The sequence below is a fragment of the Taudactylus pleione genome, unplaced genomic scaffold, assembly GCF_031769625.1.
Source record: "Taudactylus pleione unplaced genomic scaffold, aTauple2 ptg000039l, whole genome shotgun sequence".
NCBI lineage: Eukaryota > Metazoa > Chordata > Amphibia > Anura > Myobatrachidae > Taudactylus > Taudactylus pleione.
In genome coordinates this window covers 3,711,533-3,855,711 of record NW_028284441.1, presented here as the reverse complement: position 1 = coordinate 3,855,711, position 144,179 = coordinate 3,711,533, and positions in this window count along the sequence as shown.

Here is a 144,179-nt window from a genome sequence, read left to right as displayed (position 1 = left end):
ATTTAGACGCCTGTCATTTAACCCTCGCCGGGGTTAAGCAGTCGTGAAGCCGGCTGTCGGGATTAGGTCCGCCAGCTTCCCGACTGCATATCCTTTAGGACAACTCTGTGAATGTCCTTGAGTGGCCCAGCCAGAGCCCAGACTTGAATCCGATTGAACATCTCTGGAGAGATCTGAAAATAGCTGTGCACCGATGCTTCCCATCCAACCTGATGGAGCTTGAGAGGTGCTGCAAAGAGGAATGGACGAAACTGCCCAAAGATAGTTGTGCCAAGCTTGTGGTATCATATTCAAAAAGACTTGAGGCCGTAATTGCTGCCAAAGGTGCATCAACAATGTATTGAGCAAAGGCTGTGAATACTTATGTACATGTGATTTCTTAGTTTTTCTTTTAAATTAAATTTGAAAAAAATCTCAAAAAAAAACTTTTTACACTTTGTCATTATGGGGTATTGTGTGTAGAATTTTGAGGACAAAAATTAAATTATTCTATTTTGGGATAAGGCTGTAACATAACAAAATGTGGAAAAAGTTAAGCACTGTGAATACTTTCCAGATGCACTGTACCTCACCCGGGGCTATCCAATTAGCCCTGATGTTGTCACTTATTAGGGATTTTGTTTTGCCTGCCTCCGTGAAGAAGCCATTTTTCTCTCAATTGAGGCATTGAAAATACATAGGTTCGCGACTTTTCATGGATCCTATGTGTTTTCATGAGAAAAACAGAAAATTTCGGACATAAAAAAAAACGGGGTTTAATGGGAGACCAAGAAAAAAAAAAAATGTTGAAAAGGACCCTAAAATCGCCGGAAAAAAAGGTCAATGAACTCCCTCCACTCTAGTCAATGAAGAGCTGCAGGGTTATTAAAGTTTACCCTACGGTTCCCACCATTGACTACAATGGAGGGAGCTGTTCATTGGCTGAGAGACGGGGGATGACCTCTATTAGCCAATGAACACTTAGCGGCGGGGTTTCCATGGTGAAATTCCGTGGCTAAGCTCTCATTTGGGAAGTACATGGATCTGGATTTTCGTGTTTTTTTTTTTGCCAAGCCCGGGGATGCCTACTTCAGAACGAAGAGGACAGAACCTTGCATAGGAGATGGTGAGTATGTTTTTTTTCACAGGTCCCCTATGGATACTTTACCAGGCAAGTGGTCCGATGCTACAGGGATACATAGGTGAGTATGTGTACATGTGTGTGTGTGTGTACATGTGTGAGTTCATGTATGTTTAATAAACTTATACTGTGTACGGTGTGTGTGTCATGTGTTTATTTAAACATTTTTTTACAGGTGAACAACAGGTACCAGTGGGCCCTTAATGCCCTGCATGCTGGTACTTGTGGTTCTCCAAGTACCAGCATGAGGGGCAGGCTTGCTGGGACCTGCAGTTCTACTTGTAAAGATAATGTTTACACTTATTTATTTTTACACAACACATACACTATAAACCCGCCACCCAATGCCACCAGGGGTGGCGGGGATAGCCCTGGGCTATCAGCCTGGGCCTGGGGTGCCCTGGAGGGGGGGACCCCTTTATGGTCCCCAACTACCTAGGGTTCCCCGGCCTGGGCTGACTAGCAGTCAGGGCTGATGCTGCTGCTGGGGGGCCCAGAGAAAGGGCTCCCCTGGCTGTGGCATCAGTCCCCCACTAGAAAAGGTTCGGTGCTGGTTCTGGAAGACACAGGGTAACCCTATTCATTTTTTCCCCTGTATTTCCAGAACCAGGACCAGATCAGAGCCCAGTGCTGGTTGTGCAGAATACGGTGGACCCCTACGTTGTTTGTCCCCCGTATTTTGGCAACCAGAGCTGGTTCTGACTAGCCCGGTGCTGGTTGTGCTTAAGTACGGGGGACCCCTACATCATTTGTCCTCTGTATTTAAGCACACCTAGCACTGGGTCACTAAAGCCCGGGCTGGTTGCTCTTTTGGGGGGACACACCATTTTTTTTTTACATAGGTTTTTTTTTTACAGCAGCAGCACAGACGGGTCTCACTGACTCGTCCATGCTCTGTGTCAATGACAAGATGCAAGTAGCACGATCTCCTGGTCCATGCGTGCATCTGTGTCATTGAAATACACAGCAGCAAAGATGGATCTCACTGACCTGTCCGTGCTCTGTGTCAATCACACAGATGCATATAGCACGTATCTCCCGGGTCCATGCTACATGCATCTGTACACGATCTATGCACCATAACGCTGATTGGCTGAGAGCCGTGACAGACGGCTCTGTGAGCCAATCAGCGCTTTGCCCACTGAAGGCAAGAGGATTTTTAAAAATGGTCGCTCGAGGCAAAACCTTGAGATCCAGAGGATCGCGAGGTTTTGCCTCGATTAGGGATCCGGGGCAGGAGGAGAGATCCGAGGGGTCCCTCGGATCACCCCAGATCCCTGAAGTTCAGGTGGGTCCGGTTCTCAGGGAACCCGGACCCGCTCATCTCTAGTTGTAGTGCTGTGAAACTCAACCCTCTATATGCTTCAGAGGATGGAGGAGCAGCAAAAGGCCATTCAAGCCTATACATCCACCTATGACATAGGCAAAGGTGGATATTGTGCAAGGTTTCCCAGCCCTTCGAACTTGCCACAAGTGAAGTCAGTTCAGACACTGCCAGCTTGAGTCAGGTCATTCCCCTCATCAGGTTTTTGCAGAAGCAGCTGGAGAAAGTTGTGGATGAAGCCTTTCATTCGCTTTGCCAGGATTCAAAGGTGGTCAATCTGTCGAAATCAGACCACTACATTTAGGCCACCGTGCTCGATCCTAGGTTTAAAGCCTATGTGGTGTCTCTCTTTCCAGTGGACACAAGCCTGCAGAGGTGCAAAGACCTCCTGGTGTAAACACTGTCAGCTGAAGCTGAACGTGACATGGCAACAGTTCCTTTTTAATTTTCTCCCGCAACTGGGGCTGCCAGGAAACAACTTAGATATCCTAAGCAACCCGCTGGTGGTGATGCAGGGCAGGCAGGACCAAGTTTGGACATCTGGTCCAGACTGAAGGACCTGTCAACAATTTCTGACATGTCTACTGTCACTGCATAAGATGCTGTCACCATTGAAAAAATGGTGGAGGATTACATCGGTGACAGAATCCAAGTAGGCATGTCAGACAGTCCATACATGTACTGGCAGAAAAAAGAGGCAATTTGGAGGCCCCTGTACAAACTGGCACTATTTTACCTAAGTTGCCCCCCCTCCACTGTATACTCTGAAAGAGTTTTTAGTGCAGCTGGGAACTTTGTCAGCGAAAGGCATAGGAGGTTGCTTCCACAAAATGTGGAGAAGATGATGTTCATCAAAATGAATTTTCAATTCTTCCAGGAAGACCAGCATCCAGAACATACAGAGGGACCTGTGGTGGTGGATTCCAGTGGGGATGAATTAATACTCTGTGAGCATGAGGATGTACACAACACTGAAGAGGGTGAGGAATCGGTGGATGAGGAGGATGAGGACGACATCTTGCCTCTGTAGACCCAGTTTATGCAGGGACAGATTAATTGACAGCTTGTTTTATGGGGGCACAAACGAACCAATCATTTAAGTCACAGTCATGTGGAAAACCTTGGCGCTGAAATGATTGGTTTGCTAAAGTGTGCATGTCCTGTTTATACAACATAAGGCTGGGTGGGAGGGCCCAAGGACAATTCCATCTTGCACCTCTTTTTTTTCTTTGCATTATGTACTGTTTGGGGCCTAGTTTTTCAAACTGCCATCCTGTCTGCCACTGCAGTGTCACTCCTAGATGGGCCACGTGTTTGTGCCGCCCAGTTGAGTCGCTTAGCATAGTCATCCAGCTACCTCGGTGCAACCTTTTGGCCTAAAAACAATATTGTGAGGTGTGAGGTGTTCAGAATAGACTGGAAATGAGTGGAAATTAATGTTATTGAGGTTAATTATAGCATAGGAACAAAAAAAAAATTCTGTGATTTTAGCTGTTTTTATGCTTTTTTAAAAAAAAAAATACAGACCCAAAACGCAAAACACAGAAGGGTGGTTTTGGCAAAACCAATCCAGATCCAAAACATGAAGAAAGATCCAGATCCAAAACACAAAACGCGATAAGTGGCCGGTGCATACCCCTACTATGCACCCGATAAGTGGCATCCAACGTCCAAGATGCAATATAGTACATCTGTCCTCTTTTCTATTTCTGTACCCTTTTAATCCTATTCCTATTTTTACTTGAGTAAAATAATGCAGTGTATAAATTCTTCTGTAGATATGCAATGCAAGTGGCTGTGGATGAGGACACCTGGTACAGATGCATGTTTTTGAAGCCTGGGCCTGGTGCTATGATAGCCGCCTCTACTCACACCTCTTCCTTCCATATTGTCAGTCATTTCAGCTTCTCTGTGGTGTGAGCTTCTGTCTCACACCACAAAAGATTTTCATAACTTAGGTCTGGTTAAAGTGACCTTCCTTATATCTGTCACTATTACACGTCTGTTAAAAAACATCTTATTTTACCAAGTTAGCTTATGGGTGTTTTGTTAATAACCACAAAGGGCCTAAAGCAGCTGTATCTGGAATGTGTCACACTGCGCCTGTGTGCGAGGTCTGTCGGCTGATCAGTGTCACACACAACTGAGCCACATCTCCTATATGGGGGATCACTGGATGGCAACAGGATGTTCGCACATAGGGTAAGTGTGCCGTGGGCATGTAAATGGAATTGTGGACTAATCAGATATATCTATTGCACAGATTCTCAAACTCTGTCCTCAGGACCCCAAACAGTGCATGTTTTGCAGGTCTCCTCACATAATTACTAGTGAAATAGTTAGCTGCACCTGTAGATCTTTTAAAATGTGTCAGTGAGTAATGAATACACCTGTGCACCTTCTGGGTGACCTGCAAAAAGTGAACTGTGTGGGGTCCTGAGGACCGAGTTTGGGAACCACTGATCTATTGTACTGTAGGGCTGGTGCAATGACAAGGGGAGGGGGTGGGACAGGAGCAGAGCAGGAGTGGGACAGGGGAGTCTCAGTCTATTATTAAAACACAGGTTCATGTAGGAAGGAGAGAATATTTCTTGAGACAGAAAGTAACATCAAGCATTAAATAATTATGCGGGATGTACTAAAGGAAAAATGCGGTAAAAACCCAGTTTTCGGGGGTTTTACCGCATTTTCATATGTACTAAGCCCCAGCCACCCTATTATTGGTGTGGAGGGTAGCGCCAGAAAAACCTATGGGCTTCTTACCGCACCTAACGCTTCGCTGCCGCCTCACCGCCCTGCCCAGCAATGGCCCCCACTCACCTGACTCTCTATAGTCGCCGGCCATGCTCTCCAAATCCTCCTCCTCCTCCTCCTCCTAATCTTCTTTCGGGTGCAGGGAGGAGGAGGAGGAGCCCTGGACTTCCTGCAAAGGTCACCAGCAGGAAGTTCCCGGGGCTCGGAGGAGACAGGGTCCCACGTAGACCCCCTCACCCAGCGTCAGCTGCTTCACAAAGGGCAGCTGTTATCGCAAGACCTGTCCTTTGCGATACTAATCGCATATGTTAGTACATGTGCAATTAGTAAGGTTGCGGTGACTGGTGGAATGGTCACAGCAACCTTAGTACATCCCGCCCAATGTGAGTGAGATGAAAATGAATTATGATGATAAGAAAATCTATGCGTAAAGTGGGTAAATCACATTAATTGACTAAATACAGGATAAGTGCCTGCAAATGGTGTTTAAGTATTGTGAATGAATAATGTTAGGCCTTCCCCATTGAACCTATGTCTGAGACTACAGGCCTACCTAAGGAGTGGGGGTGGTTACAAGGCCATTTTTTATAAAACACACAATGCTCCTTTAAAAAAAGACACAACGCTAATGGTATTTTTTTAACTACATACAGTAACCCTGACTTGAACACAATGCTTCCTAAGTCCCTAATGGCATTTTATAAATGAATGACACAGTGGCCCTGTCTATACCGGATATAGGTAGGCACTGCGCTGTAAAGTAACCCATTTTTTAATAATCTTTTTTTTCTCAATCTCAACTTTTTTTCACAGCGCCCTGCCTGCCCACACCATCTCCATGGTTCATGCCAGAAAGTCCCATTAGAGACTCCTGTGTATCTCTCATCAGGCCTTGATGTCATCTACTGGTCTCACACAGCTCGGGGATGCTGATAATTGTAGTGCTGTGCTACACTGTCTCCTACTGGATGGGTACAAGATGCCAGTGCTCGGGATTTGGGCTGTCAGAATCCCGACCAGGCTGCAATCCCAATGCCTCCAGGTAAGTAAGCCTAACCTAACCCCTAACCCTCCCTCACCACAGCCTAAACCTAATCTCTCCCCTAGTGCCTAAACCTAACCCTCCCTCCCTGCAGCCTAAACCTATCCTCTCCCCCCCTGCAGCCTAAAGCTAACCATCCTCCTAGTGCTTAACCCTAACCCCTAACCTACCTTCGGGATCCCAGCGGTCAGGATGCTGGCGTTGGTATTTTGATAAGTGTTGGGATTCCGGCATCGGCATTCTGAATGGCGGAATCCCAGCGGTCGGGATTATGACCGCATCCCATCGCCTGGGAACTTCAACCACCGTTGGGTCTGGTGGAGTTACATGAAACAGAGTGAGAGGTAAATTTACTAAAGTGAGAGTAATTAGAAGTGTAGATGTTGCACATAGCAACCAATCAGATTCTAGCTATTATCTTCTAGAAGGTGCTAGTTAATTGTTAAGTAGAATCTGATTGGTTGCTATGGGCAACATCTCCACTTTGAAAAAAAAGAGAGAGAGAGAGAGAGAGAGAATTTATTAAGTCAAGCCTGTAAATTCCCTAATAATATTTAGCATTTAATTAATGGTTCACACTTATTTATAATACTCCTCTGTGTAATAGATCTCACATCACACATCTATATTTGATCCTATCTCTGTATCTCTGATTTACTACTGAATCATAAACTGACCTTTCTATTTTGAAAGTGCAGCTCTTCCCTCTACTCTGAAGATTTTCTCATCTTGGTAAAACAAACTGAAAGATCAGAATGTTCTTTTGACATGAAAGGATTACTGAAAGTGAGAAGATTAAAGCACACCTACAGTACAACCAGAGGCGGATCTACTGTGAAACTAATGAAGCTTAAGCTTCAGGGCCCCTAACCCCGGAGGGACCCTGAAGCAACTTTTTTTTTAATTAATGAATTTTTCAACAAAATCAATGGAGTTTTTTAAATTTGTGTTATTAAAATAATGTTATTTTAGTGATAGAATCATAAGCCAATGATCAATACTAGCTGGCAGACGCTCTATCTACATTTCCGACCAGAGAATGGCTCGGGGGGTGCATTAGAGAGCAGCTGTCAGTGTCACTGTTGAGTGCAGTACTTCCAGGTGCCACTAGATGCTCCCATCATCATTTGTGCTGTCCTAAATGACAGAAGTCTGCCCTACAGTGCTGACCACAAACTGAAAGCTGAGCTGACTGAGGGATGGCATGCAGCTCAGAGGTGGTAGCACGCAGTGTGGGGAGAGACCTGAATCAGGGGGACTCCAGAGATCCCACTCAGGAGGATCAATAGCTGGGATTCTACAGAGGAAGTGAGTAAGTTTTAGTTTTGTTTGTAATCTATCTACAGTCTCTCTCTCTCTCTCTGGGGGTTTCTACATCTATCTATCTATCTATCTATCTATGGGGGGTTTCTACATCTATCTATATATCTATCTATCTACAGTGTCTCACTCTCTGGTGGGATTCGCTATCTATCTACAGTCTCTATCTGGGGGGTTTCTACATCTATATATCTACAATCTCTCACTCTCTGGGGGTTTCTACATCTATCTACAATGTCTCACTCTCTGGGTGGTTTCAACATCTATATATCTATTTATGTAGCTTCTCACTCTGTCAATCTGGGGGTTTCTACATCTATCTATCTATCTATCTACAGTCTCTCACTCTCTGGGGGATTTCTACATCTATCTGTCAGGTTGGGTATGGGTTGCCGGCAGTCGGGATCCCAGGGGTCAAAATCCAGACAGGGTTAACATACTGACATTTGTTGGTCGGGATGCTAACCCTCCCCCTCTCCCTACCCTAACCCTCCGTTCCTGGTGTCTAACCATAACCTCCCCCCTAGTGCCTGAACCACCCCCCTTCCACCCATAGTCCCTAACCCTCCCCCTAGTGCCTAACCCTAACCCTGCACCCTAACCATCCCCCTAAACCCCGATACTTACCTTCGGAATGCTGACGGTCAGTATTCTGGAGCTGGGATCCCGACTGCTGTCGCTGATGTTGGGATTCCGGCGCCGGTATTTTGGGCGCTGGTGTCCTGTGAGCCGAGATGCTGACTACATCCATTATCTATCTATCTATCAAGCTACAGTCTCTCACTCTCTGGGAGGTTTCCACATCTCTGCTATTTGGGCCTCAAGGTCCTTGCAAGGGCAGCAAGGCCCTTTGGACCTTGTTGGATGTTGCCCTATTGTTGCTAGTAGCAAAGGGGCCCCCATAACAGTTCAAGCTTCAGGGCCCCAAAAATGTAGATCCGCCACTGCCTACAACCATCTAACTTTTAGGAAAAACAAGCCTGTTTTATTCAAGGGAAGGTAACTTTTCTTTTAGTAGGGGTTCCCCTAGGATGAAAACACGCACTCTTTTTTTTTGGTGTTGGCCTGTCTAGTTTTGTGTCACCATATAGTCAAGGGATACATGGAGATATCTGCCTGTGGTGTCAATAGGGCTCATTTACAAGCTGCAAAACTGTTAAACTGCTGCATAAATTATTTTTCCAAAAAATACTTACTGTTCGGGCACTAATTTGCAATGCCTAATAATATTACAGGTTGAGTCTCCCATATCCAAATATTCCGAAATACGGAATATTCTGAAATACGGATTATTTTTGGCTTGACTGAGATAATGAAACCTTTGATTTTTGATAGTTCCATGTACACAAACTTTGTCTAAGGCACAAATTATTAAAACTAATATAAAATTCACTTCAGGCTGTGTATAAGGTGTATATGAAACATAAATATATTTCATGTATGCACACAAACTTTGCTTGATCCACAAAATTATTGAAAATATTGTATAAAATGAGCTGCAGGCTGTGAGTATAAGGTGTATATAAGGTGTATAGTGGGGTCTCATTCCCAAGATATCTCATTATGGTATGCAAATATTCCAAATACAGAATATTCCGTTATCCAAAATACCCATGGTCCCAAGCATTTTGGATATCGGAGACTCAACTTGTATACAGTATATATACAAAATCATGATTTATTGTATCACAATCAGCTGCAGGCAGTGGCGTAACTAGGGTCTGCGGAGCCCAGGGCAAGTTTCAGATTGGCGCCCCCCCCCCACACACAAACTACAAACATATCTTGTGCGCCTAAGGCGCGCGCCAAAAATATGCTTGTTGTCACCTACCAGAAGGGGCGTGGCTACCGAATATGGGGCGTGCCAGCATGACACTACACCCATATTTTGGCACATTCCTTTACATTCCATATGCACCTTACCTCTGCGGTGGTTTCTCACATTGTGGAACCTCTGAAGAAATGTATCCTCCCTGGGACGATGGCTTCTTCAGTCCGTATTCACTATTCATGTAGGTCACATCGTCCGGAAGATGCCTGTTCGTGTGGGAATAATAACAAAGTCATCATCATACAACAGCGGTTCAACCAGCCTCGTGCCTCCTGTGTAACTTCCTTTCCCCTGCGTCTCTCAGCCACACCATCATCCCACTGCATCATCCGTCAGCCACACCATAGCCTCCCCCGTGTCGTCTCACAGCACACCATCACCGCCACCCTGTGTCAACTCTCAGCACACCATCATCTCCCCCCTGCCTCATCTCTCAACATACCGTCACCTCCCCCCCCTGCGTCGTCTCTCAGTCAGGGGATCAGCTCCCTCCCTGCGTCGTCTCTCAGTCACACCATCATCTTCCCCTCGCGTTCTCTCTCAGCACAGACACACTGACACAGATACACACACACACTGACACATATATATACACACACACACTGACACATGTATACACACATATATATACACTAAATCCGAATCCCCCCGATCCGAGGCCGATCCGAGTCAGGCTCGACTTTTCCCGCCTGACTCGGATCTGAAATCGAGGCAAAACGTCATCATCCCGCCTTCCGGGTCTCGCAGGTTTTGGATCCTATATAAGGTACCCGCGTCGGCGCCATTTTCTCACTCGGCTGTGGACAGTGAAGAGGGAGGGTGGGAGTTAGGGCTGGCTGGGCTGTGTAGTGTAGTGTAGTGTAGTGCAGAGTAGTGTTGTGCTGTGCTGCTGTTGTTCATAGGGGCTGTGTCCACTACTTCAAAGTCCATAGGGGCTGGCTGTGTTGTGCTGTGCTGCTGTTGTTAATAGGGGCTGTGTCCACTACTTCAAAGTCCATAGGGGCTGGCTGGACTGTGTTGTGCAGTCAGTTGTCCATAGGGGCTGTGTCCACTCCAAAGTCCTGTGCAGTGTCCCAGTCCTAAAGGGGTGCTGTAGTGTTGTCCAGGGGGTGCTCTGTCCGTCAGGGGTGATCCCCCCAAGTGCTAAAAAAAAAAAAATGTTTTCTGTGTTTGTGAATTGTGTGCGCAGTAGCCGCACGTACATCAACAAAGTAGTGCCAAGCGTGCGCCTGTGTCATAAGTAAAGGGCCGGCTGGCTTGACCGTTAAAGGGTGCTGTAACCCCCAAAGTACACTCCAAACCAAATAAAAAAATATTTTCTGTGTTTGTGAATTGTGTGCGCAGTAGCCGCACGTGCATCAACAAAGTAGTGCCAAGGGTGCGCCTGTGTCATAAGTAAAGGGCCGGCTGGCTTGACCATTAAAGGGTGTTGTAACCCCCAAAGTACACTCCAAACCAAGTAAAAAAATATTTTCTGTGTTTGTGAATTGTGTGCGCAGTAGCCGCACGTGCATCAACAAAGTAGTGCCAAGCGTGCGCCTGTGTCATAAGTAAAGGGCCGGCTGGCTTGACCATTAAAGAGTGCTGTAACCCCCAAAGTACACTCCAAACCAAATAAAAAAATATTTTCTGTGTTTGTGAATTGTGTGCGCAGTAGCCGCACATGCATCAACAAAGTAGTGCCAAGCGTGCGCCTGTGTCATAAGTAAAGGGCCGGCTGGCTTGACCGTTAAAGGGTGCTGTAACCCCCAAAGTACACATAAACCAAATAAAAAAATATTTTCTGTGTTTGTGAATTGTGTGCGCAGTAGCCGCACGTGCATCAACAAAGTAGTGCCAAGCGTGCGCCTGTGTCATAAGTAAAGGGCCGGCTGGCTTGACCGTTAAAGGGTGGTGTAACCCCCAAAGTACACTACAAACCAAATAAAAAAATATTTTCTGTGTTTGTGAATTGTGTGCGCAGAAGCCGCACGTGCATCAACAAAGTAGTGCCAAGCGTGCGCCTGTGTCATAAGTAAAGGGCCGGCTGGCTTGACCGTTAAAGGGTGCTGTAACCCCCAAAGTACACTCCAAACCAAATAAAAAAATATTTTCTGTGTTTGTGAATTGTGTGCGCAGTAGCCACACGTGCATCAACAAAGGAGCAGCGCCAAGCGCACGCCTGTGTCCCATAAGTAAAGAGCCGGCTGGCTCATTTCTTAAAGGGTGGTGTAACCCACAAAGTGCACTACTCTCCAGCAAAAATAAAAAAATATTTTCTGTGTTTGTGTGCGCCTTAGCCGCACGTATATATCAAATCGATATAACATAAATGGAGGACCAAACTTTCTCCGATAAAAATAAAATAGAGAAAGATCAAGAACCACTTCCTCCTAGTGCTGAAGCTGCTGCCACTAGTCATGACATAGACAATAACATGCCATCAACGTCGTCTGCCAAGGCCGATGCCCAATGTCATAGTAGAGGGCACATACAATCCCAAATGGCAAAGTTCAGGAAAATGACCTTGAAAAAAACATTTAAATCATCTGAAGAGAAACGTAAACTTGCCAATATGCCATTTACGACACGGAGTGGCAAGGAATGGCTAAGGTCTTTCCCAAGTTCATGACTAGTGGTTCAGCTTCACATGACGATGGAAGCCCTCCTCCCACTAAAAAAATCAAAAGAGTTAAGCTGGCAAAAGCACAGCGAAGAACTGTGCGTTCTAAGAAGATATCACAAATCCCCAAGGAGAGTCCAAGTGTGGTGGTGGTTGCGATGCCTGACCTTCCCAGCACTGGACGGGAAGAGGTGGCTCTTTCCACCATTTGCACGCCCCCTGCAAATGCTGAAAGGAGTACCCACAGTCCACTTGCTGATATGCAAATTGAAGATGTCACTGTTGAAGTACAACAGAATGAGGATACTGGTGTAGCTGGCGCTGAGGAGGAAGTTGGCGAGGAGGATTCTGATGGTGATGTGGTTTGTTTAAATCAGGCTCCGGGGGAGACAGTTGTTGTCCGTGGGATGAAAAAGCCCATCACGGTCATGCCTGGGCAGAAGACCAAACATTCCACCTCTTTGGTCTGGCAATATTTCTATCCAAATCCGGTCAACAACTGTCTTGCCATATGTACCATATGTGAAGGTGAAATAAGTAGGGGTAGGGACATTAACCACCTAGGAACATCCTCCCTTATACGGCACCTGCAGCGCGTTCATAAAAAGTTACTGTCAAGTTCAGAAACTTTGGCTAAGACTGTAAGCAGTCCAGGGACACCTAAATCCCGTTGTCCTGTTGTATCCAAGCGCCTGCAAACCACACCATCAACTCTCTCCTCGCCAATTTCCTCCTTAGTCAGGATCGGAAGTAGTCCTGCAGGCCATGTCACTGGCATGACTGACTCTCCTATCCGGGATTCCTCCGGAGGATCCTGCATTGCTACGCCTCCTGCTGCCGCTGCTGCTGTTGCTGCTGCTGGGAGTCGTTCATCATCCCAGAGAGGAAGTAGGAACACCACTACTTTTACTAAACAATTGACCCTCCAACAGTCCTTAGCGAGGAGGATGAAGTACGACAGCAGTCATCCTGAAGCAAAACGTATAACTGAGGGCTTGACTGCTATGTTGGTGTTAGACGTGCGTCCGGTATCCGCCATTAGTGCAGTGGGATTTAGACAATTGATGGAGGTAGTGTGTCCCCGGTTCCAAATCCCATCTAGATTCCACTTCACTAGGCAGGCGATACCGAGACTGTACAGAAATGTCAGAAAAAGTGTCCTCAGTGTCCTGAAAAATGCCATTGTACCTAATGTCCACTTAACCACGGACATGTGGACAAGTGGAACAGGGCAGACTAAGGACTATATGACTGTGACAGCCCACTGGGTAGATGTATCACTTTACGCATCAACAGCAGCAGCGTCACCAGTAGCAGCATCTCAGAAACGCCAGCTCGTTCCAAGGCAGGCTACGCTGTGTATCACCGGTTTCAGTAAGAGGCACACCGCCGACAACCTCTTAGAGAAACTGAGGGAAATCATCGCCCAGTGGCTTACCCCACTTAGACTCTCCTGGGGATTTGTGATATCTGACAACGTCACCAATATTGTGCGGGCATTACATCTGGGCAAATTCCAGCACGTCCCATGTTTTGCTCACACAATAAACTTGGTGGTACAGAATTTTCTGAAAAGCGACAAGGGTGTGCAGGAGACGCTTTGGGTGGCCTGAAAAATTTCTGCCCACTTTCGCCATTCAGCGACTGCGTGCCGAAGACTGGAGCGCCAGCAAACACTCTTGAACCTGCCCTGCCATCACCTGAAGCAAGAGGTTGTGACGCTGTGGAACTCAACCCTCTATATGCTTCAGAGGATGGAGGAGCAGCAAAAGGCCATTCAAGCCTATACATCCAGCTATGACATAGGCAAAGGAGGGGGTATGCACCTGACTCAAGCGCAGTGGAGAATGATTTCCGTGTTGTGCAAGGTTCTCCAGCCCTTCGAACTTGCCACACGTGAAGTCAGTTGAGACACTGCCAGCTTGAGTCAGGTCATTCCCCTCATCAGGCTTTTGCAGAAGCAGCTGGAGAAAGTGAAGGAGGAGCTAAGATGGAGCGATTCCGCTCGGCATGTGGGACTTGTGGATGAAGCCCTTCATTCGCTTTGCCAGGATTCCAGGGTGGTCAATCTGTTGAAATCAGACCACTACATTTTGGCCACCGTGCTCGATCCTAGGTTTAAATCCTATGTGGTGTCTCTCTTTCCGGCCGACACAAGCCTGCAGAGGTGCAAAGACCTGCTGGTGAACACACTGTCAGCTGAAGCGTAACGTGACATGTCAACAGCTCCTTCTTCATTTTCTCCCGCAACTGGGGCTGCCAGGAAAAAACTTAGCTATCCTAAGCAACCCGCTGGTGGTGATGCAGGGCAGGCAGGACCAAGTTTGGACATCTGGTCTGGACTGAAGGACCTGGCAACAATTTCTGACATGTCTACTGTCACTACATATGATACTGTCACCATTGACAGAATGGTGGAGGATTACATCGGTGACAGCATCCAAGTAGGCATTCAGAAAGTCCATACCTGTACTGGCAGAAAAAAGAGGCAATTTGGAGGCCCCTGTACAAACTGGCTCTATTTTACCTGAGTTGCCCCCCCTCCAGTGTGTACTCCGAAAGAGTGTTTAGTGCAGCCGGGAACCTTGTCAGCGAAAGGCGTAGGAGGTTGCTTCCACAAAATGTGGAGAAGATGATGTTCATAAAAATGAATTATCAACTCTAGTTTTTCAAACTGCAATCCTGTCTGCCACTGCAGTATCACTCCTAGATGGGTCACGTGTTTGTGCCGCCCACTCGTGTCGCTTAGCATAGTCATCCAGCTACCTTTTGGACATAAAAACACTATTGTGAGGTGTGAGGTGTTCAGAATAGATTGGAAATGAGTGGAAATTAAGTTTATTGAGGTTAATAATAGCATAGGAGCAGAAAAAACCAACACATTCTGTGATTTTAGCTGTTTTTATGCTTTTTTAAAAAAAAATACAGATCCAAAACACAAAACCCAGAACCCAAAACACGGAAGGGTGGTTTTGGCAAAACCAATCCAGATCCAAAACACGAAGAAAGATCCAGATCCAAAACCAAAACACAAAACACGAAAAGTGGCCGGTGCACACCCCTAATATACACACACACACACTGACATATACACACTGACATATACACAGTGACATATATTCACAATGACACATATACACACACACTGACATACACACATACAGTACATACTGCCACATAAACACACACTCAGGGCCGTAGGGAGGGTGGTGCGGCCGGTGCCTCCGCACAGGGCGGAATCCTCTAGCGGCACCGGCCACGAACTGCCCGACTCCGGAGAGGTCTGCAGAAAGTGACCTGCAGTGCTGCGCGGCGCACACCAGCGATGCCGGCAAAGATCCCCGCCCTCCACCCACCTCCGAGAGGAAAAGGTAAGCGCTCAGGAGGAGGAGGGGGGTGGGGGTGAGCGACAGGGGCGGAAGTGCAGCACAGGGCGCACTGCCGTCCTGCTTCGGCGCTGCACACACTGACATATACACATACACACACTGACATATATTCACACTGACACATATACACACACACTGACATATACACATACAGTACATACTGACACATATACACACACACTGACATATACACAAACATACACACTGACATATACACATACATGCACACTTACATATACACATACAGTACATACTGACACATATACACACACAGACACAGACACACAGATACAGACACACACAGATACAGTCACACACAGACAGACACACACACAGACACACACTAACACAGATACGCACACACAGACGCATACAGACATACACAGACACATATACACACTGACACAGATACACACTAACACAGATACACACATGCTGACACAGATACACACACACGGTGACACAATTACACCCACGCTGACAGATACACACACACTGACACAGATACATACATGCTGACACAGATACACACATGCTGACACAGATACATACATGCTGACACCGATACACACGCTGACACATATATACACACATGCTGACACAGATGCATACATGCTGACAGTAACAGATACACACATGCTGACACAGATACATACATGCTGACAGTAAAAGATACATACATGTTGACACAGATACACACACTGACACATATATACACACGCTGATGCATATATACACACATGCTTGCACAGATACATACATGCTGAAAGTAACACAGATACACACATGCTGACACCTATACACACATGCTGACACATATACATACATGCTGACACAGATACACACATGCTGACACATGCACACACATGCTGACACACAGATACATACATGCTGACACAGATACACACATGCTGACACAGATACACACATGTTGACACAGATACACACACTGACACATATATACACACGCTGACACATATATACACACACAGATACATACATGCTGACAGTAACACAGATACACACATGCTGACACAGATACACACATGCTTACACAGATACATATAGGCTGACACATATATACACACACATGCCGACAGATATACATACATGCTGACACAGATACACACATGCTGACACATGCACACACATGCTGACACAGATACACACATGCTGACACATATATACACACGCTGATGCATATACACACATGCTGACAGTAACACAGATACACACATGCTGACACAGATACACACATGCTGAAACAGATACACACATGCTGACACATGCACACACATGCTGACACAGATACACACATGCTGACACATATATACACACGCTGATGCATATACACACATGCTGACAGTAACACAGATACACACATGCTGACACAGATACACACATGCTGAAACAGATACACACATGCTGACACATGCACACACATGCTGACACAGATACACACATGCACATGCTGAAACAGATACACACGCTGACACATATATACACACGCTGATGCATATACACACATGCTGACAGTAACACAGATACACACATGCTGACACAGATACACACATACTGAAACAGATACACACATGCTGACACATATATACACACGCTGATGCATATACACACATGCTGACAGTAACACAGATGCACACATGCTGACACAGATACACACATGCTGAAACAGATACACACATGCTGACACATGCACACACATGCTGACACAGATACACACATGCTGACACATATATACACACGCTGATGCATATACACACATGCTGACAGTAACACAGATACACACATGCTGAAACAGATACACACATGCTGACACAGATACACACAAGCTGACACATGCACACACATGCTGACACAGATACACACATGCTGACACAGATACACACATGCACATGCTGAAACAGATACACACGCTGACACATATATACACACGCTGATGCATATACACATATGCTGACATGCTGCTCCCTCCCCCCCCCAATACTTACCAGTGGTGAAGCTGCAGAGCGCTGGGGAAGGAGAACTTTCACTATCCGTGTCACCCGGCGCCGGCAGCAGCTCTCAGCCTCTCAGGATCAGCATGCTGCAGAATACCAGGAGGACTGCCTTGGAGGGGCTGCGCGTCTCTGCTGCAGCTCCCCCTACAGTCAGCACCAGCAGCTTGCTGCTGTAGTCACTCACTACACTGTGCTCTGTACAGTAGTAGATTTCGTCAGGGGAAGCGGGGGGGGAGCGGAGAGCGGGCGGTGCGGGTAACAATGCCCTGGCTGGCGCCCCCCCCTGCTGGGCCTGCCACATCGCCCAGGGCACAAGCCCCGCTCAACCCCCCCTAGTTACGCCACTGGCTGCGGGAACCTTTTGTGAGTCTATTGCCACGCATTTAATAAAAACTCTCAAATTAAGAGAAGCAACAATGAAGATCGATGTATGGCACTGCGCTAGTTAAAAAACTGTTAGAATTGTCAGAGCAGAAGTGATTATTTCAATCAAGATGTATATTCATATAAAATATTAAACAATTAATGACAAACCCATACAAACAAGTAATATATAATCAGTACTATGTTAAAATCACATTGGAATATGGATCTTGACAGACAAAAATTATCCTAAAACTCGCTATATAAAAATAATATTTATTTTGTAAATATATATATATATATATATATATATAAATATATATATATATATATATAAATATATATAATAAAATGCTGTTGTTTCAGCTCCTCATCACGGCCCTGATTCATTAAGGATCGCTATTGCTAAAGTGTATGCAAACGGGCAATTGTTGCGTACTGTGCATACATCGCAGTTCGCATGTGCGAAGGTACCACTGCAATTTGGTATGAATTGAGCAAATAGAGGGAAGCCCTGAGGATTATGGGCCTGATTCAGAGCCGGATGCTATTTGCGGTCGTTCGTTCTGAAAAAAGGGGGTGGCTATTCAAATGAACCGTTCGCTTTTTGCGGTCTGTTCACGCCTCTATGTCTGAACGAGCGAACAAAACTTGCAGTCGTTTTTTTGGAAACTACGCCCCCTGGCCGCTCGCATCCTACGTCATGTCCGCTATTTATTAGATTAATCGAGTACATCGACCAGCGTATGAACTGCTCGCTATTCTTGTGGTTGGTTTTTCCTACCGCAGTCATGCGAGCAGTTCTGACTGTAAAATAACCCAGTGACGTGGTCAATGACGCTGCTGTATTAATTATGCACACCCATAAAACGCCTGTTTTGACCTTTAAGCACGCCTGCGTTCTGATCTCCACTCCCCGTTTTCAAGCACCTTCCCCTGTTACCACCCACATACGCCTCCTCCTGTCACTCAAAATAGCAGGCATTCGTTATTTAGCGAACAAACGATTTTCGGCCGCACTGACTGGTTCGCGCATGCGTATTACGATTCGTACGCATGCACAGTTGGGCAAACATCGCTCGGAACGAACGAGCGGCCGCTTACGAGCGGCTCTGAATCAGGCCCTATGCACGCAAATGCACTTAGTTTTGTACTGAATTGGATGGACAAGGGGGCCAGATGTAACTAATGATCCTGACCATCAACTGCTTCTGATTCACTGTGAACCAATAGTTCTGCCGCGATAATTGGTGCGTCAGCAGATTAAGGAGGGGGCAAATATTTGCCTCTTTCTGGGGGCCCCTCTCACTCAGTGGACCTGCTTCCCACAGCTGGCCCCCTTGGCATGAGCTGTCCATGTGTGTCCTTGGCCCTTCCCTACTCCTGCTTTTCTCCACTTGCCATCAGCCTCAGGACCTCATTCAGAGTCGGTTGTAAGTGGCCGCTCGGTCGTACGCCTAACGATCGAGAATCAGAAAAAAAAACAATTGCACGGCCGGGCGATCACAACCAAAGTGACGCCCATACATGAACAAAGCACCTCCTCTAGCTAGCGAGTGATAGCAGCTAGCGTATGTCATCAGTCGCTGTATGTTAATTTTCTTCTGCTGGTTGCGGCCGCTTGTGTTGTGTGCAAATTACACCAAAAATTAACAAAAAAACACATAGAATTAGCCATCCCCATGAAATGTATTTATTCTTATTATTCGCTAATGCAAACGCAACTGAATCAATTACAAGCCAATTAGCGTGTTATTAGCAACAACAAACGATTATTAGCTGCTTGCATTGTGTGGCACAAAATAGAAACATCACACATAACATCAGTCACATTCGATAGTATCAATTGTACTCTGGGGCTTGAGAGAGCACATACCCAACCTCAAACTGTACGATCAGCCAGGCCTCGAACCTGCGTGCAGAGTGACGTTTTACAACTTCCGGCCCTCTATGTCGGTCGTAGCAGGAAATTTATCTACGCCACTGGAATGCCCTGAAAACAGTGAGGAACGCCTGCGTTTTTAGACCACCGCGCCCGTCAACACCGACAAACGGCCTTTCATGTCAATCAACTCCCGGAAGCCACTTCCTGCTCGTAAGCCATACGATCGACAGCATCTTGGATCGCAAGGTCTCATACGCACATGCGCACAACTAACCGTACGCATGCGTGGTTTGGAAACATCGGATGCGTACGACCGAGCGGCCGCTTACGACCGACTCTGAATGAGGTCCTCAGTTCTCCTTACCACGTGGAGCTTACAATCTATATTCCCTATCACATAGACATACATACACACTAGGGTTATCTTTTTTGTGGGAAAACAATTTACCTACCAGTACTGTATGCCTTTGGAGTGTATAGAGGAAACCGGAGCACCCAGGGGAAACCCACCCTGAACTGAACTTATGACTTCAGGGCTCAACGGTGTCTTGAGAGTGTCTGTACAGGGCCCCTCCTCCCACCCCTGCAGCGCAATTAGCGCAGTAGACTCTGAGCACTAGTAGATTTTAGCACTGTGCCAGAGGCTACTGTGCATGCACAGGTCTCTGGGGAAATGGCACGGCAGCCATTTTCCAGACGATTTTCCTACTGCAATTGCGCAAAATGCTGGGAAAATGCCCACCGCGCCTTTTTCCCGGTGATCTGTGCAGCACTGCTGGTGCCAACCTGTGGCTCTGGAGAGGTAAGTATTTGATATATTCAGATGTGTTGACATAGAGGAATACAACCTGTATATTAGATGATACCTGTTGTTCAATATGAACAGCTATTGGGATATCCACCATTAGCTGTCCCTAGCAGTGACTGACAGTATGCGGAAAAGTGCTAGATGCACAGACAAACAAAGCTGCTTGTGACGCAATTACAGATGTGCGCGGAAAATTTGTAAAAACAGCTTAAATCTTGTAACTAGGACCTGTTTTTTGTTCCTACATCATTATCCACATCAATTACTTTAATCTCCAGTAACTTCCAGTCAATTTTTACCAATTTTTGCACCTGAAATAACAAAGGAGGGACATGCATAAAAACCACGCAAGATCTGTTTTTTTAGTTCCGAGCACAGACTTGCGGAAAGGACCGAGCTGGGACTCTGGCCCTGATTCAGAGCCGGACCGTCTGAAAGAGCATTTGCTCTGAATCTGGGCGTTTTTTTTGTTTTTTTGGAGCGGCCACAGCTATTGCGAGCGGCCAGGATGATGGTCGCAATGGTCAAGACCATCGCGACCATCGGGCTTGCGAAGAGACCCTTGTGGTAGGGTCTCGTGTCCGAAAGCCCCAGAGAGCTTCCGGCTCTAATAGAGCCGGAAGCTCTCCCACTGACATCACTGGTGATGTCAGTGGGGCCTCCCACAAACCGCAAGCGTTCGCTTGGGAACGCCTCTGTTTGTGAAGCCACCCCCCTGCCACGCCTACAAAACGGGGCGAGCTGTCGATCAATACCGACCTCTGCCCCTTTTGTAGTGAGCCACGGAGCGAGAGCTTTTTGCGCCCGCTCCGGGGCTCACGCACATGCAGTGCGCGTGCCACGCGTGTGCGCTGGGCAAACATCGACCCACTTGCGAGCGCTATGCGCTTGCGAGCGGGTCTAAATCAGGCTCTCTGTTCTACTTGAATCACAAAAGTTATCCAAGTCAAAAAAGTTTGGGTGTGTTTGGTTTCCAGCAAATCCGATACGCTTATATTTCCTCACAATCAGTGCCTATGTTTGCATTATATCCTTACAAAATGATCTGTCTATACCTCAGAAAAAAAATGATTGAGTTAGTGGGAGGATTTCTGGGTGCTCAGAACCATGCACCACCGTTGAATATTTTTTTAAAAAGTGCATAGCTGAAAGAAATCTGGCATGGCACCGGATTCATAGGTTGCTTATGGCTAGCTGTAATGACAGAAGCCTGGGTGGCTAGTAGGAAACATATTCCATACCATTGTACAGTATGTGTCCAGTTAGAGGCACCAAGATGAGGGATTTGGAACTGAACAGCTGTAAAATGCTAATGACCTGGGACATGACTTTTATTCAGTAATGAAAGTACTGGAACAGAAGGGCTTTCATTATAAAATGTCACAGTATAAACACGTCCATAAATTTATGCCTGCACACAGACAGAGAAGCATCTGTGAGCTGATAGCCATAGATAGCAGAAAGCTCTTCCACCACATCAGAATGGATATTAAGAAACATGAATGAAAACTGTTCTACATGTAACTGTGCAGAATGAGACCCATAGCAACCAAGCGTTTTATGTCATTGTATCTTTAAGCTCAATTTAGAAAATGAAAGCATCTATCTGATTGATTGTTATGTGGTAAGGTGGGTACACAATTGCCGACCAGTGACCGCCTGCCAGATATGTCGTTCACCGGGACCATTGACCCTGCCGGAATGACCCCAATGTCAGCCAGCTGGGGCACGTATACTGGGTACACACTAGACAAGGTCCCCGATATGACGACCCGATCCACGAAATTGGATGACATATCGTCTAGTGTGTACCCGGCATTACAGTCATTGCTAATCTGGGGCATAAAAAGACATTAGAGTGAAGACAATGGTAGGGGTCTACTATAGGTAGTGGACAAGAATAACTGCCCTGGTCACTTCACTTGAGTAATTTTTCTTTCCTTCTGGCACAGTGCAAGGGGTGTGGGAATTATTTCAGCTAGTGCGTCCGTTCTCCTATACTTTCCCATTCACCTTAAATACTGCGGTAATGCTGCATGCACTTCTCTAGGTGCATTATTCATGCAGATCACCCTTCATAAGCAGAACAGTGTGGTGCAACACATGTAGTATCTATATAGATAGTTTTTGTGCATTGTCAAGTAATAGTAAGATGAGCTAGTGTATCTTTAAGAATCTTAGGACCTCATTCAGAGCCGGACGCTATTTGCGGTCGTTCGTTCAGAAAAAAGGGGTGGCTATTCAAATGAACCGTTCGCTCTTTGCGGTCTGTTCACGCCTCTAGGTCTGAACGAGCGAACAAAACTTGCGGTCATTTTTTGGAAAACTACGCCCCCTGGCCGCTCGCATCCTACGTCATGTCCGCTATTTATTAGATTAATCGAGTACATCGACCAGCGTATGAACTGCTCGCTATTCTTGTGGTTGGTTTATCCTACCGCAATCTTGCGAGCAGTTCTGACTATAAAATAACCCAGTGACGTGGTCAATGACGCTGCTGTATTAATTATGCACACCCATAAAACGCCCGTTTTGACCTTTAAGCACGCCTGCGTTCGGATCTCCACTCCCCGTTTTCAAGCACCTTCCCCTGTTACCACCCACATACGCCTCCTCCTGTCACTCAAAATAGCAGGCATTCGCTATTTAGCGAACAAACGATTTTCGTACGCACTGACCTGTTCGCGCATGCGTTTTACGATCCGTACGCATGCACAGTTGGGCAAACATCGCTCGGAACGAACGAGAGGCCGCTTACGAGCGGCTCTGAATCAGGCCCTTAGAGCACAGGATGACATGTGATCAGGAAGTGGAGATAGGGGGAAGTAAGGAGAAGAAGAACAGCAATGAGTAGATATGGCCATTCGTGGGGTGTCCATTGATGGTTACCATCGATGGGCCCATCAGTGATTTTTATCGATGGCACACTAACCATCTATGGTGAACAATCAATGGTTTGCACCCCCTCGATGGTCACCTCTGCTTCGGGCATGCCAGGTGCAGGCTAATCTAAACTGGCGACGGGGCTTAGAGGGCACCAGAGGTTGGGCTAAGCTTCCTACCACTAAAATAAAAAAAAACATCGGCTCCTGCTCATCCATCGATGGCAGAAAACCATTAGTTATCTGCCATCGATGGCAAAAGTAGTTGACATCGGCCAGCAACCATCAATGTTTTGAAACATCGATGGTCGATGACCATCCCTAGCAATGAGGAGATGATGGCCCTGATTCAGACCCACTCGCAAGCGGCTGTCCGCTCGCAAGTGGGTCGATGTTGTGCACTGCGCATGCGCACGACGGCGGGAGCTCCGTCGTGCGCATGCGCCAGACGCGACGAGCGAAGGACTTTCCTTCGCTCGTTGTGTCTGATCAAAGGGGGCGTGCTGTCGATGTTGATTGACAGCACGCCCCCTTTGGTGGGCGTGCCGGGGGCGTGCCTCCCTGATGGAGGCGTTCCCAAGGGAACGCCTACCGTCAGAAGCCGGCCCACTGACATCACTAGTGATGTCAGTGGGAGTGATTTTGGCTCTGATAGAGCCAAAATCACTCCGGGCCTTGCGGTTGAAAACCTCAACCGCAGGCTCCGGCTCGCAGTGGCGATGGTCGCGATGGTCAAGACCATCGCGGCCATCAAACTGCACGCTCGTATAGGCTGTGGGTGGTGACCCACAGCTATACGAGCGTCCAGGAGGACGCTCCAAAATTATGGAGGGTGGCCCTCATTCAGAGCGTGCGCTCTGCTCAGAGCATACGGCTCTGAATGAGGGCCGATGTCTTTATCTACCTATAATAATGCAAGTATTACTAATAAGAAATAAACTACATAAACAGCATACTTGATGAGTCATTGTTGTAAGGAAAGGTACATTAGAATCAGGGGAGTTTCTAGAGAGGAGGGGGCCCTTGTGCTGTCTCTGACACGGGCCCCCTCCTCTCTGTCCGGTGGCCGGCAGCACACTGGGCTGTGTGCGGCCAGCGCCGGAGTTCTAGACTCTGGGCACTAGAGTGTGCACAGAGGGGGTCATTCAGACCCGCTCGCGAGCAAAAGACGCTCGCAAGCGGGTCGATGTTGTGCGAATGCGCATGCGCAAGACGGAGGGAGCTCTGTCGTGTGCATGCGCGAGACCCGGCGAGCGACGAGAAATACGTCGCTCGGGGTCTCGCACCAAAGGGGGCGTGCTGTCGATGGTGAGTGACAGCACGCCCCCTTTGGTGGGCGTGCAGAGGGCATGGCTGCCAGACGGAGGCGTTCCCATGGGAACGCCTACCGTCTGAAGCCGGCCCCACTGACATCAGTAATGATGTCAGTGGGAGTGATTTTGGCTCTGATAGAGCCAAAATCACTCCTGGGCTTGCGGCAGCGAGACCCTACCGCAGGGTCTCGTCGCAAGCCCGATGGTCACAATGGTCTTGCCCATCGCGACCATCTTTTTGGCCGCTCGCATATGCTGTGGGTGGACATACACAGCTATGCGAGCGGCCAGGAGGCCGCTCCATTTTCAGGTAGGAGGGCACTGATTCAGAGCGAGTGCTCTTGTCAGAGCGTTCGGCTCTGAATCAGGCCCAGAGTCTATAGAGTATGCGCAGGTCACCAGGAAAATGTCTGCGGCGGCCATTTCCCCTGTCATTTTTACAGCGCCGGACCCCGCGCCAACGTGGGATTCCGGAGAGGTAAGTAATACTATGGGTGCAGGGCCTGCGGTGCGGGGTCCCCCTGCCCCGCACACCCTACACCCATTATAGATACTCCCCTGATTAGAATATAACAACTGGCGACCAGGATAAACTTTTCATTACTCACACTTAGCTACCTTACTCACATTCACTATGGCTGACATGCTAGCATTAATTCCTCTGTCTGTATGTTGATGCTCCTAATGCTGAATAATTATGGAGACAATGGCTTGCAAGGTTTAATCATTTTATTGAAGCTATGGGAATAACTTCTGACAGCAAATAGAAAAGCATGCTTGTTATCAGTGCTGGCCCTAAGATTTATGAACTTTATGATACCATGACAGAGGCAGAAACCAAGGACTATACCAAATGCAGGGAATCTTTGACTGCCCATTTTGCTCCAAAATGCAGCCTATCACATTCATACTTGTTCAGGACAGCTATGCAACTGCAAACTGAATCGATTGATGCATATATTTACTAGATTAAGGATTCTTGCCAGAACATTTCAGTTCCAGAATGTTGAAGATGAAATTAAAACAGCTAATTGCATTAGGCACATGTGGAAAGTTGCACAGACAAGCTCTTACATCTGAAATGACGCTGACAGAGCTGCAGTACTATGGTAGAAGTCTTGAACTTTCAGAAACACATGCTAATGACATGGAGAGGGGCATGAACCAGTGTGCAATAACTTACATACTGACACAAATGGCAATCTGGAGTCGAGTAAATATGGATCATGTTACAGGTATGGATGCTCCTATCCACATTCAGGAGGCCGTCCTTGCAATGGTAAAATTTGCACTGCATGTGGAAAACTGAATCACTTTTCCTCTGTCTGCAATTCCAAGGAAACCAAATCTACACCCAGAAAATCTTCACAGAAATTTAAATCCAGGAGAAAGACAGTGCGGTGTGTGCAGGGGCATCTTAAGAGAGGAGGGGGCCAGTGTGCATTCCCCTTCCGGGGCCCCCTCCTCTCTCCCCGGCAGCCGGCAGTTGACTGGTATGGCTGGCAGGCAACCGCAGCATCAGTAGACTCTGGGCGCTAGAGTGTGCCCAGAGTCTACTGCACATGAGCAGATCTCCGGGGAAATGGAGCGGCCACCATTTTCCTGTCAACTTCCTCACTGCGCATGTGTAAAACACCAGAAAAATGTCTGCGGTGGCCATTTTCTGGTGTTTTGAGCAGCGCTGAGACACCCGACACGGGCCCTCGGAGAGGTAAGTTTTAGATAATATGGATGCAGGGTGTGCGGTCCGGGTCCCTCCTGGACCCAGGGGCCCGTGTTAACCGCACACCCTGCACCCATTATAGATACACCCCTGGTTGTTTGGATCAACATTCTACATCATCTCCAACTGCAGAATCATCTGACAGTGATAATGTGCCAGAAGGCTTTCTCTAAATGATTCATGAGGTCGGCAAAAACTGACATCACCCTAGACAACAACTCTGTTTAATTTTTAATAGATTCTGGTGTATCTGTAAATCTGATTGATGCTATCAGTTTCAAGAAGCTGCATGGCAAGGTGGTTTTGAATCCAAAATCTGTAAAAATATTCACTTATGGTAATACATGACCCCTTCCCTTACAGTGTTCTTTTGATGTTATTGCACGCAAAAATGACAAAAGCATTATTTTTTGTCATTAAATATGCAAGAAGCGATCTCCTGATTTGATGCTGCATCAGAATTAGGTCTTATACAAATTGTTGCCCACACTCACAATTACACCCCTGTTATACCTGACACTTACAATTCCACTCCTGTCCTACATGATCCACAAACACTACGAAGTGAAGTGGATGTTTTACTACAAGAGTATGATCATCTTTTTCACGGCATTGGAAAACTTAAAGACCATCAAGTTCATCTTCACATTGATCACTCAGTTATACCAATTGCTCAAGAACATTGGCGCATTCCTTTCAACATAAGGGAACAAGTGGAAGAGGAAATACAGACTCTTGAAGACTTAGATATCATTGAAAAGGTATCTGGACCAACGTCATGGGTATCACCTATTATGGTTGTGCCCAAACCAGGTCAACCAAATGCAGTGAGAATATGTGTTGATATGCATCGTCCTAATGTTGCCATTAAAAGAGAGCACCATATTACTCCTACTATGGATGATATTATACATCAACTAACAGGTGCATGTTTCTTTTTGAAATTGGATTTAAATAAAGGTTATCATCAAATGGAACTTGATGAGGAGTCATGACAAATAACATTCTCAACTCATGTTGGGGTACGAAGATACAAATGACTGTCATTTGGAATACTATCCGCAGCAATATCATATTTCATGTTCATGATCTTTTTTCCCAACAGAGTACCAACATTCAAGATCCAACAGCAGTTAGTGAAAGCTTTAATAGCAGGTAGTGAAAGCTGCAATAGCAGGTAGTGAAAGCTGCAATAGCAGGTAGTGAAAGCTGCAATAACAGGTAATGAAAGCTGCAATAGCAGGTAGTGAAAGCTGCAATAGCAGGTAGTGAAAGCTGCAATAGCAGGTAGGAAAGAGCAAGACGGTCTGCCCACTGTCCATATTCTCATAGCCGTCCCTATTTTGACTGAGTGTCCCATTTAGTCAAGATGTTCCCCTCTTCAAGAACTGTTCAGGGTTTTGTATTATTATTCTGATGTATCTTTCCTTATAGCAATGACTCGTAAAGTATGCTGTTTATGTAGTTTATTTCTTATTAGTAATACTTGCATTCTTACAGATAGATAAAGACATCATCTCCTCATTGCTGTTCTTCTTCTCCTTCCTTCCCCCTACACTACACTACCTCATCTTACTATTACTTGACAATGCACATAAACTATCTATATAAATATATAAGATAAACTTAACCCCCCCTCCCCGCACCCTAAACCTAAACCTCCCAGGGTGGTGCCTATCCCTAAGTCCCTCCTGGGGGTTCCCTAACCTACCCCTCCCCCCCCTGCCCGGCTTACCTTCGTTGGGAAGCTGTCTGTCTAGACTCCGGCGTTGGGATCTAGACAGGCGTCAGGATTTTGACGCCCGTCTTTAGTCCCGCGTTGGGATTTAGATGCCGGGATTTAGTCAGATGGCGCCCAGCTGCCGGCATTTTGACCGCATCCCTGTGCAAAAAGCATGGGATTGGTGCAAGTTTCGATGGAGCGACCATTGGTAGCGTCTGAGACACACTAAGCGGTTTTTAGAGGCACAACATGGGCAACTCAGTCCTTGCACATTGAGATGCATGTTTGTACACCAGGGAAGGGGTTGTATACCAGGGAAGGGCTTGTACACCAGGGAAGGGCTTGTAGCCGCTGAAGCGATAACTGCAAAAGCCTCGCACACTCACGCTGCAGCATCCGACACAGAATCAGCCCAGCTGTTAGATACTGTAAATTCTTTAAATGCATATTTTTGCAACAAATACATAGTTTCCAACTGTTCCTACTTTCTAGGGAAAGTTCAAACTTATAATGATTTGTCCCTGGATTATTTTTGGTCCCAAGAAATGTCCCTGGTTTTCAATATTGTCCAAATGTACTATAAAAGTCGTTCTTTTCTGCTTGCAAGAAGGCCATTCTTGTTATCAGCATTCTCTAGGGATGAGAGGTAAAGACTTATTTTAAGGGAGTACTTAAAATCCTAAAAATGTTTTATAAGCCAGTTGTGCAAACATGGCATGATTTGAATTGTAGTGCTCCACGGTCCTCAGTCCCAATATTGTGTGTGACATGCATAGATGTATCAACTCAGCAGCAATGTGCCCTTGAAAATTGTTGGCAGCTAAACAAACACTTTGCAAATACTGTAACACAAAAACTTGAACATAACTGCACATTCAGCTAGACTACAGAAACAAAGGATACCCTAAGGGAGTCGTAAGGGTGACAATCATTTTAATTGTTGCAACTTACACTGTATAATGTGAAGTTCCTGTCTAACTAAAAGTGATGAGATTTGTATCTCAGAAGTAATTTGAGGACAATAACTTCTCTTGATATCTGTTTACTGCTGACTATAATACTTCAATATATTTTTGAATGGCTTTGGGGTGATGACCTATGTTGAGCTAGGTCATTACTTATAAAACTATGGGCCGGATTCAATCAGAGGCGAAAAGCCGCGATTGGTGAAAATTTTTCACCTATTGCTGCTTTTTCGCCTGTTTGCACTTAAACAGGCGGAAACGTTTCTCCAATGAATGGCAGGCGGAAAAAAATGCTAAATCTCTATTTTGGGGTGCAGATATGGGGAATTGATTCAGAACCCTTTGGACACCCCCCTCCCCCCGCAAAGGACAAATCAGCCCAAAAAATTAAAAAAAATACCTTAGAACACCCCAAAAAATACATGTCATTTTTGGGGTGAAAAATAAAAAAGTGGGGGGACAAGGATTAAAAGTAGCGAAATAGATTTCTTGGGGGGCTGTATGGATGGGACAGGTGTTTTTTGGATTGCAGGTGCATGCAGCAGGTGGATTTTTCACATTTTTTAAAAGTGCACTTTAGAGACACAAAAATATGCTAGCACCCATTTTCAAGTACCCCAAATTTGACTGGACTATTTATTTTCAACAAAAAATACTGTTTTCTATAATTCTTCACCACTTTTACAAATATGCTTCTAGAAAGCTTTTAACACAACTTAAGGACACAAAGTACTGTTATTAGGGCTAATAGTACACATCTGTAATGATTTCCAGTGTCAGTGCGTCTTATTTTGGGTTCAGATTTATTCCCCCAATCTATTCAGTACTTTCTGCCTGTTATGCATTTGCCTATTTGCGTTTTCGCCTATTCTGTAATTGAATAGGGGTAATCCCGGGGACGTGCATGCCGCAATTTCGCGTCTCAAATAGGCAAATTCGGCGGAAAGTACAATAGGTGAAAAGTGTCTGACTTTTTGTTTCTAATTATATACGGGCCTATATATTTTAAAAGATAACATGGCATTTGCCTTAATACTGTTTTCAACTGACCCAACCTGGAAATACCTTTGTGCATTGTTTATAAAGAGCCATGGACCTTATGTATTAGATCTTCACGCCCGGTTATGGTTATTTATAGGGGTGGTGACTAATAGGGTTGGTGGAGCAGGATAATGAATGGAGGTGATGGTGAAAGGAGATATTGAATATAGGTGGTGAATATTTGGAATAGGGGTGATGAAGGCAGATAATTAAGGGATAATGAATAATAGAGGTGATTGTGGTGATGAAGAAGAGAGATAATGATGAGGGTAAGGCATAATAGGGATGGGTGGTGAAGGGAGATAATGAAGGGGTGATGAATAATAGGGGTGAGGTGATAAAGGAGATAATAAAGGGGTGATGAATAATAGGGGTGGGGGTGATCAAGGGAGATAATAAAGGGGTGATGAATAATAGGGGTGGAATAATTGGGGTTGGGGTGATGAAGGGAGATAATGAAGGGGTGATGAATAATAGGGGTGGAATAATTGGGGTTGGGGCGATGAAGGGAGATAATGAAGGGGTGATGAATAATAGGGGTTGGGGTGATGAAGGGAGATAATAAAGGGGTGATGAATAATTGGGGTTGGGGTGATGAAGGAGATAATAAAGGGGTGATGAATAATTGGGGTTGGGGTGATGAAGGAGATAATGAAGGGGTGATGAATAATTGGGGTTGGGGTGATGAAGGGAGATAATGAAGGGGTGATGAATAATAGGGGTGGGGTGATGAAGGAGATAATGAAGGGGTGATGAATAATAGGGGTTGGGGTGATGAAGGAGATAATAAAGGGGTGATGAATAATAGGGGTGGTGCGATGAAGGGAGATAATAAAGGGGTGATGAATAATAGGGGTGGGGTGATGAAGGAGTAATAAAGGGGTGATGAATAATAGGGGTTGGGGTGATGAAGGAGATAATAAAAGGGTGATGAATAATTGGGGTGATGAAGGAGATAATAAAGGGGTGATGAATAATTGGGGTTGGGGTGATGAAGGAGATAATAAAGGGGTGATGAATAATTGGGGTTGGGGTGATGAAGGGAGATAATAAAGGGGTGATGAATAATAGAGGTGGGTGATGAAAGAGATAATAAGGGGGTGATGAATAATAGGGGTGGTGTGATGAAGGAGATAATAAAGGGGTGATGAATAATAGGGGTGGGGTGATGAAGGAGATAATAAAGGGGTGATGAATAATAGGGGTGGGGTGATGAAGGAGATAATAAAGGGGTGATGAATAATTGGGGTTGGGGTGATGAAGGAGATAATAAAGGGGTGATGAATAATTGGGGTTGGGGTGATGAAGGAGATAATGAAGGGGTGATGAATAATTGGGGTTGGGGTGATGAAGGAGATAATGAAGGGGTGATGAATAATCATGAAGAAACATGATACTGAAGAGGTGATAAATAATTGGTTGAGTTTAATGAATGGAGACAATAAATGGAAGTGATGAATATTATATTGGTCGTGAAGGGTGATAATGAATGAAGATGATGAATAATAGGGGTTGTGGTGTTGAAGGCAGATAATTAAGGGACAATGAATAAGGGGTTCAAGAAAAGAGATAATAATGATGGTGATGAATAATAAGGGTTGGGGTGATGATGGGAAAGAACAAAGGGGAAGATGAATAATTGGGGTTGGGGTGATGATGGGAGATAATGAAGGAGGTGATGAATAATAAGAGTGGGGTAATGAAGGGAGATAACAGAAGGGGGTTGTCACAGCGCGCCAGACTCCGGCACCCGCTTACCGGGTCCGACGACGCTGGTCTGCGGAGGGGCAGCGGGTGGTGCGTCACTGGCATCCCCCACTAGCTCTGTCTCACCCTCCTCAGTCTGATGCAGGCAGCCGTGGCTCTCTACGGGCGCGTGCGCTGACCTGTGCTAAATTTAAATGGCCATGCACACGAATTAGGTAACATCACTCTAGGTGCCAAATTCAAGCTCTGCCTACTTAAGGAAGTTCGTGGCAGCTGTTCTGTGCCAGAGTATAGGCTCATTTACCATACTCCAGTGTTGTTCCATTACCTGTTTCTGACCTTGGCTTCATTTGTGACCCTGAATTCGCTGACCCTTGGTACTGCATCTGATATCTGGTTTTGACTTTGGCTAGTCACTGTTACCTGTTTTTGCCTGCTCCCTGATACCGTCTAGTCCGTTTGGTTCTGACCCGGCCTGTCAACTAAGCAATACGTCTTCTCCGCTCCATCCAGAGTTTACCAGCACCTGTATAAGGGAACCTATCCTGAGGGCCGCGACCTGTGTGTCGGACGCAGCCAAGTCCATACCTTCTTGTGAGGGTCCCTGGTGAATACCACTGGCACATTACACTCTGCGCCTCAGGCATAGGTCTAGCCAACTCCCTAAATACGGGCCGCGTTCATAATCCGTCTGAAACTAGTGACAGGGGTGATGGATAATAGGGCAGAGCCGTAACTAGAATTTTTGGTGCCCTGTGCCAGAAAGAGCATTGGCGCCCCCCTCATTTGTCAAAGGGACATAATGTACCCAAAAAAGGGCCATGGTTTCATGGGGAACAGCCAGGGAAGAGATAGGAGAGGCCAGGAGATGCTGGGGATGAAATAAGAGGAAGCTACAAGCAAGAATGATAATGTAGTATTGCAGCATTTTTTTGGAAAATGTGATTTCCGAGTTGTATATAATCTTCAGTCATTATACCAGGCTGGTCTTTACTGCTTTATCTTCAGTATATATACAGAATGTTTATTGAGGTTGATGAATAACAGGGGTGGTGAGATGAATCAATATATTGAAGGGGTTATGAATAATAGGATGAGATTAATGAATGGAAATAATGAATGGAGTCATGAATAATATGTTGGTGGTGAAGGTAGATAATGAATGGAGGCATGTTTGTGTTGTAATCTTTGGAGCAGCCATCTGATTTGTCAGGTCTTGTGTGTTTATTCAAAAAGGAAACTGATGATGCCCACTGTCTGTGTTTTGTTACCTGGTGACCTCACTGGACTTTTACGTTCATACTACACAGTAGACCCTGGACCATATTTGGCTTGTAGTGGTGACAAGTCTTTTGCATAAGGTTTGGCTCTTTTTTTCTTAAATTGGGAACTTTCTTTGCATTGTAATGTTGTAAGTGATGGAGAACTTGCAGCCATGGCACTGTCTGGTTTTCTATATAAATCCAATCAGTGCATTGCGTTGCACACCTGGAAAGCCTGAGACACTTTCCACTCAGACTAGCACCTCTACTACATTGGTTTAGAGCAGGGAGTCTGGCATTGTAATATGCACACCAGTCAGATGCACAATATAGGTAAGCATTCAAATATGTAGACTGTGTAGTGCAGCTTTGGTTCATTTTTGGGGCGTGGGTCCCCCTGGATTGCTTTGGTTGATCTGCTTCAGGGCACCATAGTATAACACATTTTTCCTTCAACACATTTTAACGCTTCGCTGTCTCTTTTTTATATATGTATTTCACTTATTTATTTTTATTCTTTATATGCGGCTGCTCTTAACTATTTCCTTTACACTTCACCTTTCTTATTATAGCGGTGCCTTGGGGTGGCTTAGCTGGGCTAGTTTGGGGGTGTCCTGCGCTCTGGATTTGAACCCTAGAATGTTAGGGACCTACCCTACAGAGGTTACCCGGATGTGGTAGGTAGGCTCATAACCTTGGCCAAGATTATGCCAAAAACCTCTATTCAGTGCAAAAATTTATTTATTTATATACAATCAGTTAATTTGGAGTTGAGCACCTGTATTTCTTTTTGTGTATATATCAATTGTCTCCACAGGTAACACCAATTTATATCTGTTCTGGGTGTGCAGTCTGAGGCCCATTTTGTATATAACCCCATAGACAATGACAACTATAGATGCCGGCATTGCCTAAAACGAGAAGAAGAGGGGGACAAAGACGAGCGCCTGATAGTGTGGTCAATTTTAAAATCGTTAATCAGAGGTATGTGCTCAATATATATGCGTACCATGTATACGCTTGTCTGTTAAGCGTGTCAAATAGTTATTTTACATCAACCAGGGAGCTCCACACTGGGAAATACTTTCATCCATTGAACGCCTTTTATCCCCAATTCTCAGACAACCACAGGTAAATTTATCAGATGACCTTGTCACTTGCAAATGAATTGCCTCTGTAATGTAATTTTTGTGGCTAATAATTTAATTTATTCACACAATCTATATATTACACACAAATACACAGAGTTAAAAATGGCTACTTATCTTAGTCCATCAGTGGTTGATTCTGGGGGGGGGCAGAGGTATATGTTTGGCAGCAAAGTTTATTAGGAATTAAAATAGCAGCAGATGGGGATGAGGGTAAAGGGTCCCTACGCATTTCACCTCTATCAGGCTTCCTCAGGGGTTATATAGCATGTGCATAGGGAGGCTATATATACCCAACCTTCTCCTAATTGTCAAAATGAATATGGAGCCATTGTTCCTGACTTCTGGTCCGCGTCTGGCGATGTGCGCTACCAGAAGTCACACATCGCATGTAGCTCTAAATACACTCAGCGGTGTGTTTTGAATGCTAAGTAAAGCGTGAATGGCTAGGTCCCATACACTATGTATGAGGACTCCTCACTAGGGACCTGCCATTTTGTTGGTTGACGGCTGTCATTTTATTGGAGGTTATTGCTTATGGAGCACCTTACTAGATCTAGGAGGGTATATTCTGCCTACTAGAACTCTATGTTCTTCTTACTGCAGACTACTGTAGACTACGTGGAGAGGGATCCAATAGGGTCCCTCCCAGTGTACCCCGCAGCTTGCAGAAGCACAGGCCGACAGCCGCACATGCGCAAAAGGACTCCTGGGTCATCAAACTGGAATTTCACACACAGCAAATGACACCTGTTATCGGAAGAGTTGTTCTTTGCGATTATAATCACAATTGTAGCATACAGTGTTACTAAACTCCGCTATGCATGCGATTAGTGGCGGGATGTATTGCATACAAAATTATGCATCCCGCCTTACCTCTGAAACAGTAGTGGTGTAGGCTTTCTACACTACTGTATTTGCTCATTCCCAATTTAGGCATATAGCTTGATGGTAAATTTTCATTCTTATCTTAACACATTTGAGCAGGGAACAAGAATAAATGTTCATCGTCTTTATCCTTCTGAGTATTACTTTCACATTTCAGTACTACTGTCTTTTCATCCAAATCCTTAAACTGCTGTGGGAAGTCACTGGCTCTTAAAGCTGCCTTGCTATATTTGTAATAGACATTAATAATGTGAACTTTCCCCTAGACCAGTTTCCCAAAGTCCACCATTACAGTCCAGGTTTTAAGGATATCCATGCTTGAGTCCAGATAGTTAAATCAAAATAATTGAGGTACTAATTAAGTCACCTGTGCTCAAGCATGGAGAGCCTTAAAGCCAGGTCTGTAAGGGTGGAGTCTGAGAACCTCTTTTCTAGACAGAGCCCTGAGTGCTACAACATGGGCCGCCTTTACCAGAGCTCATGTGGTCTACAACATAGAACTTTACAATTAGTTTATTAAACCATCTTTAAAAGTCAGTTGAGGAGACTAGAGAGTGGGAAAACCATTCACAAGCTGCAATCTCCTGATCGCATCTACTCATGGGGTCTCTAGCTCATACCAGTTCCTCCAGTTTTAACCAGGGCTGTACATGGAAAGGAGGATCCACAGGCTGGTCTGCATGCAGTGGGGGGAGCGCATTGAATTGTTTCTGTACATGGTAAGCTGTGTTAATTGTTATTCAGTTTACAGTAATAACCACTGTTAGAACCTAACATATTGTCATCAAAAACCACAATGTTGTGACTAAGGAAACCTATGTGTCAACCACAGCCTAACACTAACCACAACCTAACGCTACCCTAACCACAGCCTAACTGTAACCTTAACCGCAGTTTAACACTAACCGCAGTTTAACCCCACCCTAGAGGCAGCCTAAACCTAACCCTACCCTAACCACAGTTTAACTGTAGCCCTAGTCCTAACCACAGCCTAACACTAATCGCAACCAAACCCCACCCTAACCACAGCCTAATGCTACCCTAAACACAGCCTAACACTGGCCACAGCCTTACTCTACCCTAACCCTAACAGAAGCCTAACTGTAACGCTAACAGTAGCCTAACACTAACCGCAGCCTAACACTAACCGCAGCCTAACCCTACCCTACCACAGCCTAACTGTAACCCTAGCCCTAACTGCAGCCTAACACTACCCTAACCGCAGCCTAACCCTAAACCTAACCCTAACCATAGCCTAACTGTAACCCTAGCCCTACCTACGGGTTTGGTATGAAATCCCGGCTGCCAGGATGCTGCTGGTCGGGATCCCAACCTGTCGGGATTTCGGTGCCGGTATTTAGACCGTTGACATCCCACGTGTCGGGATGCCGACTACATCCCGTATGTTTCCATGTATTATGCAACAACTGGTTAGTGAATGTGAGGACATGCATGAGTAGAAATCTGCACACTAGCTAACAAACACATGTTCATCTAGCATAGGTGACCAATATGGGTACTAATTATGTTCTTTGGGGATTAATGGATTGAAACATGAAGGTATTCTTCATTTGTTAGTGAGAGAGCTAAAAGTAACATGGACTGGTCTTTGCTATCTCAGGCTTTTGATTTACCCGATGAGACAATTAGTCAGTGACCAAAGGCAGTGGGATGTGTGGGTTTTTTTAGATTGTGAAACAGGGGATGGAAATACTCCTTCATACTTTACCATATAATGAATCTTCAGTGGAATGACCGAGTATTTTGAGTACTATACTATATGACCATGCTTTCGTTATGAAAATTAAATTTTCTTGGTTTACCCTTTAAGTAAGCCATGGAATTATTTAAATATTTGTATTTTCTGTTTTATTAATTAATAAGCAAAACCTACTTTTATTACTTCTATTTTAAGAGGTCTGAATAATGGAAAAAACATTCACAACTATGTTGGATGTTGAAATAAGTGTATTTGTTGCCAAATATCACACTCTAAATTATACAGTTAGCTCAGCCATGTATTTCTCAGCAGGATCAAGGTCCAAATATAGTCCGTATCAAAGGAGCATACTTCCAAATCCTTATCTTCCTTTTAAGCTGCTTGGCCAGCACAATGGGGAATTTTAAAACGTTGGCATCAATATTTGTTCATATCAAATTGTGCCAATGGTTGGGTCAATCATTCACAAAGATAAAAATAAATGGTATGTGTGAGATAGTTGTATATCTGCCACGCAAGGTACATCATTCACATTCTTGTCAAGAGAACCATCAACACATCAAGTAACTATTTTTAAGATGGTTTTGGCATCTCAACCATTGTATGTTATGAAAGTGGGCCCATCACGAGCCTGGGCAAGATCGTACAAATAAACAAGTTTATTGATGTGATTTTCAACTTCCTTTTTTTTTAGAACAATATAGTTTACACAGGAAAGATCACTTCCATAAATCAAGCTGGTATATCATTTAGCTAACAATTGCAACTAATACCCATAAGTAGAGAATTCCCTCATTTACAGCAAAAAGAACACCTTTCTGTTCTAATGAATAACTTTTATTATTCAGCATTATTAATTGACATCAATCACATGCAGTTTTTGTCCCGCAGCTGTTCTGGGGGATTCATCAGTGGTCCCGCTAAGAGGCTTTTAGCACAAGTCAGGGTGCTTTTTTAACTGCGGTAGTGGCTATGCCAGTGGTCTCCAACCTGTAGCTCATGAGCTACCGATAGCTCGCTGTCTTAATTTTGGTAGCTCACCTAGCTGCAGTACTATCAAGTCAACTAGGATGAAGTGACCTCTGACAAGTGCTCCCCCGTGGTGTCAATGCCATGGGAAGCACGTCAGGTGTTTGTCGCAGCCTCTACATGAATCACCTGACGTGCTTCCCCGTGATTCCACCCACAGCGTCTACGCTATGATGGAGCAAATGAGTACTGCCCAGCCCTGCCAGAAAATCACACAGCAGCCCTACCTATATTTTTTGCTCCTTTACTACACATACCTCCTTGGAGCCAGTAAGTAACAGTGAAATGTGCCTGTGCTTAAATTTTTTTACACGCTACAACGATATCACTTTAATAATTAAATGCATTGTTATTTTCTATGAAACTTTTTTTTTCCTTTTGATTAAATTACCTCAATTGTTCGATTATTAGCCAGATTTTTTTTTTTACAATTTTAGTAACTCTTCAGGAGGTTTCATTTTTCTAAAGTAGCTCACACCTCAATTAATGTTGGCGACCACTGGGCTATGCTATATGTGCCATAGTGACGAATTAGCACAATAAACAATAAGTGATACTTAGTATAACTAATATATGTTCAAGTTGTTATTACTAGAGATGTACGCCGACCCCGTGTTTTGGTTTTGGATCTGGACCTCCCCTGGTTTTGGATCTGGATTGGTTTTGCCAAAACCTCACCTCCGTGTTTTGTTTTCATGTTTTGGTTTTGTTTTGGATCTGGATTTTTTCTTAAAAAATAAAAAACAGCTAAAATCACATAAAATGGGCCTTTTTTGTTCTTACAGTATTAATAACCTCAATAACATTTATTTCCACTAATTTCCAGTCAATTCTGACCACCTCACAGCTCACAATATTGATTTGTTTATCTATTTTAGGCCCAAAATTTGCACCAATTATAGCTGGCTGACTAAGCTAAGCTGCAGTAGTGGGCGGCACAAACACATGGCAGTTCAACTTCAAACATGGCACATCAGGAAACACTTTTATTATTCAAGATAGGCCTGAGGGAGTTGGAGTGTGTATGTAGTTGAAGGTAGGGTACGGACAGGAAGGGTTGATTGGTAGTAAATTTAATTTTGTTTTTTGATTCCAAAGAAAATTTATGAGGAAGGAGGGGAGGGGAGGGGAGGAGGCATTTACAAAAAAAATGTGATAGAGTACATTTACATCAGTCCTTGCCACAGAAGAATCCTTGAGCATGGCTGCTGCTGTTGGGTGTTGATTTTTTCATCCCAGAAGGGGACCAGGAAAAGTGTTTTCCAAAAAAAACTAAACAATTTACTTAAATAATGCTTTGCAAACCTTCTATAAAGGCATTTCCCAACCTGTACAGGGACATAAAAAAACATAGTTAGTTAGTGGCCTCAAAGTGCCACTTAACCAATACAGATATGTGGACAAGCGTAAGATCTATGATTTAAGGGCAGGGGTAGCCATCCCTGGTCCTCGAGAGCTACAAACAGTGCATATTTTCCAGGTCTCCTCACAGAATCAAAACTATAATAATTAACTCCACCTGTGGATCTTTCTAAATGTTTTGGTGAGTACTGAATACACCTGTGCACCAGCTCGGTCATCTGGAAAATGTGAGCTCTTGAGAACCGAGGTTGGCTACCCCTGATTTAAGGCCTTATGTTGTGTCTTTCTTGAGAATCCTGTGCCTGCTTCTACGGCTAGGAGTGGATTTTCATCCCAGAAGGGGACCATGAAGACTGCTTCCAAAAAACACTTGACTTAAATAATCCTTTGCAAACCTTCTGTTCTGTAAAGGCATTTTCCAACTTGTACAGAGACATTAAAAAAACAGATTTAGTTAGTGGCCTACAAACTCCCGTTGTTCCCACTGTCCACTTAACCATATGAGATATGTGAACAAGCGGAACAGAGCATTAAGTGCAACATTTCAGATTAAAGGTTTAAGTCTTACATTGTGTCTTTCTTGGGAAATCTTTCTTGAGTGCCATGCCTGCTTGCTGGGAGTGGATTTTTTTCATCCCAGAAGGGGCCGAGGAAGCGTGCTTTCCAAAAATAAATAAACAATTGACTTAAATAATCCTTTGCAAACCTTCTGTTCTGTAATGGAATTTCCCAACCTGTACAGGGACATTAAAAAAAACAGAGTTAGTTATTGGCCTTTCAAATTGCCATTGTTCCCACTGTCCACTTCTTAGATATGTGAATATGATGTTAGAATGTAGAAGGCCAAAAATTGGGTCGACCACAGATGGCTGATTGATCAACCATGGTGACTGGATTAGTGTCATAAGGAAGAGGAGGCTGCAAACTGGGTGTCCTGTTATGAGTTGGCCATATGGGGTATGTTGCTGTTAAGGGATCAGGCTAGTTATCATTATCAGTGGACACATTATTATTATTATAGTTGTTGTTATTTTGGGTTGCCATCTCCTGAAGGATGTTTACCAACAGACAGAGACTACCTATCAGCTCAGGCATAGACACTTCCTGAGGAACAGAGCTCTGTTCTCTGGAGGGAAGCCAAATAGGTGGGAGCCTCTGTTACAACATCTGAAGCTCTTATCTCTCCACATCATCTATTATAGATGAAAAAAAATGTCATCGGGGACATATAGCTCCTCTTTCTGTACCCTGCTCACCCTTTTTGGACAGGAAGTCCAGGATGGATGGTTTGGAAGAAGAAGGCCTAGCAACAGATGGGGATGGTCATTATTATCAAGACCTGGTCCCCCCAGTGGGTGTAGTCTGGGAGGTATTGATTGGCATGCAGGCAGTGGAATAACAAAGGTCTCCATGTTGTCTGTGCTTACTATTCCATATTTCAGTTTGCGTTTCATGTAGGAATAAAGTCGGCTACAGAATTCCCAGACAGATTCCGGACAGATGAATCCTTTGCTTGTAAAAATCTTTGGTTCAGCACCTAGAGCATCTTTTTTTTCATTTTCTCTGAGGCCTCTCCTGACTGTGAAGAAAGATTCTCCACACTGTAATCTTCCATTTTGATTTTTTAATGGTGATTTCAATGTTGTCCACTGGCTGAGATCCATCTCATCTGAGGGTTGGGTTTTCCCCATGCAAATGAGACAATTCACATCCAGAAGGTGTCTCTTATGTTTAGCTGTGGTGTCAGTCTCTCTTTTGGCAGAATTTGCACAATCTTGGTCTTGGGGGCACCATGATGAATCAGACAGATCCTTCATGGTAAACATCTGATCTGTTATTGTATCTATTTCTATTAAACCTTTGTGTTTGAGTTTAGTCATCTGCTGCTTGTGGATGAGCTCTTTTTCTGCTTTCTAATTAATCTCCAGACACAACCTAAAACTTAAACCTTAAAATTAAATGTTGCATTTAATGCTCTGTTCTGCTTGTCTAATAACACAGTATAACACACTAGACATATATCTTTGCTTTTGTTTACGTTTTTGAATAGAACAGTTTTAGAATTTAGGATGTCTACTCTATATAGGTTTGTAAATAAATATAGGCTTTAGTTTTTTAGAGCATATAACTTTCTAAGCTGTTAGGATAACATTTCTGCTATGTTTAAGATTTAAAAAAACAACTTTTTGTAACCCAATAACTTAAAATAAAAAAGTTTTCATTGCAATATTCATGCAGCCCCTTGACAGACAGCAGCACAGCTACGCCGATGACAGGTGTGGTGAACATGCACACAATAAAAATAGTTAATTTGTTATTTTGGGCAGCAGCCCCTCAACAGACAGGAGCACAGCATCCCTGTGCATCTACGCCGATGACAGTGAAAGCCAGGTGTGGCTGATACGCACACAATAAAAATTGTTTATTTATTATTTTGGGCAGCAGCCCCTTGACAGACAGGAGCACAGCACCCCTGCACACCTACGCCAATGACAGTGACAGCCAGGTGTGGCTGACACGCACACAAAAAAATTTACAAAAAAAAGACAATATAATATTATTTTTTTTCAGCTCCAGAACTTGGGCCCAGAGCACAGATTGATCATGACTGGAGTTGGGCAGCACTAGGTTGCAACTTGCATTACTGGGTGTATCATGTGCGGTTAAGCCTAACACGCACGCACACACACAGACATTAAAAGATTGAAAAAAAGACAATTGATTTTTATTTTTTTTCAGCTCCAGAACTTGATGCCCAGAGCACAGATTGATCACGACTGGAGTTGGGCAGCACTAGGTTGCAACTTGCATTGCTGGCTGGATCTTGTGCGGTTAAGCCTAACACGCACACACACAGACAGTAAAAGATCAAAAAAAAGACTACTGAATTTTATTTTTTTTCAGCTCCAGAACTTGAGCTGCTGTGCGATTGATCATGACTGGAGTCGGGCAGCACTAGGTTGCAACTTGCATTGCTGGCTGGATCTAGTGTGGTTAAGCCTAACACGCATGCACACATAGAAAATATTACACAAAAAGACACTTTTATTGTTTGTTTTTTTTTACCACTTTTTTTTTGTTTCAGTCCAGAACTTGGGCCCAGATGGACGCAGCAGAGCCCAGATGTATTCTGCATCAGCCCAGATGGACACAGCAGACAGCACAGCAGCACCACCAGCCCAGGACACAGCAGACAGCACAACACCAAACAACACCAGAAACTATCCCAGCCCTACACTACCCACCCTCCCTGTTCAGTCTCCACAGCCGAAGTGAAATGGCATCTGCCACATGGTCCCTATAAATTACATTGATCATAGAGGCGTAAGCTCGCAAACTGCGAGATTTGCAACGCTATGGTTTTGCCTCGGTTTTGAGATCCGAGAAAGGTGGGAAACCGTGATCCTGCTTGGAGCCGACTAGGATCTGCTAAATTCGGGTGGGTTCGGATCTCTGAAAACCAAACCTGCTCATCTCTAGTTATTACCACACAGGAGCAAGGTGTAATTTTTTCTGGACTATCATACCTTCTATGCTGTGAGTGTCTGATATATAGATGATGTTTTCTGTGTTTCTGAATTAAAACTATGGGGCCTATGTGTCAAAGCTTCATACTAGATAAAATTGTGAGAGAAAAAGTGTTAACCATTCAGCTCCTAACTGTCATTTTTCAAACATATTCTATAAAATGTAAGTTAGAAGCTGATTGGTTGGTGATTTATATCTCACAATTTTATCTCTCATAAAGCTTTGATACATAGGCCCCTAAAAGTATTGGAGAGTGTGAAACATTTACATTCAGCGAATTAAACAAATGTCAGCATCAGTGTTCAACCGGAAATATACACATAAACAAAAAGCAAACAATAATAAGATCACATGGTGAACAAGAGACAAGTTTGTATTAGAGAGGGAGAGAGTGAAGAGATCAGGGGCAATTAATTTTTCTATAGTAGATATTAGGAGAAATGTATCAAGCCTTGGAGATACATAAAGTGGAAAATTGCTAAAAGCAATCAATCAGCATCTTACTGTTATTTCGAATACTGTGCTAGGTAAATGGAAGATAGAAGCTAATTGCTCGCTTTGGGCAACTGCTCCACTTTATCTCTCTCCAAGGCTTGATACATCTCACTCATTAATTTTTGGAGCCCATGCACCAATAAAGTATTTACTTTTCACAATTCAGGGTGTTTTGCACTCATTGTTTGTACAGGATCACATTGATTTTGACAAAGTTAAATAATACTTTAGAAAAGGATGGAGAGTTGGATCAACCCACTATTGAGTAATGGTTTACTTTGTAGCATTACATTCCTGATCCATCCACGACCTTGTCAAGAGATATGACCACTGTGCTGTCTAACTCCTCCTAAGCAATTTGTAAATATGTACAATATATAGGCACCAGATATTAATAATGGTAGATTTACGAGACATAAAGCCTGTTTGATTAGGGTGAATTATCTCAAGAATAACCTTATTTAAGCATGTGGCAAAAATGTTATCTAGGATCTTAACATCGGTGGACAACAACAAAATTGTGCGATAGAAGTCAGGGGGGGTAGGGTCCTTACTGGATTTAGGAACCACTGCTATCAAAGCCCTAGATAAAAAGAGGGGGGGGGGAGTGACCAAGCATCCAATAAGGCTTTATTCTCTAGGAGTTTAGAGTCATAAAAGGGCAAATGGGTTTGGTAAAGTTGAATGGGAAGGCCATCAACCTCCGGAGCCTTACCATGATTTAATAGCATTCTCTACCTCCTCAAGAGAGATGGGGGAGTTCAAATACATTCTACCCAAAGCAGTCACAGTAAAAACAAATTGATCAAGGTATAGTAGGAGGCAAGGTCAACTGAAGTGTTGTGAGCCTGGGAAACATAAACCTGTTCAAAATACTGTAGGTACGGTACTCTCCTGCAATTCTGCAATACAAGGTGTAGTGGCGTGTACAGCACCATCCAAATTTATCAATCAATTAACAGTGTAAGCCATTAACCTACTGGCCTGGTCTGCCTAGATATAGTGTTATAGGCAAAAAAGAAGCCTGTGCTTCAATTTATCCAGTAAAAAATCCGACCATTCTTTATGGTAGAAGTGACTGGCAACATATTTTACCTCTGGGAAACCACTCTTATTTTCCAACTCTACCTCCTTTTTCCTATGAAACAACTTAATCTGAGCCACCCATGAAATTAAAGTGCATCGAAGAAAGGTAATAAAGACATCCTTAACTACTGGAACCAAGGCCCCGAAAGGATTATGAGCAATATAGCCTCCCAGTTACGAGGTCGCCCCCATCTGCAACAGCTGGAAGGGGTTGGGCCTCCAAAAGGAGTGTCTCCGAGGGAGTATAAGATTAAATGTCTGCAAAAGAGGGCAGAAAATGAACCATGTTAATAGCCAGAAGTAAAGGTTTACATAATAAAGTCAAATTTACCCTAGCAAAAAAAAGTATTATGGAAAGAGGGAAAACAGAAATAACCATGAGCTCCATTGTGGCACAACCTCCACACATTAATCATGTCGCTGCCTTTTCCTGGGAGTGCCGAGGCTTGGGTCTGCATCAGAGGACGCAAATTTCCTTACAGATGGCACCGAGGGCCTGATTCGGATCCGCTCGCGAGCGGAAGTGGGTCGATGGTGCCCTAGTGCGCATGCGCATGACGGAGGGAGCTCCGTCGTGCGCATGCGCGAGACCCGCAGAGTGACAGCCAAGCTGTCGCTATGGGTCTCGCACCAAAGGGGGCGTGCTGTCAATGGTGAGTGACAGCACACCCCCTTTGGTGGGCGTGCTGGGGGCATTGCTGCCCAGACGGAGGCGTTCCCATGGGAATGCCTACTGTCTGGGGCCGGCCCCACTGTCACCACTAGTGATGTCAGTGGGAGTGCTTTTGGCTCTGATAGAGCCGAAAGCACTCGTGGGCTTGCGGCAGCAAGACCCTACTGCAGGGTCTCGTCGCAAGCCCGATGGTCGCGATGGTCTTGACCATCGCGATCATCTTTTTGGCCACTCGCATAAGCTGTGGGTGGTCACCTACAGCTATGCGAGCGGCCAGGAGGCCGCTCCAATTTTAGGTAACAGGGCCCTGATTCAGAGCGAGCGCTCTTGTCAGAGCGTCCGGCTCTGAATCAGGCCCGGAGTCTCTGTTCCTTCCCCACTATCACAACTTTCTGGTTGCTCCTAGGAGACTTACAACTAATTGGGACTGAGTTTTCCTTATGGATTTCCTGTATTAATTTACCAATTGCCTTGGAATACTTATATATGATTCTGACTACCAGTGATTGGGCACAAATTCCATTAAATTTTTATAGTTTTTTATTTTTTGTGAACAATTTCCATTTTTTTATATTTTGTTTTCTATTAATAAATGTAATGGTGGTGTATTTATATTTATCTATTCCATTTTCTGAGATTTATTTGAATAATTTAATTTATAAAATTAAACTAGGTGATTTTTGAATGTTTTTTATCTTTTGTCCTGAAGTGTAAAGGGATGCCGTGTAGCAGACTCTTCTTTTGTCAGCTGCTTTATAATATCACTTAACTTATACTGTAATTAAATAGATTTAGCACCTAAGGTAGTTATTTCCTCCTTTACATACTGCTCAAAAATCCACTAGGACTGGGGCAGTATTTCAAGGGCTCATTTGAATTAATGACATGGACGCAGGCTGCTTAATTACATATTCTGTATGTACAGAAAACCTGTGGCTTACAGACAAGAGCAAACATTCTATTCCATTCCCTAGATGTATTGTGATAAACCCAGCGCACATTGGGCCTGATTCAGCAAGGGACGCAGTTGCTAATATGCACTCAATTGGCCGATTATTGCGTACTGCGCATGCGGATGCATCTCAGTGTGCGTGCATGACCTAGCCATTGCGATCAGCGCTGCTATTGCAGTGACTATGCAGACCCATCGCAGAGTCCCTCAGCGGCTATACACAATAAACAATAATACATATGTGCCCCTTGGCATGAGTGAATGGTGGTAGAATCAATACTTACCTAAAATTGGTTCCCAATGGCACTTGATGTCAGTAAAAATTAGGGGGAGATGTATAAAGTCTTGTAAAGCGTGGAGAAGTTTCCCATAACAACCAATCAGCTACTATTTATCATTTTATAGAATGTACTGGATAAATGCTAGCTACAAGCTGATTGGTTACTATGGCCAACTTCTCCACTTCACCACTTTTACAGGCTTTAGAAGGCTTGATATACAGTGCATCCGGAAAGTATTCACAGCACTTTTTGCAAATTTAATTTAAAAAAAAACTAAGAAATCATATGTACATAAGTATTCACATCCTTTGCTCAATACTTTGTTGATGCACCTTTGGCAGCAATTACAGTCTCAAGTCTTTTCTAATATGATGCCACAAGCTTGGCACAACTATCTTTGGGCAGTTTCGCCCATTCCTCTTTGCAGCACCTTTCAAGCTCCATCAGGTTGGATGGGAAGCATCAGTGCACAGCCATTTTTAGATGTCTCCAGAGATGTTCAATTGGATTCAAGTCTGGGCTCTGGCTGGGCCACTCAAGGACATTCACAGAGTTGTCCTGAAGCCACTCCTTTGATATCTTGGCTGTGTGCTTAGGGTCGTTGTCCTGCTGAAAGATGAACCGTCACCCCAGTCTGAGGTCAAGAGTGCTCTGTAGCAGGTTTTCATCCAGGATGTCTCTGTACATTACGGTATTCATCTTTCCCTCTCTCCTGACTAGTCTCCCAGTTCCTGCCACTGAAAAACATCCCCACAGCATGATGCTGCCACCACCATGTTTCACTGTAGGGAGGGTATTGGCCTGGTGATAAGCGGTGCCTGGTTTCCTCCAAACATAACGCCTGGCATTGACACCAAAGAGTTCAATCTTTTGTTTCTCATGGTCTGAGAGTCCTTCAGGTGTATTTTGGCAAACTCCAGGTGGGCTGTCATGTGCTTTTACTAAGGAGTGGCTGTCGTCTGGCCACTCTACCATATAGTACTGATTGGTGGATTGCTGCAGAGATGGTTGTCCTTCTGGAAGGCTCCTCTCTCCACAGAGGAATGCTGTAGCTCTGACTGAGTGACCATCGGGTTCTTGGTCACCTCTCTGACTAGGGCCCTTCTCCCATGATTGTTCAGTTTAGACGGCCGGCCAACTCTAGGAAGAGTCCTGGTGGTTCCGAACTTCTTCCATTTACGGATGATGGAGGCCACTGTGCTCATTGGGACCTTTAAAGCAGCAGATATTTTTCTGTACCCTTCCCCACATTTATACCTCAAGACAATCCTGTCTTGGAGGTCTACAAACAATTCCTTGGACTTCATGCTTGGTTTGTGCTCTGACATGCACTGTCAAGTGTGGAACCATATATAGACAGATGCATGCCTTTCAAAATCATGTCCAAACAACTGAATTTACCACAGGTAGACTCCAATTAAGCTGTAGGAACATCTCAAGTGGAAACAGGATGCACCTGAGCTAAATTTTGAGCTTCATGGCAAAGGCTGTGAATACTTATGTACATGTGATTCTTAAGTGTTTTTTTTTTTTATTAAATTTGCAAAAATCTCAAAAAAACTTTTTACATGTTGTCATTATGGGGTATATTGTGTAGAATTTTGAGGACAAAAATGAATTTATTCCATTTTGGAATAAAGCTGTAACGCAGGGATGGGGAACCTAAGGCCCGGGGGCCGTACAAGGCCCTCGGAATCATCTGGTCCGGCCCTCTGAGTTTTTTTCTGCTAGCCTCATCTGGCTAGCAGGGTTCCTAGAATGGCACTATGCAGCCAGAATCTATGCAGCAGTGCCGCCATAGGATGCTTCAGATGGTCACAGCGCTGCCTTACAGCTCCCCGGAGCATCCTCAGGATGCTCCAGCATTGCTGTAATCACCGGTAATTGTTACCCTGCCCCATGTGATGTCACACGAAGGGGGCATGACCTACACCGGGCCCACAAATATTGCTATATATATCAAAATGGCCCTCGGCAGAAAAAAGGTTCCCCATCCCTGCTGTAACATAACAAACTGTGGAAAAAGTGAAGCTATGTGAATACTTTCCAGATGCACTGTTCTGTATCTTCTCTTTAGTTCTCGTTCTAGCTGCTGTCTAAGTCCTGCCTTTGTCAAATCTTTATAAAAAATTAGGCATTTGGTTCATAACATTGAGAATTAAAGGAATGTTCTTAAAGAATAAAATAAATAATGTTGTGACTAATAGTTGCCAAGGGAAGTAATGGAAGGGCAAACAGTGCTGTTGTGTCTACAAAGTCAAATGTGGAAGAACGTTTTATTCTATTTGGACCCATTTTTATTAGGATATTTAACCTGTAGATTTGTGCCTTGCGGTTGGAAGAAGGATATCACACCAACCAATCCTTCCCCCCCAAAGTCCTCCATGTAGCCATGTTGATTGTGCAGTGTGTTAGCAAAGACTTGCCTTGATCTGCTCTACGGTGTCCTGTCATTGGGATGTAGTCACAATCCCGGCACATGGGATACTGACGCTTAGAATACCGGCGCCGGAATCTTGACAACTGTCAGATCCCTGCCCCGGCATCCCAACCGCTGTCATCCCGAAGGTAAGTTGTGGGGGGACAGGGAGGGTTAGGGCTATGCACTACGGGGAGTGTTAGGCACTAGGGGGGGAGAGTTAGGCAATAGGCAGAGAGGCTAAGGGTTAGGCACTGGGGGGGAGGTTAAGTTCAGGATGCAGGAAGGGAGGATTAGGGGTAGGGGAAGGGTTAGGATACCTACAGACAGGTGTCTGTATCCTAACTCTGTCAGTATGCCGGTGTAGGGATTTTAACTGCAGGGATCCCGAGCTCCAGGATCCCATACCCAACCCCTGTCATCTTATTCACTCTCAGACAAATATACATAACCCACATGTACATTTGGTCTAAAATGACCACAGTATGGCATGCTTTTGATTGAGGCATGGCAAGTTCATCCTGTGATTTAGGTGAGATGTGTCAAGCATTCTAAAGTGGACAAGTGGAGGAGTTGCCCATAGCAACCAATCAGCTTCCAGGTATCATTTATTAAGTACATTCTATAAAATTATAGCTAAGAGCTGATTGGTTGCTATGGGCAACATCTGCACTTGTTCTCTTTAGAAGATTTGAGACATTCCCCCCTTAGAGTTCTCATGATAGAAAAGACTAATTTTGGGGATATATTTCTCCTGATGAACACGAAGACTATTTGAGTGATGCAAAAATATAGTTAGGGAAGGATATGGAATTACAAATGAAAATACACAATAGGAACTTAGATGAGGGCGCTTGCCTTTGGATATTAGTCCCCAAAAATGAAAGGTCCAGTGTAGAATTTCTAGTGAAGTGTCAATAAAGGTATTCACATCAACCGAAAATGTTAATTCTTAAAAAAGTTTGTTCTTTCTCTCCGTGTTGTAGACCATGCAAAAAAGAATGAAAATAACAATGTGTAGGACCTTTCTTATTCAAATGTCTCTCATCGAGGTTATATTTAACTGTCCACTATATCCCACACAGCCGGCTCTCTAATGAAGTGTGAAATATATATAGCAATGAAAGTCTAATCCCCTCTGTGTATTACCAGCAATCGTAGTTTCCCATAACCAAGGTCAATAAAGATGATAGAGAAGCCCATACCCCACTCACTGTAAAACAATTGTTTTCAGACATACAAAGGTTTCTTTAAATGCAGGCATACCATACTCATGTATAAAACAGGTATTTCTTTCGTATAAAGGTATCTTTCAATGATGTAAAAGGTTTCAAAAATAACGATGGGATATCCACCATAATCACAATAAAACAGAAGCTTTATTCCATATAATAAAAACAGTGGGTCCTGAGATATACACGGTAATAACAAGAGTTGTTCCCCACTTTCTAACTGTCCGGACAAGTTAAGAAATGTGCCTGTACCTTTTCTGAATTCCAGGGGGTTAAAAACTAAAATCCATAAGTGTAGAGACCATACAACCAATCTTCTTTCACCAATTTTTTGAATGTTTCGATCCAACATCCCTTTTTGTGAGTCAGAAAGAAAACTGATTTGGGTTTAAATGCAGTTATTTCTGTGTTACATTCTGGTATCTCTTGATCCTTAAATCATTTTTTTCAAGGTAAGTTTTCTGACGAACCTCTGTAAGTCTACATAGACTTGGAATTTATCTACGTAACTTTAAGGGACAAATTCTTCTGCAGAACTCTTCTCTCAGGGTCAGTCATTACATGATTGCTCAAATAAGGGGTGAGCGGGTTCGGATTTCTGAAATCCGAACCCCCCCAAGCCCCCCCGATCCGAGGCAGATCCGAGTCAGGCTCGACTTTTCCGGCCTGACTCGGATCTGAAATCGAGGCAAAACGTCATCATCCCGCCTTCCGAGACTCGCGGGTTTTGGATCCTATATAAGGTACCCGCGTCGGCGCCATTTTCTCACTCAGCTGTGGACAGTGAAGAGGGAGGGTGGGAGTTAGGGCTGGCTGGGCTGTGTAGTGTAGTGTAGTGTAGTGCAGAGTAGTGTGCTGTGCTGTGCTGTGCTGTGCTGCGCTGTGCTGCTGTTGTCCACTACTTCAAAGTCCATAGAGGCTGGCTGTGTTGTGCTGTGCTGCTGTTGTTAATAGGGGCTGTGTCCACTACTTCAAAGTCCATAGGGGCTGGCTGGACTGTGTTGTGCAGTCAGTTCTCCATAGGGGCTGTGTCCACTCCAAAGTCCTGTGCAGTGTCCCAGTCCTAAAGGGGTGCTGTAGTGTTGTCCAGGGGGTGCTCTGTCCATCAGGGGTGCTCCCCCCAAGTGCTAAAAAAATAATATTTTTTGTGTGTTTGTGAATTGTGTGCGCAGTAGCCGCACGTGCATCAACAAAGTAGTGCCAAGCGTGCGCCTGTGTCATAAGTAAAGGGCCGGCTGGCTTGACCGTTAAAGGGTGCTGTAACCCCCAAAGTACACTCCAAACCAAAAAATATATATTTTCAGTGTTTGTGAATTGTGTGCGCAGTAGCCGCAAGTGCATCAACAAAGTAGTGCCAAGCGTGCGCCTGTGTCATAAGTAAAGGGCCGGCTGGCTTGACCGTTAAAGGGTGCTGTAACCCCCAAAGTACACTCCAGTCCAAACCAAAAAAAAATTTATTTTCTGTGTTTGTGAATTGTGTGCGCAATAGCCGCACGTGCATCAACAAAGTAGTGCCAAGCGTGCGCCTGTGTCATAAGTAAAGGGCCGGCTGGCTTGACCGGTAAAGGATGCTGTAACCCCCAAAGTACACTCCAAACCCAAAAAAAAATATTTTCAGTGTTTGTGAATTGTGTGCGCAGTAGCCGCAAGTGCATCAACAAAGTAGTGCCAAGCGTGCGCCTGTGTCATAAGTAAAGGGCCGGCTGGCTTGACCGTTAAAGGGTGCTGTAACCCCCAAAGTACACTCCAGTCCAAACCAAAAAAAAATTTATTTTCTGTGTTTGTGAATTGTGTGCGCAGTAGCCGCACGTGCATCAACAAAGTAGTGCCAAGCGTGCGCCTGTGTCATAAGTAAAGGGCCGGCTGGCTTGACCGTTAAAGGGTGCTGTAACCCCCAAAGTACACTCCAGTCCAAATCAAAAAAAATATATTTTCTGTGTTTGTGAATTGTGTGCGCAGTAGCCGCACGTGCATCAACAAAGTAGTGCCAAGCGTGCGCCTGTGTCATAAGTAAAGGGCCAGCTGGCTTGACTGTTAAAGGGTGCTGTAACCCCCAAAGTACACTCCAAACCAAAAAAAAAATATTTTCAGTGTTTGTGAATTGTGTGCGCAGTAGCCGCACGTGCATCAACAAAGTAGTGCCAAGCGTGCGCCTGTGTCATAAGTAAAGGGCCGGCTGGCTTGACCGTTAAAGGGTGCTGTAACCCCCAAAGTACACTCCAGTCCAAAAAAAATATATTTTCAGTGTTTGTGAATTGTGTGCGCAGTAGCCGCACGTGCATCAACAAAGTAGTGCCCAGCGTGCGCCTGTGTCATAAGTAAAGGGCCGGCTGGCTTGACTGTTAAAGGGTGCTGTAACCCCCAAAGTACACTCCAGTCCAAACCAAAAAAAAAATTATTTTCTGTGTTTGTGAATTGTGTGCGCAGTAGCCGCACGTGCATCAACAAAGTAGTGCCAAGCGTGCGCCTGTGTCATAAGTAAAGGGCCGGCTGGCTTGACCATTAAAGGGTGCTGTAACCCCCAAAGTACACTCCAAACCAAAAAAAAAATATTTTCTGTGTTTGTGAATTGTGTGCGCAGTAGCCGCACGTGCATCAACAAAGTAGTGCCAAGCGTGCGCCTGTGTCATAAGTAAAGGGCCGGCTGGCTTGACCATTAAAGGGAGCTGTAACCCCCAAAGTACACTCCAAACCAAAAAAAAAATATTTTCAGTGTTTGTGAATTGTGTGCGCAGTAGCCGCACGTGCATCAACAAAGTAGTGCCAAGCGTGCGCCTGTGTCATAAGTAAAGGGCCGGCTGGCTTGACCGTTAAAGGGTGCTGTAACCCCCAAAGTACACTCCAGTCCAAACCAAAAAAAAAAATATTTTCTGTGTTTGTGAATTGTGTGCGCAGTAGCCGCACGTGCATCAACAAAGTAGTGCCAAGCGTGCGCCTGTGTCATAAGTAACCCCCAAAGTACACTCCAGTCCAAACCAAAAAAAATAATATTTTCTGTGTTTGTGACTTGTGTGCACTGTGGCTGCACATGCATCAACAAAGGAGCAGCGCCAAGCGTGCGCCTGTGTCCCATAAGTAAAGAGCCGGCTGGCTCATTTCTTAAAGGGTGGTGTAACCCACAAAGTGCACTACTCTCCAGCAAAAATAAAAAAATATTTTCTGTGTTTGTGTGCGCTTTTGCCGCACGTATATATCAATATAACATACATGGAGGACCAAACTTTCTCCGATAAAAATAAAATAGGGAAAGATCAAGAACCACTTCCTCCTAGTGCTGTTGCTGCTGCTGGGAGTTGTTCATCATCCCAGAGAGGAAGTAGGAACATCACTACTTTTACTAAACAATTGACCCTCCAACAGTCCCTAGCGATGAGGATGAAGTACGACAGCAGTCATCCTGAAGCAAAACGTATAACTGAGGCCTTGACTGCTATGTTGGTGTTAGACGTGCGTCCGGTATCCGCCATTAGTGCAGTGGGATTTAGACAATTGATGGAGGTAGTGTGTCCCCGGTTCCAAATCCCATCTAGATTCCACCTGCATCCTCAAAGCAGCAGTGACAAGCGTGCGTCTGTCTGTTAAAGGATGGTGTAACCCTCAAAGTGCGCTCCACAAACAATAAAAATATTCTTCTTTTTTTTTCTGTCTTTGTGAATTGTGTGGGCTGTAGCCGCACTTGCATCCTCAAAGCAGCAGCGACAAGCGTGCGTCTGTCTGTTAAAGGATTACATCGGTGACAGCATCCAAGTAGGCATGTCAGACAGTCCGTACCTGTACTGGCAGGAAAAAGAAGCAATTTGGAGGTCCCTGTACAAACTGGCTCTATTTTACCTGAGTTGCCCCCCCTCCAGTGTGTACTCCGAAAGAGTGTTTAGTGCAGCCGGGAACCTTGTCAGCGAAAGGCGTAGGAGGTTGCTTCCACAAAATGTGGAGAAGATGATGTTCATAAAATGAATTATCAACTCTTCCAGGGAGACCAGCCTCCAGAACGTACAGAGGGACCTGTGGTTGTGGATTCCAGCGGGGACGAATTAATACTCTGTGAGGATGAGGATGTACACAACACTGAAGAGGGTGAGGAATCGGTGGATGAGGAGGATGAGGACGACATCTTGCCTCCGTAGAGCCAGTTTGTGCAGGGACAGATTAATTGCCAGCTTGTTTTGTGGGGGCCCAAACGAACCAATCAATTTAGCCACAGTCGTGTGGCAGACCCTGGCGCTGAAATGTTTGGTTTGTTAAAGTGTGCATGTCCTGTTTATACAACATAAAGGTGGGTGGGAGGGCCCAAGGACAATTCCATCTTGCACCTCTTTTTTTTCTTTGCATTATGTATAGTTTGGGGCCTAGTTTTTCAAACTGCCATCCTGTCTGCCACTGCAATGCCACTCCTAGATGGACCACGTGTTTGTGCCGCCCACTCGTATCTCTTAGCATAGTCATCCAGCTACCTCGGTGCAACCTTTTGGACATAAAAACACTATTGTGAGGTGTGAGGTGTTCAGAATAGACTGGAAATGAGTGGAAATTAAGGTTATTGAGGTTAATAATAGCATAGGAGCAGAAAAACCCACAAATTCTGTGATTTTAGCTGTTTTTATGCTTTTTTTCAAAAAAATACAGATCCAAAACACAAAAACCAGAACCCAAAACATGGAAGGGTGGTTTTGGCAAAACCAATCCAGATCCAAAACATGAAGAAAGATCCAGATCCAAAACCAAAACACGAAAAGTGGCCGGTGCACACCCCTAGCTCAAATTATAAATTTTAGTATATCTATTATTATCCTCCACCTCTTTCTCACCGTGTTCTACACGTGATTCATTACTATAACTGACTGCTACGGTTTTTTTCTTTTTATGGGGTCTATTTACTAAGCAGTGTTAGGAAAAGTGAAAAGTGAAGAGTGAAAAGTGATAAGGTGCAAGTCAATCAGCTCCCAACTGTCATTTTTCAAACACAGCCTGTGAGATGGCAGTTAGGATCTGATTGACTGGCACCTTATCACTTTTTAGTCTTCACTTTTCACTTCTCCTAACACTGCTTAGTAAATAGACCCCTATTTCTTTTTCTGTGTGCTTTTTTACTCTGTCCTCCTCTTTTTTCTCTTTTCCTTACTTTTAGGTGGACTATTTCCACCTGTGATCTAAAAAAAATCCACTTCTCCAATGTATCTTAATACTCAAAACCGATTGGAGTGATGTTTTCCTGGTCAGTGATTATGCATCGGCAAAAAGGAACCTCTGTGATCATGCAGCCTACATTGTCTCAAATTCATCCCTCTTCATGAGAGACATGGAGCATGAATCTAAAATTCTAAACCACTCTTTTTCAAACAAAGGGGACCTACTAAATGAGGGGATCTTATCGATCCTTAATCCCCTAGGAATTAATTCCTCTGAAAGGTCTCTTTCCAGTGATACCAACTCCAACCATACTTTCCCTTCTTTGATGGGTGCTTCCAATCTGCTCATCACACTGTCTAAATCATCATCTATAATTAAAACAGAGTCATTTCCATGACCAAATAGATAATCTAGTTTGTCCTTCCTAGTTTCTCTGCGTGAAAACATGTTATTGATGCAGCAGTGATGTAGATTCTAGGTGAAATCTGAGCCAACAATTAAACAAAATCAAATCACACCTAGGCGCAACTGGAAAGCTGCCCCCCTCAACAAGAACCTGGGTGTCACTTGCTACCCTACAAAGCACAAATGCAAATACACAATAGGAACTTAAGTGGGGGCGCTTATCTTTGAATATTAGTCCCCAAAAATTAAAGGTCCAGTGTAGAATTTCTAGTGAAGTGTCAATAAAGGTATTCACATCAACCAATAATGTAAAATCTTCAAAAGTTAGTTCTTCGTGTTGTAACAAGCCAGGAGACTAGGGGCCTAATTCAGACCCGCTCGCGAGCGTAGGACGCTCGCAAGCGGGTTGATGGTGCCCTAATGCACATGCGCACGACGGAGGGAGCTCCGTCGTGTGCATGCGCGAGACCCGCATAGCGACAGCCAAGCTGTCGCTCCGGGTCTCGCACCAAAGGGGGCGTGCTGTCGATGGTGACTGACAGCACGCCCCCTTTGGTGGGCATGCCGGAGGCGTGGCTGTCAGACGAAGGCGTTCCCATGGGAACACCTATCGTCTGGGTCCGGCCCCACTGACATCACTAGTGATGTCAGTGGGAGTGATTTTGGCTCTGATAGAGCCAAAATCACTCCAGGGCTTGCGGCAGCGAGACCCTACCGCAGGGTCTCGTCGCAAGACCGATGGTCGCGATGGTCTTGACCATCGCGACCATCATCATGGACGCTCGCATAAGCTGTGGGTGGTAACCCACAGCTATGCGAGCGTCCAAGAGGTCGCTGGATTTTTAGCTAGGAGGGCCCTGATTCAGAGCGAGCGCTCTGGTCAGAGCGTCCGGCTCTGAATCAGGCCCTAGGAGTGAAGCAGTGGAGTCAAGCTCGCTGCCTCCTGTGATGTCAGCGATCACATGATCGCAAGTATAAGAAACAAGAAGAGCCATGCATCTGTCCATAAAGAGGGTGCTAACAAGAGCTTCAAGCAGATCACAGAGGCTGTCATGAAGCATCAGCAGACCTAAGAGAAATATCTGTATAGTAATAGTAATGCTATAAATAATTTTGGTGGATTGAAAAATTGTATTTTGTGCAATTTTCACCTTCTCAACAAGTTACCATCTTTCATTTGTCAGAATAGTAGGGAAACTATTCTGATATTTGAAATCCATACTTATACCATGGGAATCTTATATTTATATACTTCATGTTGTGGTATGTTAAGTACTTTGCTTTCCAGTTGCTAAGTGTTGTAACTTCTCACAGAATTCCTACATAAATATAACATTCTTAGGGCGTGCTGCAATAATAATTATAGTCTAAGATGTTCGCACCGAGGGGGGGATTTTCGAGAGTGTAAATCTTTGGTAAGTATACTGTATTTCACACATTGCAAAACCTGAGCCACTATGGAGAATGCATAGACTTAAGCAAATTGCAGTCAAGTGTTGCATACAGACTTAAGCTAGTGCTTCAAGTAACCAGGAGATTTGCTGGTGTTCTCTAGTCTAAGTGTTCCTCATTATTGTCACTTTATTAGCGTAAACCCATAAACCTGTTCCTTAAACAAGCAAGTAAAATCCAATATTAGACATTGATCTACATCAGTGGTTCTCACACTCGGTCCTCAGAACCCCAAACAGTTCATGTTTTCATTGTCTCCTCACAGGGGTAACCGTAGATGTACTAAGCCATGGAAAGAGATAAAGTGGACGGAGATAAAGTACCAACCAATCAGGTCCTAACTGCCATTTTTCAAACACATCCTGTAACATGACAGTTAGGAGCTTATTGCTTGGTACTTTATCTCTCTCCAAGGCTTAGTACATCTCCCCTTTGTATGACAATTGAAATAATTAGCTCCACCAGTGGATTTTTTTTTAAATGTGTCAATGATCAATGAATAATACACCTGTGCACCTGCTAGGTGACCTGGAAAACATGAACTGTTAGGATCCTGAGGACAGAGTTTGAGAACCAGTAAACTATATCTAAGGCAGTGTACTAATATGATGAATAATAAGTCTGTGAAAAACTGATAAGCTTGTCCTTAGGGGTATATTTACTAAAGTGCAGATTTTTAGGAGTGGAGATGTTGCTCATAGCAACCAATCACATTCTAGTTATTATATTCTAGAACAGTGTTTTCCAACCTCGGTCCTCAAGGCACTCGAACAGTCCAGGTTTTATTTAGAGCCATGTTTCAGCACAAATGCTTAAATCAAAATTACTGAGGTACTAATTAAGACACCTGTGCTCAAATATGGCTTTCATTAAAATATGGACTGTTAGGGACATATTCAACTAGGTGCGAAAAGTCGAGTACTTTTCGCCTGGCAAGGTATTCACCGTCATAGCTGGTTTTCCATGTGGAAAAGTATCTGCGAAAACGGCACCCGCCGAAACGCAAACGGGAAAGTGCTTTCAGTTTTGGGGAAATCAGCCTGACACCCCCCAAAAGATGCATTAACATTGAGGATCATTGTAAATGCCCCCGAATAGCCCTGCTGAAGCTATTTGGGGTACTTAAATGCTCTCATTAGCTGCTAATTAGCATCTTTGCAGAAGTGGTGAAGTACAGCATTTAGCCTCTTTTTTTTGAGAAAATAACTAGTCCCAGCAACAAGCACCTGCAATACCCCAACTTTGTACTTTTTCGCCCCCTTTTTCAAAGTAATTTTTTGGGGTGTTCTTTGAATTTTTTTTAGGATTATTTTGACGCAGTTTACCTTTGGGGACCTGTCCTAAGGGTGCAGGGTGGTTTCCCCACCTTTGCACCGCAAAACTGCAATTCTGCACTATTTCGACTGCTATTCATAGGCAAAACTTTTCCGCCGGGTAAATTGCATTGCATTTCCGCAACGTCGAAAAGTCACCACAATTGAATACGGGGATTAAGTTTCCGCTGGCGAAATGGCGTCACCGGCAAAACTTTTTCGACGAAAACGGCTTTTCGCCGCTAATTGAATAGTGTGCCTTGAGGACCATGATTGGGATGTGTTTCTAGAAGGTGCTAGATAGATGATAAGTAGAATCTGATTAGTTGCCGTGGGCAACAACTGCACTTCTAAAAACTTGCACTTCAGTAAATTTACTCCCTTAAAGTACATTTGTCACCTGCTTCTGACACTTGCTGAATATGTTTAGTTACTACTTAAGTTAGTGGTTGCCAACCCGTGGCTCGCGAGCTACCGGTAGCTCGCGGCTGTAATTTGGGTAGCTCACCTTGCTGCAGTACTGGTGAATAATCAAGGAGGATGTGACCTCTGAAAAAGCCGTGGGTGAAGCCAAAGGAAAGCGCATCAGGTGACTGCCGTAGGGTGGCACAATATGTGATGGACACTGGAACTCGTCCCTAAGGTTGCACTTCCTGAGCAGCAGCTGTTTCTATAGTGATCGGAGTCACCAGTCTGTGCAGCGCCCTCCCAGCTAAGTCACATTATTTTCTGCAGCCACTAGGAAACCATAACCAAGCCGCTCAAGATGAGATGAGAGCTGGAGAGGGGACAGTGCTGATTTGTGGCGAGAGTTGGGGGGTGCAGCGCTGTTGTGGGGTGACAGATGGAGAGAGTGGATAGTGCTGTGGTGCGGTGAACACTGGGGAGATACATGATGGACGCCGTCTGGACATCATTTGAGGCAAGTGCTTCAGCCCAGCCCTTCTGGTAAATCACACAGCAGCCCTGCCTATATCTTTTGCTCCTCTACTGCACTTAGGACCTCATTCAGAGCCGGTCGCACAGAGCGTGCGGTCGGTCTGAATGAGGGGAGGACGTCTTAAATTTTCAAGACGTCCTCCTTTGCGGTGGTAAGGCTGTGGGTTGACACCCACAGCCTTATGACCACCTAAGGTGATGGTCGCGATGGTCAAGACCATCGCGACCATCGGGGCTTACGAAGAGACCCTAGGGTAGGGTCTCCCTTGTCGTAAGCCCCGGAGAGCTTTCAGGTCTGTCTGAGCCGGAAGCTCTCCACTGATGTCAGTGGGGCCGCCCTTAAACGGTAGGCGTTCCCATGGGAACGCCTCCGTTTGGGCTGCCACCCCCCCAGCCCGCCTTCCAAACGGGGCGAGCTGTCAATCAACATCGACAGCTCGCCCCCTTTGGATCAAGACCCGCTATGACCGGCGCTGTCGGTCGAAGCGGGTCTCACGCATGCGCACGACGGCGCCGGCGCCATCATGCGCATGCTCTGTGGGGGGCCATCGACCCAGTCCGAGCACATCGGCGCTAACAACCGGGTCTGAATGACCCCCTTAGCTTCTTGAAGCCGGTAATTAAAAGTGAAATGTTCAATGATATAACTGTATTAATTAAATTCATTCTTGTTACCTATGAAACATTTTTTTCATTTTCATGAAATGATCTTCAATTTTGCGGTTATTAGCCAGATTTTTAATTTTTCAAATTTTTAGTAGCTCTTCAGGAGGTTTCATTTTTCTTCAGTAGCTCCCACCCCAATTAAGGTTGGTGACCACCGGAATATCCCGAGTCAGCGCCGGCAAAATTCCGGGTCTGATCCGGATAGGAAATTTGTTCCAACTCCGGGTCAGACCCGAAATTTAGGTGGAAAAGGGGTACAAGAGAGGCTCATTTCCCTTCCCTCGCTCTACTCTCAAAAGACCAGAGTAGATGTCTTGTTCAAGCAATAGATAAGCAGAGTATCTGTATGTATACTGTATATGCATAGGAAACATAATTAGGTTAAATGAAATCCTTGGGGAAACACATTGGAGCTTGCATATCTTGAGAGTTTTTGCACTGCACATGATTCGGAGCTGAGTGTATGCAAGTAGTATAGCCATGAAGGCCTTATTATAGGTTCTGGAAGCCTAAGGCTAAAACATAGTACCACCCAGCTTTTCACACACATTATTGTAATTAATCTCTTCAGCCACAGCCAGCATGGAATGAATTAGGTTTTTTTAGGTCTTTTTATTCTCTGACTACCACCATAGTGGCATCCCCTCCCAAATCCTGACACCCTAGTTAGCCTAATGGTTGATCAGGCACTGATGGACATTGATGAGTTGTACACAGCTCTGTCACATCTTCAATTGTTGCTGAAACTAGGTGGTAAGGTACAGTAGTTTTCACACTTAGGTAAAGTTTAGTGAGGGTGTATCAAAGGCGTGACAAATTAATTGCAGGCTTTGCTGAGTTGTGCATGTGCTTAAATACATCTGTTTTCAGATGGATATTTTGCACAAAAGATAGGGCTGGAGCAAGTGTGCACTGATAATGATTGCAGGAACCAAACCAAGTGTATGGGTAGGGATGATCAAGCTGCAGAGATGTAGACACTTCTGAATTCGGGAAAATCTATATACATTTTAGGGCCTCATTTATTAAGTTTTAGCATTCACAACGAGTGAATGATAAATGGTGCACCAGCCAATCATCTCCCAGCAATCATTTTTCAAACAGATGACAGGTGGGAGCTGATTGGCTGGAGCACCATTAACATATGCAATGAGTTGTATCACTTGTTGTGAATGATAAAACTCATTGATAAATGAGGCCCCCAGTTTGATTCATGCAATGTAGATGCAATTTTGGCCGACTTATCTTCAACTCTGCACTGACCCATTATGTCCATAATTTGCTCTATTGATGACATAAGGAATACATATGATTGACTGGCGGTCGGGATGCCGGTGGTCAGAAGACCAACAGCGGCATCCCAATGTTCAGGATCCCGACAGGGGCCGGTAAGTAGCCTAACCCTCCCTCTATCCCCAACCCTATCCCTCCCCCTGGTGGTCCCTAACCCTAATCTTCCCCCAGTGATGCCTAACCCTAACCTCCCCTTGGTGGTGCCTAACTCTAACCCACCCCAGGAGGTCACTAAACCTAACCCCCCTATCCCCGGCCTAACCCTAACCCGCATACCTACCATCGGGATCAGGGCCATCTCTTCCATTGGGCTTGTTGGGCAGTTGCCCAAGGGCCCGATGCTTGTTAGGGTCCCCCCAACCTGCCCCCCTGCAGCCACGGCCAGTTTTTTAAATTTGCTATGTTTTTATAAGCTGGCCGCCGGTGCACTGTATTCTGATCTAACCTCCCCAGCCACATCCCCCCCCCCCCATGACGAGTACTCATCTCAGGCCCAGTTTCACTTCATCTCTCAGCTTCAGACAAGTCAAACAGAGTCTCTCTCCATGTGTGGGAGGTCTGATGGGCATTCAGGAGGATTTAATTTTATTGACCATTAACATTTTATTCCCTTGAATGGGTGGCTAGGGGTCCCAGTGTATTGCTTTGCCCAGGGCCCACACTGCTGTTAAGGCAACACTGATCGGGATGCCGATGTCGGTATCTTAATGACTTTGTTATGGCGGCGTCGGCATTCTGACAGGCTTTGGAATTCCGGCGTCGGTATATTGACATCCCGTCCGCCGGTATCCTGACTGCATCCCATATCATATGTCTGGTTACAAATTTGTTCAGAGATTTCCTGAAACATGGGTTGTGAAATGTATCTGCTCTCTTATGATCAGTTCCAGCCTTAGGAATTTTTCTCTTTAGGCATTTGTGGGGGTGGCCAATAATGCAAGCAAGGGGTTTGCGGGTGTTTCAGGGTGAGTGGGTTGTTTAATTGGCATGAAGTTTTGGAATGCACTTTGGATTTATTTTAAAGGCATGTGGTATTTTAAAGGCATGTGGTGTCTCTGATCAATTTAGCTTTTACCATATTACTGAGATTAAGCAAAACATGTATTTGAAAGTTATAGGGTCACACATGCAGAACCTGAATTTATTTTAGGCTACAGTGTATAGAATCGCCCATCACTGGCATAAAAGTTGTGTATAGTCATTATAAGGTAGGTCTCTTTACAGAGCATCGCTCATCCTTCGCTTGTACTGCTCTGATCCCCCTCCCCCCTACATACACACTTCAAATTAGTCTACACACAGACAACCAGGGTAAAACTGAAAGCAATGGGTGGTCACACACGCAAGTAAAACACCGGAAAATGGGTGGTCACACACGCAAGTAAAACACCGGAAAATGGGTGGTCACACATGCAAGTAAAACACCGGAAAATGGGTGGTCACACACGCAAGTAAAACACCGGAAAATGGGTGGTCACACACGCAAGTAGAACACCGGAAAATGGGTGGTCACACACGCAAGTAAAACACCGGAAAATGGGTGGTCACACACGCAAGTAAAACACCGGAAAATGGGTGGTCACACACGCAAGTAAAACACCGGAAAATGGGTGGTCACACACGCAAGTAAAACACCGGAAAATGGGTGGTCACACACGCAAGTAAAACACCGGAAAATGGGTGGTCACACACGCAAGTAAAACACCGGAAAATGGGTGGTCACACACGCAAGTAAAATACCGGAAAATGGGTGGTCACACACGCAAGTAAAACACCGGAAAATGGGTGGTCACACACGCAAGTAAAATACCGGAAAACCGCATACCTTCATATGCAAATAACAAACGAGCAAATGTGATATCTGTGCTTTTAAGAAGAGCAGGTGTTGTGCAGAGAATCAGTGAAGATTAGGGAGAACTAAGTAGCAGAGAGCTTCATTTACTTATTAATAGCTACTAAATGATGTATTGCTACCTTTTATAGGAGAGTCTGTGAAGTCCTTGGAGCTATTGATCTATAAAACAAAAACCTCTAATACAGAAACCTTCTCTATCCTTGAAGTTCTAAATTAGGTTCCGACTTCATAAAAACTTTCTAAGTCAAAAAGAAAAACTGCCAATTGTGCGAAGCATGGTGTCATCTCTACAGTGGATATAGGATTTTGGCATTTCTCCTTGCAGTCAGACAGCTCTTTCCTCTCTTGTGTATTCTGGCATAGCTTCAAAAATGTGGTCAACACCTCGCAGGCTATAAAAAGAAGTGACATGTGCTGCTAGTAAGCACACACTATTTACATAGTATGGCTTTCTAAAGACACTCCATCTGATCTCCAATTAAAATGGACAGTGACGTAATGTGAGAGCCTACATTACAGGATGTCTTCATACAGGATAAATATAATGTGGAGGTTAAATCAAAATAAAAGGCTGTATGTGCACTTAAGTTAATATTTACCAATGAGACAACATGCCTTTGTTGTGATATAATTATTGCTTTTATATATATATATATATATATATATATATATGTATATATATATATATATATATCTGTATCCATAGTGTCACTGATTATGCAGCGCTGTACTTCACATCAGTCCCTACCCCGGTGGAGCTTACAGTCTAATTTCCATAATACACAAGCACACACACTAGGATATATTTTGATCAACAGTTTACTACTTAACTGGCTAAATAATTTTCAAAAACTGTCCCCAAAATTTTTAATTTTTTAATTAGCAAATTAGGTAAATAAGTGCTATTTACACCTGATTCAATACAATTTTTTAACACAAATTTTAAATCACGTTTGAATAGCTAATATTTACATAGGGCCTGATTCAGCAGCCAACGCAATTGCAATCGCAGCTGGATTTTGCACGGAACGCAGCGGCGAAAATATGCTAATGCTTGTCAAAGGTCAGCCAGCATAAAGACGCCCACTTCTGCTTTCTCATATACATCCAATGTCGCTCTTCTGCGTAAACATTGGTACCATCAATGCACATCGGGCAGTCACGCAGCATTTGCAACAGTTAAGACCAGCCGCAGACACTGCAAGTCTCCTCGCATACGGAGCTTTGGCAGATTCAGCTGCACAGAAGCTGTAAGGAGGAGGTGGGGGTTCCGCCAGCTGGACACAGCAGCAGCCGCGGCTAGCTTCCAGGAGCTGCGACTACTACTTTATGGAAGTCATGGCTGCCCTGCAGCCGTGCTGGGAGGAAGTGATGCTGCCTTCCTGATCACTGCTGGCCACAGTGATCGGGACACAGCAGCAGCCACTGCTACCAGAAGCCGCGGCTGCTGCATATTTTGAAATCATGGCCGCTCTGCAGCAGAGCCAGGAGGGGGGTGTTGCCTGGTACCCGATCACTATGAACAGCAGTGATCGGAATGTAATGGATTGGCAGCCGAGGGTGCAGGGGGATCAGCAGGTCCCTCTGATATAGGCGTCTGCTTTAAGACCAACTTCCCAGCAGTTGCCTAGTGGGCGTTTCTGACTGGTCGCTGCGACCATGTCAGTTCAATCCCAGTCTGGCGTTGTTGCATCTAATGTGACCACGCCAGGCAAAGCACTTAGCTGAAACTAATACAAGCACAGGGATAATATAAAACCCCACATAGATAGTTCCAGGTTGGGAATTAAACCCCTGACCTCAGTTCTGTGATTCAGCAACTTATTGCCTTCTTCTATACTATAAAAACAATCAAATAAATATTTATGTGTATGTTTTTTCATATTTTCAGTTACTGTCTTTTGCTTCCCAATTGGAAGTGAGAAGAGTGTTTGAACAAAAGGTCTTTGCATAAGATTATTTTCAATAAATCAGTGGTAGAAGATATGAGTCCAGGATCAGCTCATACAACTGTAACTTGCTTTATGCAATGAGACATTTAAAAAAAAAAAAAAGCAGCGACTATATTTATTTGCATTTTGTCAGTGTATCTTTCAGGGAGTTTGCAAGCTCCTGCTGCCAACAGCATTAAATATGTACACTTTCATGCACACTGTTTACTTATACACAGATAGAGGACATGGGGGTAATTGGTTTCTTGATGGGTTAGTTAATTAGTGGTTGGCGAGTGGGTTAAATAAGGGATTACATGTTGTGGGTGGGATGACCGACACTGGCCGCCTACTAGATATTTTACCTTCCTGACCATCCTTAATGAAGTACATCAAAGTTATTCAGCAAACTTGTGCCTGTGAAAGCATTGGCAATGACTACCGTGCCTTTTACAACATAATAAGACATACAGCCTTGGCCAAAAGTTTTGAGAATGACACAAGTATTGGTTTTCACAATGTTTGCAGCTTCAGTGTTTTTAGACCTGTTTGTCAGATGTTACTATGGTATACTGAAGTAAAATTACAAGCATTTCATAAGTGTCAAAGGCTTTTATTGACAATTACATTACGTTTATGCAAAGAGTCAATATTTGCAGTGTTGACATCAAGACCTCTGCAATTCGCCCTGACATGCTGTCAATCAAATTCTGGGCCACATACTGACTGACTGGCTGCCCATTCTTGCCTAATCATTGCTTGGAGTTTGTCAGAATTTGTGAGTTTTTGTTTGTCCACCCGCCTCTTGAGGATTGACCGCAAGTTCTCAATGGGATTAAGGTCTGGTGAGGTTCCTGGCCATGGACTCAAAATTTCTATGTTTTGTTCCTTGAGCCACTTGGTTATCACTTTTGCCTTATGGCAAGGTGCTCCATCATGCTGGAAAAGGCATTGTTCATCACCAAACTGTTCTTGGATGGTTGGGAGAAGTTGCTCTTGGAGGATGTTTTGCTACCATTCTTTATTCATGGCTGTGTTCTTAGGCAAAATTGTAAGTGATCCCACTCTCTTGGCTGAGAAGCAACCCCACACATGAAAGGTCTCAGGATGCTTTAATGTTGGTATGACACAGGATGAAGACTTTTGGAGGATGGCCTGGTGTCAAGAAGGGCAGCACAGAAGCCACTTCTCTCCAGGGACAGACTGATATTCTGCAAAAGGTACAGGGATTGGACTGCTGAGGACCACATTTTCTATTTCCTTCCATAAGATAAGAGAATCGATTCTCAAACACTGGCACATCAACAGTACTGATCTAGTGTTGAAGGAGACATGTCACAATAAACCGCTCTTTGCATTTACTGTAAACGCAGCAGCAACCTGAGAGTTCTAGTTACCAATGCAAATATCAGTACAGGCATTCCAACAGACAGTTGGTTATCATAAAAAAATTGATCTTTCCGCTGTAGTAGATGCATTATCTGCCGTTTTTTGCTAGCAGGAGAGTCTTTTGTACATATCTATTTTAGTATTTTGCAAGGGCAAAGAAGAAAAATTCCTTTTTGGGTCACTCTTAAGAGACCAGGGCTGGGAATGACACAGCACCGCCAGGCAATCCGGATATTCACGTGTCATGAAGTAGACACTTCCGGCACACAATAACGGGCAGACAGCATGGCGTCCTTATGGTAAGTAACTTGATATGTCTAAATATTGGCTCCAAACTCCCTATTTAACAGATGCTTAGATTTATTGTAAAACTTAAAAACAAAATAAAAACGACCAGTATGTGACATATACTGTACAATCTGTAATACACCTTAATGGAACATATATAGTATCTGCACAAATGGATAATTTATTCCAATTTTTACAGAAAACATTGCAGCCCCAAAGATTCATTTAACCCTTTAGGAGTCATGGTACCCAAGTTATGAATCCACCTACATTCTTTTTGGAGTAATATCTTGCCCCTATTTCCTCCCCTCAAATTCACGGGGACGTGGTCAATAATGATTGCTCTCATACTAGCCACATTGTGTTTAGCCAGTAGGCAATGTCTATATATATATATATATATATATATATATATATAACATGAACCGCGGCACTCGGGTGAAAAAATCAATCTCGAAGAAGATAAACTATATATCTAGTAGTGCAAGTACTTCTCACTTGCCCATGCGGCCTTGCTTATGTGGGAAAAACAGAAAATGCAGGGAACGTATGGCGTTGCACCAGACGGCCATCCATGCCGCCCTTTCTGTGGGCAACAGTGACCAGCTGGTGGCACACCACTTTGCACAGGCTGGGGACTATGGCACCGATGGGCCTTAATGAGAGCTTAGGATTGTATTGTTTTTTATAAAACTACACTTATCATGGTTGGTGCTGTCAGGCTAACAATTGGCCTGATAGGTATATAAGGAGTACTATATAGGATCGGCTATTTCAATAATATATGGTGCTGAATAATATGAGCAAACATACTCCCTATTCTCTGATATCTTTCTCTTTTTCTTTTTTCTTTTTATGTCTTATTGTTTTTTTTCTATTTTGTTTTTTATTTATTCAAAATCAATCTCAGGCAGGTAAGTATGCTCCAACGTTTGTGTTATCAGTTGTTGTGCATATGCATTATTTAATGTATGTGATTAACTTGACATATTGTATATCATGAATTGATTACCTGATATGTAATTATGCTATATCTGTCAGATCAGTGCACTAAAGCTTGCCACACACTAGACCAAATTACATCCAACCAGCCAACTTGTTGATTGGTTGGAATGAAAATCTGGTAATGTATGGGAGTAAATGATGATCAGCAATTTGCTCCTAAATGCCAGAAAACAAATGAAAATGGTCGTCAGATAAGTTTGTTAAATGTTTGATCTAAACACTTTGTTCAAACAACAGTTTTTGTCCATTTTCCGGCGTTTGGGAGCAAATTGCTGATTGTCATTTACTTTCATTCCTTACCAGATTTTCATTCCAACCAATCAACTAGTTGGCTAGTTGGATGTAAGTTGGTCTAGTGTGTGGCCAGCTTTAGTTTAAGTTTACAAACAGCAGTCTCCATGGTTACGTGCATGGGAGATGACATCACATGTGAGCGCCATCCCTCTGGAAGTTGCCGGAAGCTTGGAGCCATGTGACACGTTTTGTGTTGAAGGTGCTATAAAGTAAGTGGATTTATGTATTGTAAATTATTGTGCCTTGAAGATGGAGTAGTAAGTAGTACTCCGAAATGTTGGAGCATACTTACCTGCCTGAGATTTATTTTTTCACCTGAGTGCCGCCGTTCTCCTTATATACAGTATTACTGGGGCTTCAGCTGAGGTCCTAATACAGAGGGCAACGGGGACTTTCTATGTTTAATTAGTGGAGTGCTGCCCCATTGGATATATATATATATATATATATATATACTGTATATGTTAATTGCAAATACATAATGTCTTACATGAGGCTAGATCTGTGCAATCTTTCTTAAAAGTTATGAATACAGTATCATGGTGTTAGGCACCGTAAGACCTGGAGTCTGGTGGACTCTTACCAGGTCCAGCATCCACTGCTGCTGGGGCTTCCCTCCTCCTGCTCTAGATCACAGCTCACTCCACCTGAGAGAGACTGCTGACATCAACTAGGTAATTTGAAATTGCTCAGCTTATTTAAAGCAGCTCTGAGCAAAGACATGTACAGTACCATAGTATTAGAATAACTACTTGTGCTACAGAAATCCAGGTTTTCTCTAACCAGTTTATCTGTGTCCTGATTGTCTCCAGTGTATCTGACCCTGCTTTTTGCTTTTGCTCCTCTTGTTTCTGCCCCTTTTGGTTCTGACCAGGCTTGTACTGACACTTACTTCTGGTGATCCATATGGCTTTTTAGAAGTTTGATTGTATACCAGTTCTGGGCTGTCAATCAATTCATACCTGTCACTGGCATATCTAGAAACATGGCAGAGGGCTGCGATCCTTTAAGCCTTCTAGCAGTAAAGCTGAAATCTCTTTGTCAGGATTACTGTTGAAGAATGGGAGCTCCTGAGACTCCTCATCTCTGCTACTGCCAACGCAAATCCAGACTAATATATCTGCATCCACAAGAACATGTTTGAATTGTGACACATCCTTCCTGCTAATTTAAAGCAGGAAAATAATTATTTTTCTTAGTTGTATTGTGCAAGTAGATTTTAATTATTTTAGTTATATATAGTTATTAAATGTTCATTAGTATATTTGCCTCAGTATTTATTGTGGTAAACCTAAGTTTGAATTTTAATTCTGAATTTTAATTTTCACAATGATAAGGCAATTGGACATTTAGGAACTGAAAATTCAAATAACTGCAGTTATTTTAAGGTTACTATTTTCCCATTCACCCCTGCATTTATTTTTTTATCTCATATTATTAATTTATTTTCTTTTAGTAATTTTTGTCCTTATTTTAATACTTATATGTTAATTGTAATTATTTTCTACCTTAAGGTTGATGTTTTTTCACCTTTGAATAAATAGTAATTTTTTTTGTATATTGATTGTCTTTTCTTAAATCGGGCGTACCATCACTAATTGGACTTTGTTTTTATCTAAGATTATTTTAGTCCTTACCCCTCTCTGTAATGAGATACCTGAACTGTATTCCAATACCATTAAAACGATGGACATCGGAATTATAAATGAATGTCCAAGGCGAATAACACATTTACTGTCAAAAGGATGAGTATGATCTTGAAAGACTTATTTGGTTCTATTCATAATATGCAACAGCAGACACTATATTATGTTTTCTGTAACCCTTTCTGAGTATCCTGAGGAACACCTACAGTACCAGAAGGTTTGAAAGCAGCCAGTGCAATCTGTAATCCCCAGCAAGTAATGGTGCAATATTACCCAAGGCTCAATTACATTCAAGAATCGGTGAGCATAAATCATATTGATTACAAATGTTTGGACTCGCACAGTGTACACTATATTTGTTTTCATTATCTGGGTTCACCCATTGCCTCTACTTACAATAAAGTGTAGTCAAGTTGATAGACTTGTGTTCACTTAACGCTTGACCTAATTTGGTAGTGTGATGGGAAAAGGTAATAGACATCCTTAAGAATATCTGAGATGTCAGGGGAGTAATTATTTGACAAGATGACAATAGAGTAAAAGTTGCAATTTGTATTCTATGCCAATTTAATAACTTTGGGATGAACCCATTTATTAAATTCTGCTACAAGTTTTGTCAAAACCGGATAATTGGCGAAGACAGAATCTGCTTGCAATTGGAATCTGCGCAATGCTGTCTTGTAAAGGGCCAAGACTCCATCTTAGAAATAAAATCTCACAGCACTATTTTGTAAACAAAAGGTACATAGTCAGCCTTCCTCAAACACAGGCAGACTAAACAGGGAGGCTCCGACAGCACAGCTGGAAGCCTCCTCCCTGTATGAGAATTAAATTCACTGTATAAACACATTTTGCAATTGCAGTTTAAAAACATAGGAAAAATACATGTGTGCTTGTATATGTGTATATATATATATATATATGTGTGTATATATATATATATGTATATATATGTGTGTGTACATGTGGCCCGTCATGCGTGGACTTTATAATATCACACACACTTATATTTGAAAAGTAGCAAAATTCCCTGCAACTCATACACACAATGTTAAACAGAATACAGTCAGTTTTTTTAGTGATCCTTCCCAAAATCATACTGGCATGGCCACACACACACATAGATGCCCTTCCAGCTTAGTGCTGCTCGCTGAGTGCCCCACCGACCCTCAGACGCACAACGCAATTCAGTGGTGTTTTCCCCGCATACATACATTTAAAAGCAATGGTCCCGTAACGCAAAAAGGATAATTATTACTTGGTTTAAACGCAATGTCAGTATATAAAGAAATGTTTTCTGTAACTATGGCTTAGTAAATGACAATTGGACTGTGTGTGGAGCCGTACTGATCTACTCTGTTTCCACAGCGTTCCGGTGACATCAATATGAAGACCAGAACATGCGGCTATGAAATATGAATGTTAGAGAGAATATCTATTTGAAATGTTGTTTTCCATAGCAGCTTAGATTTGCAGGTGGGGGATACAAAGGGTGGTTGGAGACCTTTTGTATCCATTTGGAATTGCCCAATAAATGCCCTGTAACAGATTTCTAACCTTACCAAAAGACAATAACATGGTGTAGGCCTGTTTACATTTTTGTCCAAAGGACTGGTTATTCCAGTCTAATCAATAGAGCTAGCTAGCTGAGAGTAGAATCTAATTAACAGTAGTCTCAGGTAACCAAAAGGATACTCCCTTTCTGATGACCTCATAGGTAAAAGGGGGCGGGAACATAGCATGCAGATCCTGAGAAAAAACAGTTTAGCAGAGACACTTGCAGATTTTAGAAGGAAGAGAGAGGTACACTCCCTGACCAGACAACGGAAGAATGGGTCTCAGTTCCTCTGGGTTATAGCTGAGTATAAAATGTGCAATATTTAGCCTATTTGGGTGTCTGTAGCTATGTTTGGTGTTAATATGTTATTAGCTTAGCATGGTGTGTGGTTTGTAGTTTTCTAAGGATATTCATGGGTCTGTGTTGGCATGCAGTGGATGATGTGTTGTCTGGTCTGTGCCTTTCATCTGCACTGTAGGGTACAGTGGTCTGTTGTTAGCATGCAGGAAAGGGATTGATTGTGGAATTGTTGTGATATTTGTGAATGATTGATGCTGGTTGATTGAGATCCTCTGGTGTGTTCTGTGTTAGGGCCTTGCCATGTGTTCTGTGTTTGCCTTCCCATTTGTGAATGATTGATGCTGGTTGATTGAGATGCCATGTGTTCTGTGTTGGGGCCTTGCCATGTGTTCTGTGTTGGGGCCTTGCCATGTGTTCTGTGTTGGGGCCTTGCCATGTGTTCTGTGTTAGGGCCTTGCCATGTGCTTGAACGGTATCTCTGCTTGGGAGAGATGGGCTTGGTGTGTGTTGTATACTCATGAATGTGATCATAGGGTGGTGTCAGTGTTGTATTGTGGAGGTTGAATTGATGGCAGCTTTGAATGGTCGTGGGTGGTTGCCGTGTGGTGTTGTGTGAGTCAGATGGGTATGTTGTCTGTGGTTTGTTGGAGATGGCTTGCCTCCATGTGGGGTGAACAAGGGAAATTGTGATTCTGCCCAGTTGTGGTGTTGTGTGGGTCAGATAGGTATATTGTCTTTGTTGTGGTTGTGGTCATTGATGGATGATTTGCGGAGTTGCAGCTTGGTGCAGGATGGAGTTTACCTAGGGATCATGAGGCTTGCGAACAAAGGAAAAACATGTGCTTCGGCCCTTCCCCCTCCCCATGGTCTAGTGACTACTGGATGAGGTCTGTTGTAGGATGGTATTGTTGTACATTGGAATCAGCTTGTGTTGTATATGTTGGAATATTAAATGGTGCAGTGTTTGCCTGATGTGTTGGCATATGATATCCAGCATGCATATTTAATTAACTATGGCATTATGGGAGATTTCAATGAGGTAGCTTCATAATGGAGTTTGTTTGTAGACCATGCGGTTTGGACAATAGGGCAGGAAGCATTCCCAACCCCCCCTCACACACAAACACACACACACACACACCATCACCAGCCATCTTGAACATGTGCTCTCAGCAGACATTGATATATCTCTCATTGTATTTTAATGTGTCTCTTTTTCTCTCTCTCTCTCTCTCTCTCTCTCTCTCTCTCTGTCTCATATTGCTCATTGTATTTTGATCTTTAATAACCGTTTCATGTATTTTAACTGTACCTTATGACCTAATGTTTGTACAATTTATTTGCGCTCATTATTAGATCATAGCATTGTAACATCTGTACTTTTACCTGAATAATAATCTTTAGCGCTTCGGACCGCTATTCAACTGTCTTGGTATTTCATTAATGGTATAATCAAAATAGCGACATCTTGTGGTTTTAGAAGGTACAGGCAGGTTTTGTCTTAGAGGTTCTAGGCAGGTGAATCTTAGAGGTTTATAGGCAGGAATGTGTTAAAAGGTATTTACAAATTTAACAGTTTATATAGAGTAAATCACTTTTACAAAGCTTATCGCATTAGTAAAAAAAAAAATCCTAAAAATACCAACTTTTATATATCACAAATTAGAGTACATGTATCTAAACAGGAGCAAATAAATATACTTTTAATAATGATATTTTTCTTAAAAGATAGATATGTATCTAAACAGGAGCAAATAAATATACTTTTAATAATGATATTTTTCTTAAAAGATAGATATTTTTTTGTGTATTATTACAATATTTGTTAGTTCTTATAGAAGACTATCTGGCTCACATATTGAACTGCAACATTGTCCCCCTTGACTTAGTTTATGCTTCTTCTTCACTTACCATTTGTATTTCACATATGGAGCATCTCTTGTCACATACTAGCAATAGTACAGTTCTATTTACTTTGATATCTTTTTTCCATTGCCAAGATGACCTTATGAAATCTCTCGCCATGCTCATCACTTACTGCCCCGCAGTTTCCCGGGAAAAAGACGAGAGCAAATTAAATTTATTTTTCATATCAATTTACAGGCTATTGTCTGATAAGATAGCAGTAGGCTACTCTTAAGATTTTTTATTTGAATTTGATATAATTTATTTTATTTTATGACCATTGTTTTTTAAATTTATTTTAAGACAAATATTTAAATGTATTTTGCACAATTATATAATAATTCTAAATATCTGCGGGCATATTTTAACTTTTAACTGATGCATTGTGGGAATTAATGGTTGTAATAATAGTCTGATATATTTTGGATTACAATACCTACTTAGGTGCCCTCCAAGGAACCATTGTCCACTATTTCATCCTGACCATGGGTGGCACTCAAAAGTTCTTCCAATAACAAAGAGACTATTGTGGACCATACATCTACAGCCCGATTTCCTGTTCTGCCAACACTGATCTGATCTGCTAATTAGTTATCAAAAACACAGATCAGCAAACATCAATGATCGGTGATACATCGGGAAATTCAGCATGTCAGAAGTCCCTGACTCGCCAAATCCAATTATTTTTGAGTCAGAATCAGGCAATCAAGATTGTCCAATATGTTGGAATTCTCCATTCCCCTGACCCTGGCGTCTGCAGAATGGGGCTAGATGTACGGGCCCCATAATTCAGTGTTTAAAAAAATCTGATGTTTCAGTCTTTTTTTTCCTTGGGGAAGGTCTAGAATAAACAAGACTAAAATGTTGGATTTGAAAGGCACTGGGTTAGACAATTCAATATTAAAAGTCCTTAGAGTATATTAACTAGCTCAACTCCATGAAGGGTGCCAATAATTCTGACTTATTGGCACCCTTCACGGAAATGAGCTAGTCAATATATTAATAAACCACACATGCAATAAGTGTTTTGTCGGTAAAAGAAAAGTGTTAAGCTGCATAGTTTTTATTTTCCAACTGTGTTCTGGAATAAGGTTTTCTTTGGCAACACAATTTTTTTAAAAACATAAGTCCCAAAATTATTGACACTCCCATTATTAATAATTGTTAAAACGTTCCCTGGCATTGATAATAACACTGAGCTGCTTTCTGTCATGCTTAATAAAGTTTGAGAACACTTGTTGAGGAATCTGGGAGCACTCCTCCATGCAGAACATTTCCTGTTCCTTGATATTTTTGTGTCATGGTTTGTGGACTGCTTCATTCAATACGCACCACAGGTTTTCAGATGGGTTCAAATCTGGAATGTTTCAGGACCAGTGGTCAAGGCAAAAACCACAAAGATCACATCTGATGGCGCCTAATCACAGTATCTAATTATTGATATACAAATAACCAAAAACGGACAGCTGCAACTAAAAGAGGGATCAGCACCCTCCAATGTAAATTAGAAAATAAACCAAAACGATATCATTGCACTAGTCCAATTGGTAATGTTCCAATCTAAAAGTCTGGTTTGCACATAAATGTTTTTATTCAAATAGCAACATATAAAAGGACACAAAAAATTAAATATTATAATTAATAAATAAAAAATGTAAATAAAAATAAATATAAACATCCAAATAAAAATAATAAAACACAAGGAATAAATCCTTTGTCGAAGCTGGATAATTGGCTGAGACAGAATCAGTTTAAATTAGATTGGAACGACGCCATCTTGCGAATGGCCACAAGACACCATCTTAGAAAATGAGATCTGCACGACGCCATTTTGCGAATGGCCGCTCAGCGCCATTTTAGAGAAACTCACACTTAAGTACATACTGTGATGCTATTATTAGCATCATGCGATAGCATATTTCACCATACCCCATACACACATTAAATACATATAGTTGCGCTGTTAACATGACGCACATTAGCGAATGCATAAAATCCTGCAGGCGAACGCTGTTTATTAGCTTCATGCGTACGCATCTTCCCTAAGTTACATACAACTAACTAGTGTCTTTTCCCAAACCCCTCATACTTACACACTGCATACTCATATAAAAGGTTCCATAGCTCCAAAGTGTAATATTCAACGGTTATTCATTTATTACTAATGTTGTGAAATAAAGACTATTTTGATATCTAAGGTTTAGTACATGATAAGTAAACCGTGTTTAGTGTTGTACTGATTTACTCTGTCTACTCTGTCTCAACAGCTTTCCGGTATCATCGGTGAGAAGATTGCAACATGCATTCTCAATTTATGAACTGTAGAGAGTCAAAAAACTAAAATGTACTGTGTAATGTTAGCAGCTTAGATTTGCATGCGGCGGGAAAAAGGATACAAAGGGAGGTTGGAAACCGTTTGTAACCATTTGAAATTGTACAATAAATGATCCTGTAACAAGACAATTTTAAGAAGAACCAATGGAATCAAGCCAAACTTATCTATTGTATTCCCAATCCCTGCAAGGGTATAAATGTGCGTACCGACTCCAATCTGGAGTCTTCTTGCTGATGCTGTTGACGGAGGTCTCTTGTTGATGCCGGTAACTGGTTCCAGTGTGTGTGTGCGTATGTATAACTGTACCTTGGGTCTATATAATTTCTTTGCGCTAAATTGTCTTTAGATCACAGCATGTAACCTACTGTTTTTATGTGGAATAATATACTTTGTGCATTGGAAACACATTTCAATGTCTGAAGGCTAAGTCCAGCATATTGCCTGTCGGCAACGGGGGATCAACCCGGGACTGCGGTGCAGAGCAGACACCAGTCCCAGCTCAGCCGCCACTTTACCTTATATCGCCAGGTGGCATTACACAGCTTTGTTACTACTGAAGGCTACCCAACCTTGCAAATATTTTATTTCCAACAACATTTTTTCCTAAGCAAATCCATTTACATCAAGCTTTTGCCGAATACTCCTATTATGTGTATGTGATAAATGGTGAGCATTTGACCCATTATTTTTCATTAATTGAACTTACAACAAAGTATTATCCCATATTGGGTAAAGATCTACAATCGGATACTTTTAAATGGCCATATGAGTTGTTGTAACAACTGTATTATTATGATTTATACTCTTATTTAAGAGTTACATTTTATCTGTTTTTATTATTTCATTGTATGTCTAATAAATGTTGTTGATTATTTCTTGATTCAGAGAGGCTAAAGTGTTATTTATTTATATTAATCAAGCACATGTCAGTATCCAGTCACAGCAGCGCAGTCTACTTCTCTTTTTCTATGGTTGTGTTTTCTTTATGTCAGATTAGCAACTGACATTTAGACTTTGCAGCACTGTGAACTGAGATACACAAACAGTACTTTCCAGATATAATATTTTACCTACGAATTGGTTCTCTTTAGCGCCGGGTGTCGACTGGGGTCGTCTTTTTATGGATTGACCTCAGGTGACATAGGTTGTTCTACTGTTTTTATGTGGAATAATATACTTTGCGTGTTGGAAACACATTTCAATGTCTGAAGGCTTTTATTTTACTGTATGACTGCATACGCAAATAGCGTCAACCTAGAAGGTATAGGCAGGAGCGTATAAAATTTTAGAAGGTATAGGCAGGATTGTACAAGGTTTAATTACATTATAACAGTTGGGGGCTCAGCGAGTGAAGTCACGATACCAATTCACACGATAAACATACGGTTATCAATATCTCACCAAAGGGTGGAGTGGCCACACGCAGGATTTACCTGCAACCACTTGATGCTGAGAGATCGCTATCCGTTATCGGATGAGTCAAGGTACGCTGACTAGAATCCAGGGACAAGAAAGAAAAAAGTTTGTTTTCCTTTGTTGATAGAATTGCATGCTAAAAGGGGTGCCGCAGTATTGCGTACACAACAGAGACGCATTTTTGCGTACGCAGCTAAGGGTAAGATACATACGGTTGTGTAGTAGTTGCATTATTGTGTATGCAACTAGTCGCACAATAGCGTATACGTATTTCCGGTCTTGCTGCCACATGTTTTAAACAAAGCCGTTGAGATTACTTTATCAATTATTGCCAATATCTGGGTTAACGTGTATTTTCTGCACAGGAAAAAAGTGTGTAACTGTGAGTATTTGTTTAGGGTGTAACAGGGTACCTAAATGTTAAGGGTATCGTAGGACCCTTAAGTGCTAGGCGTAACGAACGGCCTAGTGACTCAGTAGCAGCTTACCATTTACTTTACTCAAGGCAGGTGTATGGATTGTTATTTTTGTTAGGGTTCGGCTCCCAGTGTGATTATAGTATTCAGTAATCAGTGTGTGATAATCTGTTAGTCTTATCTGAGCACTATAATTGAACCGCATAGTTTTGGCTAAACTTTGATTGTGAACTGGTGAGAGGGTGGACGAAATCAACTGGAAAACAAAGGGTACTTTGTTGCCCTCTAGCGGTTGAAACGTAGTCAAAAAGGGATTTCTGCGTGGGAGCAGCTTTTCTTCCATAGGTGAGTGGAGATGTCTAGAGGTCTTCCATAGGGTTTGTGGATACACCCTTTTTCCAAGGCGTCCACAGGTGTGAAAGTATCTTGACTGTCTTTCACCAGTTTAAATCTTTATTGAAAAACGTAGGAGTTGTCCCAAGACGGGAGCCACACAAACAATAGAGATGTTAGACAATGATGTGCTGCTAATGGAAGCGCTGCTTGGATCGGCCCGTCGTATTATGCATACTAAGTACAGTGCTTATGCAATAAGGTATTGTGACGTATGGTTTAAGATAACGATGAAGAGTGTTAGACCGTTTCCCAGAATTGGTAGTTTTGATAAGGATGTATCGAACAATGTACGAGATCACATCAATCTGGTGAAATAGCACGCACGTGCAACAAAGTAATGTTGTGGAAGGTATTGCCAGTGGTTCACGTGCACCATCACCACCCTATGTTCATGGTAGTGCAGGTACAGTTATTGAAAAAACCCATAAAAATTTAACAAGTAATTTGTACTCTCTCTTGAGTAACCATAAGGAAAATGTTTATGATGTGGATGATGAGCCTATTGTTATGTCTGCCATTTCCCATGCTGTACACATGTTAGATGCTCCACCACGACAATCACAAGTGGTGCCGCCATCTTCATCAGTGGTAGTACAGGAAGTGTTAACATCCACTGCACCCGTAGAGGAAGTTGTTCACTTTATTCGTTGCAGTAACAGACTAAACCCCCAGCCAGGTAATAAGGTCAAAAGTAGCAGTGCGGCCGGTCTGCATCCCATCCGGAAAATAACTGTTCCGAATGGGAATGCGGATGCGAACGGAGTAGTGCCCACAAGTGAAGTAGTGATGCATTGTCCTTGGACAAGAGCGGAGCTAAATTCCATAATGAATGATTTCCCCGATCCCAAAAAGGAATTAGCCAAATGTCAAAGATTTTTGAGAAATTTGGATAGTTCTCACGAGCCAACCAACAAAGACTGGCGAGTAGTGTTAAGGGCCTGTCTACCATGCAATATCGACGTGACAAAATTTATCACGGATTGTGTATTGGATGGAGATGTTCCCTTAACAGACCAAATTAATCAAGGTAACATTTCCCGCATTGTAACTCAATTGGGTATATATTTTCCAGTAGTAGTTAACTGGAACAAGGGCCCTCATTTCAGAGCCGCTCGCTAGCGGCCGTACGCTCGTTCCGAGCGATGTTCGCACATCTGCGCATGCGTACGTTTTTTAGTACGCATGCGCGAACCAGTCAGTGCGGCCGAAAATCGTTTGTACGCTATATAGCGAGTGCCTGCTATTTTGAGTGACAGAATGAGGCGTATGTGGGTGGTAACAGGGGAAGGTGTTTGAAAACGGGGGAGTGGAATTCGAACGCAGGCGTGCTTAAAGGTCAAAACGGGCGTTTTAAGGGAGTGCATAATTAATACAGCAGCGTCATTGACCACGTCACTTGTTTTTTTTTAACTCAGAACTGCTCGCAAAATAGCCGTTGAAAAAACCAACCACAAGAATAGCGAGCAGTTCATACGCTGTACGATGTACTCGATTAATCTAATAAATAGCGGACATGACGTATGGTGCGAGCGGCCAGGGGGCATTTTTATCAAATAAACGAGCGTATGTTTTGCTCGTTCGTTCAGACTTAGAGGTGTGAACAGACTGCAATTTGCGAAAGGATCATTTGAATAGCCACCCCTTGTTTTTGAACGAACGACAGCAAATAGCGAACGGCTCTGAATCAGGCCCAAAATCTTCACCATAAAACAAAAAGAGAGTGAATCTGCAGAAGATTATTGTGACCGGGCTTTACAGGCTATCACCCAGTACACTAGGTTAGAAGATATTAAAGATAGCACTCACCACAGGGGAATGATTGTCACTGTACTCATGGATGGTCTTAAAGAGAACCTAAAGACCCGGGTTCAGACCTCACAGCCTGGCTGGAGGGGAGTCACAATAGACACCGTCACAGAATCTGCAATTGAACATGATAGGAACATCTCTAAGAAGAGAGAGACCCAGAGCGAGAAACTAATGGCTGTCAGTATTCAAGCTCTAGAAGGAATGACGGTAACACCACAGCCAGCAGACACACCTGCACCCACACCTGCACCTGAACAGTTACATGTTCTCACTAATCCCACACCACCACAAATGCAGCCCTACCCCACTTGTCACACACAGCCACAGGTCCCATACTATCCACAAACCGCATATCTCCCACAATATTCTTTTCCTCAATATCCTTACCCATGCCCACCACCTTTCTCCCCTGCTCAACCTGCACCACAATCCTTTCATTCATCCAACCCTCGAAAGTGTTTAATTGAAACCAGACAGGTCATTTAAGTAAGAACTGTACGACAAAGAGGGTATAACCCCCTAACCAAGGAGTACCTGGATATCCCCATAAAGGATATACGCAGAGACCAGCCAATGTCCAACAGGACCAGCTCCAATTGTGGCTGTTAATGCTTTATTGGAGAGTGGGAGCCAACGCTAGGGGTCAGGTCATACCTGTAGTCTACAGATAGGCAGGTTAACGGGAAGTACTAGGGAAGAACCGGTAATGATGGTTGATGTAGCTGGTACTAAATATCCTTTTCTTGTAGACACAGGGGTGACCAGGTCAGTGATACAATCTCCTGTTAATTTACAGGTAACCAACGAGACAGTACCAACAATGGGCGTAACGGGTAAAGTGCAACATTATCCTTTAACAAAATCCACAGAGGTTATTATCGGGCCATTGCATACCAGGCATTCTTTCCTCCTGGCAGCAGTAGCTCCTACTAACGTACAGGGAAGGGATTTGTTATGTAAGATGGGATGTGTCATATATTGTACCCCTGATGGTGTATTTTTAGATATCCCAGAGAGATTTGCGCACGAGGTGAGGAATATGTTGGACACTCCGCAAAGGATAATGTATCACTCTACCAGTTTGAATGGAAATCCATCCCAGGTAGATCAAATGCTATCCCAAATTCCAGATTCACTTTGGACCAAGGATGGACAGGACACTGGATTAATGGCAAACGTAAGCCCCGTAATGGTAAATTTAAAAGGCCGTAGGCAAGCTCCAAAAATTCCCCAGTACCCATTAAAACAGGAGGTAGAATTAGGGGTATATCCCATAATTGAGCGATTGCTGCAACAGGGAATTTTAGTTCGTACAGCCAGTGTAGCCAACAGTCCCATATTTCCTGTAAAGAAGAGTGGTGGGAGGGGTTATAGGCTGGTACAAGACCTTAGAGGTGTTAATAAGGTGGTAGAGAGCCAATTTCCTGTAGTGCCAAATCCAGCTGTCATCCTCATGCAAATACCACCAAATGCAACCCATTTCACTGTCATTGACCTCTGTTCTGCTTTCTTCTCTGTACCTCTTCATCCTGACTGTCAGTACCTATTTGCTTTCACATACAGGAGTGTACAATATACATGGACATGATTGCCCAGGGTTTCATAGACAGCCCTAGTATCTTTTCCCAGGCCTTACACGACTGTTTACAATCTTTTCAACCTGCCAATGGATCTGTTCTAATACAATATGTAGACGATTTATTGCTATGTTCTGATTCGTTTATGTCATGTTTAAATGATACTAAACTTTTGTTGCTTCATCTCTCACAAACAGGACACAAGGTTGCTAAGGACAAACTACAGCCGTGCCAATCCAGAGTAAAATATTGGGACACTGCCTAACCCAGGGGTTACGACATCTAACTACTGATCGAATCCAGGCCATACAGAACAAAACACTGCCGCATAACCAACAGCAAATTTGTACCTTCTTGGGAATGTGTGGATACTGCCGAATGTGGATACCAGGTTTTTCTATTTTGGCCTTGCCATTACAGGACGTAGGGCCTGATTCAGACCCAGACGCAAGTGGCCGTTCGCTCGTCCGCCGTACGAGCAAAAAAATTTAAATTTAAGCGCTCGCTCGTATTTTCGCTCATAGCTAACCTTCCGCCCCATATTCTCCCAACCCCTCCGCTAGCTAGCGAGTGTTCAAAATACCGAGCGTCCGTCTCCTCTTTGGTTGCATTGAGCGCTCGCACAAGTCAATTCCGGAAGTGGCCCTGTCATTTTTCGATTGCCTGCTATTTCATTCTGCAAACATACTTGAATCGATTAATGGCAATCACTATATTAATTACCTTAATTGTTATTCACATGTTTGCAATCCTGTTTTTTTTTCAATGTCAATAAACTTTATTCTTGTTAGTGTGTGTCATTTCATCCGCAGAATACGTACGGTTTGACCAAGGGGATGGTTTTTCTAAATTAATAGTTTTTTAGAATGCTGCTATTGTTTGGCTTTTTATTTTTATAGGCAGATTTTAATACTTTAATTTGGATTTTTAAATTAGCTTATGCATGTCACTGCATCAAGCCTATCATAACTCACATTATATTTGTGAGGGTGTAGGTCACATGACTCATACAATAACCAATAAAATTGTTCCTGTTAATTTACAAAGTACATTAGCCAATCAAATTTTTTGTAGGCCCTTTATTAAAACTGTTTTGTGTAAAAAAAATCATTGCCATCATGAGAACCGCAGCTTTTTGTCGCCGTGAGCTCCAGGTCCTCACTGAGGTGATGGACCGGAGAATCACCAATTTTCCGCACCCCATCACCAACCTCCGCAAGCGGCTGGCCTACGCGGAGGTGCAACACCGCCTGCGTTCCATCGGCTATCGCTGAAATATCGGCCAGCTGGAACGCAGGTGGTCGGATCTGAGGCGCAGATCCCCATGCCTGCTGGCCCGTTTGCGTCCAGATAGTGGAAAGTAAGTGTTTCTGTTTATGTTTTTTTTATTTTGTTCGCTTTTTTTTTCTCATACCTGCGTGTGCATGTTTACAGTATAGCCCTGTTTGTTTATTTTTAACATACCTGCGTGTGCATGTTTACAGTATAGCCCTGTTTGTTTATTTTTAACATACCTGCGTGTGCATGTTTACAGTATAGCCCTGATTTTGTGAATAATTTTTTGTTGTAATTCCAAATACTAAAAGCCAATTTGCAATTACAAATGTTTTTCTCCATCATTTAGGGGCACAGCGTAGACTCACACGTCGCAGACGTGTGTCTCGAGCACTATCCCCCACTCCCACCCAAACATCCTCAGCCCACTCTTCCCCAAATTCCCCCTCCACCACAGACCTTGACGCCCATCAGTCCCCTCCCTCTCCTCACATTAACATCCCTCCAACTTCCCCCTCCACTCAAACCCCCCCTCTTTTTTCCTCACCCTCCACTTCATCCCACATAACCCCTCCTCCTTCCCTGAGCCACTGGCCCGCCTCGGAAGATGAGGAATTCGGGGCTCCAGGCCCAGTCAGCAATCTTCCCGGTATGTTTACATTTTAAACTATGTTTTTTTGTTATGTTTGCTTTATTTTGGTTGATGTTGTCCTTTTGCCTGTGCATTTCAAAATAGTAACGTAGTTCAAATGTTTTTTTTAAAATATCATTGTGAAACAATGTCAAGGATGTTTTCCCCTTACACATATGACACATGTCCAAACACACACACTTGTGTCTTTCTTGTTTACGCTACCAACAAATGTCGTAGTTTGGCTTATTTATTTTGTAGGATTTTTTTAGGTTTTTTGTTCTTCTTTTTGGGCCCTTATTTGATTTCAATCTTATCTTTTTGCATTCCTTTTGTTTTGGACAAGTTTTGTTAACTGGTGTCTTTTTTTGGTATTGTCTGATTTTGTGCTTGGTTGTTAAAATCTAAATGAAGGTGTCATTTTAGTAATCCTCACATTTTTTAAACCCATAGAGGACCAGAGGCGTAATGAGGCAATTGCGGCTGGATTAGTGGAGATACGGGGCCATGTAATTGCCATGCTAGTGGCATTGGACCATCTGTTGGTGATCCTGCGCCACTAATATGTTTACAATGCCAAAAAAAACCCCAAACAAATAAAGTTTATTTTGATTTATTTAAGTCTCATTCCTTGTCTGTAAATCTTAGATTGTTGAACCTTACATAAGTCTTCTATTTGTCCCTGAGTTTTTAAGTAATGTACATTTGTTTGTAGAAAGCTCAATTAAGTATGTAAGCTTGCACATTAAACACATAACAATACCAATAGGTTTGTAGAATTAACCTTCAAAAGAGAGTATTTTTTTGGGGGGGTAATGTAAAAATTAAAGCTACCTGCTTAGGCCTAGAATGTACAACATACTGATTCAGCATAATACCTTTGGGGTTTGTTTTGAGCAACAAAGCAGGGTACTAAAGATTACAAATTAAGAAATTACAGTATTAGGCATTAAGCAACTTTGCATTTTTTGAAACAGGTTACACTTGGTTGTAATTGACGATGGAAATGGTTGGGTAACGTAAAAAATAAATTTAATGCACAAAAGTAATAAACACCAAGTGAATTGATACAATAAATTCAAACATTGAAAACACACACACAAAAGTCCAAAATTCACCAAAACCCACAAAAAAACCCATCAGGAAATGTTTGAAGAAGTAGCATGCCAACATGAATCCACAAATGAGGAGAAGAAATCAGTGTTCCTGAAGTTATATCCAATGTGTCCACATAAAGTCATTTTTGTTGCTCAGGTAGTATGCATGGATTTGTATGGTCATTTTAGGGAATAAAACAAAAAAAAAAAAAAAGAAGTTAAAAGTGTACATTAAAATATTACATGTCTACATTGTGTCAATTAAATAAATTTGTTGAAATAATTACCTAAAAAATCTTGCAACAACTTCATCGCGTATGGCCCCCCCACATACTGACCTCCGACCAACCTCGGGAGGGGGGCGTCCTCAGGCAAGGCTTCCTCTGGCTGCATTGGGACACCACTCCTTATGGCGATGTTGTGAAATATCCCACACAGGACCACAATTTTCGAAACCATAGCCGGCAAATACATGAGGTCGCCACCAGAGCGGTGGAGGCATCTGAATCGGCCTTTTAAAAGGCAGATACAGTGCTCCACCACCTGCCTGGTGGCTGTAAGTGTGGAATTATACTGACTTTGTGACCCTGGTGTGGGAACCAAATAAGGAGTGAGCAGCCAGGGCGTGCAAGGGTAACCACTGTCTCCTGTGAAAATCTAAAAAACAACATCAGGACCATTGTGTACCAAGCTTTGCTTTGCTTTCAACAGAAGGTGTCAACTTACCCAGAAGCCACGCATCACCAGCTTGTAGGTTGTTTAATTTGTGCCAAATCCCTGATTGCCAGATGACGAAGGAATCATGTGCACTGCCTGGGAATTTGGCATTCAGGGACAGGATCTGGAGGGAGGCATCACATACCACTATTACATTCATTGAGTTAAAGTGCTTACGGTTCCTAAATATAGCCTCCAGCCTTGCTGGAGGCTGAAGTGGTATGTGAGTGCCATCCACAACCCCTATGATGTGTGGGAAGCCAGCAATTTGGTAAAAATTAGCCTTCGCCACATTAAGGGAACCCATATCCAATGGCATTTTAATAAAATGATGGAGGTGTTTAAAAAGGGCCTCCATCACTGCCCTCAGGATCCTTGAAAAGGAGGATTGGGATATTCCTGCCACTATTCCAACGGTGCTTTGAAAGGATCCTGAGGCACAAAAATGTAACACCGACATTAATTGCGTAAGTGGTGGTATTGCTGTAGGACTGTCAATTTGCCGTTCAAGATCACTCTCTATTAATGAGAGAGTGTCTATGATGATTTGTGGCGGAAGATGGTAGCGCCTTAACACCTCTTCATCTGGCATTCCAAAAAGGGTGACACGTGTTCTATATATCTGGGGCCTTGCACGCCTACGAGACCTACGCCTGGGACGAAGTTGAGGTTGGTCGGGTTCTGGAACCATGGCCAATATAATACGACCAACATCAACCTGAAAGCCAGGTAGTGATTTTTTTAGACAAATGTGTTTGGAAAAATATACTTATCTTTTCAAAGAAAAACAAATATTCTTACAGGCCTGGGTCTTGTCATGTGAAAAGCAACCTACATTTCAAAAGTAGAAAATATTTTTAAGATTAATTTAAGAAACTAGGAATTAAGCCAAATATATTTGTCGAAATTTTAAAGAAGGGAGCAAACATTAGTTCGCAAAATAGTATGCTACATTTAGAGTTAAGACATGATTTTACACTGAAAAAAACCACACAGATTAGTTCGCAAAATAGTATCCTACATTTGGAGTTAAGACATGATTTTACACTGAGAAAACACACATTACTTAGCGAAACATATGCTAAGACCAACACATCGAATTTGTTAATTCATAAAACCAAAATAACTTACCAAAAACAGACAAATATCCCAAAGTTCGAAAATGTCACTTGGTCACAGCCAAAATAACTGTTAAAAAAAAAAAAAGTAAAAAAATGAACACTATTTACTAATTATTTTTTAGGGGAATTTATGAAATACTTACTCAAAAATATAAGTAAAAATAGAAAAAAAAATGCAAAAATGCTAACGTAAAGAAACAAAGTACTAAAAAAAACAAACTTAAGAACAATACCAACTACTTCAAAAAAACAGAAACCGCGAACAAACCACTACACCGAAAAACCTCCAACAATCCAAAAATGCCACCTCGAATGGAGTCACACCAAGCCATAAATAGGCTTTATTTTCCTGCTCAAATTAAGGATGGACAATAGGAGCGCACAAGGAATGATGTGGCCGAATAATGCTGACGCATGTATAAAAACGTCACTGAAGGCCAAAATCGGTCTGCTACATTGAGAAAAGACAATGAGTACAGAGCAGCAAAGTACTAGCCAAGAGGTGCCATGTAATTATTTTCTAAATTATGTGAAAATGCTTATGTTTAACATTACATTTTGAAACATTTAACTTTTAAAATTTTTCAATCATTTAAAAAAAAGGTGTGGAGGATGCCATGGAAGAGGCTGCTGGGCCTAGTAGGCAAACTAGGGCCAAAAAAAAAAGACAGCCACAATTCACAAGGAAGGAGATGGAGGTTTTGGTGCAAATGTGCAACGACAACCTGGCACAGGCACCAAGGAATATGTGTGCAACACAGAGATGGAAACTGTGGGACGACATAGCCAGTGCTGTCAATGGGGTGGGTGAGTTTGAACGTTCAACCCGGGAGGTCAAACGTCGGTACGTAAAAACTACATTTGAATAAAAAATGGTTACAGGGCCAAATACTGCAGTAATAATGCCAACTTTTTAACCAACAGATGGAGCGACTTCAAATATCGGCTTAAACAAAAAATGGCTGATAGGGCTAGGCATGCAGGGGGAACAGGTGGGGGTCCCACCCCTGTGTCACTTGAGCTCATGGATTTGGAGGAGCTGGCCCAGGGGTGTGTGCAGGATGAGGAGGTGTTTGGCGTGTTGAACATGGATACCGACATGCCAGACTTTGCGGCTCCTCATGTTGCCCCAGGTAAGTGTTGTAATGTTAACAACTCAGAAATGTGTTTTGAACAATATCTCGTTTTGATTTTTAATCTTTTCACTTTTTTCACACAGAGACACAGGCAGATGAGTCTGCTCCAGAGGAGAGCTTTGGCCGCAGAATTTCTTCTGGCTCTGCAGGGGAGGAAGCAGTAGATCCGGCTGGGGACCCTGTGGCAGACAGTCCAGGGCATTCCCCCTTGCAGGCAGTGGCCCTCCTCACTGATCTCAATGTTAAAACGGATCAGCACACCGAGATTCTGCTGAGGATGGACGCCAATCTGCTACGGGTGGCGGACGCCCTGGAGCAAAATACTGCAGCCAACGTGAAAATTGCAAATGCCCTGGCGGAAAATACTGGGGCAAATGTAAGAATTGTAAATGCCCTGGAGCAGCTCGTTCGCCAGCACATGTTGGAGCCGGCCTCCCTTCCTGCCGGAACATCAGGACCCTCCACCTCTGGCACAACAACACCCATCCCTCCAAATGTGCCTAGCCCTATGCCTAGTCCAGAGGCAACAACATCTGCCTCTGGCCAGGCCAGCCGAAGGAGCTCCCGGGCCCATTCCGGCACCCTCCAACCCCCGGCCAAAAGGCCTAAAAGGCGATGACAGCACTGGCTAATTACCCCACAATCCATCTCTGTGTTTGCCCCATATTCCTTCATGACAACAACCTCCCTCTCCTTTCTTGTGAATTGTGTTGTTTTGATTTGTTAAAGTTCAAATGCCACTTATTTTTTTTGTGTGTGGGCCAAATCAATTTTAATTTTTTTATAATTATATAAAATATGTTTATGGCAAACAAAAATAAAACAAAAAAAAAATTGACACAATCATTTAATAAAAATATGAAAAAAACGGCACAATTCTATTGATGATTTATTCCAAAACTGGTTAAAAGGTAATCCCTCAAACAAACTTAGAAACAATACAACGGAAATAGAAACATTTAATTTTGTTAAACAAAACAAGGGTTAAAAACAATTTATGAGTTTGAATTAACACTTAGCAAAAAACAAAAGGACGACTGGTTTCTTGTCCTACAAAAAAATAAGCTAATAAACAAACTTGCGTACAATATTGTTTCCCTAAAAAAGAAACACTTACAAATATTTTAAAAGTCCCAAAAACAATAAAAATTGATAGCTAATTGATTGTATGACCCCGAAATTAGCAGCTGAGTAGTTCACCTGCGTTTGGATTTTACCTACTAAAAAAGGTCTATTTCCTAAACACCTTACAAGCAGATTTGCAATTAAAAGATGATTGTTTTTGTGGCCACAATTGATAAATCGAATCACCATCGATGAGCCCAGGGAAGTACGAAGAGACCATCATCATTGTGGTAGACTATACCAGACTACAAGCTGAGCGAGCAGTCTTAATGGAAATTGGATGAGACCGTGACGTATCACTTGTTCCGTTCACATTTGGCACTCGCATAAGATAATTTATGTACGCCCAAAAAACGCCTCGACACGCCTGCGTTTTTCCATCTCCACCCCCCGTCACCACCTCAAAACTGACAATTCTGTAAATCACATTTGACATGTCACTTCCTGTTCGCTGTGTCTACGATCGACTGAAAAATGACCGCAATCAGACATACGCACATGCGCACTGTTACAACGACGCATGCGTGGTTGTACAACATCGAATGGCTACGAACGAGCGGCCACTTACTAGCGGCTCTGAATCAGGCCCTTAGTCTCTTCCTCAAAGCCCGACCGTGTCATACACACAGAGGAATCAGAGCAGGCTTTCCTTAATCTTAAGGATAGTTTGACAAAAGCACCTGCATTGGGAATACCTGACTATGAAAAACCTTTTGATTTGTATTGTACGGAAGCCGATGGTTGCGCAGCAGGAGTCCTCACACAAAAACATGGTGATGCCAATAGACCCGTAGCATACTACAGTGCCCAGTAGGACACTGTGGCAAGATCACTCCCAGCGTGTTTAAGAAGTGTAGTAGCAACGGCTCTATTGGTGAGTAAAAGTGAGGACGTAGTATTGGGCCATGATATGATTGTGTATACTCCCCACGCTGTATCTGCTCTGCTGAACTCTGCTAAAACCAGACACGTCTCTTCAGCTAGGTTCACCAAATGGGAACTAGCTCTAATAGCACCTGCAAACATCACTATTAAACGATGCAATATGCTGAACCCAGCAACGTATTTACCATAAGTACAACGTGATGTACAAAGGGTGGAAGGAGACAAGGTGCTGGAGGGAAGTGAGTTCAGCAGACATAGTGATGCACATGATTGTATGGAATATCTGAACCAGACCTTTACTGCACAACCTGACATATGCGACACACCTTTAGAGAATGTGGATGTGACATTTTACACGGATGGGAGTTGTCATAGACAAACAGACACAGGTGAATTATGTACAGGTTATGCTGTTGTAAATGACACAGACATCATAGAAGCTGAACCCCTTGGTCCTCCTCACACAGCCCAGGTGGCAGAGTTAGTAGCACTAAAGAGAGCATGTGAATTGGCAGCAGGCAAATCTGCTAACATTTACACTGACTCTAGGTACACGTTCGGAGTGGTACATGATTTTGGAGCTCTATGTCGTCTGAGAAATGTTATGACAGCAGCAGGCACACCAGTTGCACATTCCAGACACATAAAACAATTACTAAAAGCAATTCAACTGCCCAAAATGGTGGCAGTAATTAAGTGTAAAGCCCATACATGCGAGGATGATCCAGTGTCACTGGGCAACAACAGAGCAGATGAAGCTGCAAAATGGGCAACAGGGTTAAAAATAAATATACCAACGGAACAAATTATGTCTTTTCAAACAATTGATAAGCTGAAGTTAATTGAGATGCAAAATTTGTGTTTCATCCAGGAAAAATCAGTCTGGAAGTCCAAAGGATGTGGGCAAGAGTCCTCTGGACTCTGGAGGGATGGACAAGGTAAGCCAGTAGCTCCCAATGCATATTACGCCAGCCTGGCTGAGGCAGCACACGGTCTGACTCATTTGGGAAAGCAAGGTATGTGCAAATTGGTGAGAGCATACTGGTGCGCACCGGGGTTTTCTTCTCAAGCGGAAAAGAGAGCAATGTCCAGTCTGACTTGCTTGAGGAAAAACATTGGGAAAACGATCCCTACCGAACCATCCCACATTCCACCACTGATGGATCTTTCCAGGTAAAACAAATTGATTTCATCCAATTACCACCTTGCAGGAATCTTAAGCATGTATTAGTGTGCACTGACGTGTTTTCCAACTGGGTTGAGGCATACCCAGCGGCCACTAATACTGCTGCATTTACTTCCAAGAAAATTGTACAGGAATTTGTATGCAGATACGGTATCCCTAAAATTATCGAAAGTGATAGGGGTACTCATTTCACAGGTGATGTTTTTCAAAATATGTGTAAACTGATGGGTATTAATAGTCGACTTCACACCCCCTACCGACCACAAGCCAGTGCCAAGGTAGAGAGGATGAACGGGACTATTAAGAATAAACTAATTAAAATCATGGCAGGGACTGAACTAGGATGGCCAGAAGCATTACCATTGGTCCTACATAGCATAAGGACCACTCCTAGATCCCCTCTAAATCTGTCCCCCTTTGAAATACTGTTTGGTAGACAACCTCATTTGATTATAAGTCCACAGGAAGACTTGAAGGGAAACAATGAGGTAACTGTAAGGTATCTTATATCAATGAGTAAACAGTTAAAACAACAACAGCAGAAATTGAAATTGTTGTCCCATGATATGCCTGAAACTAACTGTCATAATGTTGAGCCTGGAGAATATGTTATGATCCAAAATTTCTTACGTTCAGGTTGTTTGACTGATCGTTGGGAGGGTCCATATCAGGTGTTACTGATGAGTACCACATCTTTGAAGGTGGCCGAGAGAGATACCTGGGTCCATTCCACTCACTGCTAAAAGGTCAACCAACCACTGGAGAACAAGGTGGAGACAAGGCTGATAACGTGGACCTGTCGATCGCAAGCTTGTTTCGGGAGGATTAAAAGGTTGTAGTGTGATACCTGAGCTAGAGAAATTTGCAGGTCCTTGCTGCAGTGATGGACTGGTCTGCTGTGTTCATTTTCTTATTATCTTCCAGAGTTTCCATCATCCTGGTTTGTTCAGGGATATCTGGTTTATGTGACGGGAGACCGATAGAGGATATGGGAGCTGATGGCAGTGCTGATGGAGTGGAGTCAAGAGGAGGAGTGCTATGCCAATCAGGGGAGTGTCTGACCAATCTTAGTACTGTAACTGTTAAGAGATCTGCTATTCTGGATACTCGGGGAAGGTGTGGAGGTTTATCGTCTGAAGATTCCTGTATTTGTGAACTTTGTGGGTCCCTAGTTGATGAGAAATGTATCCAACGGTGCCAGCCAAAATATAATCTGTACTGAGGTGGGTATCCTTTAGAGGATTATCATAGCATGGTAGGCAAAGTTTTAAATCAGACTGATTGTTGGGTGTGCTCATAAGTGCCACAGGGACAGCATAATGTAGGGTTGGTGCCATTTCCTCTGAATATTATGGAAATTTTAGAATTACAAAAAGGGAAAACGCTGGATGGAAAATTCCTCTCATCCAAACCACCTCATTTCAAACTCCATCAATTCCAAGTAGATAGATCACTTTTGTGTTTAAACATAACCAACCCCAATAAACCAGGGAGTTGGGAAGTGATGGGGAATAATCAGACGATGACCTTCTCACTGAGAGCTGATAATGAGCCTATGAATCATGATCTGTTGCGCTCAATTAGATCTAACGTGAGACACTTTAGGTATCGGTATACACTAAGTTCCACCAAAGAAATGATTGGTAAGGTACCATAAGGATATTGTGCTAAGATCATACAACCAGAAACTTGCATGTACCAGATGGAAGAACCTGAGATAGGATTATTTGCAAGGGAAATGTGTTTAATGATAATGATGCATACTATTCCTTATGTTCTCCCCGATGATATATATTTTATATGTGGAATGAAAGCGTATAATTGGCTCTCCCTGAGTTCTGAAGGTTTGTGTTACCTGGGAAGAGTAGTCCCAGAAGTTATGACCCTCACACATGTTGAAATGCTTAGTATTCATAAAAACACACCATCACCATATCTTCACATGCAATATGAACACAGAGGCAAAAGAAATATGATACCTGGTGATGTGCATAAAGCCACTCAGTTAATGAGTGAGACAACTGGCTTTCAAGTTTTAGTAGCATTGGATCCCACCAGGATCGCTCGGGGTACACTAAATTTTAGATATATCCAAAATCTTGATAAATTGATAGATAATATCACTGAGATGTATGATGACACCTTCAGGTATACAGGTAGGGAATTGCAAGCGTACAAGAAAGAGCTGGTGCAACACAGACTAGTGTTAAATTATTTAACAGCTGTCACTGGAGGGTACTGCGTAACTTAGACCACCCAATTTGGTGTGAAATGTTGCACTTAAGTCACGAATGATACCAGCGACCCCAAGGAGGTGATAGACCGAAAGATGGATGAAATTCTGCAGATAAAATGGGAATTTCGAAAGAACCATAATGCTTCAGTGGCTGAAGTAGAGGAGAAGGTAGAGGAATGAATGAAGGTAGAGGTTGAACCCAGCAAAATGGTTCTCAGGTCTAGGAGAGTGGGTCCAGGAAATGATTGCAAGCATAGGTAAACTCCTGATCCTCATACTGGTTGTCATCATAGTAATTGGAATATGTGTCAGGTGTGTTCCTACTGTGTTGAAGTGTGGAAGATGTAAAAATAAGGTAAACCGGAAGAACTAAATTATGATGGTGGTCAGTAATGACAATATGAATACTGAGGTAAATGTAGAACTGCATTACAACCCTGAACTAGGAAATACCATCATATAATGTATTATGTTTAGACATGCATAAAATGTATTATTAAAATGTTATCCTAAAAACACCTCAAATAATGTAAGTCCCTGTCTCCCCCACAAGACTTCTTTATAGGATAGGTGCATTCCCACACCTTTCCCATGATCCTCCAGGATCTGCGGTGTGCGTATAAAGGTAGTTTTATGTCCCCTCCTAGAGACACGTTATTGATGGATTAAGAACCACCATGTGCCATCCCATACTATAACATTAAAATAATATGTCAAAATGTAAGTCTAGAATAAATGTAAGACCAGTGTATGATAGCATGTTGGTTGCTATCAAAGGGTGGATTGTTGAAGCTGTATAATTGGCTGAGACAGAATCAGTTTAAAATTAGATTGGAACGACGCCATCTTGCGAATGGTCACAAGACACCATCTTAGAAAATGAGATCTACACAATGCCATTTTGCGGAAGGCCGCCCAGCGCCATTTTAGAGAAACTCACACTTAAGTACATACGACGATGCTATTATTAGCATCATGCGATCGCATATTTCACCATACCCCATACACACATTAAATACACATAGTTGCGCTGTTAACATGACGCACATTAGCGAATGCATAAAATCCTGCAGGCGAACGCTGTTTATTAGCTTCATGCGTACGCATCTTCCCTAAGTTACATACAACTAACAAGCGTCTTTTCCCAAACCCCTCATACTTACACACTGCACACTCACATAAAAAGGTTCCATAGCTCCAAAGTGTAATATTCAAGGGTTATTCATTTATTACTAATGTTGTGAAATAAAGACTATTTTGATATCTAAGGTTTAGTACATAATAAGTAAACCGTGTTTAGTGTTGTACTGATCTACTCTGTCTCAACAGCTTTCCGGTATCATCGGTGAGAAGATCGCAACATGCATTCTCAAATTATGAACTGTAGAGAGTTAAAACACTAAAATGTGCTGTGTAATGTTAGCAGCTTAGATTTGCGGCGGGAAAAAGGATACAAAGGGAGGTTGGAGACCGTTTGTATCCATTTGAAATTGTCCAATAAATGATCCTGTAACCAAGACAACTTTAAGAAGAACCAATGGAATCAAGCCAAACGTATCTATTGTATTCCCAATCCCTGCAAGGGTATAAATATGCGTACCAACTCCAATCTGGGGTCTTCTTGCTGATGATGTTGACGGAGGTCTCTTGTTGATGCCGGTAGCTGGTTCCAGTGCACCTGCGTATGTATAACTGTGCCTTGGGCCTGTATAATTTCTTTGCGATAAATTGTCTTTAGATCACAGCGTGTAACCTACTATTTTTATGTGGAATAATATACTTTGTGCGTTGGAAACACATTTCAATGTCTGAAGGCTTTTATTTTACTGTATGACTGCGTACGCAATTAGCGTCAACCTAGAAGGTATAGGCAGGAGCGTATATAGGTTTAGAAGGTATAGGCAGGATTGTACAAGGTTTAATTACATTATAACACCTTCTAATAATGAATTATTAGCTTCAATTACACTAATTTAAATGAAACATGTGTAGCATGAATCAATTGGAAACATAAAATCCACTCCTTCTTGTCTGAATGTGACAATTCTGAAAAATATAGCAACAATTGCAATTGGCACTGGTTCCTCAAAAGCCTTTTTGATCTCCATAATATGAGGAATATATCCAGTTTAAATCCACGTAGAAAGTGTCCCAATAATAACCAGGCTGTATTATTGGCAGCAATACATGCTCCATATAAGTTATCAACAGGCAGAGTTTACCTCAGCTTAATAAACACAGTGAGATGCAGTCTTGTATATGAACACTGTGTAATGACGCTGCATGGATTTGCATCAATAAGGCACAATCCTGGGACAATAGCCATAAGTGGAAGTAAAAAAAAAGCTGTACAAGCTGTAATTGCCTCCGTTAAAGTTTTATACTGGTATCCTGATATGTAGGCTCTGTTGGTGTAAAGAGCCAGCACGCAATTGGAGTGTGGTATATGGACTAAGGGCCTGATTCAGAGCCACTCGTAAGCGGCCTCTTGTTCAATCCGAGCGATGTTCGCACATCTGCGCATGCGTATGGGTCATAATGCGCATGCGCCAACCAGTCATTGCGGTCGGAAATTGTGCTCTCGCAAAACAGCGAGGGCCTGCTAATTTAAGTGACAGAATGAGGCGTTTGTGGGTGGTAACAGGGGAAGGTGCTTGAAAATGGGGAGTGAAGATCCGAACGAAGGCGTGCCAAACGGTCAAAACAGGCGTTTAATGGGAGTGCATAATTAGTAAGGGAGTGTCAATGATCACGTCACTTGGTTGTCTTTTAGCCTGAACTGCTAGCAGTGATTGCGGGAAGTAAAACCTACCACAAGCACTGCGAGCAGTTCAGACGCCTTTCGATGTACTCGATTAATCTAATAAATAGTGGAGATGACGTATGATGCGAACGGCCAGAGGGCGTCTTTACAAAATAGCGAGCGCATGTTTCATTTGCTCGCTCAGACGTAGAGGCGTCAACAGAACGCAAAGAGCGAGCGCTCAATTTAAATAGCCGGCCCCTTTTTCTGAACGATCGCAAATAGCGTCCGGCTCTGAATCAGGCCCTAAGTTCCATGTGCAGTTCCTGTGTGTGCTGTGAGCATACACAGCTCTTGTATGTAATCAGCAAAGTATAGCTCAGATCCAACAGATCCACTGCATACTCACACACTCATTATGTAGACAAAATGATACCAGTCATATGTAGTCACGGAGAGCGGATGTAGCATGTAATCAATCCAAATAGTAGATCCGTATACACACAGAGCCCATTCATGTTATGCCACAAAGAGCTCATTCAGGTTATGCCACACAGAGATCATTCAGGTTATGCCACACAGTAGTACCCCTTACACACATTATACCACGCAGTAGTAGTGCCCTTTATACATAATGCCACAATAATGTCCCTTACACTACACAGTAACGCCTCTTACACATTATAACACACAGCAATGCCCTTTACAAATGATGCCACATATTAATGGTACCCCATATAACACATTATTCCACATAATAGTCCAGGGGCGTATTTATAATGGGTGCACCCATACTTTTTTATATACTTACCTCTCCAATGTCCCACAGAGTAGCGCTACAGAAAACGCCTGGAAAATGGCCACCGTGGCCGTTTTCCCAGTGTTTTGCACATGCGCAGTAGGAGATCACCGAGAAAATGGCGCGGAGTCTACCGCTGCTGTCAGTTCGCTGACAGCAGCTGGTGAGTGAGGAGGTGCCCTGGATTTAGGGCCGGGTCGCTAGCTAATTACAGCTGGTGCAGCAGCAGACATGGACAGCTGATGCAAGTTGAATCTGGTGCTGGTTACAAGCCAATCGGAGCTCGCGGACCATCAGCCAATCTGGAACCACCACTGCTGATTGGCCGCTAATCCACGAGCTCTGATTGCCTTGCGACCAGCGGCGCAGTCTCGCCATGACTGCCTTACAGTGTGTCACCTTAAATCTGCTGGCGGGTCGGCAAAAATCAACACTGCTGACTTCCGGGCCCCCCTCGGCAGCCCTGACTGGACCAGCCCACCTTGTGTGCGTGAATGGGTGCAGGGGGAGCAGCAGATCACAGAGGCAACTCAAGCACCAAAGCAGCTGCACCCCTTGCACCCATGATAGTTACGCCACTGTTTGCATGCATGTTAGCAAACAGTGGGGTCCTTTTCAGGATCAATGAAATGTGGTTATAGACAAGGACAATGTAAACAAATAAAGGCTGCAGGTATACTTCTGGGTCCAGACTTCAACGCAGGCAATGCATGGTATCTTAGCTAGTATTAAATAAGTTCAGGAGTATGATTTAAATAAACAGTCTGTGCTTCCAATGTGGTGATATTGTAGACAAACTAACTATAATGATATAGGGCCTGATTCAGCAAGGATTGCTATGCTGCTTATACGCATGTAGCGCAGTTGCTAATATCAGCAGTGATATGCATATGTTTGCATTTGCATTGCGATCTCAAGGACACTCACTTCCCCTTACTCACATCCATATACTTGGGCAGCATAGAGAAAAAAATTGGTAACATCGAGTAACATCGGAGCCAGACACACAGGGCCTGATTCAGAGCCAAACACTCTAACCAGAGCGCTCGCTCTGAATCAGGGCCCTCCTCCATGAAAATGGAGCGTCCTCCTGGATGCTCGCATAGCTGTGGGTGACTACCCACAGCTATAGCGAGCATCCATGATGATGGTCGCGATGGTCAAGACCATCGCGACCATCGGGCTTGCGATGGAGACCCTGCGGTAGGGTCTCGCTGCCGCAAGCCCTGGAGTGATTTTGGCTCTATCAGAGCCAAAATCACTCCCACTGACATCACTAGTGATGTCAGTGGGGCCGGCTTCAGACGGTAGGCGTTCCCATGGGAACGCCTCCGTCTGGCAGCCACGCCCCTGGCACGCCCACCAAAGGGGGCGTGCTGTCAATCAACATCGACAGCACGCCCCCTTCGGTGCGAGACCCGGAGCGACGGAGAGCCCGTCGCTATCCGGGTCTCGCTCATGTGCACGACGGAGCTCCCTCCGTCGTGCGCATGCGCAGTGGGGCAACATCGACCCGCTTGCGAGCATCCTGCGCTCGCGAGCAGGTCTGAATGACCCCCCCAGTTAAGGCAGGTCAGACCACACTCAGGAATTGCACACTATGAGGCCTCAGGGCCTAATTCAGACCCGCTCGCGAGTGCAGGATGCTCGCAAGCGGGTCGATGGTGCCCTAATGCACATGCGCACGACGGAGGGAGCTCCGTCGTGCACATGCGCGAGACCCGGCGAGCGACGGGGTAGCCGTCGCTCGGGGTCTCGCACCAAAGGGGGTGTGCTGTCGATGGTGACTGACAGCACGCCCCTTTTGGTGGGCGTGCCGGGGGCGTGGCTTCCAGATGGAGGCGTTCCCATGGGAACGCCTACTGTCTGGGTCCGGCCCCACTGACATCAGTAGTGATATCAGTGGGAGTGATTTTGGCTCTGATAGAGCCAAAATCAATCCAGGGCTTGCGGCAGCGAGACCCTACCGCAGGGTCTCGTCGCAAGCCCGATGGTCGCGATGGTCTTGACCATCGCGACCATCATCATGGACGCTCGCATAAGCTGTGGGTGGTAACCCACAGCTATGCGAGCGTCCAAGAGGCCGCTCCAAGTTGAGGTAGGAGGGCCCTGATTCAGAGCGAGCGCTCTGGTCAGAGCGTCCGGCTCTGAATCAGGCCCTCAGTCTGCGTATGGTATCACAGTGGATAATTTAAGCACGCCCCTGCAACACCATCCCAACGCACTGGCATGCCTGCGTTCGCCTGATCACCCCCCCCCCGTCACCACCCATACACAGTACTTCCTGCCAATCACTCTGCCATGGGTCTGCGTATCTTCTGTGATCGCAGTCCCGATCGCAATAGCTAGTTTGCGCATGCGCACTGCCATGCATATACATGTGCTGTATGTAACAACCGGCTGATTGCGTGCATCTAAGCAAATGTGATCCTTTCTGAATCAGGCTCACAGTCCGGTGTGATAGGAATGAAAGTTATTCAAGATCCAGTCATTAGCAGAGAAGGTGTTACCAGAGATGTTGGAAAGATGAATCTGTACAGTACTTTTAGCAAGAAATCTCGCAGATGGTTCAGGGCTGATGGAGGTATCCACACTGAAATGCTGCAGTGGTCTGGTCCAGGGTAACACATGGAGGGAGTATGGTGGAAAGTGTCAGAAACCTTGATGCATTTATGGAGCTATGGACACTCAGCTTCATCAAAAGCATAATCAGTATCTAGGATTGAGTTTAACTCTACCCCTTTTACTTTGGGGCTTGTGCAAGTCACTCAATAGAGTGGAAAGCTCTTTTGAAAAAGGAGAATTGTCCAAACTTTGGGAAAGCATAAAAGGAGACTAAAATGATGGCCAAGGGGCAAAAGAGTGCCAGCCTCCTCCAGTAGGCAGCCCTTAGAGTTTAAGAAAAGTTTAACAGAAGTAAAAAGAGCTCAGCTGCATAAGAACATTGCAACTCCCAACTTCTTAGCGTATACAGAGGCAGAGAAAGTCTAAAAGAATAGTTTACCTTGAAGGCAGGAGGGAACTTCTGATATGTGTCCTTTGAAGAAATCTGACATCAGCCTTCTCCCTCCTGCAGGCCTCGAGAAGAGCCATCCACTATCTAGTAGAGAACCCTTGCAACGAAAAACATGCTGAGGGTCATAAGGTCCAAAAAAATAGAGCAGTGGTAAGGAAGTTTTGAAGAAAAAATTAAAAATTACCTGTACCATACAGGCAGTGGGCAGTAGGTCACATACAATATTGTTAAGAAGAAGAAAATGTATGAGGACTGGAGTGAAATAAGGAAATGAGAGAGGGCGAGAAAAGGAAAAAAGGGAATTAAAAAAAACAAAATTAAAATAAATGCATAGTAAGGCGGACTATTATATGTCTTGGGTTTTGGAACATTCCTTGCTCTGAGAGCACGGTGGGCTCTATCCATAAAGAACACAGTTTAAGTAGAAAAGGTTAAAGAGCAGAGGCTGTACTGGATGTTTTAGATCTGGAGGTTATTCTTGAGAAACCTGATTGTCTTGTTTCTCCTTAATGGGGTCTATTTTTGAGTGGTGAATTTACAACTACCTGTCATGTGCATTTTGTGAGTGACAAGATTCATCAGTTCTAGACTGGAGTGCGTAAGTTTTGACGTCCAAAGAGGCAATTTCAGTTTTAAAACCTTTGTCGGCTCTTCTAAGTTCTTTCTGTATCCTTTCTGTATAACAGTTTAGTGATAACAGCTTTGCTATGAGGATCAATCTCTGTGTCAACAAACACAGACTTGAGGAGTCTGAACAACTGGCTTGAATTTATTTAGATATGAATAGGGATAAGCTGTTAATGAAGGACAAAAACCCTGTGTGATCAGTGCTTACTGTGGGCTCAACAGGTAGAACTCCGTTCTTGGTTGTAGGAGCAACACCACAGTCTTATGGGGGGTATCCACTAAGCGATTTAAGCAAGCGTTTGCACGATAACGATGTTGTTATTGTGCAATAGCTTGCAAATTGCGCATGCATCGTGCATGCATCGGGGATGTTTTGGACGGAAGCGACCCGCGATGCGCGTGCCCGCGGGTCACTTCCGACATCCGACATCGCCCGTACATGCAGGTCAACCTGACGATCTCGTCAGGTTCTGCATGTGCGGGGATGAGGGATGTGCCGGGACTGAACGAGTGAACGTTCAGTCTAGGCACATCACTAGCTATACAAACGACAGCACGATTGCAATGTTGCAATCTTGCTGTCGTTTGTATATTGCTAAGTGGATACCCCCCATTACAATTCAGCTCAAAGGGTGGTGCACATGAAGCCCACTGAAAAAAACAGTTGTAAACTGTGATGGCAGCGGAATAGAGTACTAATGGCTCATAGCCGTACAGGATTGCACCTGGCGTTTTAAGTATCCTACTGTATATACGCTTGTACAGTATACAGTATTTAAAACTTTTTGGGGTTCCTATGCAGTTAAATGGTCACAAAACCATGCATTTTAGCTCCTTGTTATCACAGATCTGATGCTGTTCCTCACACAACACCCTGCAAATATTACCACTTGTATTTTACCACTTTTTTGAAAGGGTAGGTAGGGGAGAGAGTTGCTGTCATAAAGCTACTCCAGTACAAACTCTTGCCTTCACATTATGCCACCCACTCTGAGAACTACATTTACAGCACAGAATTCACAAACCTTCCAGAGGTTTTCTACTGGGAACCCGCTTTGGATGCCTGTGGAGTCTTGTGTAAAAAGCACAGTAACAGCCGGGCTGGAGAAAGTGTCAGTGCTGCTGCAACTGGTCTCCAAAATTTCACAGAATGGTGTTCCCCAACGCGTTTCTTCTTTGATAGAATTTCATCAGAGGGGTGAAATCCTATCAAGGAAAAAATGCGTTAGGGAACATCATTCTGTGAAATTTTGGAGACTGGTTGCAGCAGCACTAACACTTTCTCCAGCCTGGCTGTTACTGTGCTTTCTACACAAGACTCCGCAGGCATCCAAAGCGGGTGCTTCTATTACCGCAGGACAAGCACAGTGTAAGCAGCCTCTATTTCAGTCGAAGGTAGCATCTCACATCCATAGCTGGGGAGCAATACGGCACTTTGGAGCGGCTGAGTCCTGCATCTGCAGTGGTGAGTTGTGATAAATCACCTGTAAGCACCCGCTGCTAGTGAATTTATCGGGGAGCCTGTATGAACAATAAATAAGGAATATTCTCCTCCTACACATTATATTGGAGTAGAGATAATTTCTGCTTAGCTGGACGCGGCTGTAGCTACATACTTTATGCTCCATAAAATAACCACTCTCTCACCGAAAGGTGTTTAGTGGATAACAAGTACCACATCCATCACATATGTTTACTTCATTTTTCTCCTAATTGTCCTGGAAGACTTATTTCTATTTCTCATTTATGTGGACAAATGTTGACAGGAATTATTATCGGAAACATTATTGCGGCTGCAACCAAGGATACACTAAAGAACTGACAGTTGTAACTTTCATATGATACATAATCACCGACACTCGGCTGAGACCGACTGATTTAGTGCTTGGGTTCACAGCTTCTGAATAATATTATTTGCATACTGTGCAATGTGTATTGGACCTACATTATGCATTATTATGTATAAATCTTTATGATTTTTTATTTTTTTACTTTTTTATCATATATATTCACTATTTTGTATTGATCGGTTTATTAAATTATTAACAACACATTTGCATTTTTATATACATTTTTACTGATTCATTTATTTATTAATTTATTGTAGTGATGTGTTCATTGGATTAGTTCCACACCCACAAATAAGGGATTAAGAGATTCTTCCCAGTGCTGTGTTTTTTGAATAAGAGAAATCCTAACTATTTTGAACTTGCGATAATTTTGGCGAAAAGATCAGAGTACAACTGAACCTGCACATCTCTAGTATAAACAAAGAAATGACTCCACATCTTGGTTGACTCTTTCCATCTAGCCATTAGACTGCAGGTGGTAGGCAGTGGAGAAATTAAGCTTGACTTGAAGTGAAGAACACAAGGAATGACATAACTTGGCGAATAACTGTACTCCCCGGTCAGAGATGATTTCCAGAGGTAGTCCATGGTGTCTGAAAATTTCTTGTATGAATAATTGCACCAACTTGGGAGCTGCCGGAAGACCGGTGAGGGGTATGAATTGAGCCATCTTGGTGAGCCAGTCAACTACCACACAGATGGTGTTGAATTTGTTTGAAACTGGGAAGTCAGTATTGAAGTCCATTGACAGATGTGATCACTGTTGATGTGGAACAGAGAGAGGAAGTAACTGCCCAGCTGGAGACTGTCAAGGCACTTTATGCTGGGTACACATATTACAAGTGGCAATGAAGTCTTAGATGTCTTTTCTGAGAGAGGACTACTAGTAAGACCTGGAAATGAAGTCAAATGTCTTTTGTATGCCTGCATGACCTGCGAAGCGGGAAGCATGAGCCCAATGTAGCAGTTTCTTTCATAATGTGGTCTTGACAAGAGTTTTCCCAACAGGTTAAGAGGATTTTACTCCGACTGCAAAGAAAGCCACTGGATCAATGATGAGATGCTTCTCAGAGGATATAATCTAATTTTCTTGCTCCATAGAGCGAGAGAGGGCATCAGCCTTTCAGTTCTAGACCCCTGGATGAAAAGACAATTTGAAATAAAAGAAGAAGATAGCCCATCTGGCTTGCCTCAGATTCAGACAATGGGCTGTCTTAAGGTACCTATATAAGAGGTTTTAGTGGTTTATGAGAATGGAAATTGGATGCACAGCTCCTTCCAAAAGATAGTGCCACTCCTCCAAGGCTAACTTAATAGTGAGAAGTTCTTGATCCCCAATAGAGTAGTTGTACTTAGCTGGAGTGAATTTTCTCGAGAAAAATCCACACGGGTGGAGAAGATCAACAGAACCACTTTGAAAGAGTACAACTCCGACTCCTATGGAAGAAGCGTCAACTTCCAAGACGAATGGCTATGTGACATCAGGTTGACAAAGAACAGGAGCTGAAATGAACTTCTGCTTGATTTTTTGGAAGGCTTCCTTTGCTACCTCTGACCATCTGGATGAATTGGCACCCTTCCGTGTGAGAGCGGTAATAGGTGCAATGATGGTGGAAAAGTTCTATGAATTTGCAATAGTAGTTCGTAAACCCAAGAAAGCACTGAACAGTTCTGAGAGTATTAGGAAGTGGCCATTCCTGAATTGTTTGGAGTTTTTCTGGGTCCAGAACCTGAAATGATATATCCCAGGAAGAGAATAGACTTGACCTTGAAGATACACTTCTCCAATTTCCAGTAAAGATGATTGGAATGGAGAAGTGTCAGATTCTCCTTTACTTGCCAGCAATGTTCTTCCAGATCATTGGCCAATATGATAATATCAAGATATACAACAACATGTTTGTGAAAGAGATCACGGAAGATCTCATTGACACAGTGCTGGAATACTGCAGGAGCATTGCTGAGACCAAAGGGCATAACGAGGTAATCGGAGTGACCATTGCTGGTGTTAAATGTGGTCTACCACTTGTCTCCTTGCCGAATTCATATGAGATTATATGCTCCTCGCAAGTCCAACAGGAAGAATATCAGCACCAGCTTTACTGATAACATCAGTGAATTATTAAACAGCAGATTAGCAGAACACGTACGCAACATTATTTCGGGTTGTGAAGAGCATCCAATCTCCGTCCATTTTAAAACATTCCATGGTTCCGACCCTAGGGGACTAGAATTTGCAGCAATACGATCAGTGACACCAAACTGGAGGGGAGGGGACTACAATAGGCACATTAATACGGAAGAACTGAGGGCCATAATCACCATGGATACGCTTACACCCAAAGGTCTAAATATAGACAATGAGGTGAGATCCATCATTTGTGGGTAACATGTAGATCAGGCTTTTTATGTAATGCAAAGGAATAGTGATGCATGCTACACCATGAGTCAAAGTGAACAGTCAGATCTCCAATGTATACAAAACCAGCCAGCTAAAGTGTAATCCAGCTAGTTAGCACAAGTTGTAGCAAGCTTAGTCGGTTAATGTATAGTCCATTACAGTATGAACACGTACAGGTGGGACAAGTATCCCACAAGATTCATTTAATACTTACCATGTTTGGAATAAAGAGGTCTGGTAACCTATCGTACATAATGTGAATGATGTATATATTGAGGACTATCCGTCAAATAGTGGAATTTTTTATGGAACGAAATGTATGTAGGTTCACACAGACACCTATAGAATGTATATCGACCAGCAGGATTATATATGGAATATAATGTACATAGGGTTAAATAGAAACCTACGATCTGAGATATACAACAGGCAGACATCCTTTGAGTGACTGAACAGCCCACAAATCCGCATATGTTAATAAGGACCAATCAGATTTGAAGGCGGGCAACATAAGGACATTTAACCACCTCGTTATCAATCACCTTTTCACTACTCCCAGAGGAAGACCTTAATGGTTGAAACGCGTTGGAGACATATCAGATAAATCCACCATCGCAAATCTCCTGCATGCCCAAGCAGAACTATACGTGCAAAGAAAACTGCTACTCCCATCCATTCACGGCCGAGTCACGTGATCTGCAAATTACACGTGACCAGGAAGTAACAGAAGCGGAGAAGGAAGGACGGACCAGAACGACACAGACGGGCGCCCGCCTCCGCCATCGCCGAATGGAAGACAGGACACCCGAGCAGAAGGAGGAGGGATCCGGCCACACAGGAGGACAGTTAAACAGATAAGTCTCTGACACAGGAGGGGGAAGCCGAATCAGGTCAGGAGTGATTGCGTCCGACGATTCCCCTCCCCAGACAGGCGAGTGACAGGTACTCAGTTGAAGTGCAGGATACAGTCTTTAATTAGACGTATCACTCACTTCACTGTACCCTGCATGAACCAGGTCCGGAGATCCTGCACTGCCACCCAGGTGGTTCTCCTCTCTTCTGCAAAGAAGAAAGCCCGGGCCACCATCTATTGGAGCACATGATTTGGACAATCACATCTGAACTTATATTGGTGACAAAGCGGGACGCCGCTAGCCCTACACGCATCCATCCCAAGGACTTCATCATCCCCCAAATTCCTATCAAGTGTTCACAGACAGTGTACACAATCGCCACCCAATAAGCATTCAAACCACACAGCAGTTTCTATGCATTGCAGACGATTGTTATTATTGTATATATGCATTATTTCACACATTATTTTAGCCAATAAATAACAAGATTTATTTTGTATATGCCGCATTGTCAATTCCATTTTGTATAGCCCATTACAGTATCAAGACACGTGAAATAAGCATTAGCCTTAACCCAGCATAATATAGAAGAGTTCAAAAGGGGTAGCGCTGTAACTCATTTCTTTGTATATTGAATTATTAAACAGGAGGAGGAGGAGTACCTGGGTGAGATGGTACCGCAGAGCATACTTAAAGAACTTTTTGGAGACAAGAACTGAAACAGAAGATCCCCAGGTGATAATTTGTGAGATTCTCCAGTCTATTTGAGGTTGATGAAGATGGAGCCAGGGCAAGCCCAGAACTATTGAATGCGAGGCCCTGGGTATGACAAGGAGACTTAAAAGATCAGACTGCAGAGCACCAGTGTTGACTAGCAGAGGTTGAGTCTGAAGGTTAATTGTACTCCCTAGGATGTGACTTCCATCAACCGCTGTAAGCTATACAGGGTGAAGCAGACTCTCAGTTGGTAATGCCCGCCGCTGGACTCATTTGAATGCAACAAAGTTGCCAGCTGCATCTGAATTCAACAGCGCAGAGACTTGCTTGAAGCACTTGCCCACTTGAAGAGAAACTGAGAGAATGTAATCGGTTTTCTTTTTAGAGGAATGAACTACTCCTAACTTAGCCTCTCCTTGCCGAATAAGGAGCGGGAGTTTCCCGAACGCTTGCTACAATTGTTGAGCTGATGAGAAGGAGAAGCACAGTATAGACAGAGATTCTTGGATTGTTGCCTTCGGCAATCTTTCTGTATTAGGCGAGAACGGTTGATTTGTATCAGTTCCTCTTTGGGAAGAGAAACTGACTGAGGTAAGACTGTCACCCGGGTTTTATAATTAATGAATCTCCCTCTCTGAATAGCTCGTTCTTTAAAATGTAAGTGCACCTTGGTGCACAGGGAGATCAAGTCCTCTAACTTGTCTGGGAGATAATGAGTACAATAACAAGAACATCTTTAAATTTGACGGAAAAACCATTCCAGAAGGCTGCAAAGAATGCTCAATCATTCCGAGAGAGTTCTGATGCCAGCATTTGAAACATCACCAGATACTGGCCTACAGAAATTGAACCCTGGCACAAACATCGAAGGTCTGAAGATGCAGATGACACTCTCCCAGGCTCGTCAACGATTCGGCGGAATGCCATGACAAATTCCTTGTAAAATATTATGATGGGACCCGATTTTTCCCATAAAGGTGAAGCCCAGTCTAAGATGGATCCAGATATTAGGGAGGTGATATATGCCACACGGGTACTGTCAGAAGGTAAATTGCTGAGTTGCAGCTACAAACTGTAGTTCACATTGATTTATTAACCCCTGCCATTTTTTTGCAGGAGTAGGAATATGCAGATGAGGTGCCGCTGAGGAAACTTAGACTGGAGATATCAGAATGGATGAAGTGGCAGCTCCTCATCCTCTAAGAGTGGATCGGATGTTATCCAGCCGGTTAGTCAATTCTTGGAGGAACTGAAACTGCCTCTCTGTTTTCTAGGCGAGCAACAAGATCATATGTAAACCTAGCAACTTGTGTCTGATTCTCGGCTGGATCCATTGGGCAGTTACACACTATCACGTCTGCAATTAGGAGTTGGTCAGAACAGGCGTGGGAGGCTGAAGATGAGTAATATGAACTGTAGAGGATAATGGGGCCGAAGGTGAGGACAGTAAAGTACAGTAAATGTCTTTATTGAGCAGCAGGTTGGAATGGGAACTGGATATACAGTATAATAGAGATGGGCAGAATCGGAATGCTGGATTGAGAGATGGATCGGTGTGAGATCAGTGTTGATAAATTGAAGAACTTGATCAATTTGAGACCGATGTTGATGAATTGAAGAACTTGATTGGTTTTAGATCGATGCTGATTAATTGAAGAACTTGATCGGTTTGAGACTGATGTTGATGAATTGAAGAACTTGATTGGTTTGTGATTGATGTTGATAAATTGCAGCACTGGATCGGGTTGGGACCGATTATGATGATTTGCTGTACTGGGTCAGTTTGGGACCGATAACGATGAATTGCAGTACTGGGTCGGTTTGGAAGTGATGATGATAAATTGCAGTACTGGGTCAGTTTGGAATCGATAATGGAAGTATCACATGGTTGGAGGTATCATCTGGAATCGATCTAGGTTAATGTTTAACAAGTCTCTGTGGTAAAACCAGACTGAAATATTAGATGGAATAGGAGGCTCGATAACCAGACTTGGAGCTGGAAAATAACGGACTAGGGGCCTGATTTATTACCACTCACAACTGCGAGTACGCACGCAATCGGCTGATTGTAGCATTCTGCGAATGCGTCTGCATCGCAGTTGCCGTGTGCGAACCAGACACTGATCCAGTGATCAGGATTGCGATCGCAGTGACTACGCAGACCCATCACATAGTGATTGACAGAAAGTACCATTTGTGGGTGGTGATGGGGGGGACCCCGCCTCCGGCGTGCTCATGCACGAGACCCATACTGCGACGGCAGCTCCGTTGCAATGGGTCTCGCTACAAGACGGGGCGGCTGTTGATGTTGATTGACAGCTCTCCCCGTATTGTAGGCGGGGAGGGAGGTGGCTGCACAACGCCTGGAGTTTGTGGGTGGCCCTACTGACATCACTCGTGATGTCTGTAGTGGACTTCCTGCTCTATTAGAGCAGGAAGTCCATTCGGGCTTGCGAGAGCTGAGACCCTACCACAAGGGTCTCCTCGCAAGCCCGATGGTAGCGATAATCAGGCTGCCCGCAAAAGCTGTGGGTGGTCATCCACAGCTTAGCAAGCGGCCTGGAGGCAAAAAAACAAACCCCGCTCTGATTCAGAGCGAGCGCTCGCAATCAGCGAGCGTCTCTGCATCAGGCCCTAAGTCACCTTGGCTGGTATAAACTAAACAGTTTGCTTGTACAAAATGACCATGATATTTATGCACGCTCTGCGTTCTGTTTGACAGACATGGAAGCAATAAATGAAAAATATAAAATAAATAACATGAAAGTGAATTTTGGTAAATAAAAATGCTTCTACATCTATGCTTAGAGCTTAATGGTTGCAACAAGTCATTGTGAACTTTACTTGTTAACAAAATTCCCTGTTACATCTAACTGACTCATCCACCAACATAACATTTTTCAAGCACTTACAGCTTTTCTGCCTATTTTGCTTTGAGATGAATATCATTTTAGTAATATTAAGTATTTATTACCAGTACATTGGGGAGTTTTGAAGCACAGAGCGTGAAGGTTTTGCACTTGGTTAATGGCAAAGAGAGGATATTTATCTTGACTGCATAATGTAAATATAAAAGCCAATGCTGTCATATATTCCTTAGATAAATAACACCGCGCTCTTTTTCATATATATATATAAAATAAAGACATGAGAATTTTCTATTTGCATTCCTGAAATCATGTATGTAAAGTGCTAATTATTCAAAGTTTGTTTTCTTTATATTAAATTACTGTGTAATCATAACAGGACCAGATGCATATAGCTAGGTAAGGTTAGCCCATGTTTTACATTTTATGTTTCATTATCAATATTCATGTTAAAAATATTATTCTTTAAGACCCAAATAAATTTAGCTAGTAAAAGCCCTTTCTCCTCAGTTAGCAAAAAGTGGGAGTATAAGGGGTATATTTACTAAAGTGAGAGTTTTTAAAAGTAAAGCTGTTGCCCATCGCAACCAATCAGATTCTAACTATTATCTTTTAGAAGGTCCTAGTTAAGTGTTAAGTAGAATCTGATTGGTTGCTATGGGCAACATCTCCATTTATAAAAACTCTCACTTTAGTAAATATACCCCAGAGTTACTCCTTCCTCTCCACCTAAAAACGTTGGTGCTGATTGTGCAGATAGCAACACACACCAAAATTCTAAATTCTTCTGCAACCTGCCACAGAATAAATTACTTATTATCATGGGGGTGAGCATCTACTGTATCAAACGTAATGGGATTCTAATGCCGGCGGCTGTGTACCCGACGGTTCAAATCCCGACAGCGGAAGTAAATAATATAATCCTCCCCTCTCCCCCCCTAACCCTCCTTTAGGGGTGCCTAACCCTAACCTCCCTCCGTTAGTGCCTAAACCTAACCCCAGCTCCCCACACCCTAAACCTAATCCTCCCGGGGGGGGTCCCTCACTCTAACCTCCCCCTATTGTCTAAAGCCCCCCATTCCCATAGCCTAACCCTAACCCTCCCCAGGGGGTGCCTAACCCTAAGTCCCCCTCGGTGGGTCAATAAACCTAACCTCCCCCCTATTGTCTAAACCTAACCCTCCCGGGGGGGTCCCTAGCCCTAACCTCCCCCCTATTGTCTAAACCTAACCCCCCATTCCCGTAGCCTAACCCTAACCCTCCCCAGGGGGTGCCTAACCCTAAGTCCCCCTCGGTGGGTCCCTAAACCTAACCCCCCATCCCCGGCTATATCGCTACTTACTTCCGGCACTGGACGATCGGTCCGGTGTCCTGTCAGGGTTCCAGCGTCGGGATTAACATAGGCATCAGTTTTTCAACGGCTATGTTAAATCCCCTGCCGGGATTGTAGTGTTGGGATCATGGCCGCCGGTCTCATAACTACATTCCATATCAAACACCATAGACCAAGACAACGGACCGTGCTTCTGCTACTTGGGGGAGAAGACTAGAGTGCCGCCTTAATATATATATTTTATGTTATCAATAATTTAATGAAGAAAATTAATTGAGCTTGTTTGTTTCAATATGACATTTTTAGTGTTAAGCTAGGTACACACTATACGATGTACCGTATGATAAATAATTTTGACTCATAACACTTTTGATAAAAACAATATATCGCCTGATTCATTGATTCCAGCTGTCGTTCTTTGCATCGTGCTATTTGCTGCCTTGCATGTGAGATTATTATTATTATTATTATTATTAATTATTATCATTTATTTGGGACAATACAATGAACAACGCTGTGCTGTTATATGCAGCATGTAACGATACATTGCGCCATTGTACGGCGGATCGTGCAGTGTGTACGGCACTCACAATGTATTGTTACATCGCTCGCCGCATCGATGGCTCGCACCATCGTATGAACCCTAACCCACCCTTACCGCACACTAAACCTAACCCTCCTGGGAAAGTGCCTAGTCCTAACCCTCCCCCCTAGGGGTGCCTAACTCTAACCTCTCCCCCCAAACCTACCCCTAACCCCGCTATGCTCCCTAAACCTATTCATATGAGATTCAGATGTCTCATAGCTACATCCCTTGTAATCCAATGAAGACTTCATTAACAAAGGTTTAAACCTTTGTCGGATCAGAAACCCTGTAGGATTTAATTTGAAGAGATTGGTGCTCGAAGGTGTTGTGTTATGTTTAGAAGAAACTGAGATATATACAGTTAAAAATAGATTTTTACATGAATTGGATATAGCACTTTTATCCACATAATAATTTATCAGTAAATAGACTTCCAACATATAAAATAGCATTATTACTATGATCCCTCGGTCATAGCACCTTCATCCATTAATAAAAGTAATTTTTTTTAGCAAATTGTTACATAACCTTCATTCACTCGCCTCTTCACTTCATAGTAAGTAAGTATTAATATGAGCAACACTCTATTGTTATTTTGTATGGTATATTATTAGTATATTTTACAATAATTAAAATAATAATCAAGATGTAACAGACATTAGATTGGTGATGGCTGACAGAATGGAAGAGTGCCCTAATTAGCTGGATGCTGATTTGTTGCTATCATTGAGTTTTATTATCCCATCAGTATAACAAGAGGTGCCCCTGTGGGGATGTTGTCAGAAAGTCGACAATGACAATGTTAACAATCATGATGTTGACACCACAATTGTCAAATGTCAACAGGCAATGAGTCAACAAGCTCACAATGTTGACATGTGAAAATGTCGACATTGTCAAAATGTCGACATTAGGGTTAGGCTGCTGGCAGAAGGGTTTGGGTTAGGCTGTGTGAGGAGGTTAGGGTTATGCTGTGGGAGGAGATTATGGTTAGGCTGTGGGAGGAAGTTAGGCTGCGGGGAGAAGGGTTCGGGTTAGGCTATGGCTGGTGGTTATGCTTCAGGGGAGGCTAGGATTAGGCTATGGGAGGAGGTTAGGGTTAGGCTGTGGGGGGAGGTTACAGTTAGGCTGTTAGAGGAGGTTAGGGTTAGGCTGTGTGGGGGAGGCTAGGGTTAGTCACTAGGGGGAGGGATAGGGGAGAAATACTCATTGGAATGCCAGAGGATCGGAGCTCTGACCCGGAAATCACAGTCACATGTCCTCTGGATCCCGGAAGCCACACTAGACTTGCTGCAGCCGTCAGGAGCAGGTAAGCCACCACTGGGTCACCAGGGACGATATGTCGACATTCTAACATGTCCACATTCCATAATTGGCTACATGCTGAATATCAACATGTTCAATGTGGACATTATGACGATGTTGAAAGGATGAATGTCAACATTATGACTGTCACTATAACATACCATACCCGTCCTTTATGTATCTTTATGGGCTCTATTTATTAGCATTATTTTTACTAAAATAAAGTGAAAAAGGGTGTTTTCACACCCTTTTCACATTATTTTAGTTTCACCTGTAGTTATTACAGGGCAATTGGAGTAGAATTAGTAAAATTCTACTCCAACCCCCAGTATCACTTATTTTTAGTAAAGCAGATCGCCGGGGGCGGGGCTTAGCGCCGGGGGGCGGGGCTTAGCATCGGTGGGGGGGTAGTAGCGACGGTGAGTCAGCGCATGCGCAGGCTCTTAGTCGCGGTATTTTTTCCGAAAATACCGCGACTAGAGTGCGGATGGGATCCGCAGGGACAGAGCTTTATCGCAAGCTCTGTCCCTGCAAGGGATTTATAGTAAATCCCTGTGATATTGCCTGAATTCGCAATGCGAATTCACTCGGTAATATCACACTACAATCCGCATTCAATATGCGGATTGTAGTAAATAGAGCCCTAAGTGAGAAAAGTTTGGGGGAGGTTATAGCAGTGGAGGATCAGAAGGTCATGTTATAGCTGATTATTTCCAAGCAGCCTATACTGTCATCACTAGTTGTTTATTGTGACTGATTGCATTTTTCATAAAGCTGTTCTGTAGTAAATGTGTAAAATACTGTAGTTTCTAAAAAGAATATATGTAATTTCTCAGTGAGAAAGTTGCGATAATACAATTTGCATTCTATTTATGGCCCTTATGTGCCCTTCCTAACCCAAGACTCGAGAATAAACAAGTTTTTTACTCTCCTTGTTCTACTCCCAGAAGTACTTGTGCTTTTCTGACCTTCAGCTAATTGTCCATGCATTAGGCCTCCAATTGATTTTATGAGACAAAGAAAGTCATTTCCATCATTTGGTTGGTGTAATATCACTCCAAGCACATTGTCATTTTGCTTCATTTTGCAATAATGTATCCTATGAATCAACTGCAATTGTACCCATTAGAGGAAAACTTTAAGATGTTTTTCTTTTAGTCTTTAATCACAGTTTTTAAGTTACAGAATTGTTAAAGTTTATACAAATGTTATCACTGAGTGTATAGAATGAAACAGCTATTTAATATTTTATTTAGTAGATACATATTAAGGAGCTATAAGGTATATATACAGTGCTACAGATAGCAATGTTAGCCATAGTTTAATAACCTAGCAAAGTCTGCTAGGAAGTAAATTCCTTTTATAGAAGAAGGGGGAGGAGGAGGAGCAATGGGGTAGCCAGGTTTTCATGTCAGAAGTTGCAAAATATAATAGGTGTCACAGGGGGCCTGAGGACATCATTCCATGAGTTGTGGTCATGACCAGGCATTCAGAGTCATTTTATTTCTGCACACAATGGAGGCACCTTCATCCACTGGACTTGCTTTCCTCACTTAGTGACCCCACTGGCTGCCCCCAGAGACTAGTGCCTGCGCCGTCGGCTCCTCCTCTGTGACAGGAGCCAAGTGCTGAAAGCTAATGTCACACACACTGCAGCACCCGGCTCCTGTCATTGAGAAGGAGCAGGCATTTTGGTGTCACCCCCTCCGAGGGTGGCACACAGTGCGGCCCGCACCCACCCCCATAGCGAAGCCACTGCTCTTACCTCTTTGTCTGTCTGTTATTATTCGATCTTGTTTTATTACTGTTTTGTTCCTAATTGTTTAGTGCAATTGAATATACTGGTGCTATATAAGTAAATATTAATAAATAAAGAATTGTTCCTGGAAATTGCTGCCATCGTAACACACATCATACTACTTTGACAGTGTTTTCTAATAAATCCAAGCTGCTGCCACCTTGCCAGGTCTGGATTGAATTAGCCAATGTATTTACTATACTGTTGTGGTCTTTGGGCCTGATTCAGCACAGGATAGAATTGCAAAGCCGCATGCAAGCAGCTTTGCAATTCCGTCCTTGCAATTATTGTAATGCAGCAGGAGGCATCACGCCTGCTGCATGCATTACTTATCCGAGCTGCATTGTACAACGCAGCATTGGATAATATGCAGGAACATCGGCCGGCTAAGTGACCATGGGGTCATGCAAGCCGGGTGCCGCAGATGAGAGAAAGAAGCCAGGAAATCTCCAGCAGCCGACGGAGATCCTGGCCTCTTCCCTCACCCCAAACAGCGGCAACACGCCTCCATTTCAGGAAACGGAAGTGATTGCAGCCCCCTCCCCGCCCGCAAATGCCAGCAGACTGTAAATCACTGACAATCTGCTGACAGTCTGTGTGCGAACACGCAGTACCCGTACTACTCGTGCGCAGTACGGGATAGGTGCCTGCGCAGATTCCTGACCTTTGGGGGGCGCCGCTGGCCATGGTACCGGCCCGTCCTTGTTAGCCAATGTAATGCCGACCACAGTGAGTGCAGTTAGCACTACACATTTACCCAGGACCGGCGATGTGTATGTTAATCAGCAACCAATGAGAGTCAGATAGACTCTCATTGACTCCTGCAGTGCCCACTGCAAGAGCCGGCTCCCTTCTGGCTCCTGCAGTGGGTAGTGGGAGAGACGTCATGACATCTCTCCCATAATGCAGAGCGCACCAGCCCGGGAGTACTGACGTGCGGACTGCGGTGGGAGCAGGAGCGTGGATTCAGGTAAGTATTTCTCTTTTATTTATTGTTTTATTTTCAGTGTGTATTTGTCGGTGGGGGGGTTCTATACTGGGGCACTGATGGGGGCACTTATACTGGGGACACTAATGGGGAACTTATACTGGGGGCACTTATACTGAGGTACTAATGGGGGCATTTATACTGGGGACACTAATGGGGAACTTATACTGGGGTACTAATTGGGGCACTTATACTGGGGGCACTTATACTGGGGACACTAATAGGGGCACTGATGGAGGGGACTTATACTGGGAGCACTAATGGGGGCACTAATGGAGGGGACCTATACTGGGGGCACTTATACTGGGGGTACTAATGGAGGGGACCTATACTGGGGGCACTTATACTGGGGGCACTGTTGGATGGGACCTATACTGGGGGTACTAATGGAGGGGACCTATACTGGGGGCACTAATGGAGGCGACCTATACTTGGAACACTTATACTGGGGGCACTAATGGAGGAGACCTATACTTGGGGCACTTATACTTAGGGCACTAATGGAGGTGACCTATATTGGGGGCACTTATATTGGGAGCACCTATACTGGGGGCACTTATGGAGGGGAACTATACTGGGGGCACTTATACTGGGGGCACTAAGGGGACTTATATTGGGGCACTTATACTGGGGGCACTAATGGAGGGGACCTATTCTGGGGTACTTATACTGGGGGCACTAATGGAGGGGACCTATACTGCTGGCACTAATGGAGGGGACCTATACTGGGGCACTAATGGAAGGGACCTCTACTGGGGGCACTAACTGGGGGGACCTCTACTGGGGGCACTAATGGGGGGGTACTACTGGGGGCACCACTGGGGGGACCACTACTGGGGACACTCCATCGGGGACCACTACTAGGGGCACTGCATAGGGGGGACTGCTACTGGGAGCACTATATAAGGGGCACTGCATAGGGGGACCACTACTGGGGGGCACTGCATAGGGGGGTCTACTACTGGGGGCACTATATAAGGGGCTTACTACTGGAGGCACAAGGGACACTGCACTGGGAGCACTGAATAGGGAGGACCACTACAGGGGGCACTGGATAGGGGGACCACTACTGGGGGCCTGCATAAGGGGGACCACTACTGGGGGCACTGTATAAGGGGCCCTACTGGGGGCACTGCATAGGGTGGACCACTACATGGGGCACTGCATAAGGGGGATTACTACTGGGGGCACTGTATAAGGGGCACTACTGGGGGCCTGCATAAGGGGGACCACTACTGGGGAGCACTGTACAAGGGGCACTACTGGGGGCCTGCATAAGAGGGACCACTACTGGGGGCACTGTATAGGGGGGACTGTATAAGGGGCACTACTGGGGTTAATGTGCATATGGAATGGAAAGGAATGTTCAGAGTGACATGAAAGGAGTATGTGTGTCATGTTGACACGCCCCATTTTTTAGTGGCCACGCCACTTTTGACCATGCCCACCATTTTTGGTGCGCGCAAATAGGGGGGGCTTCATTTTTACTTTTGCCCTGGGCCCCAAATACCCTAGTTACTCCACTGGTAGTGAATCAGGCCCTCAATGCATTATTAGCAACACAGTAAGTGCTCATACACAGAGCTGAATTAAGGTGCATGGAGTTGTTGGTGCACATGGCAGCCCCCTTCTCATATTAGTTACTAGCCCCCTTCTCATATTAGTTACTACTGTGCATTTTCTGTTCTTGATAACTGCCTGGGCAGTAAGCAGAGCAGGAGAGGGAAGGGGGCGTGTTCTGATGTGGGAGCGGAGATAGATGGCACATTGAGCAGTACTCCTGCTCCTGTCTGCAGGCATCATGGAGGATAGGACGACAGAGCTGCCACAGTCTTAACTCCCCAAGTGACAACTACATTCTACATGTGTGACTCTGCATCTGTGGCCCAATGCAAGTGTGATTCTGCAAATGTCCCAATCCTTATGTGATCCTTTGTTTTTTGAATATGTGTTAAAATTAAGTTTTCTTTTGTGATGGAATTGGCATGAAAGGCTCTTTAATATTCAAAACCTACTAGTAACTCTCTCTTACTGGGCCTGATTCTGAGTCACACACAGAGGTCGCATGTCTACGACTTTATGCAAATGCTGCTCAAATTCCTTCTCTGGTGCACATCCGTGTGGCTGAATGTGCATGGACTGAGTTGCCCACTGTCAGCTTCTGTACTCGCAGTAATACCTATTGTGGCATCCTAAGACCTCACCATCGTACGCACCATCGAAACTTGCACAAGCCCTATGGTATATGCAGTTTCTCTGTATGAGCACGGCCTCCTATATCCTGGCCCAGCAACAAGGGGGGACCAAGGGGACACCCGTACTAGACCCCGAAGTCCAGAAGGTCCCCAAGGTCCAGACAGACACAACACGGGGCGCGGATGGCAGACTCACTGTTCCAGCTGCGGCCACCGGGACCCATAGCCACCACCCAGCCCCAGCTCCAGGTCCCTTATAGACTGGACATATCACACATGCAGGGGAGGGATGTGCGGGATCGGGGGTGGTGGTGAGAAGGTGGGGTCCCCAGATACATCAGTGTACCGGGCCCCGAGATTTCTGTTGCCAGCCATGCCTATATCTATAGCTGTGTGCCTGTGTACGCAGCTGCTGTCACTGACACGCCCATGACACTCGCATAACACGCCCACTGAACAGTTCATTTTTGCATTCATTCTAGCCACCTCCCAGTCACCACCCAGTAATGCCCATCAGTTTTCTGATACCGTCCATCTCTATTGCAACGGCGCCTTTGTGCTTACACTGCATGCGCCTTGGGAGTGTTTAGAAATATGGAATAACATCGGCATTGCGTGCTAATTGTGTGTAACTCAGAATCAGGCCCACTATCTCTATTTTGTGAATTAGGACTATGCTGTTAATTTTAGACCATGGGGTCCTCTCTGTTTTAAGTGCCACGGGTCCCCCAAACCCTTAATCCAGCTCTGCTCATACACAGTGTCAAACGATCATGGCCCCCAGCCACTGGGGTCCTATACCACAGGATATTTCTTTAGTCATATTTGGCATGTTCTATTATCCTAGGGGTATATTTACTAAAGTTCAGGTTTTTAGAAGTGGAGTTGTTGTCTATAGCAACCAATCAGATTCTACTTACCATTTATCTAGCATCTTTTAGAAGATGATATGTAGAATCTGACTGGTTGCTATGGGCAACAACTTCGCTTCTAAAAAACCCGCACTTTAGTAAATATACAGTACCTCCTAGTCTCAGACCCTCAACATGTTTCACCTGATCTCTCCCAGTAAAAATGTTGCTTGGCTTTTTGTATTTAGCTGAATTAGAGATATAAATAATTCTTTCTTACAACCTGTTTCCATTAATTTTCCTACTAGCAGTTAAAATTGACTGGTTGGATAATAATAATAATTATTGTTCTATATTTATATGGCATTACAAGTGTTCTGCAGCACCTTACTAGTACATAAACAAATAAGTGAACAAGAAACCGGTAACTTACAGTACAATACAGTGCAGGGCAAGGGCATGGTTTATACATATTTCTGCATTAGCAATTAAAACAGTCAAAATAAGTAGCAGAATAATTCAGTTAATGGCATTACCAGTTCTTTTAGTGTTCTTGGATATATCCCACCTGGCCTCATTCACTTGTCTACTTTCAGGTTTAAAAGTTCTGTTAAGATCCTCCCTTCTTTAAATGTTCCCCTTCTTTACATCAATATTCCTGCTACCCAACCAAGGCCCCTTACCTTCTACAGCTACAGTAAATCATGGCAAAAATACTTACCTAGATTATTGTATCTATTCATGTAGCAGTGAAAAGCCCTTTATCAGTGCTTCTCCTTATTCATAGAAGGGGTTACTGTAGAGAAATCTGAGATTTCTCCAGCGGTGCCCCTGATTAGTATAGACATCACTTCCCCAAACCCTAGTATGGGGAGAGCTATTCATAAAAGCATGGAAAGCTGAGCTTTCCGTTTCACTTCTAAGAAAAAGAATCGCCATCTCTGGACAGCGTTAAGAGCTTCCTGAGGGGGAAAGTGCAAGAAAGACTCCTGTCTCCCGCCTCCTCCCTTTTCTTCCCGTCCCCTGCACTGACAGCTAGCCAATCACAGGGACCCAGGGATAAAAGCTCTGCTTCCGCTCCCTGTGTGACTGGGGACACTTTAATGAAAGCTGCACGGGTGGAGAGCGGAATCGGTATGATTTACCGTCGGACCCATCCAATCCCCTAGCTTAAACCTAACCTCCTGGGGGGGTGCCTAACCCTATGTTCCCCCCAGGAACCCTAAACCTAACCCTCCCCCCCTCATCTGTCCGTGCTCGGCGCCTGGCATCCCTTCGATCGGGATGCCGGGCATTGGGCTCCTGGCATATGTCTAATGACAGACGTCGGCATATCGACGCCTGTCTTTAGACCCTTGCTGGGATATGACAGTCGGGAAGCCGGCTGTCGGGATTAGGTCCGCTGGCTTCCCGACTGCATACTGTGGAGAGCATACTGTATGTAAGGTAATATACTGCTGCCTGCCCAGTGCCCCCAAGGCCAGCCATATTCACCCTACCCCTGCCACCATGCTAGTTGTATAGATTAATGAAGTGACCCTGCATATGCCGGGCCGAGTCACTTCACAATGCTGCCCCCGCTACCTCCACGGCCGGCCCCCGCCACCACGCTGCATATGCCGGGTCATTTTACACTGCTGCCAGCATGGGATACCCCTGCTGCCCCCTCTGCCTTTACCCCCATGCCAGGTGTATACATTAATGAAGTGACCTGGCACTTTACACTGCTGCCCGTCTGGTGCACCCCCGCTGCCTCCATAGCCGTCCAATCTGCTCCTACCCCCACAGCTATTATTAGTAAGTGATCCAGTGGGTCACTTCCTCCTGCCGAGCACCGGCTCCCCAGCACCCGTCGCTGCTAGATGACCTGGTGCATGTGCAGAAGACCGTTACACTGGGATTTACTGCATCGCCTCTCCAAACAGGTAAGTGTACATGAATTGCTACTGATCTAAGCTATAGATCGCATCGAACTGATGTGATCTATAGTGATAAGTAACAATTCATTATCGTACATATACATGAACAGACCTCTATATGCTCAACCCCCTTAACAAGACTTGGGGTACATGTATTGTACCCTGCATTCTTTTCCAGATAACACTAATTTCATATCATTGTATATCTGTGGATAGCATGGATAGCATGGAGGGGACCTATACAGGGGGCACTTATACTGGGGGTACTAATGGAGGGGACCTATACTGGGGGCACTTATACTGGGGGCACTGTTGGAGGGGACCTATACTGGGGGTACTAATGGAGGGGACCTATACTGGGGGCACTAATGGAGGTATTGGTTAGCATTCCTGCCTCACAGCACTGAGGTCCTGGGATTCATTCCCACCATGGTCCCTAACTGTGTGGATTTTGTATGTTCTCCCTGTGCCTGGGTGGGTTTCCTCCGGGTACTCCGGTTTCCTCCCACAAGCCAAAAAGGTATCCAGGTTAAAGATCGACAGACACTCGATAGGTCGACACCAGATGGCCGAGGGACAAAGGTCAACAGTACAAAATGTCGACATACAAATAGTGGACACAAAAATGGTTGACACGTGTTTTTTCAACATTTTTAAGGTTAGGGTTAGGCACTTGCCTGAGGGTTAGTGTTTGTCTGCGGAAGGGGATACTTAGAGCTAAGCTCTAGGGGGAGTGTTAAGGTGAGGCTAGGGTTAGGTTTAGGCACTTGGGGGAGAATTAGGTTTAGGCACCAGGAAGAGAGTTGGGCAGTAAAGGGGGGAGGGTTAGGTTAGGGTGAAGATTAGGCGTAAATTACTAAAAAAATGTTGACCATGTTTGTGTGTACCATATGAATGTTCCTGTCAACCTTTTGTACATGTCAACCATTTGCACTGTCGACCATATGTGTATCGACCTTTTGTCCCTGTCAACATCTGTTGTCGATCTATTGAGTGTCTATCTAGACACTGTTGATGCCACACCCATCCAAAAATATACTGGTAGGTCAACTGGCTCCCATTGTGTATGTGTGTGCATGTATATGTGGTATGGAATATTGATTGTAAGCTCCACTGGAGCAGGGACCGATGTGAATGGGCAAAAATCATCCTGTAAAGCGCTGCGGAATATGTGTGCACTATATAAAAGATTGATAACAATAATAATTGTGGCTATAAGAAATGATTTATCAGTGGAATGTATTAAACCAAATTCTTGCATGGGCTCGGACTCCAGTAGGAGGAAAATGTAAAGTGATAAGTTAGGCTATTGTGCTGTGCATGTGGAGCCATTGGACCTTGCATGTGTAAGCTATAGTTAATATTTTGCTATTATGTAGCCAATATGTTTCCATGGCTAATGCCATTTACAGTTTTCAAAGCTTGGTACATTTGGCAATCTTGCAGTCACTACCTGCTGCATTGCCCTCTTAATACATTCTGGGGCTAATTTTGCAGGAATTTTTGCAAAATAGTTTAATATATTATATATAGCCATTTCTACAGTACCATGCTATTTCTAATCTTGTTTTTCTCATTTACCTACTGCATATATCTAAAAAAGGTTTTGTCCCCTTTACTTATAAACTGTGCCATTTCCTACTCTGAGCCATATCACTACTGGTTTCTTTTGTAGCCATCTTCTGTGTTTCTTTTTTTTGGTTTCTTTTCTTTCTTTTTTTTTTTAAACTAATGATAACAAATATTTACAGCTTGTGGATATATCACTAAAGGCCCCCACACACGAAGCAATATAGCTGCTGATCCGATGGATTGGAACGATATTGCAGCTATATCGTTCCATGTGTGGGCATGATATCGTCCGCTGCGCGCTCCCGTGGGATTGTCCGGTGCTCCTCCAGATCTTTCTGCATGCACAAGAGATCTGGAGAATCAACGAACGATCCCATGTTGATCTATGTGCCATTTGGAATCCACTGGAAACTGCCACGAATTTGTGGCAGTTTTAAAATTGCCAGCATTTACTAAAGGGTGGTATTTGATCTCTAAACATAATCCGCTATCAAGGAGAAAAGACAACCTGCTGTGGTGTTCTCTATATGGCAGTGGTTTCGACAGTTGGCTACATTCACTTTGTAGGTTTGTGAGATGTATAATTGGAGAAGGAGAAAACTGTAGGAAGTAGTAGAAGAAAGATATAAAGTGATTGCTAATTATGGTAAGTTTTTAAACGTTGTCTTGTGCCTTGCTCTGTATATTGTCTATTTAAGGTGTGTTTTCTTCATTATAGTCTGTGTGTGTATTTTATGTGTGTGAGTGTGGTTTGATTGTGTGTGTGTGTAATATTATTATTATTATTATTTATTTTATTTTTTTGTGTGTGTATTTCTGTTAAAGTCCAGTCATGCTGGTAAGAGGCATCATAATCCTCCATAGCCCAATTGGATGATATTCCTGTCAATCAATCTTGTCTGTCAAAATCAATTCAATTACCTGTTGTTTCAGCAATCATGTCTGTCTGAGTCTAGTAAATTTTATTTTTCAAAACCTCTGCTTGAATAATCTGGGATTTCTATTCTATTCTTTCCATGGTCTACAACATCAATGGTGCTTTGACATAAAATTTTATACTATTGTAAAAGGTGCTTGCTCTGTGTTTTTGCAGTGGTTTTGGTCTTAGTAAATTGGCAGGTTGCAAAACCGCAGAGATTTCGATCCTGCCACTTAGTAAATCTTGCCCCTAGTGTTTTGTGATGGCACAGTGATTTGTAGAATTGCTGCTTTGCAGAATTGGGACAGTTTTGGCCAGAATGCTAATATTACAGAGTTTGTGTGCCTGATTATCAGCTGAACTCATATAGCAACCAATCAGCTTCTAACTGTCATTTTTTAGACTGTGCTGGATACATGTTAAAAACTGATTGGTTGCTGTGGACAGCTTTATCTCTCTCAAAGGTGTAATACATCTCTCCCCAATGTGAGAAGACAGAGTCAATGTAGCACATTTTCTCCATTGACTGATGCTCATCACCATGGGCCTGTTTCAGACCCACTCACGAGCGCATAGTGGGTCCATGGCCGGGCAGTGCACTTGCTACAAGACGGGGCGGCTGTCGAAGTTGATCGACAGCTCACCCCGTTTTGTAGGCGGGTCGGGGGGGTGGCTGCACAAACGGAGGCGTTCCCGGAGGAACGCCTGCCATTTGTGGGCGGCCCTACTGACATCACACGTGATGTCAGTAGTGAACTTCCTGCTCTATTAGAGCAGGAAGTTCATTGGGGTTTGCAGTGGACGATCTCAAGGGTCTTGTTGCAAGCCCGATGGCGCGATAATCGCGACCATTACCAGGCTGCCTGCTAAAGCTGTGGGTGGTCACCCATAGCTTAACGAGTGGCCTGGAGGCCGGGGTAAAAAAAAAAACCGGCCCACCCTGAGTCAGAGCGAGCGCTCGCAAATAGCAAGCGCCTCTGAATCAGGGCCCATGTCTTTTGTGTCATCTGTAAATATTAAAACATAATTTTCTTTAATTGCAATAGTTAAATTTAAACTTGTACAAGAAATGGAAGGTGCTGACACTTAACCGGTAAGGTGCCGCTGACAACATAACTAAATGCATTGTGGATGTGAAACCAGATGTATCTTTCTACAGGTTATTATTATGAGGTTCTGTATAAACTTGTTAAAATCTACCGCCTGCTGATTTGCTGCTTTGATACTAAATTATAAGTTTCATGGGCTGTAAATTTGTACAGCCAGGATTACCTGTGGGTACCATATATCTAAGTAATGTGTAATGTTGTGTAGAAGCTACAGATAATTTATTGCTTACTCAGTTTGCAGTTTCTGGCATGTAATGCTGCTTGTTAGGGATCTGCATATTTAAAAACTAAAAACGTAATGCCTGCAGTGAATGGGGATTGTGGCCCTATTGAAACCAGATTTGACACAGATCACTTATTTGGTAAAATGTATCTTAGTCAAACAAAAGCAAGCATTCATTAGTAGATATTAATTATCGGTACTTTATAAAAGTTAAATGTAAAAAAATATACAACCAAAATAGTGGTCTGCGTCAGCTCACAATTATGCAGGCACTTGCTTACCGTATTCAGCCTATATTAGAACTAGAGATGTGTGGGTTCCGTTCCCAGAGAGCTTACAACAACCAAATTTTGGGGTTCTGAGTTGAACCGTGTCCGAATTTGGAATCACTTTGGGGGTACTGAGTTGAGCCGAATCCCTATAACTGCAGGTTCTTTTTCCAAAAGCAGTAAGTTATTTAACCCTGCATCAGGCGCACCTCTGGGACTACCAGGTTCGGGCGCAGTGCGCCTGACAGGCACCTGTTATAAAATCGTCATTAGCACCTAATTAACTCAATTCTAACGTTCTTAAAGTGGTCAGTGACCTTCATTAGAATGTTCAAAGAGAGAATATATGGAAATCTGATTCACAAAACCACATTTATTAACCTTAAAGCAAGTAAAACAAAAAATACAAAATGTTATGAGGAGCAGTGTGCCTAAGAGGCCATCCTGGACAAACCTACATATTCTGCAAAATACCCACAACCTTTGTAATATTCATTCATAAGATGAGCAAAATACACTAAATTGTGAGAAAATAAAAAGAAATACGTACCTTCAAAAGTCAGACTAGTTTGGGCGCAATGAGGCTGAGAGGCCTGGAAGGTCACTACTGCACTCCACGCAGGCGGCGGGAAAACTGACTAGGGGGGTTTCAAAACTACAGATAGGAAGGTACTAGGAGGGGCATGCCCCTTGCCCCCTTGCGGCGGAGAGGTGAGCGAGAACAGCTTTGTGGCGCTTGTCAGGCCAGCTTCGCCTGACGCAGGGTTAAGACATCTAGTGGTATATTTACTAAAGTGCAGGTTTTTAGAAGTGTAGATGTTGCCATAGCAACCAATCAGATTCTACTTAACATTTATCTAGCACCTCCTAGCACATAATAGCTAGAAATTGATTTCTATGGGAAACATCTCCACTTCCAAAAGTCTGCACTTTAGTAAATATACCCCCTAGTCTCCTCAGGGCAAAACCAAATAATTTTGAGATATATGTCGAGTGTAAATTAGATCTAATGGGTCTGATTCAAAGTAGAGATGTGCTTGGATCCATGTGTTTTAGTTTTGGCAAAACCACCCTCAAAGGTTTTGCTTTTGGCAAAACCACCCTCAAGTGTATTGGTTCGATTTCGGTCTTGGATTTCTTTAAAATTGATTAAACAGCTAAAATCATGTAATTTGGGCCTGTATTTATTTCTACAGTATTATCAACATCAACAACACCCATTTCCAGTCATTTTCAGTAAGTTTTCACTACTTCTCCTTTTACAATATTGTTTTTATCCATATTGGCCAAATTCTGCAGCAAGGTAGCCTAAAATAAGCAACAGAGATATGGCACAAACACATGGCAGCTTAAAAATAGAATATAGCACAACTATAAAACAGTGGTACTGTAGTGGCCGACAGGATGGCATTTTAAAATAAACTATAGAATGCTATATATTGTTTTTATTAATCAAGAACTAGATTAGAGGCCTGAGGCCAGCACAGGTAAATGGAGGTGGAGTATTTAGTGGAAGCCAGTTAAATGATTGTTTGATTGATTATAGTTCTAAAATAACAATCGGAGACATGAAAAACACTATTAAAAATCAAGCTTCCAGTATCCCATGACAATTTTAAAGTGGAAACTTAATCCAAACAGCAAACCACAGGCCTTAAGCCTTAGAGTAACAGCCTAGCCGACGTCAATAATTATCTCATTATAGGATTTGATGATACTACTTTGTATCTGTGGAGAAGATGCAGAAAACAGGGGGTATATGCCTGGATGAGAAGTTGGTGATAGATGGCATTGCAAGATACAAAACAACATGAATGCCCCAGTAAAGTACAGTAATATATACTGCCTATCAAACACACACAATTTTTGCAAAGCCCATAATGAAAAGTGGTGCATGATGGATGTGTCCTTGGGCCCTCCAATCCACCCTTATGTTTTATATTAAAAAGGACATGCACAGTTCAACAAACCAAGCACTTCAGTGACAGGGATTTCTACTTTTGTGGCTGAAGTGCTTGGTTTATTTGGGGCCCCACAAACTAATCTACTAATGGGCTGAAGGCAGCCAACAGTGTTGTTAATCATCGTCACAGTTATATATATTATTATCATCCTCACCCTCATCAGTGTTCATATATTCATCATACAATATTAGCTCATCCCCACTGCAAATCACCGTTACAGAAGTCTCTATACTTTGTTGTAATTGGCGGCAAATGTCTTCTTCATAGAATTTGTAGTTCTTTGTTATGAACATCAGTTTTTAGACATTTTATGGAAGTAGCTTTCTATGCCGATCACTCACAAGGATCCCGGCTGTGCTGAACACTCTTTCTGAGTACATACTGGAGAGTGGGTAACTTAAGTAATGCAAAGCTAGTTTGTACAAGAACCTACAAATTGCCTTTTTTTATCCCAGTATGCAAAGGGACTGTGAGACATGCTAATTTGTACATTGTCGTTAAAATAATCCTCAACCATTCCATTGACACTTACTGTATCTGATTGAGTCATGGTAGAAGTGTTAATAATTGTGGGCAATTCATTTAAGCCTGACCAGATGTCATAATGTTGTTTCATAGTGGTGCGATGAGTTGACCAGTGGGTCTCTTGGAAAAGGTCACTTTTTTTCCTGGCAGCAGCATTTGCAGGAGAAACTGAAGCAGGAGATGTCATCATGTCATGTGCTACTTGCTCGCAAGGGGCTCTTTGCATTGCTTAAGATCTGTGTCAGTTAGAAAAAAATACTTTATGTTTCAGTTAAACCTAGGTTCTAGCATGGTTGCCAAAAAGTAGTGATCCCATTTCAAGATGCTGCAAACCCTTTGGTCCTGGTGAAGCAAATGTAGAACTTGATCTACATAGTCCAAATTGTGGAATATATATGTTTTATGTCCTCCTTCAGATTGTCTTGCTTCTTTTCCAGTAGTTTAATTAAGAGAATGAAATGACTCAGGCTGGCAGTGTCTAAACTCACTTCATTGGTTACTATTTCAAGTGGTTTCAGTAGCTTTCATAAAACAGAGTGTATTCTCCACTGTGCTGGACTAAGGTATATTCACCCTTCTCTCCCTATGACATGGCTTGTTGTGTGTGTTTGGATGGCTTGTTGCTGTTCCTCCAATCACTGAAGCATATAAAGGGTAGAATTTCATCTGGTTACTACCTAATGAGCTGATGTGTGTGATACTGAAGGTGATACACCCACCCAATGGACTGCCAGAGTCATACTGCTTGTTCACATATCTGTAGTTAAGTGGATAGTGGAAGAAAACTTTTATTTAACATCCCAGTACAGGTGAGGAACATAACCTCAAATAACTGTCTAAAACCAGATGAATTGATGTTGGATATTGGAAGCAGATATAATGCTTACATAGTGATCCAATGTGCAACAGGATGGTGGAAGTCATACTTGGTTCCTTTTGAAAATGATTGTTTCACAGTCAATTGTTATTTTAAACTGCTAGTCTTCTTGGTCCCTTTCTATGATGAAGATTCACCACCAGCAAGGAATCCTGGATAGGGGAGGAGTTAGTTAGCCATTGAAACTGGATGCAGGAGGACTACCTGTGATAATTAATAAGGATGATGGTGTTGGCAGTGGAGATTGCATGTGTTGGGTTCTATCCATGCTGCTGGTAGCTGATGCTGGACTGCTTGTTATTTTACTGGATTTTTAGATTTTGACAAATAATTTGCATAAACTTTCTGCAAATGATGTAACAGGGAGGAAGTGCCAAGATGGTTAACATTCCCACCTCTACTTACTTTGGCTTGACAAATGGTACAGATGGCTTGACAAATGTCAGGATTTTGGAAAACATTATTCCACACAAAAGAGGTGGCTTTTTTGGTCTTATGCCCAATGTCCTTCTTCTTCTTATTAACAGCATCCTGCTCCTGAATTTTCTTTTCCAACACATTTATCACCAACATACTCATTAGCGTCAGATACACAAATGTCACACCTCATCACCCTGTTGCACTTCCACAGTAGCATCCTCAATTTCTAAGTCACCAGCATTACTTTTACTACTACTCATCCTCATATTTGCAGAGAGTGCAGAAATGGTAAAAGGAGGCTTCTCTATGATTTCAGTGTCAGACATATCAGACTAACACAAATAACTTGTGGACACTCTTATACTCTGCTTAGGGATCTGTAAAGTTTGTGAACACAGAGTTTGTTCTTCAGCCTTAGTGTTCTTTTTGTGCCCTGATTTGCCTGTTTTATAGGTAACACCTCTAGGCTCAGAGTGAGAAGCTGTTGCATGTGAGGTTACAGAAGATGCCTGACTGTGTTTGGCCCTGACTTCCACAATAGGCATTCTAGTGCATGAAACAACAGTAGCAGGACCACCACTCACAAAGAAAGTCCATGTTCTGAGCCTTTCCTTGCCACTGTGCATATTTTTTGGCAATAAATGTTTCCCTATTGTTAGAGGTGATGTTTTCATTAAGATTTTGAAATATTGCTTAGATTGCAAGTGCCCTTTCTTAAATCTTTTTTCCCCTTGACCACCTTTAGTAGATGTTGAAGTAAAATTATGAATGGCAGCAGCTGCAGCACTAGTACTGGGTTGCTCCTGCTCTTCTATTAATTGATCCATGATTAATTTAATTTTTTACACCAGGACAGGAGTAAGCTACTGTTGTTCAACTTAACTGCCACCACAACAGCTGCATGTAAAACAAAGCGCTAGAGTAACAAAAGACTGGACATTTTTTATGAAACCAACAAAAATAGTTATCTTTCTACTTATGGTTTTTGGGGTATAGATGATGGAGGGATACCACCACTCACAGTAGCTTACACTGGAAAACAGTCTATGCAATTTTTCTAAAATTCCTTTACACAAACACTAGCAATTGTTTTTACACACCAGGAACAGAACAGGTCTTCTTTGCAAGAATTCTTTTGGGGTGCAGATGATGGATGGATACCACCACACACAGTTAGAACTAGAGACGTGCAGTTCGGTTTTACTCGGATTTACTCGGATATTTTCGGATCTCAAAAATGGCGTCATATTGGCTTTCCAGCTGTCATGTGTTTTGGATGGCCAAAAAGAGAAATCCGACCTAATCCGAACTTGCGATAATTTGGCAATAAGAACCGAATAAAACCAAACCCACACATCTCTAGTTAGAACACACATTTCTTGAAATAAATATACAACATTATTTTAAATTGAATTAGAATAGACTACATGTTTTTTTTTTAGACAACAGGAAAACACTCAAAACAAAGAGGTGTACTTGGGGTGCAGCTCAGACACAGCAGAGTATTTTTTTAACAGATAATCTCATACATGCCTACCCTCCCAGTTTTCACGGGAGGCTCCAGATTTTTCGGGTAACCCCCCACACCCCTGGAAGGTTAGGCACTTATCCCGCATTCTGCCCACTTCCTAGTGAAGTGGGCAGAATGGGGAGAATATTAGCGGGCATCAGCGCGGTTCTGAGCGTTGAGGGCGGGCCTAATGACACAATTCTGTGAGAATCGCGTCATTTAGCTCCACCCTCTATGTTAATTATGAGTAATCACATTGAATTCCAATGAGGGGGTGGGGCTTAATGTCGCTATTTGGCCGGCCTCGCCCCCAACTCTGCCTACCTGCTTCACCTTCCCGGCTTTCTCCCGGGGAGGAAGATTCAATAGTAGGCAAGTATGGATATCTCTTAAAATCAAGACCATCTCTGCCCTCATACACACAAGTGACAAGCAATATACTACAGATTTTCTTGAGAAAAAAAGTACAGGTTCAATTTAGCAAACAAACCACACACAGTGCAGTAGTCTGTTTGCAAACTTTGCAGTGTGTGAGTATGCATGTGTAGTGTGTGTAACAAACAAAACAAACACATTGTAATGGTGCCTGCAGTTATCCTATCCAGGCACCTACAGTACTTCAGCTACTATTATTATAAAATCTGTCCTCCGACCAAAATTCTTCCTAATGGTTCCCTAATGGCGTCCTGATGGCGTGCTAATGGTGTTTTATTTTTTTTCCCACTACTACAGCCCATAGTCCCACACCCTCTCCCTCCACTCTCCTGTGTGAAATGGCCCCCAATCATGAGGGAGGGACTTTTATAAGCAAACCAAAACAGGCGAGATCCAACGCCAAAAAAATTACATTTTGCCTCATTCTGAGATCTGAATTTGGCGGGAAGACCCGAGCCCGGACTCTGATCCACTCGTAGCCCTCATTTTGTATGTCCGGTTTCTGAAAAACCAAACAGCTCATCTCTAATAATTATTTGAGATTTATTTATTATTAACTAATTATATATAATAATTTATTATAATACATCTAAGGACTGGTTAACAGTGGCGGCACCAGAGGTGGGGCTGCAGAGTAGTCCAAAATTCAAATAGGGGAGCCGCACCAACTGCCAGTGAGTCCTGGCCAGCAATGTTTGGCAGCGTTTGGAAGGGCAGTTGGTGTGGCTCCCCTATTTGAATTTTGGATTGCGCTACAGCCCCACCTCCAGTGGCAAACGCAGGATTTCCAGAGGGGAGTTTCCAAATGCTTCATTTTAGAGCAAGTGTGGCCTATCAACGAAGAGGGCAGCATTAGTACTTAACCAGCTTTAATAAGCGTCATACAATGTGTATTGTGTGTAATAATTCCAGCATATACAGGACCAGCGATCACAGTAATGGCCCCCATACACCTACACGATTTCTGGACAATTACACAATTTTCAAGCAATCATAAGATGGATCTTGTGAAAATCGTGTATTTTTTTAGTAACTTACAATCTGATGCGCGCTCCCGCTTTCCGTACAATCGTGTCTTCTGATCATATGTGCAGTACATCTTGCCCGTCGTATACGTTTGAGGATCGTGCCGTTTATTTTGTTCATGCAAATGTGTGGCATTTCAAGTCATTTCAATGACTGTTTCCCTGATGAGCCCCTGATGACAAAGGATCGATCTTACGACTGATCCTGTGCTAGAAAAACAACAAACATGCTGCAGGAACTGCCAGGGAGCTCCGGGAGAATCGTAGAGAAAACGTATCATTCATCTGATCTTATGCTGGTCGTTTAGGTGTATAGGCCCTATAAGTCATTAGATGCGTCAGTAGGACCATCCTGCCTGAGCTGAATGTTTTTATTTTAGATGTGGGCACCATTCCAAACTATTATAGCAAGTCTGGGAGCCTGGCGGAGCAGCAGGAGAACCTAGCACTGCCCTGGACATATACTGTATGTACATATTGGGCTCTATAGCAGTGCATCTCTAAAAGTGCATGTTTTCCAGATCTCCTAGTAGGTGCACAGGTTATTTATTACTGGCTGAAACAAGTTAAAATATCCACAGGTAGTGCTAATTATTTAATTTGTGATACTGAGAAGAACATGTAGCACTAGTAACAATCTATTATATTACTATTTCTATTGTGGTCATGGTTCGGGCTGGGGAGGGGGGTTTCCAGGCAGACGGAAACCCCCCTGCGTTTGCCTATGACCTCTGGAGCCGCCTCTGCTGACTAACCGCCACCAGCACCAAGTACTGTGTTATACATCTAGTTAACAGCACTTACACACTGATCAGTTATTTTAAACTCTAGTGTATCAATTCATCTGGAGAACTATCGCTCCCAGCAAGTTCCGCATGTGCATCATTGTGACCATTTACACTATCACCTACTGCCACCACTATCTCTGCTGATATTTAGACCTCATCCTTTATTTAAGGATCTACAAACAGAAACGCATGTGGGTTGTTTTTGTTTACTGCGCTTTTCAATTTGGATTTTGTATACATCTGTAAATTTATATGAATCATTTTGTCAGACCTCACACTATTTATAATGCTATCCCAACAGATATTATCTTCCGTCTTGTGGTGGAAACAATATAAATATCAGCAGTCAGAAGTAAACAGTTCATATGCGCTTTTTCTTTGGATCTACTTCATGCTTCCTGAAATTCGATCAATTACTTTGATTGCCTTAAACCAAATGTCTAGCTCAAAAACAAGCTTTTCATTAAATGCAGAATATATTTTACCTACTGTATATTCCTTTCTGCCGCATTTGTCTATGGCTTCACAATCACTCCTTGGCTTGCTGCCTAGAAGCTACCTCACAAACCCACGGTTCCCTAGGCATCTCTCACTACGAGTACCGACAGATTAGTGCTTAATTCCTGATACAGTAGAAACCCTGACCCTTTCCTTGACACTCCTCAGTCAAACTAAAGATAAAATGAAGAGTATGTCATCAGTAATGCATGACTTGAATTTGTTGGCTCTGTTTTGCTTTTCATCACAATCACTTTTTCTAAGTAGTTTCATGCACCGTACTATAAACTCCCCGCCGCCATGCCATGGAAATACCTAGGACTGCCAGCCAATGTATTTCACATACTGGCCCTCATTCAGAGCCGTACGCTCTGAGCAGAGCGCACGCTCTGAATGAGGGCCGCCCTCCATAATTCTGGAGCGTCCTCCTGGACGCTCGTATAGCTGTGGGTCACCACCCACAGCCTATACGAGCGTGCAGTTTGATGGCCGCGATGGTCGTGACCATCGCAACCATCGAAACTGCGAGCCGGAGCCTGCGCTTGAGGTTTTCAACCGCAAGGCCCGGAGTGATTTTGGCTCTATCAGAGCCAAAATCACTCCCACTGACATCACTAGTGATGTCAGTGGGCCGGATTCTGACGGTAGGCGTTCCCTTGGGAACGCCCCCGTCAGGGAGGCACGCCCCCGGCACGCCCACCAAAGGGGGCGTGCTGTCAATCAACATCGACAGCACGCCCCCTTTGATCAGACACAACGAGCGAAGGACTTTCCTTCGCTCGTTGCGTCTGGCGCATGCGCACGACGGAGCTCCAGCCGTCGTGCACATGCGCAGTGCACAACATCGACCCACTTGCGAGCGGACAGCCGCTTGCGAGTGGGTCTGAATCAGGCCCACTGTCTACAGGGCCTGATTCAGATTTGGGAATAGAGTAAGAAGGAGCAAATAACTGTGCATCTTGGGAAACCATGTTGCACTGCAGGTAGGACATATTTAGAATGTGCAGAGACAGTTATTTGCACCCCTTGCATTGCTACATGGTTTGTCCAGGTGCACAATAACTTGCTCTATTGTACTTTGGGCCTGATTCAGCAGAGAACGCTAATGAGATCGCAGCTGCAATTTCGCACGGAATGCAGCTGCGAAAAAATGCTAATAGTTGAAAAGCTTACCCGGGCATAGGGGACACCCACTGCTGCCTTCTCATCTGTGTCGGACATCACGTACCTGCGTAAACATCGGTAACATCGATGCAGTTGGGTAGACATGTGGCCATTGTGACAGGTCTGACCTGTCTCAAATACTGCAGCTCTCCTCACATGCAGAGAGGTCTCATGCTGCAGAAGCAATCACAATGGCTAATTTATGCAAGCCCATGGAATGGCATTTAAACAATCAGACAGGCCTGTGTTCACCTAACTACCCCTCCCCCCGTTAACTCCCCCAAATGCTGACCACATGTAATTCACTTTGCAAATGACTCCTATGTACGTACATAATAACAAAGTGATCGAGATAAATGCGCAGTGTGACTTACACGCATGCACAATGGCAATAACATGTTAGCACCTGTAATAGAATATACATCCGCCACTGTTCTACAGTGATCTCTGAAATGCAAGTAATTTTGGAAGCTATACTGGTTTCTGTTCTATAAGTCATTGTGCTCCTGATATACCCCATTCCAAATGGTATGAGAATCAGCTGCCTGCACTGTCATTTACTCCTCATTTACACAGTTATCCAGGTTATAGGCGAGGACAATGTAAAAAATGAAGGCTGAAGGTGCATTTCAGGGTCCAGTCTTCAACCCAGACAATGCCAGAAATCCCAGCTAGTTGACTATAATGATCGACAGATACAAACATATTATCTATATATATATATATATATATATATGTATATATATATATATATATATATATATATATGATGCAAAGACGCCGACACTCCACTATAAAGAGAGTAATTGCCCGGGTGCCCTATGATGGTGAAAAACCAAAAAGTATATGTAAAAAATACAGCGGCACTCACAGGACTGAATAATGTAGACTCACGACTCCAGTTGGTCTATATTCAACGTTTCAGTCTTACACGACTTTTATCAAGAACAAAAAATGTTCTTGATTAAAGTCATGTAAGAGAGAAACGTTGAATATAGACCAATTGGAGTCGTGAGTCTTCATTATTCAGTCCTGTGAGTGCCGCTGTATTTTTTACACATATATATATATATATATATATATATATATATATTGAAATGTCAGGGTAGCACTCACATTCCAGCAAATCTAATAATCTAATACATACTCAATGAGTTCACATTCTCTCTATATTTTGTCAAATCTAAAAAATTACCCTCAGTTTGATTAATTGAGAAAGAGAACTCTATATTAGATTCTTCCCAATGGGCCATATATATATTAGCATAACTAGGGACAAACTTGGTACCCTTTGCCATGCCGACCAGCTGTAAATAAATATTTGTTTTATTTGCTTTTATTATTTGTTTGCCTGTGAAAAGCACTTTCCAAGGTAGAGGCAGAAATGCTTAAAGAACTACTGGAAAACAGCAGAGAACCATGGCCACAGTACGGGACCTGTTAGAGTATGGTAGGAACAGCTTCCATACCTACTGTGTCATGCCAACAGTAAAGCATCCTGAGACCATTCATGTGTGGGTTGCTTCTCAGCCAAGAGAGTGGTCTCACTCACAATTTTGCATAAGAACACAGCCATGAACAAAGAATGGTACCAAAACATCCTCCAAAAGCAACTTCTCCCAACCATCCAAGAACAGTTTGGTGACAAACAATTCCTTTTCCAGCATGATGGAGCACCTTGCCATAAGGCAAATGTGATAACTAAGTGGTTCGGAGAGTAAAACATATACATTTTGGGTCCATGGCCTGTAAACTCCCCAGATCTTAATCCCATTGAGAACATGTGGTCAATCCTCAAGAGGCAGGTGGACAAACAAAACCACACAAATTCTGACAAACTCCAAGCATTGATTAGGCAAGAATGGGCGGCCACCAGTCAGTATGTGGCCCAGAAGTTGATTGACAGCATGCCAGGGCGATTTGCAGAGCTCTTGAACAAGAAGGATCAACACTGCAAATATTGACTCTTTGCATAAACTCAATGTAATTGTCAATAAAAGCCTTTGACACTTATGAAATGCTTGTAATTTTACTTCAGTATACCATAGTAACATCTGACAAAAAGGTCTAAAAACACTGAAGCAGAAAACTTTGTAAAAAACAATACTTGTGTTTCTCAAAACTTTTGGCCATGGCTGTACAACTAAACAGTAATAATTTGCCTATAGAAGAAAATTACTTTTGTGCAAGATTTATGTAGTTTGAGAAGCTCTGTATCTCAGAAACAAAACAGTGGTGAGAAATCATCTCATTAAAAAGATACTTACATCTAAATCTAATTCACAGGGGTTTAAAAATATAAAAGACTCCAACTTTTTTTTTCAAAAGATGAAACATTTTATTAGAACAGAGCACTGGATCAATGTTCAAAAATATTAATGGAGCACATTATCCAAGGCAGGGAAAAAATCACTGTCAAAAACATTGCCCATATTAGAAAAGGAGTTCACACCAGTGAAAAGTATGGAAGCTTACACAGAAAACTTATCCAAGATGAGATTTGGAGGACAATAAAGATACAGATCCCACCAAGCTCAGACGTAAACCATACATTTAAGAAAGAATTTCATAACACTAACCCACAAAGATATCAATCATTCAAAAATGTATCAGTATCACAAACCCAAAGAAAATACCTTCTGAACACTCCTAAGAATATAGAAAGACAGAGCACCTATAAGCCAAATGCAAAGAACTTCAGCTACTGTATAATAATAGTAACACCTCTTTCAGCAAACATACAAGGGAACATACATTTAACAGAACACATTCAGCAAGAGAGTCGTTTGAAACAGGGAAAAGAGAAGCATGCAACAGAGACAAAGAATCTCAGACAAAAACTACACAAATAGAGATGAAACTCCAGCAAAAAAGAAAACTGGATCCAGAGATTCTACAGATGATTTTTTAGAATTCCTAAGGGATACAGGAAAAGGAATTTAGACATTAACATCACAAAACAAGAAAAAATAAATAAAACATAACAACAGAGGAAAGAGGCTCGAAATTGAGAAAAACACAAATGAAATCCACCTGGAAGGCTTATTTAACCACAGTTTAATAACATTAAATAAAGACCAGGTCAGCCTACTTAATAAGGATTTGAAATTAGCCACATAATCATACCCAAATAGATTTAACTAGTATAAAAAAGAAAAAAATTCCAGTACATACCACACTGATATATTAATAAAAAGACCACATTTGTGGTATAAAAAATATTTATTTCTAAAATTATAGATAATGTGCATATCAACAATAATGAAAAGCTTTTGGACGGGCTAATACCGGTATACATACATTGACAAAGTAACAATCTGCGCATACAAAAATTATCATAAATAAGTTTTATGGCACCTAGGTGTGCACTAGCGGGTCTCCTGGTAAACAGTCTTTATACCCTTTTGGTGGTAGATTGCGAGATCTCCCACGAATTGGAATCCAACTGTATATTGTGTGCAAGTTCTTTAGGTTTTTAACCTTGGTAAATAACCTGTACGATTCCACAAGGGATATGCCTAAGGCAGTGGTTCCCAAACTGTGCACCGCGGCATCCTAGGGTGCTGCAGTGCTGTTACCAGGGTGCCGCGGACCGGAGGGAAGCTGCTACCAGTTTTTTCCTCTATCTGCAGAGCACTTGGATCGGCAGTAAGGCGCTGTCACAGGAGGGGGACGCAGCCTAAGGGAAGCTGCTCTCATCATTATTGGAGCCGGAGGCATGATGGGGCGGTGCGGGGGCGGAGGTCAGATGTGATTGGACAGGAGCAGGCAGTGGGCTGGGCTGCCTGTTTAGCTGTAGCTGAAGGATCTGAAGACCTGAGGGAACAGCTGCAGTGCTGGAGCTCTGTAGTAAAGGTAACGTTAGCTTCTATAGGAAGGGGGGGCTGGGGGTGAGGAACAGGTATGAGTGCCACACACTGGTATGAGTAGCACTGGCACTGTATACTGACTATAGGGAGGGGTGTGTGGGGGGAAACAGCTATGGGTGGCATTGGAACTGTATACTAACTATGGGGTGGGGGGGAAACAGCTATGAGTGGCACAGTATACTAACTATGGGGTGGGAGGAAACAGCTATGATTGGCACTGTATACTAACTATGAGGTGGGGGGAACAGCTATGAGTGGCACTGTATACTAACTATGGGGCGAGTGGGAACAGCTATGAGTGTCACTGGCACTGTATACTAACTATGGGGTGGAGGGGAAACAGCTATAAATGGCACTGGCACTGTATACTAACTGTGGGGAGGGGAAACAGCTATAAATGGCACTTGCTCTGTATACTAACTGTTGGGAGGGGAAACAGCTATGAGTGGTACTGGCACTGTACAGCTATGAGTGGCACTGGCACTGTATACTAACAATAGGGAGGGGGGACAGCTATGAGTGGCACTGGCACTGTATACTAACTATGGGGTGGGGGGAACAGCTATGAGTGGCACTGTATACTAACTATGCTGGGGGGGCACAGCTATGAGTGGCACTGTATACTAACTATGGGGTGGGGGGGCACAGCTATGAGTGGCACTGTATACTAACTATGGGGTGGATGGAAGCAGCTATGAGTGGCACTGGCACTGTATACTAACTATAGGGAGGGGGAAACAGCTATGAGTGGCACTGTATACTAACTATGGGGTGGGGGGGCACAGCTATGAGTGGCACTGGCACTGTATACTACCTATGGGGTGGGGGGGCAGCTATGAGTGGCACTGGCACTGTATACTAACTATGGGGAGGGGAAACAGCTATGAGTGGCACTGTATACTACTATGGGGTGGTGGGGCACAACTATGAGTGGCACTCGCACTGTATACTAACTATGGGGTGGGGGAGCAGCTATGAGTAACACTGGCACTGTATACTAACTATGGGGTGGAGGGGAAACAGCTATAAATGGCACTGGCACTGTATACTAACCGTGGGTAGGGGAAACAGCTATGAGTGGTACTGGCACTGTACAGCTGAGTGGCACTGTCTGTATACTAACAATAGGGAGGGGGGACAGCTATGAGTGGCACTGTATACTAACTATGGGGTGGGGGGGAACAGCTATGAGTGGCACTGTATACTATCTATGGGCTGGGGGGGCACAGCTATGAGTGGCACTGTATACTAACTATGGGGTGGGGGGGCATAGCTATGAGTGGCACTGTATACTAACTATGGGGTGGGGGGGCACAGCTATGAGTGGCACTGTATACTAACTATGGGGTGGGGGGGCACAGCTATGAGTGGCACTGTATACTAACTATGGGGTGGATGGAAGCAGCTATGAGTGGCACTGGCACTGTATACTAACTATAGGGAGGGGGGAAACAGCTATGAGTGGCACTGTATACTAACTATGGGGTGGGGGGGCACAGCTATGAGTGGCATTGGCACTGTATACTAACTATGGGGTGGGGGGGCAGCTATGAATGGCACTGGCACTGTATACTAACTGTGGGGAGTGGAAACAGCTATGAGTGGCACTGTATACTAACTATGGAGTGGATGGAGGCAGCTATGAGTGGCACTGGCACTGTATACTAACTATAGGGAGGGGGGAAACAGCTATGAGTGGCACTGTATACTAACTATGTGGTGGGGGGGCAGCTATGAGTAGCACTGGCACTGTATACTAACTATGTGGTGGGGGGGCAGCTATGAGTAGCACTGGCACTGTATACTAACTATGGGGTGGAGGGGAAACAGCTATAAATGGAACTGGCTCTGTATACTAACTGTGGGGAGGGGAAACAGCTATGAGTGGTACTGGCACTGTACAGTTATGAGTGGCTCTGTCTGTATACTAACAATAGGGAGGGGGGACAGCTATGCGTGGCACTGTATACTATCTATGGGGTGGGTGGGAAGAGCTATGAGTGGCACTGGCACTGTATACTAACTATGGGGTGGGGGAGCAGCTATGAGTAACACTGGCACTGTATACTAACTATGGGGTGGAGGGGAAACAGCTATAAATGGCACTGGCACTGTAAACCAACTAAGGGGTGGATGGAAGCAGCTATGAGTGGCACTGGCACTGTATACTAACTATGGGGTGGAGGGGAAACAGCTATAAATGGCACTGGCACTGTATACTAACTGTGGGGAGGGGAAACTGCTATGAGTGGTACTGGCACTGTACAGCTATGAGTGGCACTGTCTGTATACTAGCATTAGGGAGGGGGGACAGCTATGAGTGGCACTGGCACTGTATACTAACTATGGGGTGGGTGGGAACAGCTATGAGTGGCACTTGCACTGTATACTAACTATGGGGTGGATGGAAGCAGCTATGAGTGGCACTGTATACTGTCACGACCCTGTCTAGTTGTCACCTTTTTGCCTTGGGACTTACCCCTGTCAGCTTCTTCATGGATCTGTGTGTGTAATTTGCCTGGAGGATTTGCTCTGATTATTGCACCTGGCCTCTCCTCTGTCTGTGAGCACTGCTAGCCTGATTTGGAATCACAGGTGTGGTTCTGATTCTCAGAGCTGCAGAGATGAATACTCCCTCTGCATATTGTGTCTTCCACCACTCAGAATGCTACTACCAGACCACCTGTCCGTATCCACCAATTGCTGCCAGACCCATGGTATATATATCCTCTCCTGATAGCATTCTGGGCCTAAACATCTCGTCTTCCCGTGGTGTATGGTTCATGCTGTTCCTGCATTCAAGTCTATCCCTGTACCTGCTACAGCAATCCCTGGTGCTATCCCGAAAACCTGTTTCAGCTGTACCTGGCAATCCAGTAAATCTGCTGGCAGCAACCCCCGGTGCTTCCAGAAAACCTGTTACAGCCAAACCTGGCAACTCAGTAAGCCTGCTGACAGCAACCCCTGGTGCATCCCAAAAACCTGCTATAGTAATACCTGGCATCCAGACGTCCTGTTACAGCATACCTGGCCTGTGCTCTGCTGTTAGTCCTACTCCTGGTTGGTCCCTGGCACTCTGTAAACCTGCATCGTGTCACCCTGCCTTGCTTCCTGCTGTGGATCAACTCCTGCCCCTTTTACCTACTTACTCCCTCCCTGTCCAGCCTGCAAATCCCCAAACCTACACGTTCCTTTCTGAAACCTGTTATTTCCAATTATCCTGTCCAGCCTGCAAATCCCCAAACCTACCCATTCCTTCCTGAAACCTGTTATTCCCTATTATCCAATCCAGCCTGCACCTGAGTTCTAGCCTTTGTCATAGTAATTCCAGATTACCCTGTTTAGCCCTCGTCTCAGCATTACCTGACTTCCCTTCAGCCATTGTCACATTCCAGTCCAGAGTCAAGTTCCAAGCTCATCAGTTCAGTCCATGTTGTTCCAGTCCAGAGTCAAGTTCTCAGTTCATCAGTTCTATTTAACAAGTCTTCATGCCGGTCCCAGTCCGGTCCCTCCAGTTCCTGTCATTTATCATCAACGGCAGTTTTCACTGCTACCCAAGTCTTGTAAATAGAGCTATTTACATTATCTGTGATTCCAGTCATGCCGGCCTCCGTTGAAACCCGATCACCACCTGAGACAGGTAACTCGCAGACACCAATCGTGACAGAATGTTCAGGCCCAACGATGGTGGCGGATCAAGCACCTATTAAGGGACTAGATGCTTCCCGTAACCTGGTCACCCGCTTGGATTCACAGGAGACCGTACAGCATTAAGTGCTACAGCTTTTGCAAATCCTGAATAACCAGCTAGATGTTACCCAAACCTTACCTGAACCCCTAACTACCTTCCATCGACTGCTGGAACAGCTTCAGGCTCTACTCAGCAAAAATTTTCAGATCATTCCTGAATTTCTTAGAGCTGCCTCTGTCTCGACTAAAACCTCTGCCTTGGAATCCCTAAGAAACAAGGATTCTTCCGAACCAAGTAATGTCAGACATCGTAGTTACCCACGCCCCAAGCTCTCTGTGGCCGAACGCCAGTGGCGCAAAGATTTACAGCTCTGCCTCTATTGTGGGAGTTCTGACCACTTCATTTAAGACTGTTTCCTTTGCAACTCCAGCAGTGGTTCCAAGTATCAACGTCTCAGTGACCGTTCCAGCTCCAGTCCGGATTCTGCCCGTTCTGGTCCCAGCCCGGATTATGCCCGTTCCGGTTCCAGCCCGGATTCTGCCCGTTCCGGTCCCAGCCCGGATTCTGCTTGTCCCAGCAGGGGACTCCAGTCAGCAGCCCCAGGAGGGGGTCTCAAGTCTCACGCCCCAGGAGGGGGTTTCAAGTTCCTGTTATCAGGGAAAAGTGTCTTGTACTACAAAATCTGATCATGATTCCTGTTCAGCGTCTCCTGCAAATATCGTTTCAGAAGATGATAATCTCTGTAGCCTGTTCTCAGCTTTGATTGTTGATGCTACTGTCTCTAGCTCCCCAGGACTCCTTCCAGTTCCATCAATTGGTCCGAATTCCGAACATCGGTCAGCTTCAGTTATTTCGACTCCTCATCAATCAGAGCATCCTCAAATTTCCTCCTGCCAGGCACCTGAATGTGCTCCTCAGTCCTTGAACACACAGGATTCGTCAGTTACTCCACCATGCATTTATTTTGATGGGGACTTATCTCAGTACTATGCTTTAATTAAGCAATACTCTGCCATTATGGAAGCAGATCCAACTAGTGGTATCACTCCTACCAACATCGCTAGGTTCCTTCTTCTTTCCTTTAGTGGCAAAGCGTTAGACTGGGCCAATCCTATCATCGAGTCCAATGATCCAGTGCTTCTAAATATAAAGACTTTCAGTGAAGCTGTTATCAAAGAATTTAGTCCTAACCATGTAAAAAAATTTCTAGCGAAGTTCCCAGTTCCAAAATATTGTCCAAGCACTCTGTTTGCACTACCAAGAATTCGTCCTCCACTCCTCTGAAATCCGAACAAGGTCAAGTTTTCAAGGGCCAGCGTGCCGAATTCCAGGCATCCCAAGAGAGCAGCACTTTTGAATCTGTAACCCAGAACATGACTTGTGCACACACCTCCTTGTCCCCTTTCTGCTACTGTTCCTCCCAAAATTCTGATCCTGTCCTTCCCAGCCACATATTTCCACAGGAGTTACCAAAGATTCCTGGTCCGTTAGTTGGCACAAAACGTTCTCGCAGCAAAAAGAAGAATCGGCGAAGGTCTTGAACTATCTCCTTTGTAGACTTTCCACTCCAAGTATCCCAAGAAATTGAGAATTGGGAAGATGTCTGAAGAAAGTTTTGTTTTGGTGTCCGGAGTCCACCCATAAAGAGGGGGGCACTGTCACAACTCTGTCTAGTTGTCACCTTTTTGCCTTGGGACTTACCCCTGTCAGCTTCCTCATGGATCTGTGTGTGTAATTTGCCTGGAGGATTTGCTCTGATTATTGCACCTGGCCTCTCCTCTGTCTGTGAGCACTGCTAGCCTGATTTGGAATCACAGGTGTGGTTCTGATTCTCAGAGCTGCAGAGATGAATACTCCCTCTGCATGTTGTACCTTCCACCACTCAGAATGCTACTACCAGACCACCTGTCCGTATCCACCAATTGCTGCCAGACCCATGGTATATATATCCTCTCCTGATAGCATTCTGGGCCTAAACATCTTGTCTTCCCGTGGTGTATGGTTCATGCTGTTCCTGCATTCAAGTCTATCCCTGTACCTGCTACAGCAATCCCTGGTGCTATCCCGAAAACCTGTTTCAGCTGTACCTGGCAATCCAGTAAATCTGCTGGCAGCAACCCCCGGTGCTTCCAGAAAACCTGTTACAGCCAAACCAGGCAATCCAGTAAGCCTGCTGACAGCAACCCCTGGTGCATCCCAAAAACCTGCTATAGTAATACCTGGCATCCAGACGTCCTGTTACAGCATACCTGGCCCGTGCTCTGCTGTTAGTCCTACTCCTGGTTGGTCCCTGGCACTCTGTAAACCTGCATCGTGTCACCCTGCCTTGCTTCCTGCTGTGGATCAACTGCTGCCCCTTTTACCTACTTACTCCCTCCCTGTCCAGCCTGCAAATCCCCAAACCTACACGTTCCTTTCTGAAACCTGTTATTTCCAATTATCCTGTCCAGCCTGCAAATCCCCAAACCTACCCATTCCTTCCTGAAACCTGTTATTCCCTATTATCCAATCCAGCCTGCACCTGAGTTCTAGCCTTTGTCATAGTAATTCCAGATTACCCTGTTTAGCCCTCGTCTCAGCATTAGACTTCCCTTCAGCCATTGTCACATTCCAGTCCAGAGTCAAGTTCCAAGCTCATCAGTTCAGTCCACGTTGCTCCAGTCCAGAGTCAAGTTCTCAGTTCATCAGTTCTATTCAACAAGTCTTCATGCCGGTCCCAGTCCGGTCCCTCCAGTTCCTGTCATTTATCATCAACGGCAGTTTTCACTGCTACCCAAGTCTTGTAAATAGAGCTATTTACATTATCTGTGATTCCAGTCATGCCGGCCTCCGTTGAAACTCGATCACCACCTGAGACAGGTAACTCGCAGACACCAATCGTGACATATACTAACTATGGGGTGGGGGGGCACAGCTATGAGTGGCACTGTATACAAACTATGGGGTGGGGGGAACAGCTATGCGTGGCACTGGCACTGTATACTAACTATAGGGTGGCGGGGGCAGCTATGAATGGCACTGGCACTGTATACTAACTGTGGGGAGGGGAAATAGCTATGAGTGGCACTGTATACTAACTATGGGGTGGGGGGGCACAGCTATGAGTGGTACTCAAACTGTATACTAACTATGGGGTGGAGGGGAAACAGCTATAAATGGCACTGGCACTGTATACTAACTGTGGGGAGGGAAAACAGCTATGAGTGGTACTGGCACTGTACAGCTATGAGTGGCACTGCCTGTATACTAACAATAGGGAGGGGTGACAGCTATGAGTGGCACTGTATACTAACTATGTGGTGGGTGGGAAGAGCTATGAGTGGCAATGGCACTGTATACTAACTATGAGGTGGATGGAAGCAGCTATGAGTGGCACTGGCACTGTATACTAACTATAGGGAGGGGGGAAACAGCTATGAGTGGCACTGTATACTAACTATGGGGTGGGGGGGCACAGATATGAGTGGCACTGTATACTAACTATGGGGTGGGGGGGCAGCTATGAGTGGCACTGGCACTGTATACTAACTGTGGGGAAGGGAAACAGCTATGAGTGGCACTGTATACTAACTATGGGGTGGGGGGGCACAACTATGAGTGACACTCGCACTGTATACTAACTATGGGGTGGAGGGGAAACAGCTATAAATGGCACTGGCACTGTATACTAACTGTGGGGAGGGGAAGCAGTTATTTTTGGCACTGGCACTGTATATTTACTATGGGATGGAAGGGAAACAGCAATAAATGGCACTGTATACTAACTGTGAGGAGGAGAAAAGGCTATGAGTGGTACTGGCACTGTATACTAACTATTGGGAGGGGGGAAACCGCTATGAGTGTCACTATATACTAACTATGGGGTG